General features: G+C 37.8%; 17 protein-coding genes, 2 long non-coding RNA genes and 2 pseudogenes across 26 annotated transcripts; 9 read left to right on the top strand and 12 right to left on the bottom strand.

Annotated features, from left to right (window-relative positions):
* The first annotated feature begins 1099 nt into the window (after positions 1-1099).
* On the top strand, positions 1100-4124 carry LOC137707967 (putative carboxylesterase 11). Its single transcript, XM_068446922.2, has 2 exons — positions 1100-2400; positions 3210-4124. The coding sequence occupies exons 1-2, from the start codon at positions 1505-1507 to the stop codon at positions 3745-3747; spliced, it is 1434 nt and encodes a 477-aa protein (XP_068303023.1). The 5' UTR covers positions 1100-1504; the 3' UTR covers positions 3748-4124.
* Positions 4125-5008: 884 nt separating this feature from the next.
* LOC137708109 (uncharacterized) lies at positions 5009-12281 on the top strand. 4 transcript variants are annotated; one of them, XM_068447103.2, is made up of 19 exons: positions 5009-5257; positions 5425-5790; positions 5938-6186; positions 6683-6873; positions 6959-7130; positions 7395-7532; positions 7608-7797; positions 7968-8110; positions 8514-8690; positions 8774-8884; positions 9185-9304; positions 9415-9571; positions 9758-9921; positions 10088-10174; positions 10260-10588; positions 10723-10789; positions 10886-11025; positions 11172-11445; positions 11571-12281. In XM_068447103.2, the coding sequence occupies exons 2-19, from the start codon at positions 5494-5496 to the stop codon at positions 11901-11903; spliced, it is 3339 nt and encodes a 1112-aa protein (XP_068303204.2). In that variant the 5' UTR covers positions 5009-5257; positions 5425-5493; the 3' UTR covers positions 11904-12281. The 4 variants fall into 4 exon arrangements, with proteins under 4 accessions (XP_068303204.2, XP_088545192.1, XP_088545194.1 ...); XM_088689066.1 differs by having other exon boundaries at positions 5103-5257; positions 5407-5790; XM_088689068.1 differs by having other exon boundaries at positions 5103-5257; positions 5407-5790; positions 11196-11445.
* Positions 12282-14294: 2013 nt separating this feature from the next.
* LOC137749209 (uncharacterized) lies at positions 14295-16551 on the bottom strand. Its single transcript, XM_068489322.2, has 6 exons — positions 16015-16551; positions 15723-15808; positions 15459-15613; positions 15293-15342; positions 15060-15134; positions 14295-14955 (listed from the first exon to the last, which is right to left on the bottom strand). Exons 1-6 carry the CDS (start codon positions 16287-16289, stop codon positions 14424-14426), a joined length of 1173 nt encoding a protein of 390 aa, XP_068345423.2. The 5' UTR covers positions 16290-16551; the 3' UTR covers positions 14295-14423.
* Positions 16552-21150: 4599 nt separating this feature from the next.
* Positions 21151-22663, top strand: LOC137749372 (myb-related protein 315-like). The gene is made up of 3 exons (XM_068489467.2): positions 21151-21549; positions 21664-21793; positions 21944-22663. The coding sequence occupies exons 1-3, from the start codon at positions 21417-21419 to the stop codon at positions 22536-22538; spliced, it is 858 nt and encodes a 285-aa protein (XP_068345568.2). The 5' UTR covers positions 21151-21416; the 3' UTR covers positions 22539-22663.
* Positions 22664-28591: 5928 nt separating this feature from the next.
* On the top strand, positions 28592-32982 carry LOC137708637 (peptidyl serine alpha-galactosyltransferase). The gene is made up of 8 exons (XM_068447757.2): positions 28592-29064; positions 29240-29410; positions 29846-30089; positions 30253-30453; positions 30723-31213; positions 31352-31516; positions 31659-31902; positions 32030-32982. The coding sequence occupies exons 1-8, from the start codon at positions 28748-28750 to the stop codon at positions 32684-32686; spliced, it is 2490 nt and encodes an 829-aa protein (XP_068303858.2). The 5' UTR covers positions 28592-28747; the 3' UTR covers positions 32687-32982.
* Positions 32983-33634: 652 nt separating this feature from the next.
* On the top strand, positions 33635-34951 carry LOC137709304 (uncharacterized; annotated as a pseudogene).
* Positions 34952-37894: 2943 nt separating this feature from the next.
* Positions 37895-41145, top strand: LOC137708685 (uncharacterized). Of its 4 annotated transcripts, none has more exons than XM_088689664.1 (9): positions 37895-38314; positions 38460-39050; positions 39135-39506; positions 39607-39665; positions 39766-39840; positions 40030-40132; positions 40259-40321; positions 40453-40563; positions 40651-41145. In XM_088689664.1, the coding sequence occupies exons 1-9, from the start codon at positions 38246-38248 to the stop codon at positions 40903-40905; spliced, it is 1698 nt and encodes a 565-aa protein (XP_088545790.1). In that variant the 5' UTR covers positions 37895-38245; the 3' UTR covers positions 40906-41145. The 4 variants fall into 4 exon arrangements, with proteins under 4 accessions (XP_088545790.1, XP_068303910.2, XP_088545791.1 ...); XM_068447809.2 differs by having other exon boundaries at positions 37968-38314; positions 39132-39506; XM_088689665.1 differs by having other exon boundaries at positions 37982-38314; positions 39132-39506; positions 40057-40132.
* A 246-nt stretch (positions 41146-41391) lies between these two features.
* LOC137749319 (uncharacterized) lies at positions 41392-42170 on the bottom strand. Its single transcript, XM_068489411.2, has one exon. It carries the CDS (start codon positions 42116-42118, stop codon positions 41525-41527), a length of 594 nt encoding a protein of 197 aa, XP_068345512.2. The 5' UTR covers positions 42119-42170; the 3' UTR covers positions 41392-41524.
* A 1395-nt stretch (positions 42171-43565) lies between these two features.
* On the bottom strand, positions 43566-46419 carry LOC137708122 (cystinosin homolog). The gene is made up of 8 exons (XM_068447116.2): positions 46166-46419; positions 45910-46042; positions 45234-45323; positions 44977-45101; positions 44549-44591; positions 44175-44292; positions 44026-44075; positions 43566-43926 (listed from the first exon to the last, which is right to left on the bottom strand). The coding sequence occupies exons 1-8, from the start codon at positions 46282-46284 to the stop codon at positions 43777-43779; spliced, it is 828 nt and encodes a 275-aa protein (XP_068303217.2). The 5' UTR covers positions 46285-46419; the 3' UTR covers positions 43566-43776.
* Positions 46420-47654: 1235 nt separating this feature from the next.
* On the bottom strand, positions 47655-50181 carry LOC137749229 (cystinosin homolog). Its single transcript, XM_068489338.2, has 8 exons — positions 49988-50181; positions 49727-49859; positions 49013-49102; positions 48779-48903; positions 48514-48556; positions 48293-48410; positions 48151-48200; positions 47655-48031 (listed from the first exon to the last, which is right to left on the bottom strand). The coding sequence occupies exons 1-8, from the start codon at positions 50104-50106 to the stop codon at positions 47885-47887; spliced, it is 825 nt and encodes a 274-aa protein (XP_068345439.2). The 5' UTR covers positions 50107-50181; the 3' UTR covers positions 47655-47884.
* A 612-nt stretch (positions 50182-50793) lies between these two features.
* LOC137709433 (uncharacterized) lies at positions 50794-53196 on the top strand (annotated as a pseudogene). The gene is made up of 4 exons (XR_015958237.1): positions 50794-51344; positions 51835-52008; positions 52436-52712; positions 52855-53196. The product of XR_015958237.1 is annotated as an uncharacterized LOC137709433 (transcript).
* LOC148689195 (uncharacterized) lies at positions 53134-53822 on the bottom strand. The gene is made up of 2 exons (XR_015958238.1): positions 53604-53822; positions 53134-53505 (listed from the first exon to the last, which is right to left on the bottom strand). It is a non-coding gene; the product is annotated as an uncharacterized LOC148689195 (long non-coding RNA).
* Positions 53823-55852: 2030 nt separating this feature from the next.
* On the bottom strand, positions 55853-58163 carry LOC137708259 (succinate dehydrogenase [ubiquinone] iron-sulfur subunit 2, mitochondrial). Its single transcript, XM_068447299.2, has 2 exons — positions 57332-58163; positions 55853-56230 (listed from the first exon to the last, which is right to left on the bottom strand). Exons 1-2 carry the CDS (start codon positions 58009-58011, stop codon positions 56059-56061), a joined length of 852 nt encoding a protein of 283 aa, XP_068303400.2. The 5' UTR covers positions 58012-58163; the 3' UTR covers positions 55853-56058.
* Positions 58164-58832: 669 nt separating this feature from the next.
* Positions 58833-59822, top strand: LOC137708326 (uncharacterized). Its single transcript, XR_011064775.2, has 3 exons — positions 58833-59039; positions 59210-59392; positions 59587-59822. It is a non-coding gene; the product is annotated as an uncharacterized LOC137708326 (long non-coding RNA).
* Positions 59823-60076: 254 nt separating this feature from the next.
* Positions 60077-61285, bottom strand: LOC137708325 (early nodulin-like protein 21). Its single transcript, XM_068447383.2, has 2 exons — positions 60859-61285; positions 60077-60563 (listed from the first exon to the last, which is right to left on the bottom strand). Exons 1-2 carry the CDS (start codon positions 61052-61054, stop codon positions 60232-60234), a joined length of 528 nt encoding a protein of 175 aa, XP_068303484.2. The 5' UTR covers positions 61055-61285; the 3' UTR covers positions 60077-60231.
* A 141-nt stretch (positions 61286-61426) lies between these two features.
* LOC137708324 (putative membrane protein At3g27390) lies at positions 61427-79093 on the bottom strand. Its single transcript, XM_068447382.2, has 12 exons — positions 78993-79093; positions 65173-65509; positions 64868-65043; positions 64399-64507; positions 64048-64243; positions 63799-63935; positions 63283-63571; positions 62868-62974; positions 62642-62780; positions 62315-62510; positions 61967-62210; positions 61427-61881 (listed from the first exon to the last, which is right to left on the bottom strand). The coding sequence occupies exons 3-12, from the start codon at positions 64959-64961 to the stop codon at positions 61620-61622; spliced, it is 1773 nt and encodes a 590-aa protein (XP_068303483.2). The 5' UTR covers positions 64962-65043; positions 65173-65509; positions 78993-79093; the 3' UTR covers positions 61427-61619.
* Positions 79094-82152: 3059 nt separating this feature from the next.
* Positions 82153-84820, bottom strand: LOC137708577 (protein LOW PHOTOSYNTHETIC EFFICIENCY 1, chloroplastic). The gene has a single exon (XM_068447690.2). It carries the CDS (start codon positions 84532-84534, stop codon positions 82363-82365), a length of 2172 nt encoding a protein of 723 aa, XP_068303791.2. The 5' UTR covers positions 84535-84820; the 3' UTR covers positions 82153-82362.
* A 3564-nt stretch (positions 84821-88384) lies between these two features.
* LOC137749288 (BAG family molecular chaperone regulator 2) lies at positions 88385-89635 on the top strand. The gene is made up of 2 exons (XM_068489387.2): positions 88385-88780; positions 89032-89635. Exons 1-2 carry the CDS (start codon positions 88495-88497, stop codon positions 89247-89249), a joined length of 504 nt encoding a protein of 167 aa, XP_068345488.2. The 5' UTR covers positions 88385-88494; the 3' UTR covers positions 89250-89635.
* A 1334-nt stretch (positions 89636-90969) lies between these two features.
* On the bottom strand, positions 90970-91733 carry LOC137709531 (17.8 kDa class I heat shock protein). The gene has a single exon (XM_068448617.2). The coding sequence runs from the start codon at positions 91637-91639 to the stop codon at positions 91214-91216; it is 426 nt and encodes a 141-aa protein (XP_068304718.2). The 5' UTR covers positions 91640-91733; the 3' UTR covers positions 90970-91213.
* A 617-nt stretch (positions 91734-92350) lies between these two features.
* On the bottom strand, positions 92351-95906 carry LOC137708538 (uncharacterized). Its single transcript, XM_068447638.2, has 3 exons — positions 94685-95906; positions 93417-93593; positions 92351-93315 (listed from the first exon to the last, which is right to left on the bottom strand). The coding sequence occupies exons 1-3, from the start codon at positions 95573-95575 to the stop codon at positions 93292-93294; spliced, it is 1092 nt and encodes a 363-aa protein (XP_068303739.2). The 5' UTR covers positions 95576-95906; the 3' UTR covers positions 92351-93291.
* Positions 95907-103466: 7560 nt separating this feature from the next.
* On the bottom strand, positions 103467-104346 carry LOC137709303 (uncharacterized). Its single transcript, XM_068448388.2, has one exon. The coding sequence runs from the start codon at positions 104076-104078 to the stop codon at positions 103698-103700; it is 381 nt and encodes a 126-aa protein (XP_068304489.2). The 5' UTR covers positions 104079-104346; the 3' UTR covers positions 103467-103697.
* Positions 104347-115159: the final 10813 nt, after the last annotated feature.

Below are 115159 nucleotides of genomic sequence, written 5' to 3' on the forward strand. Positions count from 1 at the left end.
CCAAACGAGTTCGCCAGACAAAAAATAAATAAAGATAGATTTTTAATGATCTTAATTCTTCTAGTGACTTCATTAAACTCATTTATTTTACTTTAAGTTATTAAAAAAAATTGGTTTAACCAGCAAAATTATTAAATAAATGCTAATTGACAAATAAACTGCTTTAAAAAAAACAAAGAAAAATTAATGAAAAAACTTCAAAATTTTGAGTTTTAATGATAAAGACATAATAAAAGGTAAAGTGAATAGTAACATGATTGACTTTTTAGTGACAAAATGTAATTTTTTGTTAAAGTGAACAGTATCGTGAATTTTTCATTAAAACTCTCTTAAAACAAATCATAAGTGTGATTGGCTTGGTTAATGCAGAACTGTACAAATATTAATGTGAACAATTAATTTTATAATTAATTAAGGTGAATTATTAACCATTAAAGTACAATTCTTTTGTTAATTAATTAATTTTTAATACGTGATTAAGAATTTGGTTTCATGTTTGTATCAGTCCCCTTCCCGAAGCAGACCCGCCGCCCGCCCACAATCCGCTGCTTAATTACCTGCATACAACCCTATTTTACCAATCCTACACCTTCATCACCTGTCACCAAATTAGGCACAAAGATCGGATCGGACTTAAAATGGTTTTAAATCCAATTTAAATAATATCCGAATTTAGATTGGAAGCGTAGATGAAAAACAGACGATAATTGCTCTTGCTAATTAATATATTTTTTTCTTCTGTTTTCAGACAAGTAAATTAGAATTAAAAAATCTTCTTTCAAAAAATAAATTGGAAAACATAAGGATTTAGAAAATAAAAAATGTTTTTTTAACTAAAATGGTTCGTGAGATTGTCATTACTTACATAAGATTTAAAATCGGTATAATGCTTGAAATTATTCACTGTCAATTATTTTGGTTATTGTAGAAAAAATTTCCGTTAAATTAAAGAAACCAGATATTCAAGAAGAGAGATTCAGTTGCAATCTTCAATTTAATATAAATTTTTCATAAAATAACCGAATAATTGAAGTTGGGCAGACTCAGGGACTGCGTCAATCGATTTATATCAATAATCAAAATGAGACGTTATCGACCTTATAAATCATTTTGGATAAAAAGCAATAAAAAATGAAAAAATTTGAACAAGCCAAAACAGACAGCGTAAAGTTGCATGTGTGCCCCGCCCTCACGCACCTGCCTCTCTCGCTCCTCTCTCTCTCTCTCTCTCTCTCTCTCTCTCTCCTTTCTCTCTCTCACGCCATTGAAGCCATCAGAATTCAGATTTCAAGCTCTCTCTCTCAGATTACAAAAACCCTAATCCCATGTGAATCCGATTTTCACAGGGAGATTAATAAACCCTGAATCTCAATCCTTAATCCACCATGAATTTACACTGACAACCCAGAAATCCCACCCCCCCCCCCATTTCTCATTTTTCCAGTCTCTGCAAATCTCCCAATTTGTAGAGAGAGAAAGAGAGAGGAGAGAGAGACAGAGAGAAATGCCCAGCGTAGCTGTGAAGCTCTACAGCGTGTTCTTCAAGTTCCTCTTGAAGCACCGTTTGCAGAACCGGATCCAAACCCAACCCGACGAGTTCAACCCGTTTGGCGTCACCTCCCGACCCGAAGAAACCATCGCAGCCCCCAATCCGATATTCGACGACGGCGTCGCCACCAAGGACATCCATATCGACCCCATCACTTCTCTCTCGATCCGAATCTTCCTCCCCGAGTCCGCCCTCACCCCACCCGAACCCGCTCCCAAGCCTAGGGTTAACAATTTACCGAAGCGATCCGATCTCAATAGAGAGCCCAACCGGGACGACCCGACCCGCCAGAGCCTTAACAATTTACCGGCCACCCCTTCTCGACGCAACAGCTATGGCAATCCGGCGGTATCAAATTTGGCGAAAAGCGATCAGAGGAGGAACAGTTACGGGTGTAGCAATGACATGGAGGGATTGAACTTGATGGCGAACGCCGGCGTGGGAGTGTACAGAGGCTACTCGCCGGCCAGTTCGACCCGGCCAGGTCGAAAATTGCCGGTCATGTTGCAGTTTCACGGCGGCGGTTGGGTCAGTGGGAGCAACGACTCGGTGGCCAATGATATATTCTGTCGGCGGATCGCGAAGCTGTGTGACGTCGTCGTTTTGGCGGTTGGTTATCGGCTTGCCCCGGAGAATCGGTACCCTGCGGCGTTTGAGGACGGGTTGAAGGTATTGAATTGGCTTGGGAAGCAGGCCAATTTGGCTGAGTGTAGTAAGTCCATGGGAAGTGGAAGGGGAGCTCTCGGGGGCGTTACGGAGTTTAAGAAGACCGATTCTCATCGGCATATCGTGGACTCTTTCGGGGCGTCGATGGTTGAGCCCTGGTTAGCTGCCCATGGAGATCCAACAAGGTTATAATCTTGTTTTAATCACTTTGAACTTGCATTTCTAACCTAGTGTGTTATGATTGATGATGATATATGAGTTTACAGTTTCTTAGTTCAGTTTGTAGGTATTGATGTATTGTGGTTTGCATAAAAGTTGTCGGCATTTCTTTGGATTTTATCGTTCCTTGTAGCTGGATTTTGTTACTTGTTTGATTGCCAATCGGTTTCACGATGGAGATATTGTTAGCCAAATCTTGGGACCAGTTTTCCCAACTTAAAATACTTGTCTAGGCTGGTTGCTGGTGGCAATGCTTTAGCTTTTTAGTTCGTTTCCATCCCATGAGAACGACGATTAATGTCAATTGAGTCAGAACGACGATTAATGACAATTGAGTCATATGTATGAATAGATAAATAGGTTGGTCAATTGTGCTTATTTCAACTTAGAAGGGCAATGTATGACCTCATTATCTTACTGATTCCCCTTCACAAAAGAAACCGTCTTCCTTTCATGTTCCCTTAGTTTAAATGAATAAGTTGGTAAGTTTTCGAAGATTTACTCTGTTGTCTTTACGTCAGTCAGCATTCTGCATTTTGCATTTCATTTTTTTATGACATGTCCAGTTGATTAGTGGTTGCACTGTTTTGTTTCCGTTATGTCTAAACTGAATAGCTGCTTGCTTACCTTAGAAATAAGAGTGTAACTTAGTTCACTGCATTTTCTTATTCCGTAAATATAGTTTCTTCTGTTTGTTTTTGTTTTCCTCTTGTGGAAAATACTGTTGAAGAAAGCTACATGGGAAATTTCTAACTTGTTCTGATATCACAAACAGATGTGTTCTCCTCGGTGTGAGCTGTGGTGCGAACATTGCAGACTATGTGGCCCGGAAAGCTGTAGAGGCGGGCAAGCTTTTGGACCCTGTGAAGGTGGTTGCTCGGGTTCTGATGTATCCGTTCTTCATTGGAAGTGTTCCCACCCATTCTGAGATAAAACTGGCAAACTCCTATTTCTATGACAAGGCAATGTGCATACTAGCATGGAAACTATTTTTACCTGAGGACGAGTATAGCTTGGATCACCCAGCTGCCAATCCCCTAATCCCAGATAGGGGCCCACCTTTAAAACTCATGCCTCCGACCCTTACGGTGGTGGCAGAACATGATTGGATGAGAGACCGCGCCATTGCTTACTCAGAGGAACTTCGGAAGGTAAACGTTGATGCACCTGTACTGGAATATAAAGATGCAGTTCATGAATTTGCAACCCTTGATATGCTTCTCAAGACACCTCAGGCCCAGGCTTGTGCAGAGGACATTGCCATCTGGGTCAAGAAATACATCTCGCTTCGAGGTCACGAGTTCTCATATTAGGTAGGAGAAACAAACACCCCAGAGATGTTGCCACACAGCACAACCATCTCCGCCCATCTCTGCCTGTGTATTCTGTTAGAAACTGACCAGAGAAAACCGGTTTTGCTGTCATTACCTGGAATCATACGACATTGTTTAGGTGGTTTCTTCCTCGATCTCTTGGGTTGTTTCAGTTTCGAAATCGTTTCCTGTGACTGTCGTGTTGTGTCTTTGTAAGATAGAGAAGTTGCCTGAGAGTAGATATTAAATGAGCCTGTGAAATGTTTACCCTCGTTTTGTAGCAAGAAGCGCCGCATTCGGACGCGTTCTTGCGCCATTTTTTCCCTGTGCATTATGATGTACTGTTTCTCATGAATAGAGTACTCAGTTCAATTAAATACTCACTCCCTAATTTTGCTTTATGCATTTTCGGATGGTTAATTCGAACACGATTTATTTAACCCTAACGGAAGTGCATGATGACTTTTTGGAAGCGCCAACTACTTGTTTTTTACATTTTTTTAGTTGGCGATTACGGTAATGAAACAGACAAATGGGCACATTGCCCTGAAAAATTCCGTTTCAAATACTTGGAGTCACGGAGTCACATGTTAACCTATGTTCTCTCGATTTCCAAATTCCAGATACTTGGGAGCCACGCCACGTCTTTGATGTTGGTAAAATACCATTAGCCACTTGGGATTAAGGTCAAAAGGATGTTTTTTTTTCTTTTTTTTTTTTTTGGGGGAAAAATTACGTAGCATTAAAATGCTAAGAGACCTAGATTGATTTGAATTATTATTTTATTGTGGTTATGTGAATTTAGATCATTTAATGCTCGTAACATTAATTCTACGTAGCATTGAAGTAGCACTCTTTTTTTTCAATATAATGTAATGAGGGACGAATCAAACTTGGTTCATATGCAAGCGTGAATACTTTTAGTTAATGGAGTTACAATCTATTTATGTTTTCACAAAGATTTAATTGAGAAATAAATTTACTTACATGAGAATGCTATTGTGACAATATTTTAGTGGAATTGCATGAATTCTCTTTAATTGGGCAACGACTGAGAGTCAAATTATATTTTGGATAATGTTATTCACACATTTATTTTTACATTTTACATCCTTCTTAATTTTGGTCCTATTAGATCGAATAAATTGAAGAAAATTAATAGACAAATTAACAATAATATGTAAGAGGTAAAAATGGTGCGTAAATAACACTACTTTATATTTTTCACTTGTGATTTACTTGCTTTCAAATAATATACTTCGATAATACTTTTACCCAATTACCTTTTCTCCCAAAAATCCGACTTTTCCACCCGAATCCGACCCGTAAAAGCAGTTGCTCTGTCTCCCTCTGTTGGTTTCTATTTGGGTGTTGGATGGTAGTGTTCTCTCTCTCCAATCAGAATTCCGAGCTCGGAGCTCCACCAGTCCAAATCTCCATTGCATCTCCGATCCGGCAAGCCATCGCCGTCGCTCCTTCAGCTCCTCCTCCCAGACCCGTCGCCTCACTCGTAAGCATTTTCCAATCCACTTTCTTCTTTCCCTCTCTGTTTTTAGCTAAATTTGTGTAACGGATCTCTCTCTTTTTTATAATTATTAAGGAAATTTCGCTTCATTTAATGCCATCGTCTTGTGATTAATTTCTTAATTAATGTTTCAGTTAATTTGTTTTTACAAGGAAATTAATCATCGAATTGTGGATGAATGCGGGGATTAATTAATCGAGCTGCAATTTCCCGCTTTCACGATGCAACTGCAAGGATTTAAAGCCAAATCCAGAGTAGCACTGCTCGTCGCCTTCGTCTTGTGTGTTGGTTTCGCGGGTTTATATGATTTGTTGAAGCCCGTCTCCAATGGCTGCATCATGACGTACATGTATCCCACCTATATTCCCATCCCTACTACGACTCCCGTTTCTCCTGCGAAATACAGCTTGTATTTGTACCACGAAGGATGGAAGCAGATCGATTTTGAGGAGCATCTCAAGAAGCTGAGCGGCATTCCCGTTCTTTTTGTTCCGGGAAATGGTGGTAGCTACAAGCAGGTGAGGAAATGGGAGCTGGTTTTGTTGGGTTTTCGTTGAAATGCTCGTTTTTGTGTGTTTTAGTGATGATTCTTTATCGGAATGCTTGTGTCTTATGACAGTGGAATCTTGCTTTTTGTGTTTGTTTTGCATTTTTCGGTTTTGCAGGTTCGATCACTTGCAGCAGAATCTGATAGGGCATACCAAGCGGGGCCCCTAGAGCGTACGTACTATCAGGAAGCTTACTTAACTCCTGAAGAGGGAGGGGAGGAGATTGATGTGACTTCCTTTAAGTTGCCCAACCAGTATGATTCCAGGTTGGACTGGTTCACGGTGGATCTTGAAGGGGAACATTCTGCTATGGATAGTGCTATTCTTGAAGAACATGCTGAATTTGTTGTCAACTCCATTCACAGGGTCCATCTCGAACTCTCATTATTTTTTTCCAATTGCATACGAAGATGAAACTTTTTATCTATTTGTTTGATGGGCCTCAGGTGTCCCACCTCCTAGGGGACGAAGGTGAAACTTTTTGATGCATGGTAAACATGTCTTTGGGGGATCATATTACATTTTCTTAATATTGCATTATATGGAAGTGTTATGAAGGAGTAAATGACACAGAAATACTACATGCACTTCTTTACGTTCAACAGAATGTGTTCTGCAATGTAAAAACCTATATTGGAATTTCACGTTTCAAATAGTCCAAATGGTTGTTTTCATTCTTGACATGATCCAGTCCCATCCAAATTATATGGGGTCACAGAAACTGTCAACAATAATTAATGCTCTGGTAAAGAAAGACCTTACAACACATAATCATCCTGGCAATAATTTAGGCATGTAGTTTGTTCACTTTTCTAACATTGTTTTAGTTTATAAGATGTTCGACCTACAACCCTGTGTGCAGATTTTGGATCAATACAAGGAATCTTATGAGGCTAGACAAAGAGAAGGTGCTGCAACCTCTGGGAGTTCCCCAAAAAGTGTGATATTGGTTGGTCACTCTATGGGTGGTTTTGTTGCTAGAGCTGCAGTTATCCATCACCGTTTGAGGAAATCAGCAGTTGAAACAATTGTTACTCTCTCCAGCCCCCACCAGTGAGTTTTTGGCTCCTATGATAGCTCTCATTGTCAAAGTGAATGCGTTAATTAGTGTTTGATGAAATGTAACTATTTCATTCAGATACCCTCCTGTGGCATTGCAGCCTTCCTTGGGCCACTACTTTGAACGAGTTAATGATGAATGGAGAAAGGGATATGAGGTCCATACAACTAGAGCAGGACATCACGTGTCTGGTCCTGTTCTCTCCCATGTTGTTGTTATATCCATTTCTGGTAGTTATAATGATTATCAGGTAATTACATTTTTCTTATTTTCCTGTGGTATATGATTCTTGGGGAGAGACTGCAAGGGTGTTATAATATATATATATATATATATATATATATATATATATATATATATATATATTTTTTGTGTCACTGTGGGGTTGTTCATAACTTAAGTTGTACATAGACATCGGTGTATAAAATTATAAATATTTGTGTTTGTGATACTATAAATTCTTGCTATGTGTCTTAACTCTGTGAGTGCCGTTACTCTTGTTTTTTGTCTTTAGGTAAGGTCCAAGTCAGAATCACTTGATGGCATTGTGCCTCCCACTCACGGTTTTGTGATCAGTAGTACGGGCATGAGAAATGTGTGGTTGTCAATGGAACATCAAGCTATTTTATGGTGTAATCAATTAGTTATCCAAGTAAGTGGGAGTAACTTCTTGAACCCAGAATTAATTATCATAAAAGCAGTTCTGAATACGTATGTTCTTATCTAGGTAGCGCACACTCTCCTTAGTTTGGTAGACTCCGGTACAGGCCAGCCATTTTCTAACACTCGAATAAGAATGGCGATATTCTCAAAAATGCTTCGTAGTGGGATACCACAGAGCTTCAATTGGAGGATGCAATCTTACTTCTCTCAGAAGTCAATACATGTTCCTACTAGAGACATAAAAGATAAAACTGGTACCGTATTGTCACATCATTTGTTTTGACAAGGTCCATTGTATTGCTCTGTATGGTTTGGTAAAGTTTTGGATGTTTTTTTATTAGCTGTTTTAGCAACGTTTGACACTTGAAGAGAGAAAGTAGTCATGATGTTATATCATTGAGTTACATGTGTAACATGATTGCAGAATCGCTGTACACTTCCGCTGCATGTCCTAGCAATGTTCATTGGAGTGATGATGGCCTTGAGAGGGACCTATACATTCAGACGACTACCGTCACTGTTTTAGCTATGGATGGTCGAAGACGGTGGTTAGACATACAAAAACTGGTTAGCACCAGCAAATATTCCATCTACTCAATACCGAAATCATTATAAACTTAATTTCAAGCTTATTGCTGAGTTAGCTACTTTGTCCTGATTGTTCTTGATCTCCTTTTTTCTCAGCCCCCTCTTCTACTTTTTTCATCAATCTTGCTTCCAAGCTAGGTTCTTAAATTGTTGTCATTTAAACAACGTGATCTGGAGATTAGTTTGTTGTATCTTGTGCACTGTGTTTGCATGAATATGACTGGGGCAAAATACTTTTGAAGCATTACAAAATGATATTGGACCTTGATATATTCTTTTCCTTTACATTTGTTCTTGTCACGCTGATAGAACTTGTTAATTTTCTTTTAGTTGTTGAATTTCCAATATCTGATAGTGCTCAGACTTTAACCAATACGTGCAGGGGTCAAATGGAAGAAGCCACTTCATGTTCGTGACAAACCTTGCTCCATGTTCTGGGGTTAGACTTCATCTGTGGCCGGAAAAAAGAAACTCAACTTCAAAATTGCCTATTTGTATAAGAATCCTCGAAGTGACATCGAGGATGGTGCGCATTCCATCAGGACCAGCACCAACACAGGTATTGAGTGTTGCATTCATGACCATGTTTTAATGGGATAATTGTTGCATGCTCTTATTTGTGGATATGCTCTATCTTATTAGATTGAACCTGGAGGCCAGACAGAGCAAGCTCCTCCTTCTGCTATATTTCACTTGGGACCTGAGGACATGTGTGGTTTCAGATTCCTGACCATATCAGTTGCACCTCGTCCGGTATTGTTTCCCCTCAATGTTTCTTTTTTCATTTAAAAGATACACACATACACACACACACACACATATATATATTGATGGTTGGTTCGCTTGTTATGTTCTTGTAATAGGCCTTGCCTAGGTGAACTGGCTGTCATCTCCCTTTGTCTTTCTCTTCAGTCCTTTTCACGGTTTTTTAAATAAAAAAGTTTTGAACTAGTTGGTTTGGCTTATATTGAATAATACTTCCACTTTCTCGTTAAATGTGATATTTCAAGTGGTTTGATTTTTGTATATGAGTGGTGACAATCTATTGATCAGACTATTTCAGGCAGACCTCCACCAGCAGTTTCCATGGCTGTTGGGCAGTTTTTTAATCCAGAGGAAGGGGAACGAGAGTTCTCCCCTTGGTCTATGCCGCTATCTAGTTATTCTTATAAGGTTAATATCTCTATGATGCTGCTTTATTCTGGAATATTGAAAATTGATGAAAATTAAAATTTAATTCGAATGGTTTGATATTGACTGTGCATGACTTGGTTTCAAAGCAGGACATGTCTTTGAAGGAGAATCATCCTCTCGCTCTGAATCTATCATTTACCACGAGCTTGGGTCTTCTGCCCGTCATAGTCTCTTTGAAGACTGCAGGTTGTGGGATAAAGAATTCTGGACTTCCAGATGAACAGGCTGGAGATGAAGATAATAGCAGTAAGGATTTATATAAATAGTAGTTTTTCAATTAATGTTTTTTGGTTCTATTTGTTGTCATGGATTAATCTAAAACATTATTAATGAAAAAAAAATGTTGTAATATGTTTACATTCTTGCACAATATTGAACCTACAGTTCTTTTCTCTTCTTTTTGGCTAAGCTAGTTCTTTCTTGGTATAACAGAGTTGTGCAAGCTTCGCTGTTTCCCCCCTATAGCATTTGCTTGGGATGACACGTCAGGTCTCCACATATTCCCGAATATGTACAATGAGAAAATTGTTGTTGATTCTTCACCAGCACTATGGGGTTCATCTAAAAGTTCTGAGAAAACCTCTGTTATGTTGCTGGTAATAAGTCACCTAAATTTTCATATTATTATAATATGATATTGGCACAAGAAATTTGTAACTTAAAGATTCTTTTCAGGTCAAAAATATGGGATTCTAATTATTCATTCCAATCATTTGTTAAATTCGATGGTGTTTATGTTTGTCTACGTATGCTTCTTTTCAGGTAGATCCACATTGTTCATATAGAAGTTCCATGACTCTTTCTGTCACTGCAGTTGCGAGTAGGTTCTTGCTTTTATATAATTCACAGGTAATGATTCTCAACTCTCTCTCATTTTTTAACACTTCTTAATAAAGAAAGAGGCATGCTTCTGAGTTTATTGATGCCCTTGCAGATTGCTGGTTTCTCCCTTGTTGTTATCTTTTTTGCATTAATGCAGCAAATATGTACGTGGGATCTTGACCAGCACATACCTTCGATTCTTACGGCTGTGGAATTTAATTTGAGAATCCCACTGCCATTTCTCTACCTTGCCATTGCCCCGATCTTGCTTTCTTTTTTCCTATCCTTTTTGACTTCACAACCCTTTCCTTCATTTGCTAGCTTCACCATGGTCTCATTGACTTGTTATTTACTTGCTAATGGCTTCGTAATTGTTCTTATTTTGATATCCCAACTTATCTTCTATGCGGCTGCTGTTGTACATATTTTCATCAATACAAGGTCAGCAGGCTTTCTCGACCACTCTTTATTTTCTTTCCATGACTTGAAAATCAATTAGCTTGAGTATTCTCAGCCAGTGTATATGCGCATGTTCACTGTTTTTGTGCTGAATAACAAGAATTAGTCTCTTGCAGGTTTCAGTTGGGGGAAAAAAGTGTTCAACGGTTTATTAATCTTTCCTCCGGTTTCTTTTCATTGAAGGTATACTTTATCCTGTGGTATAATGTAATCGTTACAAGCTCATGTTTCTTTAGGCAAGTTTGCTCATTCACTTTCACATGGTTTTTTCATGAACAGGTGGTAAGGGTTTTAAGAGCCAATCCGGTATACGTTACAGCACTTGTTGCAATTACTCTGGTGTGCTTGGTTCATGCAGCATTCGGTCTATTTATAATCTTGTTATTTGATGCTTTGAGCTGTCACAGTGCACTTTGCAGGTATGTCCTCACTTTTTTTCTGGACTTTTATTGTCATCGTTGATTACGTATTGATAATAATACGTAAAGCTTCTTGTGTCATATTACATTCAGGGTATGTGTGATAAAAAAAAGATCCTAAGGGTTGCTTTATGTCTGTATAACAGTTTTTTGAGCACTTCATTTCGCAGCCATACACGAAGACACGAATTATTTGATAGTAAAAAGGAAGGCAATGACCGCTCCTGTCAACTTCCATCCAAAAGTGATGGTATATCAAACCAGAATATTCATTCTGAAGATTGCTGCTCCAACAGTCCAGTCTCTTCGAAAAGTTTTGGTGAAACACAGTTAGAGTTATTCCATCATCGGCATGGGCTGTTTATTTTGCATCTTGCTGCAGCACTCATGTTTGTCCCGTCACTTGTCGCCTGGTTTCAGGTACAGTAGTGCAAATATCGATATGTTTAGATTTCAAACCTTCTGCCTAGTTCTCCGCCTTTTTTTTCTTTTCCCGTTGTGTAAGTGAGCTGGCTTTTCACAAAACGACATTTTTCTGGCTGCAGAGAATAGGGATGGGTCATAGCTTCCCGTGGCTCTTGGATTCATTTCTTTGCACCGGTGTGATCCTTCATGGAATCTTCACCACAAAGCCTGAGTCCAGTTCCTTCTTGGTTTCTTTCCCTGGCTTCCGAAACTGTGAAGTGAGTCTGAATTTTCTGTACCTGCTAGCTGGATACTACTCATATATCTCTTCCCTGGCCTTGGCTCCATACAGAGCATTTTATGGTATGGCTGCTATAGGCTTCACTTGCTGTGCTTTGACGTTCTTACAAAGACGGAACAGAGAAAGGGGAGAGCCCCATTTTGTTAGCCGAAAGCACTCTCACAGGCACTAACTTCGCCAGAAACACGCATTTACCGAGCGGCCAAATCTCCGGTAAGGTTCCTTGTACAAATACTGGTTACGAGTACATTCTACAGTTTTGAAATCAGAATCGTCACACGCACAAGCGACCCTGTACGTTGGTGTAACACGTAATACAGAGCGAAAATTTTGCAGCGTGACAATTGTAAGAGTTGCCTCCTTTTTCCGTCGGGGCAGTTTTCTTCTTCTTTTTCTCCTTGCACAATTGAGTGGTATGAAGCTCCTGTTCTGATGTGGAAGATTAAGTAGTTTGCCTTACTGTTTCATTGACTCGACCTGTGTATGGTGTTACTGATGGAAAACAGAAATTGGGAAATGGACATTCAAATTTGTTGTTGTGTTTGATTAATTTAGTTCGCAATTTGTGTTGGAATTTATGTGGTCTCAATATTTTGGAGGAAAAGGAGAGTGAATGGTTGATTTAGTTTCTAAATTATCATCTGAATAAAAATTAGGTTCTTAAACTTTTTTTTTTGGGTAAAATAAGTCTCTAAATTTGTTCAAAATTGTTAATTTCATCACTACTGTTATATTTAAAGTTATTCTATCTAATTTTTTGTTAACTTAAGTCACATAACACATTTTAAGGGGTAACCGTCATTTTCTCGCCTATAAGTCCATAATGTTGTATATTGGTTGCGAATCTAATTTACTCTTCAAAGTTGACTTCATACACTCTTATTTTTGAAAAAATGAGTCCTTAAATCTCATAAAAAAATTTACTGATCTAAGTGTATCATGTGACTTAAATTGATGAAAAATTAAATAGAATAACTTCGAATCTAACATTAAAAGTGTAATTGACAGGTTTTAATTAGTTTAAGAACTAATTTTTCTTAAAAAATAGTTTAGAAATCTAATTTTCACTCGAGCGATAAATCGGCACATTACTCTCAAAATTAAGCACCAACCAACCAACAAACCAGTGAGCTCTTTTCATGGTTGGACACCAAAAAATAGGAAGAGGAAGAAGGTTTTTCCTTTCACATTCTACTGGCATAAGTGTTTCATTTGGACTTTTCCAGGTGGAACATGCAGCTTGGGATTCAAGATCCTTGCTATTTCCTCCTGGAGCTTCTGCGCAGTGGTCTCTCTCTGACTGTCCTTCAACACTTGCTTCCGTTTGTATCTTGTTGTCAAACCATATCTTAACCGCTTCAAATAATGCTAGCGATGAGTGTCGCGTCATCTTTCGTCGCTAGCATTACTGAAGCGGTTAAGGTAGCATGGTTCGACAACAAGGTGAAGACGGAAGCCTTGAAGGACAATCAAAAGATAAATCTCTAGGGAGAGTTTATGTCGCATACAGCCGAGCAGTTGTTCATTTTGCCTTGCTTTTTTTACGTACTCCAACGTTGCCGTCCAGTCCACTGAAGCTCGGCCACTTTCCCGAAAGTCCAGTGAGGCACACATGGCGTATGATCTCATGTGGAAGCAAAGCATCAGTCAGAATCTTCCTCTTGCAGGCTTTCGCCTCCTCCAAATACTTCTCAACCACACCGACTCTATATCCTCTTCCTCCTCTCGATGGTTGCCAACCGGAGACCTTATCCAAGGGAACCAATACCTCATTCGTGAGCCGGTTTAGGACTATGTCCAGCCCTCATAACACCTGGTATTTGGCTTATGGGAAAAACTTCCACGCAATGCTCATGGTATTCTGCCATGTAGAATGCTTCTCTATAGGCTTTTCCATTACTATAGGATTTTCCAGTCATTCTTCTGTTTTGTAGGAGGTTCCAGTTGGGCTGCAGAGTGGTCAGGGGTTTGTGTGACCAGGCCAGCGGGAGCAGTCGCTTCAAATATCTGCAGGGAGTCTCCACATCCGCCAAGGGGCTGTTTCTGTCTAGTTTAACCACCTTGAAATAAACTGTCATCGTCTTGGCTGTTCTGTCTGCAGCCTGTTGAAATTGGCATCAGCAAGAGTTGCGTAATCACAACCCGCCATCACAGTCATTCTTATAGCGAGCTGTGAAATGCAACTCTTGAATTGGATTTTGTTTGCTGCTTTGGAAACTTGCAGGTTTTTCATTCCAGTTGTAGATCAAGATAATTAAGTAGCAGTCACTTTGTTCTTCTTATTTTTTAAGAATTAATTAATCGTGTGGATTTGATACATTAATATTAATTAATCGCTAGTTGTTGGATCTTTTACTTGTTCTCCAAGACTTGTAATGTCTATATATGGTTATCAGTTGAACATTACTTGTTCCCCAAGACTTCCAACATCTTTTCCAATCAGTTCAATGGATTCTAAGTTTCATAAGCACTGGAACAAAATGTTTTCTGCTCTCCTTCTGTTGAAGCCGTTCTCAGATTTTTCGCTTCTGAAATGTAGACAACTTTGTAGTAATAAGAAAACACTTGTAAAAGGCACCTTGTATGTTACTTTATGAAAACATTGTTCAACCAAATAAGGGAGAAAAAAGCTAGACTACCAGTCAGTAGTGTCACCAGAAATGGAAATTTCGAAACCGAAAGAGAAGCTAGACTACAACATATGTCGGGTAAGACGATGGTTAGTAGCTCTAGATGCCATGGCTCTCAAGTTTGCTCTTGCCGAAGAAATCAAAGAACTACTGGACTGATCAGGGGTTCCCCTAAAAGCCTCAATAAACTCCTCCCTCTGCAATCTTAGAGCTAATGCAGCATCCTCATCCTGGCTTGGGATCCTTCTACTACTCATCCCCACATTCATCTCTCTTCTTGATGCCCTTAAAAACCGAATGCTTCTATCAGCAGTTTGTTCTTGGTTTCGATGCTCAGCTTCAACCTCTTCATCTTGGCTTAGTATTACCCGTCTTCTCCTCATGGTCATTTCTCCGCTGCTGCTTGTGCTTGATGCCCCTGATGCCCTTCTACTTAAAGCATTCCTTGCGTTATATACCGCCTTTCCAGGGCTTTGACGATCAGTTTCTCTGCCATTTGAGGCTCCAACAGCTTTCCTTGCTTCAACTTCTTGTGGAAACAGAAGCTGTATTGTGTTCCACAGAACCGTGTTGACGGTGCAGGATCTACTATTGCTGCAAATATCAAGCAAGATAGAGATAAATCCAAAGGCGCATTGCATCCTTGAGCATTAGCTGATTAATTAACCAATTATCTTGGAACTATGTCAGAAACATACCTGATTAGCTGCCTGCACTTGGGGCACCTCTTCCCACATTTATCAGCAGCAGACCGCAAGCACTTCTTACAGAAACTACAATCAAACAGTTGTACAAATCAGGACAAATTTATCGGTTATTCGAAGTCAAGCGGCATATGATTCAATCATTCAAGCTGTCATTTGGATCATCGAATGGCAATAAGATCGATAAACACATATTTTAAGCTATGCTTTGTTGGTTTTGAAATTACCTGTGACCACAAGGAGTAGTACTTGGTTCAAAGCAAATATCCAAGCAGATCTGCCAAGAACATCAAACACGCTACGTTAGAAAACAAAATTCAAAGAAGCACACTCGACTTTGAGTACATCAAAGTTCTAATTGCTAACCAGGCATGCAGATTAGAAGGTTCTTACAGCGCAAGAAAGTTCTTCCCTGAGCTTATCCAAGCAAGGAAGATTCGTACTTGGCGGGCAAGAACCACCCGAGCTCTCAGCCATTTTATCTTCTCTTGTTTCCTTATCTTTATTCGCAACAACTTCCAATTCCACTTTCTTCTCTTTCCCACTCTCTGCACATCAAAAATATTACCCACAAGTTTTCATACAAAATTTCAGAAAAAAAGGTGCCGGCTTTCTGTAACCCAAGTACCCAATAGATCAAATGGAGAAAATCAGTACCGTCTTTCGCAGTTTCTTCGGCATCATCAAGATCAAGGACAGCTACAGAGATTGAGATCGGGCTCCTTCTCGGTGCTCTGCGCTTTCTAAAACACAAATCACATTCAAAATTAATCTTGTGCAAAAAAATCAAGAAACCCTAATGACCCAAATCCAATTTCAAAATTAAATCTTGTGCACAAATCCAAAGATTTAAAATCCAAATCCAAACCCAAAACCAAATTGTTTAATCCAACCGGGCCCGAATAAGATAATTTTCAAGAAGAATTGAATAACCAATATTATTTGATACCTTCTTGATGAATTGGTGGGTGGGGTCTTGGAGTCCAAGACAGAGCGTTTCTTGTGTTTAAAATCTCTCTCCGGCGTATCGTCGACCACCAGGCTTGCGACTAGAAGGCTCTCTTCGTCCCAACCGGCCATGGCGGCGACGGATTTGAATCTGGGGCTGAATACAATCGCATTGCCGCTGGTGCCACAGATTTCGACTTCAACTAGGTCTGATTCTCTTTGCTGATTTTTCGGGTTTATTGGACTCTGTTTTGGCTCTTCTTCCTTCCTCGCCATTTTTGGTTGTGCCTTTGGGTGGACCGAAGGGGAAGGGAAGAATCGAATTCCAGGAAAGAAAGAGGCTAACGAGTAAGGGATTTTGGTCCTTTTGCTAACGGTCAAATGTTTTGAATCTTGTGTTTGGTTTTGAATTTCCAACGGCTACAGATCCGGGTTTGAAAATTGTGCATGAATTTTTGATGCGAGACTCGTTATTAATTTTTGTGTTATAATATGATTTGACGATATAGTTGATAGGTTATGGGCTTGGGGTATATAATTAACATCTATTTCAATATGTTGTGATGCAAATTTTTTTTTTTTTTTTTTTTTTTTTGTGTTTGTTTGTTTGTTTAGGTTATAAGTATTTCGTTAATAAAAAAAGTGCATAATGTCATCCATTAGGAGTATAATTTCATGATTACAAACATAACAGAAAGACAATAAAAAATTTACCTTACATAATTTATACAATTCTGATTGAATTATTCAATCAGGATTGTATAAATTATCAAAAGGTTTTGACGAAGGATACCGCATATTTCTTAGACCTTCAACGGAGGAAATGAATTTCAATATAGGTGTTATAAATAACAAAGGCTTTTTAGCTATCCAGCCTTCACCCATATACCTGGAATTCAATGCAAAAGAGGAAGTCTTCCTTCATTTTTGGCCTGCTTAAGATTCGCTGATCATCTCATCCCTGTATATATTATGACACTTAATGTATCTGGTTGTGTTTTAAACATCACGTAAAATCTTACTGACCAAAGACAAAAAAAGAAAAGAAAAGGTGAGGGTGTATATTTTGTCCACGTATGCACGTGTGACGTGTCCATGTCGTTTTTAATCAGTGTTAACTTTGTCAAAAAAGGTGCACATACCTAATGGGACAAATCACTATTATATGTTTTGATTATCATTACCTTTCCCTTTGGCAAATACTTTAGCAAAACAGATGCGACATTGTGTTTTTTTGTTTAGGTCGTGATAAGACATTGTCTTTATGCATGCAATTTGGGAAGGCCAACTTGACCCATTCTTGACAGTACGGCCCAACCTAAAGTTGATATAATCTTAGAGGGGCTGGACCAATTGGAAACCCAACTATTTTGAAGACTGTTAATCACAGTAAAAGATCGTTTGAGAATTGCTTTTAAATTACTGAAAGTGCTTTTAGGGATAATATTTTTGAAATCAATTTTTAGTAACATTGCAATTTAATTCTAGAAAATGACTTGAAGTGCTTTATGTAGGAAGTACATAACTGGTATTTCTTGTAGGGACCTAGTGCTTCTAAAACCCAAAGTATTTTTCCTAAACTAGTTTTTAGTCATTTAAAAGTACTTCCAAACGAGTTCTAAGAAGCCCCACTTGAGTGATGTTCGAATTGAGTTGGTTTAGAAACTAGACTTTGGGTTGTAGTTTGAGCTTGATTGGCAATGATTACAAACAGTATTACTACTTTAAATTATACTAAGAGAAATAAGAAGAACAAAAAAAGTCTATCCATCAGGGCATTCCACCACTTCCGATCTTGATCGACATTCTTATGTATTGAAATGATAAGGACAAGTACGTTAGTTATCGTGGTCATTAAGCATTCGATGACCAATGATCTAGATTTTAAATAGACGGCTACTTGCTATTCATACTTTTAAAATGCAAAAAACATGAACGATCAATCTATACATGCGTACGTGACTGATGCTAGTAATTCTCTCTCGTTAAAGATCTAGTATTTGACTATGATCAAAATGGCAAGACTTGAAGGTTCTTTTTTAACTAGTGATAAGGACGCTAGTTGTACCCAAACAAGGTGCTAAATTCTCAAGAAACAAGTGATCAGTTAACTCATCAATTATACATTGACGTAATTGTCTTCGAGATTTTTTGTCTGCAGGCGTGCACTTCTTCTGTAGAAAAAGCATCACCTTAGAGCTTGGCTTTCTTCTTATAATTCAAAGATACCTTTCTGGTTTTTCCCAACATTAATTCCATTGGATACATTGGTCATTTCTTAATATGGTTTTTTACTTGCTAATTAATTAAAACTTATTTTCATATTTTTGTCAGCATCAAAAGCTCATAAATCAGCCAACTTGAACTACTTGGCAAGTGCTAGTGACCACTTAACGATGCGTTTTTTATCAGTATTTTTGCTACACATAAGGCACAAATATTATTTTCTGGCAGCTAGGGTTGCTATTGATGATGCCTTCCAACTGGATGTCAGTTTTGTCACCATGCTACTGGATGTTTGTTCTTGACTTCTTTCACCTACAATGATGTCGTGGACTGCGATTGGTCCATCCAAACCTCTATTTAAATTTCATCATATTAGAAAAACAAGAAGATATATACGAGAGTATACGGTTGTATCACAATTCTCAGTCGTTGACTCGTTGTCATATGGTGAGAAAGATAAAAAACATGAACACATACAACGTAGTGATATAACTTTATAGAGATTCTCGATTGACTCAAAAGGATCTATATATACTATTAGTATAAGGTTTTAAAGAGATTCTTGATCGACTCAACCCTAAACTGGTGATAAGACAAATTTTCTCGACGGTAGTGAGCTAAAACAAGTGCGCGATGAGCGTAGTAGCCCCCTTGGGCATGTTTCCTTGTATAACCAAGTGAAGAGCTAGTGAGAGCCGGAATAGAATATCGTATGTAATGTAAAATCGGATCCAAAACTCTTTACTATTGAAACGTACTTCGAACTGTTAATTCATAACCCAAATTGAACATAATTACTGTGTATAAAATACTTTTATTTTAAAATTAAAATAAAAGTACAAAAGTACAGACATGAATACAACTATTGTCAAAAGCCAAGTGCCATTTGGCTAAGTTCAAAGTTGCATGCACCTCTCCAGGCCTTAGCATGGAAACATTATAAACATGTCGTGCAGCTGTGTACCCGCAGCATTCAAATAAAGTTTGCAAATTTAGGACTTTCCCCCCCTTCCTTTTCCTTTTTCTTTGTATTTTTTTTTTTCCAATTTTTTTAACAAAAACCCTATTATTATTTGTTAATTAGATGTAATATAATATTTGACAATCGCGAATAGTCATCCTTGGAGCACCAAGATAATGTTTCCACGCCTCAGACGTCGGCCCCGCCGCCCCAAAATGTTTGTGTTTCTGATGACTCTGCATCTCCAGAAAGATCAGGGGAATATTTCTGTGCATGAACCCAGTTTAAGGACCATATATATGATTGCTTATTTGGTTAATAAAATTATTCAATAATCATCTTCTAAAAAATTGTCAACTGGCAGTGGAATTAATCCATATTTAATTCAGCAGCGTTGTTGCAATTTCATGCTTTTGCATGTACATGGAGTCCATCTTCTGAATTCCATCAAAGTCGAGAGAGATTTTTCAGTGTGACTGAAATATGAGTATATACGCTAAACAATATTATACAATTAAGTGGAGGGACATTTGAAAAAATAAAAATAAAAAATTCCTCCACTTGTATAATAACATACGGTGTACTGCTCCATGTTTGGACACATTGAAAAATCTCTCCGAAGTCTATGTCTTTCTTCAAATTCGTCCAAAACCAGACTTCTAACTTGTCAAATACGTTGGAACACATATTTCCTTCTTATAATAGCTCATTTTTTAGGAAGTTTAAAAGATTTTGCACAAAAAATCATCACAAGAAAAGTATATGTGTGTTAAGCCAATTCGTAAAATATAATTGTGTCTGTACATAAAAGTAGTTTGGAATATCACGAAAAAAAAGGAAAAAGGAGAAAACAAAATGTGTATGAGTAGGTTAGCACATCATATTGGTAGGCTCTGTACTCAAATTATCGATCAGACATAAGTGACCTCGCTGTCTAGGAATTATGGAGATTGTTGGTTACCCCATTGTGTTTTTTTCAAATCTTTTTATTGTTTGCTCAAAACGTCTTCATGGACATGCTTATATATAATTAGCTAGCATCAATGCTTTCTGAAAAGAAAAAAAAAAAAAGGGTAAAAAAGAAAGGAAAAAAACAAAGGTATCATTGCTCACAAACTCATCAGTGAATTTGCAGCATGCAAAGCATATATTGTAGATATAGACTCACTGGGTTGCGACCATGCATGATTTTGCTTGCTAAACAATGCTAATTTGTGCATGTATTGATAAATTTCAAATCACGGTTTGACATTATACAAAAGTTTGTATCTCATTAAAATAACAAAAAAAAAAAAAAAAAGTTTATGCACACATGTGAAACCCTAACTTTTGTCTGCAAAAAAGAATGAAGACGAAAAAAATTTCGGGCTAATTCAGTAATGCAACTGAGTTTACTTTCATTTTTACCAAAACTGATAATAAAAAAAAAATTGTGAAAGGGGAAGTGGAAATGTTAATAATGTGAGTTAGAATCGTATCTTCTAAATATGAGATGAGGGATTCGAATAAGAAACTCTTTGCTCTTTTATCGCTTATGTACTTTTTTTAGTTAAATTAATAGATATTTGACTGATCAGAACTTAACCATGTCATGTCATGTAGCCAACTTTAATTGATTCATGTTTGGAAGTATTATACTTTGATTCAATGGTGACAGCATCTATGTCTCCCTCTCCCCTCCCTCTTTCTCTCTCTAGACTTCGTATAAACAAAAGAGTTGCCTACAACGACAAAAGTGGCCAGCCTTCAAGCAATAAGGAAACTTTCAATCTGATTATTTTTTTTGGCTTCACGATTAAAGCCAATGAGAGAGAGACTTAGGTTGTTAAAATTAAAAAATAATCATTTGAATTCAATGAAGGCGACCCACGTCTGTTTTTTTTTTTTTTTTTTTTTCCCCCTCTTTAATTTTCTCACAAAGGGCTTTGTTCATGGGGTGGTGCCATTTTTATATCTAGTTAGACTGAAATGCTTTTTTCCAATTCAATCATTTATCTCCCTTCTCAAACAACAACGTTCTGATTTTTTAATGACTGAATGAACTGGCAAGGCATCTTTGCTTGGATTATAAGGCTCCCTTTTTAAGCTAGCCATCCCACTTTATTGTCCACTTAGGAATTCAGGCTTTCTCACTTTTGCGGCTCGGCTGAGTTTTGTTTGGTTTTGTTTTTGTTTCGAGGAACCTCGATTGTACTAGGGAAATTGAGTTTGCGACAATGGGAAGACAACCTTGTTGTGACAAGGTCGGACTGAAACGAGGACCATGGACTATCGAGGAAGATCACAAGCTCATGAATTTTATTCTCAACAATGGCATCCATTGCTGGAGAATGGTACCTAAACTTGCAGGTATATATATACTACTATTTAATTAGCATTTTGATCACGATCTTGTAGATTTCCATTCCCTTCATCCCTTGCTCCGTCTCGATCCTCATCAGATAATTTTGTATGGTGATCTAGGGTTGCTGAGATGTGGTAAAAGCTGTAGGTTAAGATGGATCAATTATCTAAGGCCAGACCTTAAGCGAGGTGCTTTTACTGAAGCTGAAGAGAATGAAATGATTCAACTCCATTCATGTCTTGGTAACAGGTACACAATTTGCCTACTTTTAATCCTCCATTTCCTTCTCTGAAATAATTGTGATTGGTAGTGAGCCGTTGGTCTCTGAAATCTTGATATTAATGTCATGGCATGTGTACTAACTGATAGAGATGGTGTTTCTAATATTTTTGTGTGCAGGTGGTCTAAGATTGCTTCACATTTTCCTGGTCGGACGGATAACGAAATCAAGAACCACTGGAATACCAGAATCAAGAAGAGGTTAAAGCACCTTGGCGTAGACCCTTTGACCCACAAACCAATTGAGGAAAAAGAAAGCACTGAAGAAAATAAAGAGACAATTATTCTACACACAAACATTACTTCTTCATCGTCGGAAGAAGGACTACACGAGTCACAAAGCAATGGCTTGGAGGCTAAGCTACTGCAGGATAGTTATGGAAATGAAGGGTTTCCAGAATCAGATGAGAAATTGCAGAATGAGGTTCAGTTAGCCCCGTTGGATGACACGAACGATATCTTGAAAAATTATGAAGTTTTTTGTGGTAGCTTGGATTTGGGAACATTGATGTTGAACCAAGGAATTACCTACACCAGCAGCATGTCTAATTCGTATAGTACTTCTTCGTTTTCGATCGAAGATTCTAACAACGCTTCGATTTCAATAGGGGAATCCAGGCAGGAAAATTGTCGGCAACATTGGGTTGACACAGTCGATTCCATGCTGTCATGGGATGGTTTCAATAATCTCGAGCAAGACCTTTTTTTCTTTTGATCAAAACCGCCATTGATGAACATTATTTCCCATCACTCAAGCTACAAAATTGTCGCAACATTTAAATCTGATGATATGATGATTTTGATTGAGAGTATTGCATTAATCAAATATGAAATTTCTAATTGTCTTGTGTGCTCAATGACTATGTTAATTTCATGTGTTTATCATTAATAATTTCGACCGATATTGTAATCTAAACTATATGTAGAGGGTTTGTACCTGGGTGCTGCCGTCTTAGCCAACTTTACTACGTCTATATCTGTTTATTTTAATGACGGAAGGAGTAATATGTGGGAAAAATTAACCTTGCAATTGCTTATTGTTTAGGTCGTGCTAAGCACCGAGGATTAAGTGCAGTAGCTCTCAAGTTCTTATAGTGTATGTATAGAGAGTGAAAATTGTTATTAGCACTCGAAAAAAATCATTATACACCTCAAATATTTAAAATAGAAATAATAAAATGCATTTGAAAGAGTACAAAATAACATCTTTAAAGTGCAATAACAACTTCATTTCATATATAAGACTTTGATGCGTCTTATTTTTTTACTTAGTGTACGAGCGTAGAAGGATACCAAAGTAAGCCTTGTGGAACAATGTTCTAGAATCCACCAGATTTTGGGAAAAAAAAACCAAAAGGTTTATTTGAATACGTCTTGAATAATAGTGATTAAAATAGCAGTCATAAGGCTTAAATAGACTTAACTCGACCCTTGGAAAGTTCAGGGGAGTTTTAAGGAATGTGAAAGAAGTAAATCGGATGTAAAACAGACTTTAAAATGCGGTTTTCGAAGTCTAAACGACTTCGGATGGATTTAATCCATCATATTTCCCAACAACGCAGTGAGTTTAAACTTGGATGCCGTGCTCTTTTTGAGAAGCATTATGCGCCTAAACGGAGCTTGAACACTAAATCTATAACTTTCTGTTATGTCTTTTTGTCTTCCTTCGGTCCATTTCATCTTCAATTCACTCGCTCATGTGTTCTCCATCACTTAATTACGTGCGTGCATTGTGCGAGCAAAGTGCGCAATGAGTCGACATTGAATCTTACGGTCTCCTCCCAACGAAAAAGGATAATCATCTGACGCCATTGCCGAAGCTATTCAGTAATTAATATTCGTCCTGGAAAAATACAGGACCGGATGCATATATTATAATTCAGTGTATGTTCAATGCAAATTAATGTATACTAATCTTTATATTTAATTAGTATAATAAATTAAGGAAGTTGGATAGAATACCGGTTGGCATTAGTTCATCAGCTGACCCTATTACTTAGCATAAGAGTTTGTTTGAAAGTGTTTTGAAAATAGCTAAAAGTGTTTTCAGTCAATTTTTTTTTGAACTAATCCTTAGTAAAAATGCAAATAAATCCTGAAAAAACATTTTAAATTCTTTTGAAATTCAAAACATTCCCTCTAAAAGTACTTTCAGTCATATAAAAGCTATAGATTGGCATGTATTAAGTTGGTTGTTAGGGTTCTTGTTTCGATAATAAGATGGTCCACGTATGTTTGTCGTTCGTGTCATGATTCCACACATATATTTCATCAAGTCTTAGCCCTAACGACAAAGGTATTATATTTTATTAAGTCACCAGCATCATCATCTTCAATTCTCAATATAAATACAACCAAATTGACAAAATAAATAAATAAATATTTCTTTGCACCAAAATTTATAAGTATATAAGCAAAACCAGACCATAGATATATTGGTGTATGGGACCTAATATATTAGTATAAGGGAAATGCTAGGAAGACCAACAATGTAGATCAAGTTTTGTAAATTATACAATGTGATTGTTGATAATTGAATTATTACTTAAGCGTTGATTAACATATTTACTTCTTATTGACACATCACATAATTTGTAAATTTAGTCCAAAATATCGGTCTTGAGGAGGCTGGTTGATCAGTTTCTTTATACTTGTTTTTGGCCTAGGTTTGTTTTGTTTCGTTTCTATTTTTCTAGCCAGGTGGTTCCAATTTTCATACTTAAGTAGCTATTTACATTTTAAAAGAATCGGAGTAACAATTGGAAAACTAAGTTTGTAACTAGATGTTTGGCACTTCAAGATTCCTTTTTGTTTTTCTTCTTTATAATTTTCCACTTTGTATGATACCTTGACTCAAACGAAAGTTACAGGCTACTGATTCTAACACCTTTTTAAAATACGCACTAATGAGTAGAATCGTAATGCATAGCTCAGAGTTGATGTCACAAGGTTCGACAATAGATATTTAGTATGAAATGCATATGCTCAAAATTCAATAATAAGTACTAAATTTTGAGGGCATATGCCTAAAAGAGAATGTATATTTTTATTTTTAGTTTTCTCTCCCTCAATCCTTAGAATAAACTCGAGATTCTGAGCTCCTGAGTTCGAATACTACCGTCCAATTGTAATTCATGGCTTGTAAAAAAAAAAAAAAGGAAAACTAATGAAAAAGGTTTGAAAACTTTGAGTTTTAACGACAAGGACAAAATAAAGGGTAAAGTAAATAGTACCATGATTGACTTTTTAGTGTAAAAATGTGATTTTTCGTTAAAGTGAACAGTACCAGAACCTTTTCGTTAAAGTTCCAAAAAAAAATTCCTCATGGATAGACCAAAAGGCCTACAAATGATCAAAGCCCAATAAGCCCGTTAGGCCCAGTCAGAGAGAAAAGCCCAAGCAGTGATTCAGAGTCCCAAGTCACTAATACAAGATCGTTAGTAAAAATACAAGTAAATCTTAACCAAAAGATCGACAAAGGTATTATATTTTATTAAGCCACTAGCATCATCATCTTCAATTCTCAATATAAATACAACCAAATCGACAAAATAAATAAATAAATATTTCTTTGCACCAAAATTTAATAAGTATATAAGCAAAACCAGACCATAGATATATTGGTGTATGGGACCTAATATATTGGTATAAAGGTAATGCTAGGAAGACCAACAATGTAGATCAAGTCTCGTAAATTATACGACGTAGTTGTTGATGATTGAATTATTACTTAAGTGTTGATTAACATACTTCTTATTGGCACATCACATAATTTGCAAATTTAATCTAAAATGTCGGTCTCAAGGAGGCTGGCTGATCATTTTCTTTATACTTGTTTTTGGCCTAAGTTTGTTTTGTTTCGTTTCTATTTTTCTAGCCAGGTGGTTCCAATTTTCATACTTAAGTAGCTGTTTATATTTTAAAAGAATTAGAGTAACAATTGGAAAACTATGTTTGTAACTAGATGTTTGGCACTTCAAGATTCCTTTTTGTTTTTCTTATTTATAATTTTCTACTTTGTATGATACCTTGACTCAAACGAAGGTTACAGGCTACTGGTTCTAACACATTTTTAAAATACACACTAATGGGTACAAAAAAAGAATCGTAACGCATAGCTCAGAGTTGATGTCACAGGATTCGACAATGAATATTCAGTATGGAATGCATCTGCTCAAAATTCAATAATGAGTACTAAATTTGGAGTGTATATGCCTAAAAGAGAATGCATATTTTTATTTTTAGTTTTCTCTCCCTCAATCCTTATAATAAACTCGAGATTCCGAGCTCCTAAGTTTGAATCTCACCGCCCAATTGTATTTCGTGGCTTGTAGAAAGAAAAAGGAAGAAAAAAGAAAAGAAAAAGAGAACTTTAACGAAAAGCTCTCGGTACTGTTCATTTTAACGAAAAACCATATTTTTACACTAAAAAGTCAATCTTGATATTATTCACTTTACTCTTTATTTTGTCTCTATCGTTAAAACTCAAAGTTTTTAAATATTTTTCATTAGTTTTCCTAAAAAAAAATTCCTCATTGATAGACCAAAAGCCTACAAATGATCAGAGCCCAATAAGCCCAGTTAGAGAGAAAAGGCCAGACAACGTTCAGAGTCCGAAGTCACTACTACAAGATCGTGTCAGATTCTCACTACATAGCAGTTTGGCATGCCACGATGAGAATAAATGCGTGAGCAATGTTAGGTAGATCAAAATTGTAAACTATATGACGTTCTACAACAGAAAATAAGTACGTTAATCAACACTTAATATTCCAATCATCAATCATCAAATTATATGATTTACAAAATTTGGTCTAAATAATTGATCTCTCTAGCATTACCCTAAACGTGTTCCACCTAAGTTATTCCTTTTCGTTTGTGGGAGCTCCATATGGTTTACTGACCATTCGTCATCAATTGAATACGTTTTCACTATCTTGCTAGCTCTCAAACTATCGTTCACATGTTATTCAGAATTTTCTCTGCGCCAACATGTTGATATCATAACTTAGCTGGTGTGAGTTCGAAAGATCTAATCTTGTGTTTCCACTCATCTGTCAATTGATGCAGGTGATATCAGGGCGGCGTCACGTCGGAATCATGTCTATGGGGTATGGTACTTTTAAGCTCTGAATTTAACGACGGTTGCAAATTGTATATCGGAAGTGTTATGCGACCGTGACTGTGGAATGGTTGGGTGGATGTTTCAGGATTGTTTTCGATGACTTGCATAACACGGGAATCTATTTGTGGGATTACTTGCATCATTTGGGAAGTAACAAGTTCAGGCTAATGAGAGATTATGTCAAAGGGGTATGCTATCCACACACCCCCTTTTTACCTCTCACACACTTTTTGTCAATTTATGTCTTTTGATCTTCTTTAGTTCAGTCGATCCGACGACTTCAAATTAAGAGAGTGTGCATGAAGTAAAAAAGGGTGTGTGAAAAGCACACCTTTATGTCAAAACGCTTAACAAGTATGGGTTTAGGCGCGATCCACCTACAAGAAAATGATTCAGGCTTTTGCTCCATTGCTCTTGAGAGAATTGGATACCAAACTAGGGGTAGTTTCGGTTCCAACCGGTTTGGTTTTTTGCCGAAACCAAAAACCAAACCATTTCATTTTACACCACTTCTCTCTCTCTCTCTTAATGCTAAAAGCTGCTGCAGCGTTCCACACCTCCCTGCTCTCTCTCTCTCCCTTCTGCAACTTTCAGAGATGACTTGTGGATGAAGAAATTTTTCATTGTGTCAGGAAAATGATCCGTTACACTTGTCAAAGTGGTTGGAATTTTTTTATTTTTTTTAGAAATACAATGTGGGCCATTTCAATTAGTAGAGCAGCTTACCTAAGGTCCGATTTGGGCCTTTTCAAGCTCAACTTAAATGTCATTTTCAGCAAGGTCCAACTCAGTAACAATATTGAATTCTTTTTTTTTTATGAACAATAATTAAATGAACTCTACATATGACAATCTACTGTACTGGAGAAAAGTAATCAAGTTTTTGCTCATTTATGCAGGTTTGAATAGAAAGAAAGAAACAATTCGTTGTTTTTGCCTTTTAATAATCTCCTCTTCGTTGTATTACCATTTGATTTATTTTTCCAATTAGAAAGAGAAATAAGCATTATTTATTAAGAAAAATACTATTTTACGTGTCATCAATCATCTGATTTAATTCACAAATGAAGGTGTAAAAGTCATAACTCTAGTCTCCAAGGCAACCAAGCTATTTTGTTCACTTCGTTCTTGCTGGATCTTCAAGTGGGTAGGTAGATTGGTTCTATAGTAACTTTAGTTCCTATTAGGAAAGCAAGCGAGGTATTCTGCTCGTGCATGAAGTAGGTTGATCCAATGCAAATGGTGCTATATAAAATTCAAGTATCTTGACCGATACAACCTAGCATTGGCATAGAGATGAGATTAAACACTAAAAAAAAAAAACGTATAGTTGACGCATGCCCATTATTTAACGAAAATGTGGATAATCGAACCCAAAATTTTCTTAATAAGTATAATGAATATGATAGCACATGTAGCAAACATTTTAGTATCATCCTAATGAGTTTCACGCAATATCCATAAAAATGAACTTTACATCCAAAAAATGAAGTTAAAAGCAACGTTATGTCATAATCCGTGTCAAAAGAGGAAAGAAATTTCGTATTATTAAATTAAAAGTTAAATTAATCCATCACGTACTAACCAAAACCAATAATTTGGTTTAATATTTCCAATTAATTCAATGATTATTAAAATCCCATGTCGCACCAAATCTGTCAGTTACGTGTTCCCGGAGAGTGTACATGAACAACGCCAAAGCTCAGATTTTGACTTTCGACTGCATGATCTATCCGTCCATGAAAGTTCAGATCTCTTTCCTCGTTCCCTTTTTAAATCGGAACTCCAATTGAGCTGCAATGGCCGGATTCTTGGTCTTGGTGGCGGCGGCGTTGGTGGGTCTGTGCATTGATGGCAGTTGGGTGGCGGAGGCGGGTCGGGAGGCTCCGGGAACGACGGCGAGGAGGGTGCACACGCTGTTCTCGGTGGAGTGCCAGAACTACTTCGACTGGCAGACTGTCGGGTTGATGCACAGCTACCGGAAAGCCCGGCAACCTGGCCCGATTACCCGGCTCCTCAGCTGCACCGACGACGAGAAGAAGAAGTACAAAGGGATGCATTTGGCTCCCACTTTTGAGGTTCCTTCCATGAGCAGGCACCCAAAAACTGGCGACTGGTGAGCTCGAAAAAAAAAAAAAAAAAAAGATTTTGTTTCTTAATTTGATATAAAGTTTGGATTTTGAATTCTGGGTTGGATTTAATTTTTCATTTAATATGATGGGCTTGGTTTGGAAGGACCTTGCTTTTATTAATGCAGAAAATATTGATCAAATTTTAATTAAACTTTGCAGGTACCCTGCAATTAACAAACCAGCTGGAGTTGTGCACTGGCTTAAGCACAGTAAGGAGGCTGAGAATGTTGATTGGGTTGTGATTCTGGATGCTGACATGATTATCCGTGGGCCGATTGTTCCTTGGGAACTTGGTGCTGAGAAAGGCAAGCCTGTTGCTGCATATTATGGGTATATTACTGCTACGCCTTTTTTCCTTTCATGTATAATATACTGGATTTTGGCTGAGAACACATTGTATCAGACAAGAACATTGTGAATGCCATGTGAATTCCCTATGATTGGTCGTACCTTGAGTACGTTTATGCAGGCAACCTATGTTAGTTTGGAATGAGCGGCTATTTAAGTAGAGTTGTAGTTTGTACCTGACACGGTGACACCATTTGGTGGTCGAAGTGAGAGATATTCTATGTTATTGGTCAATCACTCATAGGAGAAGAACAAGATCTTGTCAACTTCATAAAACGCAGAGATTTCTTTTCTGGCATTTGAAATAATAACTTTATGGATCTTTTCTTTTGATGGGTTTATGAACAGAAAACACATTTTGCATTTGTAGGGACTGTGGCTATCAGCATATATTCGTATAATGAATTTCTCCTTCAGGTACTTGGTTGGATGCGATAATCTGCTTGCTCGACTGCACACAAAGCACCCTGAACTCTGTGATAAAGTTGGTGGGCTTTTGGCCATGCATATAGCTGATCTTCGAGCATTGGCACCCGTGTGGCTTTCGAAAACAGAAGAAGTGCGGGAAGATAGAGCTCACTGGACAACTAATATAACTGGTGACATCTATGGGAAAGGATGGATCAGTGAGATGTATGGATATTCTTTTGGTGCAGCAGAGGTAAGCTTCTTTTCTTGTTTTCTCCCTTAAATTAGTATATCCTTTAGTAAACTATAATGTTGGATGTTTTACAAACTTTCAATCACTTACATTTGAGCGTCTTCTCTCAGTGTGTGTGCGTTTTCTTGTTAATTGGTATTGGTTTCCTTATTTCCCTTTTCAGGTAGGCCTTCAGCACAAAATAAATAATAACTTGATGATCTACCCAGGATATACTCCACAAGAGGGTGTTGTGCCTATTCTTCTTCACTACGGCTTGTCATTTAGCATAGGGAATTGGTCTTTTAGAAAATTAGATCACCACGAGGACGCTATTGTTTATGACTGTGGCCGACTCTTTCCAGAGCCTCCATATCCAAAAGAGGTATGTGATAACTTTTCTTATTCAAGAGAAGCCTGTACATTTTTTTGTTTTGGTAAATACCTGCACATTTACTATATGGTGTATGTCTGCATAAATTATCCCACTGCTAAAACGCAATTGCTTAGATAGGGCATACTTGGAAATACTGAATGGAATGCTCATTTGGGTTTTGTTATGAACCTGTATGTAAATATTTTTTTTCGAAACGTCAAAATTCTGTACATGGAAGATCATGTTCAAGGTCTTGAATTGATTGTTTCTGTATCCAGGTAAATATGATGGAACCTGATAAAAATAAAAGGCGGGCTCTTATGTTGAACTTAGAGTGCATTAACACTTTAAATCAGGGTCTTTTACTACAACATGCAGCAAATGGTTGCCCAAAGCCAAAGTGGACAAAATACACGAGCTTTCTGAAAAGCAAAACTTTTGCTGAACTGACTCGGCCAAAACAGCTGACTGCTGCTACTTTACGATTTGAGGAGCCAGTACATGTAGTACAGGAAGTGCAGCAGGAGGTTGTCGATGAACCTGGAAAACCATATCCAAAAATCCACACCCTTTTTTCTACAGAATGCACCCCTTACTTTGATTGGCAGACTGTAGGACTTGTCCACAGTTTTCACCTGAGTGGCCAGCCTGGAAATATCACACGATTACTCAGCTGTACGGATGAAGACTTGAAGCAATATGCTGGGCATGATCTGGCTCCCACCCATTATGTTCCTTCCATGAGCCGACATCCATTAACGGGTGATTGGTAAATCTTTTTCTTCAAGTGTTTTCTTTCCTTCTTATAGTTTATTCTTGGTGGTGGTTTTATGTTAATTTCAGCATCGACATCCTATCTCCCAATCTTTAAGAGAAGCAAAGATCATTCTTTTGTTCTATCTACCAGGTATCCAGCAATTAACAAACCAGCTGCAGTCCTTCATTGGCTCAATCATGCAAATACGGATGCAGAATACATAGTGATTCTTGATGCTGACATGATCTTGAGGGGTCCAATTACCCCATGGGAATTCAAAGCAGCACAGGGACGACCAGTTTCGACTCCCTATGGGTAAGCAATCTGATTGTTTATTCTTATTTATCATTTTATGGTTGGTATCTCAGGACCCAAAATGTAATTAGGGGTCTAGATTTCTAGTTTCTAGTTGTATAATCCATATGAGGACTAATTTTTCCTAATCTGTATATTGTAGCTATCTTATCGGCTGTGACAATGAGCTTGCAAAACTCCATACTCGACATCCTGAAGCCTGTGACAAAGTTGGGGGTGTTATCATCATGCACATAGATGATCTTAGAAAGTTTGCTCTACTGTGGTTGCACAAAACCGAGGAAGTCCGGGCAGACACAGCTCATTATGCTACAAATATCACTGGAGATATTTATGCATCTGGTTGGATCAGTGAGATGTATGGTTACTCATTTGGGGCAGCAGAGGTAAATTGTTCTGCTGTGTAAAAAAAGTGCTTCAGTATTTACCCTGAGCATCATCAACATTATTTAGGAAAGTGTTTCACTGCTGTTATGTAATAATGATTCTATTTCCCTCTGTTCTTCCATGCAGTTGAAACTACGGCATCAAATAAGCAGCGAGATACTGATATACCCGGGGTATGCTCCTGCACCAGGCATCAAATACAGAGTATTCCACTACGGTTTGGAATTCAAGGTTGGAAACTGGAGCTTTGATAAAGCAAACTGGAGGAATGTTGATGTGGTTAACAAGTGCTGGGCCCAGTTTCCAGACCCACCCGGCCCTTCAACACTCGACCGGACAGACAATAACAAACTGCAGACAGATCTGCTTAGCCTAGAATGCATTAAGACACTAAATGAAGCGTTACACCTGCATCACAAGAGAAGGAACTGTCCAGATCCAAACTCAGATGCAGCAGAGGAAGTTATAGTATCAAGGAAACTCGGTAAGTTGGATGGAAGTTTTGGTCTAGGAAGCAACCGTGTCCAAATGAATCATTCCGAGGAGATTCCAGAACCTACATTGACTGATGGGATGTTTAGTTCTGTGAGGTTCTTGGTTATTGCTCTATGGGCATTCTGTGGCTTGGGCTTCTTAACGATCGCGTGGGTGCTGTTTTCAGGTCGTAAAGGGAAAGGTAAAAGAGGTAAAAGTTATAAAATCAAGAGAAGAAATTCTGGTACAGGATTTATGGATATTAGCAGCCGTGATAGGCATTTACGTGGAGTTGAAGTACCTTTATGACATTCTTTTGTGAGGTAAATTCAAAAACTCCATCAAAAGTTGAGACCGAGTTTGCCTTTGCCACGAGTAATGTAGTAACCAAACTCGTCCATACGGCATTACATTGGCTAAGACAGGCATGTTTCAGTTTTGAAGAAAACAGGTCGTTGTCGCAACAATTCTTACGAAATGCTAGTTTAGGGTTTTGTTTAAGAGGAAGAGGAGAGGCTGTGTGGTAATTTCCATTTTTTATATCACTTTGTATTTTACTCGTATTCTTTCCCATATGAAATCGTATACGCATATTTGGTTGCTGATTTCGCATGGTGTTTCTTTCCTTCTGTGCATAAGTTCTGTCTTCTTTTTGTATTTAAATCGTACACATGCACTTGAAGTTCTGAATTTGATTCCTCCATCCTCAATATCGATTTTACAAAAAAGAAACACACATTTAGTTATGCTATTCATGTTATATTGTAAGATTGTTAAGATTCAAGCAAATGCGTTTTCCTCCGTATCCTCCAACCATAATGTCATTGGCTCCATAAATGTCACCTGTTATTGATCCTTGACGAATAAAGAGAGAGATTAGAGAGGACGGGGTAAATTATCGATTAAACGGTGAAATCTCTCCTAAGAAAGGGTTTGAGAAAGCCCGTCTCCTCGGCCCAATTTGCTTGGATAAGAATCCTAACCAAATTCAATTGCTTGGAAGCCAAGTTAAGGTCTATCATGCTTCTAGGGTTCTACCATTACAATTACATTCAAAGCAAGCACTAAAGAACTGAGCAGCCAAAAGGGTCCTATCTAGTGCGTAGGCTCTCTCTCTCTTTAATTTACTCGTATAATTTGATTTTGAATTGGATAACTAGACATGTTTGAGAAGAAGGAGAGAAGGGGAAGCGACATCAACCAATTCAAAATGGCACCGCAGGAGATGAACGCGGACTTCGATGGCAGGACCTGGAGATGAAGAATAAGAAGAAGCGCCTCAAGGTCAAGGACATACCCAAGAACGGCGACGAGGTTCAAGGTAATTCCCTCTTTAATTTATCCGTACTTTCGTTATGAAATTTTGTAAATTCCATTAAAGTAGTTTTTTAAGTTGTTTTTGGATTGGGATTGATTGCAATGGCTACGGTTAGTTGTGGAGGGATGTTGACAGACACCACCTTTGGATATCATGGAGAATATTGTACCTCCCCTCAACTTACTTGATCGGATTCACTTAAGCGTCCTCTGCAAGTACTGGAGTTGGATTGCTATGCGAAGGGACATCCGCAGTACTGCTCCGCTATTTCCCTGGTTAGTTCTCGCTCAACGTAGTTCCAACTACTTAGAGTTCTCCATCTGAGGGTAAAGTTATCAGGATAGGTTTGCCTAAGCGAATTCGAGGGCGGTTTCATAGTTCCTCCAAAGGTTGGTTGATTATGGTAAAGGGAAAATCCATATTTCTACCAAACCCTATTTCAGGATAGTGCGATTTATACGTATTGTTTTTGTCCAACATCCAAGGAGTCTCCTTTATCCCTATTGTTTTCGCATGTGGCATGCTATACGTATTGGTCAAAAACGATGAGATTGAGAGTGGAGGCGTTGTAAGTTGCGCGTTACGCTTCAGAGATGGTGATGAGCTGCAAATGAAGTTGGTTTATGACAAAAAAAGGAAAAATCACGGGAAAATTCATTCCGAGAGCGGGATCGCAATGCCTTTGTGGAGGTCATCATCGAGGACAAGTCATATTTAATAGAATCAACAACCAGCAATGAAGTCTTGCTGATTCATCATGTTTAAAAATCATGAGGTGACTGATTATCGCTGCATTACAAGGACTCTTGATTTCTTAGTTTACAAGATTGATCCGGAGAACGACGAAAGGTTTGTCGAGGTACAGAGTTTGGGGAACCAAATATTATTTGTATCAAGCCGAGGTTGCTCCTTGTCCTTTCCAGCGGGTAATTCCAAAGGGTTGAAAACGAATTGCATTCATTTTGTAGAGTTAGAAGTAAGGCAAAGCTTGTTTGGTCTTGACCATCCTTTTGGTACTGGTACAAGCCGCGTCTTCTACTTAGATGGTCGGAAATTTGAAAATTCGGTAAATTCAGAAATCTGGGGACTGAGTTGGTGGAGTCCAGCAAGTTTATGGTAGCTTACAGTTCCTCCTTTCTGTTTCAGTAGTGCATGTAGTAGTATTAGTACTTTTTTCTTCATTTGCAAAGAGTTACATTATTGCAACAATTGCACTAGTTAGTCTGATGTTCTTAATTTTTTTATGTTCCAGTGGATTGGTGATCCAAAAGGATATCTTTATTGCTTTATAATGTAACTCTTTGCAATCTTATAACATAACAATCTTATAACATAATATTCTTTATGATGACATGTTATGTTATAAGATTGTTGATATTCGCCCAAATGAGTCTGCATGTCACTATCAATAAAGAGAAAGAAGAGAGACTGAAATAAATAACGAGTTACATTTTCATAACCATTTTATTAATTCTTTTAGTTTTCATATGATTCATATTACCTCTCACACCGTTTTTAATTTTTATGCATTAATCTTCTTCCATTCAATTGATCCGACAACCTAAAATTGAGAGGGATGTGTGAGAGATGAAAATTGGTATGTGAATAGCACCATCCTCTTAATCATATAAAAGTTTATCAAGTTGGAATTGGAGTTGCCTAGGCGAGGTGAAGGGTGGTTTCTTAATTCTTCCAAAGATTGATGATTATAAATCAATATCAGTAGATTCACTACAATAGATAAAAACAATCGTTTGTCCACAAGAGAAAAAAACCTAGATCAAATCAAATCATATCAAATCCTTAATTAAATCACATCAAATTACTATTAAATCAAATATCTAAAATACTTTCTTTTGTATTATTTGTGTATCTATTATTTGTGCCTTCAGTATTATGATATGTTATACTCTAAGGAGGCGTTTGGTTGCCCTCACTAAGTGGGACTGAACTGGACTGGACTAACTATTAGTCTAGTCTTGTGTTTATTGTTGTACGAGACTAATGTTAATGAGACTAGCTGGGATTAGCCTAGACTAAAGACATCGCTAGAGGTTCTTAGCGAGAGTCCCTGGAAACCATGGGACTAGCTAAGACCCCTCTCTGCTCTTTGTTTCACGAGACGTCAACCACATCGTTCCTGCTCTCCCTTTTACACCACCAGATGGCCACCACCCTTTCCCCCTTCAGCCTGAACCCACAATCACGAGACCTCAGATTTGCCCATCCCCGAGATGCTTTATCGTCGAGCTCGTTGTCGAGAGGCAACACTTCTCTGCTTAGTTCCTCGGCTTCATCGACTCCCAATCTTGCTCTCCCAAAACCATTTTCAAACACAGATCTAACGAACCTGCAACGCTTCACCAGACAACTTTTGTATTCGATCTCTCCTCATTCGATTTGTTGTGTGTATTTTGGTCCTTCACTCATAACTCCACCAATCTGCTCCTAGAGAAGAATCAATCGTCGCCATGTTTCTGTTGGACTGCTTCTACGGGTTGTGCAGAGGGAGGCCAAGATTCTATTTCTGGGTTTGGATGGCGATTGGGATGATCTGGGGACTGGGTTGCCTTGGACGGAGAAGAAAGATGGGGATGGAGAGAATAGAAAAATGGAGAATTGTTATGAAAAAAAAAAGAATGGAGTATACTAATAATATAATTTAAATAATATAATATTAATATATGTAGAGTAAATAATATAATATTAAGATTTGTTAATGATTCTGTTTTTTAGTCCAACACTGCACCAAACGCTTCACTAAGTCAGTCCAGCTTAGTCTAGTCTAAGCCAGTCCAGTTTAGTCCCTGAAGCTAATCCAGTCCGAGATAGTCTGGTGCAACAAACGTATCCTAAGATTGTTGATACACGTCCAAGCGAGTTATTTTCTATAAACCTGCATGTCACTCTTAATAAAGAGGCTGAGAGGAGAGAAAACGAAATAAATAACCAATTACATTTCCACTACCACTTTATTGATACCTTTAAATTTATTTTATATATATATATATATATATCACATAAATAAATGTCTACTTAGAAAAAAGAAATATATAATCGTATTGGAATACATAAATTGCAAAAAAATAAAAAAAAATAAAAAAAAACATAATAGATTATAAAGTATTATAACATATTCAAAGACCTAGAAATTAGTCGGAACGGTGATTAACTGCCTAAAGCCTAAGTCAGACTTTAAAGGCATTAAGTGGGGATTTTAAGAATAGTGGATTTCATATGATTAATATAGGATGGCCTAGGCGAAATATTAATCATACAAAAATGTATCAAGTTGGAGTTGCCTAAGTGAAACGAAGGGTGGTTTCTTAGTTCTTCCAAAGGTTCATGATTATGACACATTGCCTCACGTCATTCGTAAGCATCAAACAAATAGCCTTCAAGGGTCATACTGTCCACTTGGTCCGAAAGGGCGAATAGTTGAATTCTCAAACTTTGGTTTTTGTGATAACACGAAAATTTTGTGCCCCCCCCCCTAAGATATATTAATACTCTGGTGTTTTGGGCCGATAAATATTAATTATTTGTATATTGAATCAAAAATCTAACTGCTCCCGTGGTAGACAAACCCAATACTAAGATCATCTCTAACATTTGGATTAAAATTCAACATTTTTAATTTAGAAAATTTAGGTTTTAACTTAGAAAGAGTTTTTATACACAAACCCTTCTGGCCTATAATTTTAGCCACAAATTATTAAAAAAATGAATCTCACCCGTTAGATTTAAAGGAGATGGAAATCTATGCCGTCTGATAAAAATAAAGGAGATGAAATTGCATATGGGTGGTCGACAACCCCATCAGGTTGGGCCCCACTTCCCCTCAAAGTGTCACATTTTCCTTGCTTTTTGGCGCGTTAAAATGCTTTTAGCGCGTTAACTAGCGTGCTTTCTCTTTTTTCGCAGCACGTCTACGTGCACAGTGGGCTAGGATATTTAACCCAGACCTATTTCTTGGCTGGTATTTGAGTTTTTTTTTTTTAGTTCTAGTACTTAACCCAATTAGAAAGGAAATTTTAGAACTTACTCCAGCAATTGGAGTTGGTCTAATAGTCTAATAGTACCTAGAGTCTAGTACATTGGAGTTGGTCTAATAGTCTAATAGTACCTAGAGTCTAGTACATCGGAGGGAGGGGGACTTGAAATTCAAATCAGCCAAAAAATTAGAACGTTGGAGGAATACCGTTGGTTTGAACACGCGGGTCCTACAAACAAGAAAAAGTGTAAAGCATTTGAATTATATAAAGATTTGGAGCGGAAAGTCGGACGTCCACTTGTCAGTCTGGCTTTGGCAGCAATAATCCGAAGTCTCATCTCAATCTCTCATACTCTCTGCGGCCCTGCCGGGGTCCCTCCCAACTTTTCCACGACACTTTTCATTTCAAATTTCAAATTTCGAAATCGACAAGGACGACGACGAACCTGACAATTTATGCAAATCGTAAATCCGACGTTTGATTAAACAAACACACAAGGGTTTTGTTTTTTTTGCCTCAAAGTTTGGATCTTTCGGACGAAATCGTACCAGAATCATGGGAGAATCGACGTGTCTGATGCAGCCGTTCTCCTATGCTGCCGGCATCCCCAACGACGCACACGAGGTCAGTTCTTCGGTTTGTGTCTCTATTTATTGTGATTGTTAAGGTTGAATTTCTACGTGCAGAACACTTTTTACTTGCTGGGTAGTTTTTGGATTTCGGTTTTTGAGTTGGGTGTGAAAAAGTTGGGAACTTTGTGTTGTTGCAGGGGAACCCGATTCATGCTCTTGGGCAGTCAGTGTCGTTCGGGAGGTTCGTGTCGGAGTCATTGGCTTGGGAGAAATGGTCGACATTTTCGCACAACCGGTATGTGGAGGAGGCCGAGAGGTACGCCCGCCCCGGTTCAGTTGCGCAGAAAAAGGCTTTCTTTGAAGCACATTACAAGAAAGTCGCTGCTCAAAGAGCAGCCGCCTTGCTTGAACAAGCAAATGCTAATGCTAATGCTGCTGCTGCATCGGAAAATGCACCCGAACCCAAATCTGAAAGCCGGGATCTAAAGACGAGGATTTCAACCTCTGAAGTGTTCGTCGATGAGCAAAAGGAAGAGAAAGTCGAACAGAAGGTCTACGAGCCAAATCGAGAAGAAGAATCTATTGGTAAATATACCAATGACTATAATGCAAACACTGAAATGGAGAAATTTGAAAGCAGTAAGGTGCACCCTGTAGATCATGAAGACCAAGTTTCGGGGGAGAATTCGGTTGAGGTAGAACTTTTGAGCCAATGTGCTGATAAGGACAAGGAGGTAAACGGCATGGAGCTCACCGGCGCACCCCAGATCGAAAAGCCTCTGTTAAAGGTAAAAATCTTGATCTATAACCAATAAATTTCACACTCATTGACTTATGGAGGTTGCTGAAAACTTGTATTGTTGCTTCAGCAGAGTTACAGATCGAATCAAGAAGCTTCGACACCAGTGAAAACGAAAAAAACCAGAATATTTAGTTCCTCAAAATCATCATTAGCATATCATAAAGCACCCAAAGTCCCATCTTCTCCAGCCAAACCCACAGCTCCTAGTTGTTCCCGAAAGGATGACATTATCACTCCATTGCGTAAATATCCGGCTGCAGAACTGGAGGACAAGAAGAAATCAACTCCGAAATCACTTCACAAGTCGGTCAAATTTACGCCCATCAGGGAGCTTTCTAGACTGACTTCGACCGTCATGAGGAAGATTGAAAACTCAAGAGTTGGTGCTAGTTCTTCCAAGACATCAAAAGAATGCCTGACTCCTCTGAAGACTCCAACTACGGTGCCTCCCAATTTCTTTGAATATTTTGCCAAATTGACCGACGAATGCAAAACTTTGCCAAACTCGCTATCCGCTAAAGAATTTGTCTTTCGATGTGCAGGTATCTAGGAATGAGGTGCGCAAACGTTCTACAACCACCCCGTGTTCAGAAAAGCGAAGGTAACTCTGATCATATGAAAAACAGCAAGCGTTCCTTTTTTCAATCGATATATGATTCATGTCTGATCCTGTTTCTGCTTGTGTATTTCATGAATCACAGGGCCAAAACACCGCTTGATCCCTCAGCCAGTGGAACCAAAACTCCTGTGTCCAAATGGCGTTTACTCCGTACAGAGTATGTGCCTATCTTCTGTCATTTTTCCTGTATAATTCACATGTAGTATCATGAAAGAATATGCAAAAGCAACAAGAATTCTCACATATGGACATAAACATCTGAATTAATGGTTATGTGGGTCTCACGTAGCGCCAATCGTTTAGGACTTCGAGTTCTTATGATTTTCCCTTCTCCCAATTTGGCCAGTTGTTCAAAGTTTTTGAGTGCCTGCAGAAACAAGGCGAGGTCACCATTTTCATCGGCCCCTATCGCTTTAAGAACTGAAGAAAGAGCTGCAAGTAGAAAGAAGGCAAGGGTTTTGCCTATTTCTTTGTTATACATGTTCCCGAATTCTAATCATATCGAATTTATGAGATAGAGTTACAAATGTGGTTAAAGTTCTAATCGATGTCATGTTCTTGTTCACCGCTTACAGAAGCTCGAAGAAAAGTTTAATGCGAATGAGGAACGAAAGGTGCAGGTGCAAAGAAAACTCAAGGTTGTTCTCTAATTACCAAGCTTCTTCAATCCTTTCTCATTTTTAGTCCGTACAAATCATCAAAACTTTAGGGCTAGAGCTGGTTTGGTTTACAACTTCGGCTTAATACCTTAACTGCTATGGTTATGCAGGAGGAAGAAGAAACAGAAATTGGAAAGTACCGCCAAACCCTTTGCTTCAAGGCGAGGCCGCTTCCTGATTTTTATAAAGAAAGAAAATCACCAAGGAACGAGATACATAAGGTAAATGTTTGTCCCCACCAGTTCAAATGCTCCTCACTGAAAGCAAAAGGTTATTTAATGGTCGGTTATTTTCCCCGCTTCCTGCAGGTTCCAGTTACTCCTCAGTCAAAGAACCCAGGGAAAAAGCCCACTCCAAGCACAGTTGAGAGCTCAACGTCTCTACCTCCTAGTGGAGCTTCAATAAAGAGCATTGGCTCCAAGAATGTCCAAGGAAGGAATAACCGAACCCCAACCTGTTCTCTCATTTCACGATCCTTCAAGACTACTCGCGAGAATACATCTCCAAATATTCAGCTTGGACAACCTAAGCTTGAAAACAAGTTTCTGTTGGAGCAGAAGTGAGACGTATCAGTCCTGAAAGCTTCGAGCAACTTTCAGATAGTCTTGATCACACCGCGTAACAAAATGAGTTTGCCGAAACATGGAAATATGCATAGAGATTGTGAGCAAATTCGTTCTTGTATGACGAGTGTAGTTTGCAACTAGTATTAGTAGACAAAGATTTGTAAGATCTTTCCGTTGTTACTTGTACCACGATTTGTTTCTACTCTAGTAAATGTAGAAATACTGGAAAGCAGCAAATATGTGGAATTTCTGCTCTGCAGAATCTCATAAATTTTTAGCATCGAGCCCCTACGAATTAAAGAAACAAAAGTCATGATATTTGTGCAGCGTTCTTTCAAGTCTTCGGGCAAGATTGTGCAGAATTTCGATGAAATCAGTCTTATAATCGGTTGTATATGACTTTGAGTGAAGAGAAAAATAAACAGATAATTATATACGACGACTATCTCTACCAAATATAAATGCTTTATGAAGAAGTTGAAATTAAGAACTAAAATTTTCATCATTATCAGTAACTTGTACATCAAGGATTCAATGAGAAAGCAGAAGGAAAGAAGCAAAAGGATGTTGACTTCATCCACATTAGAAGGAAAACAAACAATAATTAAACCACTACTCACGTTTGTGGCACTAAGCACCAACCATCATCTTCCTTAATTTGATGATCAACCACGTAGTCCACATTAAAGAAACCCATCTCTTCATAATCACCATGATGATCAACATCAACATAATTTTCCACCGTTCGATCATCATTTCCATCATCATAATATCCAATTGCATAACCATTGATTTCATGACCATCATCGCCATCATCATGGTCATTCTCATAATCGTTAGAGAGATGATCCAACATCTCCGTGGCGGACAAACCCAATTGATTATTCAAGCCGGTTTGCCCGTCCACGACCCGCCAAGTGACCAACCGATGGTTGGAAACAACGTCGGACGACTTGAGCTTTTGGTTGCCCTTGGTCTTTTCCTTGGCCTTGGAAGCCGGGTGAATGTGACACTCGGTGCACTTGGACTTGCCGCACTTGCCCGTGAACTTGGAGTGGTTGGTGGGCTTGGTTGGCACCTTGGTGAACAACCCGGCCGTGGGTGGAGACTCGAACTTGTTGACGTGTCGGGTTGCCGGTCTTGGGTTCAACGGTTCCGGTAGGATCCGGTATGTCCGGACCATTCCATGTTGGCGACCCTCTCTCTTCATAGTTGACAAATTGGGTTGTGGGCTAATGAAAAAGATGGTGGAGGTGTTGATGTTTTGCTTCTGGTTATATAGTGCAAATGAAAACTTGGGAAGCACGGTGTCGTTTGGTGGGTAGATATTTCGTGTTGGCCAAGCCATTGACAAAATTGACAACTCATTTGCTTGTGAATGAAGGTCTTTCTGACTGTTCAATTGTGTTTAAGGGTGGTTTTAGGAGCCTAATCAACATTTATTAATTGTATTAAAAAGGCTTTTTTTTTATTAATTTTTTTTTAATTTGTAAATTAGCACGTCAAGTAATGTTGAATGCAGCCGAAATTAAAATTTAATATTAAATAACTTACATACCCTCATATGCAATGACAATTTCAACCTTATGATGTTTTTAAATACACCTCAGTCACATCTAACGTGTATATCCCAATATTATCTATCGTTTTCAACTCTCAAAATCATTCTCACCTCCATTATAGAACAAACCTGCTGGTAAAACTGGACACCTCTGGTGGTAAGAATATAATTACTGACTAAACTGAAACGTTATGACCCCAAAAACGAGAAGAAGAAAAACTCATTCAGAGTATCTCGATTTTCTATCCAACGATTCATGGAGGCCTTCTATCCAATTTTCTACATACAACTTACATTCTTCTTCAACTGGATTTCATTGTTTGCGATCACATAGAAGTAAAAAATAAAAATATATAAATATGTATTTGCATCTAATATGTGAAGAATGTGGAATGTGAAGGTATTATAAGAAAGTATGTAAAGTGTATTAAAATAAATTTTAATTCATCGTTTCATATTATAATCTAAATCGTTTATCTTTTTTTTTTTTTCATTAGTTAGGATTTGGAGGTGGGCGGAATCGAACCTTTAACGAGGTGGGTATTAACATGGCTAAAGTGCCTCCAAACTCATCGGAATCATTTATTTACTTGATCATTATTTATAGGTTTATTATACAGAAGATCAATTAAACTCGAGATCGTTTAGTAATTTATATTCATAGAACAAGTCGGTGATTCATCGTGAAAATGCTAATTTTTGCCAAACTCATCGTTTTGAAGATACATTAACTATGAATGAACGAGAAAGAAGGTTCATCCATGAATTGCAAAGTTTAGGATTAGTCTCAATTCCTTTCCCAAGAACTCGCATAGCTCCTACGATTCACGAACTCTAAAGGAAGCAAAAAGCTCGTGATTGTGTGCTTTTCTTCAAAGTTTGAGTGACATGGTTCTTACAATTAAACCGAAAAACCAAATTAACCACAAATCACGCTTGTGGCACTAACGACTAACCTTAATCTTACTTTGCTAATCCGTCACATAATCGCTAGAGAGGTGATCATCGCCCGCCATCATCTAGTAGATAACTTGGGTTCGGAGTTTATGAAAGTTCTCGAGCCTTCGGCTCTCAGTTTACCCCAAAAGAATAACAGTTCAGTAAAACTAGCAGTACATATAATTGAATTGCATAATGTTCATACATTGTGGCTGCTTTTGATGCTCCAAATACATGTTTGTTTTTATTTCCCTGTACACAAACAAAGTAAAATACAAGAGACAATCGAAAGCTGACTAAATCTTACATACCAGATGTAAGCTAATATCATACATGTTGAGAGGCCAAGCCAAGCCAAGCTCGTAGCTCTATACGTTTTCTGAAACTGAGTCATCGGAAGACTTGACAAGCGGTTCTGTGCTCTCCTTATTGATGATTTTAGGGGAGATCAGAGCTTTCTTTCCACGATACAGCACGAAATGTTGACCCATGAATAGAAGGTCAAAGAATATAGATATCTGAAAGAGCAAAAACCGTCCACGTATAAGAAAGGGCATAAATCATTTAAAGAAAGAGACACAAATCAACTTAATCAAGACGTAGATATCAGTCCATACCAAAGACAGCAAAGTCTTTCCTATATTTCCATAAAAGTTCACCCAAGAATCTGGAAACGTGCACAAGTTAAGAATAAATTAAGCACGAAGGATTGAGGATTGATGTTATCGAACTGCAAATATCATTGGTTGAGGAAGAGATGATGAACCTTGATCTATAGACTGCATGGCCATTTGTGCATAATTAGCCACCCCTCCAGAAAAGTCAAGTAAAATGTTGCCAATGCTGAATCCATCTGTGCTCTTCCGCAAGAAGTTCATGACCGCCTAATTACGAAATGCATTTGAATCAACACAGGCTTACTGTTTTTTCATGATAAAATACTAATAAGATACGGGTTCATTCAGCAGTAACAGTTCCTTTCTTTTCTTCATTTCCTGTACATCTATACACTCTAATTGAAGTGATATCAAATGTATGAAGGCTATTCACAATGACACGGCATGGGCGATCCATTGATAAATGAGTACAGAAACATGAGAATTTTTATAAGGACTATAGAGTATAGAAGTCAATATTAACCTGGGGTATATATTTGATGCATGTCATAAAAACTTGAATTGAGCTGCAACAAAATCAAAGAATTGAAGTTAGAACGAGAACTTTACAGAAATACAACTATCACAGAATAGAAGAAACCAGTATGAGCAAAATAAACTGAATAAGTTTTGAGGCGACAAAAAGTAAATAGATCTTGACATCTGCACTGCTACAAATCATTCTAATTTGGATGGGGATGGTTAAGTTTATCCGTTTATGCATAATGAGGACTGAGGAGATGAAACTATTGACTGTCCCCCGAGGAGATGCACACAACAGAATTTCCAATTAAGAAAGAAGCTGACTTTAAAATGCATCCCAAAGCATTGATGAGAAATTAAGCGAATGTCATGATTTCAACTGACTACATTGAAATTCGAGGCACTGAAATGTAATGGTAAGAATCTTACTTGAAAATGGAGATCAACCAAAGCCAGGAATGGCTTGGCAAAGCTAAGAAAACACAAACTGCAGCACCTAACCACACGGCAGCAACAATTCCAATGGAAATCTTGGAGACCTTCTGATTTCCACGCTGCATAAAGCCATCAACGGAAGGTCACATACAAAAGTTGCCATGACAATGACGATATGACTAACATCAAGATTGCGAACCTATAACACAGATTTTAAATCAAAACTAGGGAAAGAAAATCAAGACACGTACTTCATAGATTAATATTTGGTACAGGGTAATTGCCGTCAGTAAAACAGCATGAATAGAGAAAGCAACATCATTTGCTGCAACAGGTATCATCTGCAATAATAGGACAAAAAAGATTAGTATTTCCGAGTATACACAAATGGCCACTCAATTCAATCTCTCCCATATGTCCTTCCTTTCAAAGAGGACCGACTAATTTGATCATTTTGAGATTCCAGATGCCGCAAGTTGTGAGTTGAACTTCTACTCTTAGTACTTAGTGTAGGCATGAAACTATTAAGATTTACGTGCTAAAACAGCAAAACACACAACCAACGAAGGGGACCGGACAGCTTTCTGAAATGTAAATTTCTTGACTGACTCAGAATCCGGTGTACCATATGTAACCAATCTCCAAGAACCCCAAATACACCAAGTCTATCGAGTTTCGTCTTAAAACTGATACATTACATTCGTTGTGTAATCTACAAACTTGCATCAAGTATCAAAATTCAAGCTGAGCTAATTAACCCCCTTGCTATTCGACCGAAATACAACCTACCCAATTGTGAAAATTTAAATTTCAACGCGAAAAATCGAAGCTTTGCGAGTCGATACAAAGAACACAGCAGCTGGGAATATCAAAAACAATCATATGAACAAGTAGCTAGTTGGGTGGGAGAGCGAAAACAGAACAAACCTGTTTCTCGCCGTACTTTTCGAAGTACTGCTTCTGGACGGCGGAGCTGAAGTAGAGAGTGGCGTTGTAAATGAGGTAAGAGGAGTGCTTCGTCAAATTCAGCACCACGAAATCGAAGTTCAGACCCACCACACTGAAATCCGAACACAAATTTTCAAAACCCACCATCCAGAAATTAACAAGGGAAAAACCCATTTCGAATAAATAATTTGATTGGAATCGAATGCCGGAGAAAAATAGGGACGGGATTAATCACCTTTTCCGGCGGAAATTCAAAACGACTTGCGGGTAGAAGCTGACGGACCAACTCACGAACGCCGCCCATCCCATCACTTCATATATGATTTCCAGAGGAATCGAATTCCACGACGCCATTCCTTCTCTCTCTCCTCCCAATTCCCACTTAGCCAGCGGCGGGAGGATTCCGAGCAGCCTTAAAATTTAGTCCGGTCAAAAGCGCGCGGAGAGAGCAAGAGTGTGAAGAAAGAAAGGGGCTTTTTTTCAGCAAGGCAATCGCTTTGACTAGTCAGATTTCAACCGTAATTCGCCAGTCCGTTCCATGTGGGCCCCACTCGATGACGTGGCTTGAGCTGGCGACGTACACGTAACGTTATGGAGCTACGATTGGTGCTCTTTTTTATTCTCCAAAGTTTCTGTTGGAGGGGTGAATTAGGCCATCTACGCGGGCACGTTCATCGAGCTCTTTCTGCAGGCCCATGATTTACAGTTTTTGTTTTTAACGTACATCCCGCCAAATTTCATCGTGGGGTTGGTTGCTCCGTTGTATGCATGTTAATAGGGCATGTATGTTTCTTATTGTGGTTCACCTTCGTATTTTTCGCAGTCAAGTTACATATTCGAGAGTGTAGCTAAGTTTGAATCTCTATTTACGGTTAAGTTTGGGTTTGCATATTTTTCGTTAAAATATATTTTGAGTACTAACATTAGAGAAAGTATTTGTCGTACCACGAATGAAAAATAAGCGTGAATCTCTTATTTTATTTGTTGTCCTCATAATACAAAAAATTGTTCTTAATAGTAAAAAAAGTTGTCAAAGTATTTTTTTAATAAAAAATTGTTTTGCGAATGGCTTTTTATGAGTCTTTAAAAGAAAAGAAAACTAATGAAAAAAAACTTAAAAACTTTGAGTTTTAATGATAAGGACAAAATAAAGGGTAAAGTGAATAGTACCAGGATTGAATTTTTAGTGTAAAAATATGATTTTTCGTTAAAATGAATAATACCGGAAACTTTTCGTTAAAATTCTCTTAAAAGAAACGGCGTGTGTGTGCAGTAAAATATGAAAGATCAAAGTCAAAATAGAATAAAGAAAATACAATGTTTAATAAATAACCTTAACAAAATGCAAAATAAAACATTGATTTTAATACAAGAGGCGTTTCAGATTTCAATTGTAAAAACGCTTAAAATTGTAAAACGATTCGTGGAGATGAAACGAAACACTTAAAATTGTAAAAACGCTTTGACTTTTCAGATTTCAATTGTAATTTCGTTCCATGTGGGCCCCACTCGATGATGTGGCTCCACCAAGCAACGCACACAGGAATCCCATCGTCATCGAGATCTTTCTGTGAACCCCATGATTTTCAGTTTGTTGTTTTCAACGTATAAGGCGCCAAATTCCATCGTCATCAACCTCATTTTAGTTATAGATCTGGACGTAGCCAAGTTCGAATTTCTATTTACATCTAAGTTCAAGTTCGCATTCTATTAGTTAAAACTATATTATACGGACTAATGCTAAAAAAACTACACAACACTTTTTCCACGCACATTATTTTTCACAAAGCAAGTACTAGCGCAATTTCGTTAACTCTCATTTCTTTACAAACAAGCAGCTGAAACACAAAAGGTAACCCTTCTTTTGGCCGGAACAATGTACAAAGGGGGACCAATATTTACAGTCGATGTGTGCTAATATCATGTACATCTTGACATCAAGCCAGGCGAAGATCTATACGTTTTCATGGACTGCGTGATCGGAAGATTGGAACAGCGGCTCTGAGCTCTCCTTACTGAGTTTCGGAGGGATCAGCGCTTTGGCGGAAGGATAGAGCAGGAAACGTTGACACATGAAAAGAATGTCAAACGACACAGATATCTGAAAGAGTAACAAACCAACAGGTATAAGCAAAAGCGGAAGAAAGCCGTGTGTCAACGGCTTGATATGTACTGGAATCATTTAACAAAAGAGGTTCAGAACGTTGTTTCGATTCATACCATAGATAGCAGCATCTTCCCCATGTTTCCGTAAAAGTTCACCCACGAATCTGGAGAAGTGAATAAGTTTTAAAGGAAATTAAGCACAAGGGTACTATCGAATTGCAACTATTATTCGGTTGAGGAAGAGACGATGGTGGACCTTGATTTATAGACTGCACAGCCATTTGGGCATAATTTGTGACTCCTCCAGAAAAATCAAGTGAAAAGTAGCCAATGCTTAATCCATCTGTGCTCTTCCTCATGAAGTTCATGAATGCCTATATTTCGAAACGTTTTGTATTAACAAAGGGATGTTGCGTTTCATGACTTCAAATCGAAACAACATGAACAATACTTAATCAAGGTGAAGCAAGTACTGACCTGGGGAGTATATTTGATGACCGTCATGAAAACTTGAATCAAGCTGCAGCGGTATTAAGTTAATATTCGAAGTTAGAAGCGAACTTCGCATAGATCGCGCTATGACATAAACCGAAAGTTTCTACTCATCTTCAAGGCAACAAAACATAAACTGAAGCTTGACATATTCCAACAGTCATTGGTTGAATGGGATGAAGTAAGAAAACGAGCCGACTTCAAATCCATCTTAAAGCATTGACGAGAAATGTAAGGAGGATGTTCCTACCTGAAAATGTTAATTAGCCAAAGCCATGAATGGGTTGGAAAAGCTATGAAAAAACAAACTGCGGCGCCTAACCACACGGCAATGACAATTCCTATGGCAATCTTGGAGACCTTCTGGCTTCCGCGCTGCATAAAGACATCAACAGAAGGACAGACGTAAACATTTCCACGACAGAATTATGTACTGATTAACATCAGGATAGAACACAAATGTGAATCAAAATCATTGACTTACTTCATAGATAGCAATTTGGAACAGAGTAATTGATGTCAACAAAACAGCATGGGCAGAGAAAGCAACATCATTTGCTGCCACAGGTATCATCTGCAATTTGCAATCATGTACAAAACCCAAATATGTAAGTTCCTTTAGGATTGCTTATGGAAAAGTCAAAAGCGTTTTCAGTTTCAGACAACTAAAAGTGTTTTTAGTGACATTTATTAAAAGTGCTTCTTAGTTATGGAAGCCTTTGACACTTGTAGTGCTTTTTGGGAGAAGCATCTATCAAGTAGAAGCGCTTAGACTTTTCTTTAAAATTTTGTTGTGCTTTTTGCGCTTATGAGTAGAATTGCTTTTCTAAACAGGCTAATCTCATTCTTCATGTAACTTGTATAAAAAAATTAAGCTGAGCTAATTATGAACTCGTTTGGATGTGCTTTTAAAATGACTAAAGCGTTTTTAGAAAAAATAATTTTTGGTTCCAAAAGCACTTAAAGTGCTTTATGCAAGAGGCACCAGTTATGTGTTTTTCCAAAATTTATTTGAATTTTTATTAAGGATTGATTCTAAAAACATTTTCCCCAAAAACGTTTTCAGTCATTTTAAAAGCACGTCCAAACAAGCAGTATGACATTTGCTAATCAACAGAATAAGGCCTACCCAGGTGAAACAATGTGAACTTTCGACATGAAAATTGGAAACTTTGATATGGAGGGAAACACAACAAACCTGTCCTTCGCCGTACTTTTCAAAGTACTGCTTCTGGACGACGGAGCTGAAGTAAAGAGTGGCGTTGTAGATGAGATAAGACGAGTGCTTCGTCAAATTCAGCACCACGAAATCGATGCTCAATCCCACAACACTGAATCCAAACCCAAATCAAAATTCAAATTCCAACCCACCCACCAAAACTTAGAAACTCATTTCAAATAAAGACAAAATTTTGACTGGAATCCAATTCCGGAGGAAATCGAGATGGGATTTAATGACCTTTTCCGGCGGAAATTCAAGATGACTTGCGGGTAGAAGCTGAAGGACCAACTCACGAACGCCGTCCATCCCAGCACTTGGTACGCGACTTCCAGCGGAATCGAATTCCACGACGCCATTCCTTCCTCCCCCACTTTCTCTATCTCACCTCCCGATTTACCACTCGGCCGGCGGCCGGAGGATTCCGAGCAGTCTTAAATTTTGTCCGATCAAAAACGCGCGGAGAGAGCGAGAGTGAGAATTTGCAATGGAAGAGCTTAACTCAGTTTTTCAACCGTAATTCGCCCGTCCATCCCAGGTGGGTCCCACGTGATGACGTGGTCCCGCTGTTTTTTGTTTTTTGTTTGTTTGGGTGATGCGGCCCTGTCAGTTTAGTTGGGCTTTCAAGAAAGAATTGGCATTTGTGGGCCTCTCAATTCAGTTGGGCTATTGTAGTTTCCAAGTAGCAAAATCTTAATTTTGAGTAAATTGTAGCAATGGTTTCTTAAATTTAACTCAACTAAAGCAATAGTCGTTCAACTAAAAATCTATTACTATTCGTCCCTCAACTTATCAAAATATGCAGCTATGATCCATTATCATTGGTCCCTCAATTTTAATCCAACTAGAGAAACGATCTCTCAACTTTAATCTAATTGGAGCAATGATCCATCAATTGTAACCCAATTGTAGCAATGCTTCTTCCACCATAATTCATTTTGACAAAATCCTACAAAGTTTTGATGAGTTGAGAGATTTCAATTCTACCAATAATCCCTTCAACTTAATATATTTTGACAAAATTCTAACAAAACTGACGAAAACAATGATAGCTATACATTTTGACAGAGGTTGGGGAACGTTCGTACAATTTAATCTTTCAAATCCAGTTCTAAAATTGGAAGCTCACTCTAATTTCAATCCATGGCGAATTTGCTTATCAACAGAACCCTGAAATCAATCGTAAACTCCAAACTGATCGGAGCTCTCTCTTCTCGAGCTCGCCACCTCAGCTCCGCCGCCACCGCCGAGCAGCCCCCATCCGACGGCCCATCTTCGCTCTTCACCTTCTCCTCCGACGGAAAAGAAGACAAGAGCAACAGAAATACCCAAGATGACAGCATATTGGTCAAGTCGCCGTCGAGTTCGAGTTCCAAGCGCGAAGCGGCGTCGTCGGTGACGATGCCGATTTCGTTCATGACGGGGTCCATCGTGGGAAAGAGGTTTTACAATCAAGTGACGACGAGGCCGGCCGACGACGGGAATGGGTGGACTGTGATGCTCGATTACCGGACGCTCAAAACGCCATCGAATAGGCCCCTAAAGCTTCCTACTTTAGCTCTGGCAAAGGCCATTGCGGCGGAATGGGAATACCAGCTGAGCTGATTTTGTGCTCTAATTTCAATTTTCATAAGCTTAGATCAATAGGGTTTTCGTTTCACTCAAAGTTAAAATTTGAGAGCTTAGCTCAATTGGGTTTTACTGAAAATTGCAACTTTTTTACTTTTTGGGGCCTGTAAGTTCATAGTAACTTCACTCAAATGAGTTTTCCCCAATCGAATTTTCGTTTGCTCCGTAATTTAGGTGTAAGTTTTGTTTTCTAATTTGGATGTTTTGCATTTTAGTAGTAACTCAATCCAAATTCAAAGTGGATAGCAAGGAAAGTAGGTTTCTTTACGAATTGAGCCTCTGTTCCCCTGTACTGCTATCGAAAAGATTCGGAATTACATGTTTTTCTCTACTTGTGTGAAGCTTCTGCTTGTTATTATGTATGGTGAGGTGATTTATCTCATGGAACTTTATTTATTTTAGGAAACAGATGGGATTAGGCCCTTTACAATGCCTCTTATGAAGCATGCTTGTTTAGGAAACAGATGGGATTAGGCCCTTTACAATGCCTCTTATGAAGCATGCTTGTACTGCACTGGAAAGAGTTCCTCTGACTCGGCCAAAGGTTATAGATTATTTGATGAAGAAATTTAATCAAGATTTAGTCTTCTGTCGTGCCCCGAACGACAATGATATCACTAGTATTTTCCATGGTACGATGTTTGTTTGCGTATCTGATTGTTTGCTGATTTGATTCAATATGTATTCTGATTCTCTTTAAGCTGCACTACCATTATCTAGATACAACAACAACAACAAAGCCTTTTCCCACTAAGTGGGAAAAGGCTATATGAATCCTAGAACGCCATTGCACTTGGTTCTGTGTCACGTCTTCTGTTAGATCCAAGTACTCTTAAGTCTTTTCTTAGAGTCTCTTCCAAAGTCTTCCTAGGTCTTCCTCAACCGTTATCTAGATAAAGTTTCATTTCTGCAGTCTATCAACAAAGAAATCAGTGTAATTTCGTTCATTCTTAGTCTTTTATATGTTAAAATCCTGAGCATACCTTTCGTGAAATTGCTTGTGCTACTCCCTGAAGTGTATATTTGTTGCTAACACATAGCGCCCCAAATTTTATGTAGACTGACAAGTGGAAAAAATGGATCCTTTGCTTGATTGGGTGAAGTCAGAATTTGGCTTCAAGCCTGCTGCGTACCCAGCTTTTTTGGTGGGAAGCAGGAGGATGATCTCACAAAGGCTATAGAGACCTTACTGAAAGAAACAGATGACTGTGAATTGGCAGCAATTGATGCCATTGCATCATCAGCACACTCTCTAATAATTGCCATCGGAATTTTTCGTGGGAAGTTACAGATTGAAGAAGTAATCGAGTTGATCAGACTCGAAGAAGATATACAGGTCTTATTCATTTACTTCTCTCTCTCTCTCTCTCTCTCTCTCTCTCTCTCTCTTTATTAAATTTGTGCTGACATAATGGATTATGGCTCGTGGGCATAACAAACTCTTGCGAAGTCTTAAAAAACCTCATCTTATTTTGCAGGTAGACAGGTGGGGTTTGGTTGAAGGCGATCATGATGTAGATGCAGCTGATCTCAGGGTACAAATCTCATCAGCTACTGTATTACTAGGTCTGTCAAGAAGGACTTAATGTTCATACATCTTTTCTCTGTTCTCTTACATTTTCATATCTTCGTAAGAGCGTTCTTAGGAGGAGGTTCTTAGATTGCTTACGATGTTATAGATATTTGAACTCTTCCCTGTGCTGCTCAATTTTTTGTGAATTTTCTCCTGTGATTGTTGAAATGAGGTTAAAGGAATCTGTAATAATTGGCTTTGCGATTCAGTGCAATAAAAAAAACAATCTCTCGGCTCTCTTGTACAATACGGAGTGAAAGAGCTAGTTTCTTCTCTTGTACAAACCCCTTCAAATTTGTTTCATTGATTTCATGGAAGTAGAATGCCTTGAAAACACAGTAGATTACTATTTGTTTTAATGCCTTGAAATTATGGGAAAGAAGTACAAATCAATGCTAGAATACAGATTGATGTTAGAATCGAAAGGCCAGAATGCAGAATTGATGGTCTCATATGATATGACATCAAGGATCTTCTCTACAGCAAAGCACACATAGCGGAGGCTGTTTGCTGATTTCGCAGTCACAACAGGCTGTGTTGCAGTCATTGTTGCATCCTGCAGAAAATCATGCTAATCACATTACTTCAGCCCCAAGTTAGGTCAAGCGAAACAGAAGCGTAAATCGCACAGACAATGGAGTTTGATCAGATCACCTGTTATGGTAACGTATTCGTATGGCTCGAGGTCTACAGAGTTTCCGAGAAAAGAAAGGCGAGTGCTTGCTTGAACGAAGTTGGTCTTCACTGCTATAAAGATCATATAAACCAAACACCCAGCTACAGCTACCATCATCATCAACTTCATCGTTCTGATTTCGACACAAGATTGATAGATTAGCTTCTCAGGTGAGTTTTTCTGTCGATCAACTCTCTCTCTCTCTCTCTCTCTCTCTCTCTCTCTATGTATGTATGTATATATATATATATATATATATATATATATATATATAGACTGTTTAGCTGTTGAAGTTTAGGAGAGAAGACAACCTAACCCAATTTTGAGAAGAGTCACAAGTATGAAAATCTGTGGTATAAAATGTCGAAAAGTATATTTGTATGAATCATCCTATACATGTGTGAATAAAAGGATTTAATCTTTGCTCGATATGTATTGTTTTATGCCTTTTTAAGGAATCACAACTGTAATGTGACCTAGCAATATTTGCCTTTCACATCGACAGATTAACCGAGTTAAATGTCATAGCCTCAAAAGGAGAGAGGCTATGACATTTTACTCTGTTAATTTGTCGGTGTGAAGGTCACCGCTGCCACATGGTTTGTGACATATCAATTTCATCGTTCACCGATGTTCTGTACACGGATAAGTAATATTATGTAGCTGGGATTCAGATTTTCGAATCAACGAAAAGCTTCTAGTTCAACATAGAAGCCAAGTAATATAATGACACAGGCTCTCAATCAATGCTGTAGATACGAAGTTCGGTTGAACTGTAAAAAACATGGGTGTTAGACGGGTTCGACGTATGCAAAACAAGATGAACCATGACACACAAAATAAGGCGGACTTCACTTAAAAAAAAAAAACGAATCAGGCTTCTGGCACACAATACTAGGTGAGCTACGTGCATGGAAAACAAGGTTGGTTCCATGCCACCAAAACAACGCGGGTTCCACGGCTGCAAAACGATGCGGACATCTCACGTACAGAACGAGACGAGCCTAGGCACACAAGACAAGGTGAATTATGCTCACGCAGAACGAGATGAATTCCCAGGTGCTCAGAAAACGAGTTGGGCTTCACACAGAAAACGAGGAGGAATACATCGCACAAACCGAGGCTAGTTGAATGAAAATTTTGAATTATTTTTGTTATTTTTTCTTTTTTTTTTCTCTTACCACTACAACAAACTATCATATTCATACTCTACAAAAGTATATTTTTCCATGCAAAATCTATTATAATTCGTATTTAAACACTTGTAATCAACGATTTAGAATCTAAATTTGAAGATATTTGAACCCTTTTTTTTTATTAGTTTTTCTTTTATCTAAATCTAAATTACATATTAATATAATCCTCTTTTGTCAACCAACAAAGGGTGAGAGACTACTTAACAAAACAAAATTTTGCTAGTTTTTGTTTATACCTCACCTATAGGTAATTTTAACAACTCTATATTGTTCACCCTTTTTTTTTTTTACTTCTCGGCTTAAATATTCTACTAAATATACACTTGTTTCTTGATAAATCGTAAATCCGCTTCTAAATACATTATAAAGATTTCCTTAATGTTCACGAAAAATATTTCGAGAAAAAAAAATTTGCATTTTTTTACAAAAATGTGGATTAACACTCACAGTTTTCAGTCGGTTTTGCAAATTCGTACATAAATTATCGTTCAATCTATTTATTTTCACCTCCACCTCACTGTGAAGTTTTGAAAATCAAGATGAGACCTTCCGTTGAGATTCTTGAGTGTCGAACCCCATTTGACAATGTTATGGGCCTCACTACTATGGCTTTCACCTATTTTTTTAGTTTCCGGCTCAAATATTTTACTAAATATACATTTGTTACTCACTAAATTGTAAAACAGCTTCCAAATTCCTTAAAAAAAATATAACTTAATGCTCATGAAAAATATTATGCGAAAATACAAAAAAAATTGTATTTTTGTCAAAAAAAAAAAACATAGGTGTTAGGCAGGCTTAGCTCATGCAAATCGAGACAAACCATGGCACACAAAACAATGCGAGCTCCACTCACAGAAAGCGAGGCGGACTTCTATGACGCAAAACAAATTGAGCTTTAAATCGACGAACAATTGAATAGAATAGTTTCCGATATAATATTACAGATGTAATAAACAAAATCTTATTAGTTTCAGGACTGGGTTTTCTAAAAAAATAATTTAGAGACCTAATTTTTATTCATGTGATAATTTAATGACTAAATCTGCAGTTCACCCTTTGTACTTATTTATAAACAAAAGCAACGTAGAACAACGTGCTTTCCTCCCAATTTTATAAAAGGGATAAAAGATACAATTAGTTCACAAATTATTTGCTCAAACCACATAACCGCTGAATCCTCAAAAAATTCCCAGAATAACTGGTTAAACAAAACACACTATTTGCTTTCAGAAACTTAGGGCTTCAGCTGGAGCTGCTTGATATGTTGGATCTGCTTTCCGGGGTTCAAACCCTTCGGGCAGGCACGAGCACAGTTCAATATGGTATGGCACCGGTAGAGCTTGAACTCGTCATTTATGGCATCCAGACGTTCCTTCGTGTATTCGTCACGGCTGTCACTTATCCACCTGCATAACACCACAAAAATGACTCTCAAGATATAGCGTTCACCTCTAAGGATATACAACGAAAATGTACAACCTCAGGAACTGCATATGCAGAGAAGAATGAGTACAATTAAGAATGTTTTGAGATCCTAATCCGAAAAACATGGATTATTGTATCGTACTACTAATCTTTTACTTGTTTCGAAAGCAATTTTTTCGTCAAGTTAATGCCTTTCGAGGATGGCACCCAGCACCCTTATCATCGCCTTCGAAACCAATCTCATTAGTACCACTACCACCTAGGCCATGAGCTCTGGCACACAAACTGCAGCTCTATGTTAGTTTCTGTCAAGTTTACAAGTAACCAGCTCCTAAAATTCTTCCAGAAAGCATAAGTTATGGACAAACAACTATTATTCTCGGTCATTCAGCATTCAAATCGAAATACAGATAACCGAGATGGCTGAGAATGAGGGTCATAATCAGCCCTCTAGTTTCTGAGAGACATCCTAATCCGAAAAACATGGATTATTGTATTGAACTGCTACTCTTTTACTTCTTTTGAAAGCAATTTTTTTTCATCAAGTTAATGCCTTTCGAAGATGGCACCCAGCACCCGTATCATCACCTTCGAAACCAATCTCATTAGTACCACTACAGCCTAGGCCCTCAGCTCCGGCACACAAACTGCAGCTCTCTGTTACTTTCTATCAAGTTTACAAGTAACTAGCTCCTAAAAACTCTTCCAGAAAGCATGAGTTACGAACAAACAACTACTATTCTCGGTCATTTAGGATTCATAAGGCCGACCCCACTTTGCGGATAAGGCTTTGTCGTTGTCGTTGTATCCATCGTTCAACACGAAATACAGATACCCCTAATCACAACTAAACTTGCCAATCAAAACAATACACACAACAATTACACAATTTTTGTACCCAAACAGCAAAATGTACCATCAATGTTCAACCCAACACATAACATTAACCTAATGTACCAATTCATCCTATATTAAGCATGGATTAGTTGCATAAATCAAAGAGATTATCAAGTTAATCTATCAAACAATAATCCCTAACAAGTTCTGAAATTCAGATAAACAATCGAGAGAAATGAATGTACCGATTGGCGTGGAGCAAGGCGGCTGGGCCCAAATAGGACTCAGGGTTCCACCAGTAGCTAGGGCAGGATGTGCTACAGCAAGCGCAGAGAATGCACTCGTACATCCCATCCAGCTTCGCCCTATCCTTCTTGCTCTGCCTTATCTCCTTCCCATCCAGCTCCGCCGCCGGGGTCTTCCGCTTCAGCCACGGCTCGATGCTCTTGTACTGGTTGTAGAAATTCGTCATGTCCACCACCAGGTCCTTGATCACAAACATATGCGGCAGCGGCGTGATCATCGTGGCGCCTGCGTTCGACGGCGCAATCTTCGTCAGGCAGGCCAGGCCGTTGCAGCCGTCGATGTTCATGGCGCAGGAGCCGCAGATCCCTTCCCGGCAAGATCGGCGGAAGGTGAGGGTGGGGTCCATCTCGTTCTTTATCTTGATGAGGGCGTCCAGCACCATGGGCCCGCACTCCTTGAGGTCGATCTCGTACTCCTTGAGCTCCGGCTTCTTCGGGTTGTCCGGGTTCCACCGGTAGATTGAGAAGGTCTTGACGTCCGTTTTGTCCCGGGCCTTGAGGTCCACTTGCTGGGCCTGGGCCTCCGACGCCATGGTCCGAACGCACACATAACGAAACGACGCCGCCGTCGATCTAGACGACGCCGAAGCAATGGCCCTCCGTATCAACCCCGTCGCCATTGTTGCGTTTCTGAGCTCAGAGAAAGAGATCGGGAGGGAGAGGGACAGTGGGAGACGACAGGCGTATTTAGGAAAAGACGGAAATGCCAGAATTGGTTATAAAGGAGATGTCTCGAGCTGGCAAAGGCTTTTCTGTAATTGTAAATGAAAGTAGAGGATTAGATCGATTCCGTGTCATGATTTGCTGCGCCTCCCGTGGTTTCAGTGGTGACGTGTCCGATGGGAAACCGTTTGTTTTTGGGTGCGAGCGTGGTTCGATTGTATAACAGTCGTTTGATTTTAGGCGCGGGTGCGCCACGCAACCACCGATGGCTGATTGCCACGTGGAAAAAGTGATTGATTCATTGCCCACGCCTCGTGGCTGGTTGTGGCCCAAGCTCTTGTTCGTCGGCCTTCTCAGAGGCCCAACTTTGATGCTTCAAACGCAAAGAGAATTTTTCTGATCTAATTACAATATACACCTTGAAGTTTGGAATCATTTTCAAAATGGAGAATTAACAAAAAAAATTCTTAAAAACTTTTGAAATTGACTCCGAATCTCACGGGTGTATTTTGTAATTAGCTTTTTTTTTTTCATGAAGTCACCCAATCTGAAAATTAGCGTGGGAGGTGGATGAAAATGTTAAAAGGCTAAAAATAGTGGGAGGGGATATTAATTTTAGAATAGATAACTAACAGTCACGTGATGTGAGAAATAAAAGAGCGGCATATATCCCTAAACATAATCGAGAATCTTCAAACGTTGTTAGGGAAGATTATGTTAGTATAAAGGGGGGCGTGTTATTTGACTTTATTGTTAAGAATTTGCAACAAATGGACAGAACAACTACATGCTAACTACTAACTACTCACGTCACAATTTATGCCATCCATTTGCATTGGTTCAAGCTTTAGCTACGATCTCCTTTTCTTCCTCCCTTATCACATACAACTCACGCCTCCTCTCTCTCGACATTCTTCTTCTCTTCCAGTCTCGTTTTCCTCCGAATCTCCGCGTTTGCACGCCGCTCCTCCTGGGAATGGCCTCGGTGAGTTTGTAATCCACATAACCTATGCATCTGCATTTCATTTCTGAGTTTATATGTTTTGGCCTCGATTCCGTCCTTCTCAACGCAATGATTGTTGCTGAGAAGGACAACCACATGAACGTATACAACCAGTGACACTTAATAATTTTTCATGTGTGTGTTTTATGCAGCAGGAAACGGGACGGCCCTTGCCTAAATTTGGAGAGTGGGATGTGAACAACCCAGCATCAGCTGAAGGGTTTACTATGATATTTACCAGAGCTAGAGATCAGAAGATGACCAATGGGCCGGCTGACAATGGGACTCCGGCTCCCTCTTCAACCAAATCAATAAACAATCAATATCCCCAAGAGGTAATTAACTTAACAACATTATTCAATCTCAATTTGTTGAACTATACTCTAGTTTACGAGGGGCCGAGGGCGGGAAACTGCTCTAACCAACTTGTCTAATCTACGTTTGCCACGAAATTGGTTACTTTAATTGTATTTCGTATTCGTTCCTCTCGGGGGTTTTGTATCAATGGTTGCTTCTTATTTGAATGCAGAAAAAATGGTTTTGCTGTTTGTGAAGATCTCCACGCTTTGGTGTTTCGAGAATCTGTAATGTTATTATATGAGTATTGTAATTGAATTATCTCTCGCTTTTGATGATTAATCCTTGTTTAAAGTTTAAACACTTAATTTTCCATGTCCCCCATACTTTTGTGTAGATTAATACATATTTAAATTGTAGGAAGAAAGGTGGCAAAGTAATTTGAATGAGAAGTATATTTCTTTTTTATACTTTACTTTTCCTCTATTTGATCATAAAACAAGAGGGCGAGGCTTGGTCCAACGGAAAGGTTATTCCTTTATGACCGAAAAATCATGGGTTTGAGTCAATAGAAACTGACTCTTTGCCAAGCAAGGTAATTACTGCATACGATAAACATTCCTCTAATCCTTACAAAACGAGAAAAGTCTTGTTGGCTTGCAGCCGCCCTAATTTATGTCACAAATTAAACAAAAGCTAGTGATCAAAGAAAACAGATGATATACGTACAAAATTTAATGAAAATTAATATAGTTTTAACATTAAACAAAACCCCAGAAATAAAAACCCTAATTAATCAACATCCAAGACTACAAATTAACAACCCTAACCAGTAATCAACATCCTAATCAACATTCCACAAACTTAATCAATCAAACTAGAAAATAACAGAAGCAACAGCATATGACATAACAAACGGAACAAGGACATGCTTGAAAACTCCAACTGAGGAAACTGCAGCACCGGAAGATCTTTTGGCGTCGCCCCCGGACGGAGAGTCCTCCTCCTCCGCCGCCATCACCTTAACTGTCATGCGCTGTCCCCGCTCGCAGTGTCCAGCGGCTCCACTGATGAAGTAGAAGGAGCCCGAGTGGTCGAACGTGTAAACGGTGTTTCCAGTGTTGGAGAAGAAGTTGGGGCGAGTCGAGTTGCACTTCTTGTACTCCGCCTCCGTCACCTCCATCACCGAATCCTTCTTGTAGTGAAAGCCTGCAAAACCAACAAAAAAATCGTGACAAGGAAATATTCTCAATTACTCTAATATATTAGGAGGAAGATTCATGTTTTCTTGTGTACTTAAAAGTTAATTACAACCTACAAAACCAAAACAATGTAACAACAAAGCAAAAAGGGTATTCTAAGCTACTCTAATATACTAGAAGGAAGTTTTGACTTGCGTTTCATTGTGTACATAAAGCCTACAGAACAAAACAAAAGCGATATTCTAAACTAGTATGATGTAATGGGAGTGGATTTTTGTGCACGCAATGACGTTTGTACTTACGGATGGTGTCGCCGACTTGGAAACGGTTTTCGGAGGCCCAATCGTTGTAGATTTTGGTGTCGTTGGCAGGAGGGACAACCCAGTCTTTGTATCCACCAACCTGGAACTCAAAGGCGGAGGCCGAGAAATGACCAAACCAGAAGAAAACCATCATCAGAGAAAACAGATAAACCATGTTGCAGTTGAAGTTGGCCATTTGGGAAGTGCTTTTGTCAGAAGCTCTTTTGGCTCTCGAGGAGATAAATTGTTTATGCGAGGAAAAACTGGCTGCAACGTGTGAGATGGTGTGAGGTGGGAAGGGTGGTTAATATAGAAGTGAGGGGTAGAGTTAGTTACTGCACTAGCACTTAGTGGGAGGTTTACGTGGAATATAGGAGATATGGAGGAGGATGAATTCGAACATGAAGTTTTGGTTGCTCGTCTAAAAATGCTTTTAAAATGACTGAAGTGTTTTAAGCGAAAAAGCTTTTAGAACCAAACCTTAATAAAAGCACTAGTGAATCCTGAAAACGCAGCACTCATGTGCTTTTCCAGAAACCACTTCAACTGTTTTTGGAACCCAAAAACATTTTCTTTAAAAGCACTTTCAATCATTTTAAAAACACTTCCAAATGACAGTACATTGAAAACTACATTTGTATATGTATACGTACACTCGAAAATACGTTCAAACGGTATATGAACAATGAACAAGAAGCTAAATCTTTGCAGAATGAACAAGGAGATCTCTAAAAACAAAACTACTTATAACACAATATTCACTATGTGATTGTCACGTCCCTTACAACTAGCCGTGACTCTGGATCAGTCCCATGGTTGCTTGCGTTGCTAAAACTAAAGGATTTCTGGCTGAAGAGCTGGGCAAAGGCGCTCTTTGACCTCGGAACTGTTCTAGGTCCATTGCTCGATTTGCTGCTACCGTTACTATTCGGTGCAAGATCATTGGAGATGGCGTCGACAAGATTCTCAAATCGGCGCCTGAAAGTTGGATACCTCGAGATAGATTTAGTGATACCTTGGAGTCTGCATGACAGGATAAGTTGGACAAATCATAAAAGTGAAATGGGAAAAATCAGATCCTGTTATACAAGAAAAAATGCATCAGTACCTTCGAGCCAATGCATCAAGTTCAGCCTGTTTACGCTCTGATTCCGGTGGTGTGCCAATGTTCGATTGTTTCAACCTCAAAGGATCCCCAGTCAGCAGAACTAATTTGCAAAGGTAAGCCTCTTCTGCTTCGGAAAGGTTTTCTGCTTTTATCTGGTCCTTGATGATCAACAGCGGATTGAAAAACCAATCAAAAAATTTTTCTTTTGGTCTGTTTGTGCTAGTTATCTCGGTAACATTGTCACCTGCATCAATCACGTATAAAAATTAATAGTAAGTACGTATATCAAATTAAGTGTTTATTTGGTCTGTTAAGTTAACTGGAGAGGGAAAAAAGAATTCGACTCACTTAACAATATTCCCGGTGAATTGGCTTTTGCGGATCGCAGGAGTGTCTGAAGAAGGCAATATGCTGGTAAGCCAATGCTAATGACTCTGTTGCCTTGACTGGACTTGGCGTCTTCAAGGTCTTGAAGCGTAATAGTTCCGTCAGCAACCAATATTTGACCATGGTGTTTACACTCCTTAAATAAGGTATCAATGAACTACACAGGCCAAGAAAGTTGTTCAATGAGCACCGAAACCATGAACTAAATAGGATGTTCTTTCAGAACTCAAAACCGTATACTTTTGCCCACGCATCATCAAACGCATCCAGATAATAGACACAGAGTACCTCAAGGGGCTTCAATTCAATGATAGGACCAGTGAATGAAGCTGAGTGGGAGGGAGCACTTCGAAAAGAGCCGGGCCTTGAGAAAGAGGTTGTGAGAGAGTTGGTCCGGAGCAATTCAGCCTTCTTTCGGTACTTTGGCCTGTCATTACAAGAAATCTATTACATAATGACAAAGTTCAAGACACCCCCATATCAGAACTTTAGAGTATAGAGTGCTGACTAGAACCTTGGAAAGCAGGATCCTTCTGGCATGTCAAGGATGTCATTGCTGTGTTCATCATATATGGCCAGTGATGCAACGATATAGCAAAGCCCGGACCAAATTGAGGATTCCTGTAACACAAAGTTTATAAAATATCTTAAAACTTGCAATCTACGTGACAAGGACATAAGAAAAATCTCCGCTTCTGAATTGGTATCAAGATCGTGTTATCCGATATGCATAGTTATTGTGTTTCCAAGTGGGGAAATGTTGATATATTTTCTCCAGTTTCATACGTGTTTGACTCCAGCTATACTTATGAACAACATAATCAATCAATCTAAACACATTTCATGTCCTAACCACAAAAAAAAAAATCTGAATATAAGCAACTTACATCAACCAAGTAGGTCAGAGAAAAAAATGAGCAATGAATAACCTGATAAACGATCACTCCAGCGTAAGCACCAAGAAAGATACTAGCCACCATAGATCCCAACACTGCCCCAACAACAGCCAACGGCCAGAGTAGGATGGCAAGACCCGCAAATGGAACACATATTGTTTCCAAGAAAGGGCCTTCACGACCTATAAGGTCATGAAACAAACGGTGCCACCCCTTGAAGAGCATGTACGGGCATTTGCATAGGGCAATAAATGAGATCACTGGCATATCAACCATGAAACCAAGGGCCGCTAATATAACAGCCCCAGGAAGATATAGCAGCCTGCAAGAAAGTTGAAAAACTTCCTGGTCAGATGAAAAGAAGGATCATGATGAATAGGTCTAACAAAAAGACAAAACGGCTGGACCACAAGAGCAAAAATTAATGAAACTGAACTGTTAAGGACACTTATCACGTATTCTTTCTTCATCGCTAACTTGACTGATTGATATTCTAATAGAAACATAAATAAGCAAGCAGTAGTTTTTGGGCAGAACAAGACAACATACCTAATCTCATAATATTTTGTGACCGGAGGACCTCCGTGTTGCAGGTCATCCATAATTGAGAAGTAAGTGTAGTAACATACATCCCTGTTATCCCTCACAATAGTGAAGCACCCTTTGACAGTGCTCCAAGTTCCATCCTGAAAAATGTTGTGAAGGATGAATCTCTGTCACGGAGGCAACAAGAACAGAACGAGCGGCAAGGAACAAGAACAAAATAATTATGAGACAACATGAAAATTGGAGACATACATAAAAGCAGTGGTACAATTGATCGGTCTTCCCTTCTCCAACAGCTTGAAAAGTTTCCATTATCGGAGAAAAAAAGCCAAATGCTGCTCCACCCACAATACTACCAACAATCCCGACCACTGGCCACACGATCAAGACGGTAGGTAGTACACATAAGCAGATGACGATCTTCAGTACTGGCCCTAATCTCTTAGATCTGAAAAAATATATATATACAGATATATAAAAAGAAGAATCGCGGGGAAGTTATTCTTAGTGTTTTATTGCTTTAACACGACATGAGAAAGAGATTCAAGAGAGAGAGATAACTATGAAACATAGAAATTTGAAGATAGAGGCCAAGGGACGCACCTCAAAACGCAATAATAGGTCCAGACAAAGTGTATTGGCCAAAGACCGAGTATGATACCGGTGTTTCCGACTGTCATGATAAGGCATATCAACGGGCATAAAACGATACCTGAAACAATATTTGGATATTAGGTTTAAAATGCCTTCCTTATATCATACTCTTTCAAGCAATGCCTCTTAACTAATCAATCAACTCCTAATATCAACATGAACAAACCATTTCAAGATTGAAAGCCGATTTCAAATTTCTCAAAGCAACATTCGAAAAGTATCCAAAGAGTAGCCAAAACAACTGCTAAGCCCGGAACCAGCAGAAAACATCGATTCGACAAATGGGAAATGAAAATCAAGAACCCAAGTTGTAAACTTTCATGAAAATAACAACATAAAAGTTTCAAGAGTTATCAATTTCCCATTAAAACTCAGAATTTATTACATAAAACAACCACACAATCAGTTTTTTATTTACCTTTAATGCTGCCAAGGATCAGAAGGCCAATGAAGTAAGGAAGAAAGCAGATGAAGTTCCAGAGAGTAGCCAAAACACCCCTTGGAGGTTCCATCTTCCTCCTTACTCCTCAGTCCTCCACACAAAACCAGATCTTCACGCATCAACAAAAACCCATCTCACACTCCCATTCCAACCTGCAGGCGGAAAGAGAAAAAAAAAAAAAAAAAACCAGTCTTACTGACCGAAACAGTGAAAAAACACCAATAAACCACACACCCAGTTCACCAAAAGTGAAAAGTTGAGAACCCATGTCAGAAACTTACTCAAAATCTGTGATTTACCCTTCTTCTGGCTTCAAGTTTGGATTTTTGAACGTTGGAGTTCAAAAATATGAACTTTAAATAACAAACAATCACATGGGGTCTGTAATTTGTGAAACGATATGAAGGCGGCTGAGAAACGTTTCGAAGTGGCGGGAGGGTTGCGAATGGTGTCCAGGAATCAGGATGAGGAACTGAAGGAGGAGGATGCTTTAGCCATATTTTACCTTCGAGATTTTTGTTCACTTGAAACCAAAGCAAGTTGAGGTTCCCTTCGTATCGTATTGGACATTTGGGACAAACACAACTCATTACACCAAAGAAAAATGAACACAACACACTAACTCGGACAACTCAGTTGGATATCACCTTAAGTAATTGACAAATTATCACTATTTTATCAAATTGTAATTTTTTTTCGTTCTCTTTCCTTATTTAATACAAGCGGATATCAAAAAAAGTAGCGTATCGAATTTAAAACCGTGTAAAATGAAAGTTTTTAACAGAGCTACAAGTCTTGTGTCGTCATTACATCAATATCATCTTGATAAGTTGCCCATATTGTTGAGTTATATTCTTAACACAAATATATCACGCTAAAATATAAACGGTTCGAATAGTTAAATATACATTATGAACTAAACTCTACAAAAACGTGCGTAAAAAGTTAAATAAAAAAATTGGTTTTACAAATTCGTCCTATAATATATTTGAGAACATTTTCCGACTTAAATAATTTTGAAATAATCAAAACCAAAACAATACTTCTACAGATTTGATCAATTTTTTTTAGAAAGCCTCCGATCTACCAGGCTCCACACGCTCAAAGGCATGCGATCAGATCAGATGTGTCCACTACAAGAATTTTCCTTGCAATTCAGTACTCTCTTTTAAAACGGATAAGATCCTATTAGAGTTCTCTCATAACCAAGGGTCTCTTGTCGACGAGAAATTTGTTTTTTGATCGGAACATAGATAGTACATCACATGTTTTTATAAAAATAGTAAAAACTATATTTTTAAAATTTTTAAAATTTTTAACACACATATCTCACCATTTCTATTTTAACATGCAGTATATTACTCTGTGTTTCAATCTTACTAAAAAATCTCTTCGTGTCGACATTCCAACAGATCCCATTAAATTGGGAGGCAGATTCTCTGCCCTCCCACTTTCCGTGTCCTCCCATGTCCTCTTATTTGTATGGTCACGGTTAAGGCATGTAAATATTTTATATTTTTTTTATAAAGATAACAAAACAAAAATAAATAGTAATATAAAATATTGACGTGGTTTAACCGTGACTACAAAAATAGGAGGGCACAGATTGCAACATCCAATAAAATAACGAAGACAGCGACTTAGATATGACAACACGCATCTGTCAATATTTCAGTTGCTTTTGCGTTCCAACGTCGGAAGGTGATATTTCTAGGCGGTTGGTCGTTGCCAACGTAGGAGTTTAAATGATGTGGACTTATCTACAGATTGCTTAATTCTCAAGCATCCAATTCTTACTACTTCCTATGACGGTGCAAACATCTTGACCCTGCGAAAAACAACTTGCTTAATGAAGAAATTCTTTGGTCCACCAGGTAGATTATGTTACCCATCTAATCACACGTACAAGGAGGCGGGTTTCGTCTTGGAAACATACATGTCACTATGATGTTAGGTCGTGATTCACTGGCCGAATCAAAAAATTTCTTTACTTGGTAGCATTTGTTAACGATGCAATAAAAATAAAGAAGTTTATAACCAACTTTAATATGAACGATAATTTACAACAATCTATCTAAACTAGATGGAATTAGACTCGAACTTGAGTAAAAAAAAAAAAAAAAAAAGAATGTTGTCCGGAGTAGATGGAAATGGGGACCAAGGTGGTCTTAGGACCACTCGAGTCTAGATAAAAATATATTTGTCAAGGTCTTTTTAGGACTCGTTGAATGATTGGTACAGATCATTTGTGTGCCTACTAAACGTTTGATGTAATGCATGTGGACATATCTCGACATGTTGTGTCAACAACACTCAACAAATTCTTTCTATATCACTCATTAGATTATTTCGGCATATGTTTGTGTATGTTGATATCTTCACAACAAGCTCGCCAAGTGGATAAACTGATTTTTATTATTTGTGATGTTCGCACTCTGTTTCTATCCAAAAAAAACTTGTATTTAATACTAAGATCTCTAAAATTCAAATCCTAAACCCGCAACTGAACATTGTTCTAATTGCCAAGTTAGATTAATTCTTTTTTCTTATAAAGAATAAGGATAAATTCCATTAAAAGACGTAGTAATTTAAAGCAATTTGCCAACGAGAAAAATAAAATAAAATAATCCATCACATACATAATCAAATGCAAGATGTCATTTTACCAAAAAGAAACGTCAGCCACTGCTTTAAGGAAGCCAACGGAAAGGAGGCAGCATAATAGTGAAGTGGTGGGATACACCAAAATAGTGGACAAACATGATTCCTACCTTATACCGTAAGGTACCGTCTGGTACGCAGACGGGACAGAACGAGATGAATGAGACGGAACGGGACATGACAAAGATTTCGCGTTATATTTGGTACGCGCAAGATGGAACAAGACAGAACGAGATTAAATGACTAACTTACCCTTTTTATTTGACTCTCTCTCTCCCCTGTCTCTCTACTTTCTCTTCGCCCATATGTTTCTTGTTCTTTGCATGCCCAAATTGATCCCAGTAAAAATCAAACTCAGTAAATCAAACTCATACTTTCTCTTCATTTCATTTTCTTTCTCTTAAATTCAAACCCATATTTCTTTCTCTTCAAACCAATAGTTTAGGGTTTCATTTTCCCATCAAGCTAAAGAGAAAGCCGCCGTTGCAGAGCTCGTACACCCCGCAGCAGCAATGGCGAGAATCAAGGTACATGAGCAGAGGCACAAGACAAAACCTCACCTTTTGGCCCAGCTCAAGGATCTCAAGTCGGAGCTTGCCCTCCTCCGTGATTTGGCTTTGAAATTAAGTTGACATAACTTAGGTTTTGGTGTTTAATTGAACTCCTCTAGGATTGGGTAGGCATGCCTCATCCAAATTGACTTATATTTTCTTCGGGTGCAATGATAGTTAAGATTATGTTGATGTTTAAAAAACAAAAAAAATAAAACCAAACACAGAAAAATCCCAAATTGGTTTTTTTTTTTTTTTTTTTTTTTCAATTTACAGAGGCTTCGTCGGATTTGCAAATTCATTTCAATCAATTTATGCAACGTTGAAGAAGAAGGTGGAGTGCGGAGGGACTAAACCGGCGGCAATGGAGGAGCTTCGACATCATCAATGACGGCCTTGGTCTCCTCTTTGCTATGAGAGTCTTGGGCGTCGCGGGCGACGATCTTGTCATGGGACTAGCAAGGAGGAAGGCGGCGGGAAGAAGCTGGGTTTGGGTTAGCCATAGTTGGGTTGCTGGGTTTGTGGTGGAGGAGGATGAGGCTACAGGAGAGAGAGAGGGTAGAAGAAAGGGAGGCTACGAGAGAGAGAGGGAGGGTAGACAGTGGAATAATGAAAAAGAGAAGGGGTATTGTTGTCCAAAAAATTATAAATTTGTGTCCCGTGGCCTGGAACAAGTTGTTCCAAGGGGTAAGGTGGAAACAAAAAATGGCTAAAATTTGTTTCACGAGATGACGCATTCCAGTCAAATTGGCACACCAAACATGGGACATAACGCCTCGTCTCACTGCGTTCTATCCCGTCCCGTGTACCAAACGATGAAAAGTCCATGAATTAACAAACCGGACCACTCAAATTGAAATCGACAGCCCCATTAACTTATTTTGATGGCCCCCTCCCACAAACCAAAGATTCGAATCTCCTTCTCTTGACGGTCCAGATTTGCTAATCCTTAGACTCTGCATGGTGAAGTCGTGAGAGAATCCAGATGATCCAGCATTGTATACAAAATCTTATCTTTTTTATATTCTTCGTACTTTAAATACGAATATTATCTTTTTTATATTCTTTGTACTTTAAATACAATGGAATCCAGATATTAATCTTAATTAACTTCCACCACATATTCCTGGAAAGGTTGTAAAGGTTTCCACCATATATTCCTTCTGGCACTTCAAGATGATGATTAATTAGCATCTAATCTATATTACTATATTCAAATATATAATTTGCTGCATGCAAAGGAGGAGGATTTTCTCTCCTCCTAATCTCTCTCCCCTCCTATGTGAACGATCACAGTTAAGCTACGTTAACATCTTATATTAATTTTTTTATATAGACAATAAGACAAAAAGCAATGTATGACAGGAAGGGAGGGAAGGGAATGAGAATGTTGGAACTTACTTGTGTTATGTGGGACTGCCAGTCCCACATTGCCCATACACCCTTTACACTAACTCTTTATAAGTGAGTTCACTCACTTATAGTTTGAATTGAATTGGGCCAAAGCCATGAACCTTGGGCCTTAGAGTTGGAGGGTTTGGGTGTATATATTAATTGTCAAAGATGGGCCTTGGGCCTTTGGGGCTCGGATGGACGAAAAACACAAGTTACGTTTTTGATTTTTTTGATTCAGTTTTTTCCGAAAGGATAAAACTGATTGAACAGTTACGTTCAGTTTTTTTAATTGATTGAACAGTTGCATTCGGTTTTCTTTTTAAAAACTGATAGGTTGGATAAGTTCAAATTATGCCATTATATATATGGCAATAGAATCAGAAACGAGAATCAATTTTTATTCCAGATTCATTCCTCCATATATTCACTGAGAACCACACAACTGATTCGCCAAGAATCCAAGTTCGAGTGCAAGAACTTGGATCAGATAGTTGTATCCTGCAAGATAGACATCCATAGAACTGCTGCACTGAAGTAGGGACGAATTTCTGTCTTAGGAGATTGCTTCTGCAAGCCTCTATCATCAGCAACAAGTTCTGCAAGTCTCTATCATCAGCAACAAGTCAGTGATTTATGATTTTATATATAATCTCATTACGTGTTTATGTTTTAATATAGTGTATTTGTCGTTGAGGTTTTATATTTGAAATAAAACTGTGCAAATTGTTATATAATATACACTTGACGTTTGAATTGGTTCTAACAGAGAATAGGAGAGAAGAGAATCCTACCCCGCATGAAAAATGCTAGCAAGACCATGTTTACCAATGTCATCTCTCTAGCATTACAGTTTCCGACACAAGGAGAAGTTTATCCGCATTGTAAGTAGAAAACGAACTGAATTTTTTACGAGTTGGGTGTATTTGTTGCAATGCATTCATGGGAAGTATACAGAGACGAATGAACAAAAAGCAACAGAAACTTCATATTTCGTAGTAACGAATACCTCATTGTTTTGTGTCTTTACAGCGTATATTTCCTCGCTACAGATGTTTTTGCATCTCTTGGGAGTTGTGAAACTTCTGAACCTTTAAGAAACTTGGCTGGAAGTGTTTCTGCCTTGCATATTCCCCTTTCTCTCTGGTGGCCGTTCGCCTAAGAGTCTTACATCAATGTTAGCTCCGGATTCTAGTGAGGACTGAACCACTGTGTCATAAGCTTTTGAAGAGAGGGCAAGGCGCTGAGTTCGAGCTCTCAAATATAGCTCATATGCAAGTCTCGGCTTCCCTTCGTTTGCGAGAGCCTCAATCATCATTTCGTATGTGACATGGTTTGGAGGGATGTTCTGAGCTTTCATTCGGTCAAACCATTCGTATGCAGCACTGCTAAAACCGTTTCTTGCAAACCCACTGATAATGGCATTGTATGTGACAACAGTTGGCTCGATGCCTGCTGAAACCATGTCATTGACGATGGTTTCTACCTAGGGATGGACAAAATACTCATGAATTTGGGTAACCGCGGTTACCCGCTCTTTCACTTCGTCTTTTTCCTTCCTAGCGACCTGCTGTTGTGCCTTGGCCCGTTCGTTAGTGCGGAACCGAGATTCAGATTATAACCTCACCAAAATCACACACAATTGAACAAAATAAAATACAAGAAATAAAGACACCGAGAAATTTACGAGGTTCGGCAAAAACATGCCTACGTCCTCGGAGAGATATTGCTCTTCACTATGAGAAAAAACAGTACAAGTTACACATAAGTTAAATCGACATAACCCAATCCCATATCCCTTGTACACCCACTCACAGAATTTTCCCAAGAGCCTCACTCTACCCCAAGAGTTCTTTCACAAGAGATCTTTCACTCTAACTCTCTTGATTTCTCACCCTTACCCATGGTAGAGCCAAATGCTCTCACCATCTCTTTGGATGCTTTACATCTCTTCCTTGGATGATTTCCCTTCCTCCATCCGTTCCTTTTAATACCTAGCCAAATAATTATGGCTTTGAAAAAGCCACAAAATAAGGAGCAAAGTAAGCCACAAAACAAGCCACAAAACAAGGAAACATAATCCTCATCATGATGTTCCCTCATCAATATTGTTTTGTTTCCTAACCTAATTTGGCCACTATCCAACAATCTCCACCTTGGCCAAATTGTACCAAAGTCCATTGGCCTTACATACCAGCATGCACACTCTGAATCAACCTCGTTGGTCCTGTTCCGATTCAGTCACTGCCAATGCATGTGCAGCTACTGCAAGCAAAAAAAAACATTTAGCTTCAAACAGGATCTCGACACATCCTCGTCTCCTCCAGCAGGTTTTCCTCCTCTTCATTGTCTGCAACTTGGAAACTTGTTAGTGCACCCATTTCCAACAACACCCGTCGAGCCAGACAAACATTCCTCACACTTCCTCCTACCTCAGGACCTTCTCATCACCTGTGAATCCCATAGCTCCACCTGCTGCAAAACCCCTGCAACACTTGAGACTAAACATCACCAGGAGAAGTGTTGCTTCGAGTACCTAGAGGGCATACTCAAAGTCTTCCACCACAAACTTGCTAACCCGGCCTTGCACCCGTAGCACTGTGGACCCTTGCCTCCGGAACCGGATCCGAACCTGCTGTCTCTCTCAGATCCTCTTTCCAATTTTCTTCCACGATTTCAACCTTGAATAGCTTAAGCAGTCTTGTGCCCACCATCATCCATGGTCTCTTGTGTGTATCATTCCACACCAAAGAAGCTTGCACCTGCTCCAAACTTACTGTTTCTTTCCTTGCAGTAAAGTTTCACAAGGTTCTCGTACAAATCTGAAAGTGAGGTAAGAAGAAAGAGGCCTTTGTCTTCTTCCTCAACATCAACTTTCGCAGTTGATCCAAGCATCCCTAAACACGGCTTCCATTTATTCAGGCTTCCATTACTCTCCTTGACCAAGAGCAAAACCGCCTCTCCATTTAAACTGCTCAACTGAAAATTCCATGGTGAACAACAAATCTGGACCTCCAACAAACCAAAGCCCCCAACGATGCTCTGATACCAATTGTTGTGCCTTGACCCGTTCGTTAGTGCGGAACCGAGATTCAGATTACAACCTCACCAAAATCACACACAGTTGAACAAAATAAAATACAAGAAATAAAGACACCGAGAAATTTACGAGGTTCGGCAAAAACATGCCTACGTCCTCGGAGAGATATTGCTCTTCACTATGAGAAAAAACAGTACAAGTTACACATGAGTTAAATCGACATAACCCAATCCCATATCCCTTGTACACCCACTCACAGAATTTTCCCAAGAGCCTCACTCTACCCCAAGAGTTCTTTCACAAGAGATCTTTCACTCTAACTCTCTTGATTTCTCACCCTTACCCATGGTAGAGCCAAATGCTCTCACCATCTCTTTGGATGCTTTACATCTCTTCCTTGGATGATTTCCCTTCCTCCATCCGTTCCTTTTAATACCTAGCCAAATAATTATGGCTTTGAAAAAGCCACAAAATAAGGAGCAAAGTAAGCCACAAAACAAGCCACAAAACAAGGAAACATAATCCTCATCATGATGTTCCCTCATCAATATTGTTTTGTTTCCTAGCCTAATTTGGCCACTATCCAACACCTGCGACCCGTCTCACATCTCGCTGTCGCCGATTTGCAAGCGTAGGAAAGTATATATGAAGAGGAAATAAATGCAAGATGGTTGTGCTGTTGGTTTTCTTCCTTGCTAGTTTATATAGACGGTGGACACCTTTGTTTTCCCGCTTGCTTTCTACAATGCAAGATTCCTTGCTCATATTACCAAAAAGATTTGGCTTGATGCTGCTGTTTACTCTTCTTGAATGTGGTAAAAATTAATCTTTATTTTTGTTTTTTACTTTGGAGCTTTGAATCAACTAGTATTCAAGATAATAACTATTTTTTGTTTTTGGAAGGTTTACTTTGCAATCATATGTATTATATGTAAAAACTTACTTGGGTGTAGCAAAAAAATATCGTTCGTAAATTATTATTTCAATTATTGGAATTGTATGAAGACTTAAATGATTAAAATAGGGAAATGCATGCATGTACCTATAACGGTGTTTAATTGTCAGAAAATGAAAATTATAACAAATTTTTCTTTCGTAATTTTCAAGTTGTTAAAAAAACAAAAAAAAAAAAACATGTAGACGGGTGAAAAAATGGGTAAATGGGTAAAAAAATGATAAACGGGTAAATGGTTATGATTAAATGGGTGCACGGTTATGGGTATGGATAACCGTTTATAAACGGCTATGGTTATGGGTATAACCGTTTATGCAATTACCTAACTGATAAACGATTATGCAAGTATTAACATAAATGATTATGGGTAAATAAACACGGTTACCAGCTCGCCATAACCGTTGTCCATCCCTATTTCTACCATGTTAGGTTTTCCATGGCCACTGAAAATTGAAGCCATAGTTGTGTCGGCGTACAAGTTTGGTTCCGAGATTTTTGGTCACTTGAAACCAAAGCAAGTTGAGGTTCCCTTCGATCGTATTGGATATTTGGGACAAACATAACTCATTACACCAAAGAAAAACGAGCACAAGTTTCCCAAAAAAAAAAAAGAAAAATGAACACAACACACTAACTCGGACAACTCAGTTGGATATTACATTAAGTAATTGACAAATTAGCACTATTTTATCAAAAAAAAAAAAAAAAAAAAAACTCTCTTTCCTTATTTAATACAAGTGGAGCGATACTAGAAAAGTAGAGAATCGAATTCAAAACTCTGTAAAATGAAAGTTTTTAACGGAGCTACAAGTATCATGCCACCATTACATCAATATCATCTTGATAAGTTGCTCATATTGTTGAGTTATATTCTTAGCATAAATATATCACACTAAAATATAAACGGTTTGAATAGTTAAAATACATTACGAACTAAACTCTATAAAAACGTGCTTAAAAAGTTACATAACAAAATTGGTTTCACAAGTTCGCCCCATAATATATATGAGAACATTTTCCGATTTAAATAATTTTGAAATAATCAAAATCAAAACAATACTTTTACAGATTTGATCAATTTTTTAGACAGCCTCTAATCTACCATGCTCCACACACTCAAAAGCATGTGATCAGATGTGTCCACTAAAAGAATTTTCCTTTGCAATTCAGTACTCTCTTTTAAAACGGATAAGCGCCTATTAGAGCTCTCTCATAACCAAGTGTCTCTTGTCGACACTCCAACTGGGGACCCTTCAATTGGGGACCCAATTGCGACATCGACACTCCAACTGGGGACCCTTCAATTGGGGACTCAGTTGCGACATCAAATAAAATGGACATGGATTCTTTCAGGATCTATGCATCCTAATTCTAGGGATTTATCAATCCAGATCATTGAAATTTGATTAACAGTTAAATTTATTATAACTTTTAAAGTGGATCTCTGTTTGTAACCATTGACTTAAATTTCAATGGTCTAGATTTGTAGATCATAGGATCCATGGCCCAATAAAATAACGAGTACAGCGGCTAAGACATGACAATATGCGTCGGTCAATATTTCAGTTGCTTTTGCGTTCCAACATAGGATCTAGGTGGTTGGTCGTTGGTCGTTGCCAACGTAGGAGTTTTAGATGATATGGACTTATCTGCAGATTGCTTAATTCTCAAGTGTCCAATTCTTACTACTTCCTATGACGGTGCAAACATCTTGATTCCGGGAAAAACAACTTGATTAATGAAGAAATTCTTTGGCCCACCCGGTACATTATGTTACGCATCTAATCACATGTACACAGATGCGGGTTTCATAAATTCGTATTGAAAACCTACATATCACTATGACGTTATGATGTGATCCATTAACCGAATCAAAAAATTTCTTCACTTGGTAGCATTTGTTAACGATGCAATAAAAAGAAAGAAATTTATAACTAACTTTAATATGAACGATAATTTACAACAATTTATCCAGACTAGATGGAATCAGACTCGAACTTGAGTTTAAAAAAAAAAAAAAAAAAAAAAAAAACAAAACAAAAAGAGAGAATGTTGTCAGGAGCAGATGGAAATAGGGACCAAGGTGGTCTTAGGACCACTCGAGTCTAGAAAATATATTTGTCAAGGTCTTTTCAGGACCCGTTGAATGATTGGTACGGGTCCTTCGTGCCTACTAAACGTTTGATGTAATGCATGCTAGGCATATCTCGACATGTTGCATCGATAACACTTGATAACTTCTTTCTATATCACTCATCAGATTGTTTCGGCATATGTCCGTGTCTGTTGACATCTGCACAACAAGCCTGCCAAGTGGATAAACTAATTTTTATTTTTTGCGTAGTTCGCACTCTGTTCCTATCTAAAAAAAACTTGTATTTAACACTGAGATCTCTAAAATTCAAATCCTGGATCTGCGACTGAACATTGTTCTGATTGCCAAGTTAGATTAATTCTTATTTCTTATAAAGAATAAGGATAACACTACGTTTGGATGAAGAAATTTAAAATTACTAAGAAATTTTAAAATGATGGAAATTGAAATGACGAAATTTTATTTTCTAGAATTTGTGAATTTTCTGGTTTGATAAACCTAAAAGAACAATGGAATTGAATACGGAATTTGTCATTTTTAAACTCTAAATCACAAAAATTGGGAAATGACACCTATTTACATGGAATTTAAACTTGGGAATTGATGGTTCTAAATCCCAAGTTTTTTTTCATGCGGAAATTCTAAATTTTTATGTTTATAAATTCAAACAAGGGAATTGGTGCATGTCAATTTATAAATTTTGATTTTTACCTAAATTTCAAGTTTATTTCCCTCATCCAAACATAGTGTAAAGTCCATTAAAAGACAGTAATTTAAAGCAATTTGCCAACGAGAAAAATAAAATAAAATAATTCATCACATATATACTCAAATGCAAGATGTCATTTTACCAAAAAGAAACGTCAGGCCCTGCTTTAAGGAAGCCGAAGGAAGGGAGGCAGCATAATAGTGAAGTGGGATACACCAAATTAGTGGACAAACATGATTCCTACTTATACTTTAGTTACCAGTACTCGGAATTTTTCGTTAAAGTTTTCTACAAGATATGGTTAGATGAGTTGAGATCCTTTTCAGATTTCATTGTTCAAGGTCTATAAATCAACAAACCGAATCACTCAAATTGAATTCGACGACCCCATTAACTCATTTTGATGGCCCCCTCCCACAAACCAAGAATCCGAATTTATTTCTCTTGAACGATCCAGATTTGCTGATCCTTAAACTTTGCACGGTGAAGTCGTGAGAGGATCTCAACTCTGGTTCAGATGATCCAGCGTTGTATACAAAATATTATCTTTTTTATATTCTTTGTACTTTAAATACAATGGAATCCAGATATTAATCTTCTAATTAACTTCCACCACATATTCCTGGAAGGGTTGTAAAGGTTTCCACCATATAATCCTTCTCGCACTTCAAGATGATGATTAATTAGCATCTAATCTAAATTACTATATTCAAATCTCTAATTTGCTGCACGCAAAATGCTAGCAAGACCATGTTTACCAATGTCATCTCTCTAGCATTACAGTTTTCGACACAAGGAGAAGTTTATCCGCATTGTAAGTAGAAAACGAACTGAATTTTTTACGAGTTGAGTGTATTTGTTGCAATGCAATCATAGGAAGTATACAGAGACGAATGAACAAAAAGCAACAGAAACTTCATACTTCGTGGTAACGAATACCTCGTTATTTGGTGTCTTTACAGCGTATATTTCCTCGCTACAAATGTTTTTGCATCTCTTGGGAGTATGAAACTTCTGAACCTTTAAGAAACTTGGCTGGAAGTGTTTCTGCCTTGCACATTCCCCTTTCTCTCTGGTGGCCGTTCGCCTAAGAGTATTACATCAATGTTAGCTCCGGATTCCAGTGAGGACTGAACCACTGTGTCATAAGCTTTTGAAGAGAGGGCAAGGCGCTGAGTTCGAGCTCTCAAATATAGCTCATATGCAAGTGTCGGCTTCCCTTCGTTTGCGAGAGCCTCAATCATCATTTCGTATGTGACATGGTTTGGAGGGATGTTCTGAGCTTTCATGCGGTCAAACCATTCGTATGCAGCACTGCTAAAACCGTTTCTTGCAAACCCACTGATAATGGCATTGTATGTGACAACAGTTGGCTCGATGCCTGCTGAAACCATGTCATTGATGATGGCTTCTACCTAGGGATGGGCAAATTACCCATGGATTTGGGTAACCGCGGTTACCTGCTCATTTAAAATTCAAGGTTATGGTTATGGTATAACCGTTTATTCGTAAAATTTAAATTGATGGTTATAGGTATTATCCACAATCATACGGATATATATTTACCCATTTAATTTAATATATGTAAAAATTAAAAAAAAAATTATTGTAGGATTTTGAGGGTTTTAGAAGCAGGCTCTCTCTCTCCCCTTCCTCTAGTCCGGACCCTCTCCTTCCCCACCCCGCCGTTCTTCCGCTTCGTCTTCTTCCTTCCTAGCTACCCGTCTCACATCTCGCCGTCAACGATTTGCAAGCGTAGGAAAATATATACGAAGAGGAAATAAATGCAAGATGGTTGTGCTGTTGGTTTTCTTCTTAGCTAATTTATATAGACAGTCGACACCTTTGTTTTCCCGCTTGCTTTCTACAATGCAAGATTCTTTGCTCATATTACCAAAAAGATTTGGCTTGATGCGGCTGTTTACTGTCTTTGAATGTGGTAAAAATTAATCTTTATTTTTGTTTCTTACTTTGGAGTTTTGAATCATCTAGTATTCAAGATAATGACTACTTTTTATTTTTGGAAGTTTTACTTCGTAATCATATGTATTAATAATTAAAGACTTGCTTGGGTGTAACAAAAAAATATCGTTCGTAAGTTATTATTTCAATTATTGGAATTGTATGAAGACTTAAATGATTAAAATAGGGAAATGCATGCATGTACTTCTAACGGTGTTTAATTGTCAGAAAACGAAAGTTATGACAAATTTTTCTTTCGTAATTTTCAAGTTGTTGAAAAAAAAAAAAAACATGTAGACAAGTGAAAAATGGCTAAATGAGTAAAAATATGATAAACGGGTTCAAAAACGAGTAAATGGTTATGGTTATAGTTAAATGGGTAAATGGTTATGATTAAATGGGTACACAGTTATGGGTATGGATAATCGTTTATAAACGGTTATGGTTATAGGTATAACCGTTTATACAATTACCCAACAGGGTAATGCGAGTATGAATATAAACGGTTATGAGTAAATAACCGCGGTTACCCGCCCGCTATAACCGTTGCCCATCCCTATTTCTACCATGTTAGGTTTTCCATGGCCACTGAAAATTGAAGCCATAGTTGTGTCGGCGTACAAGTTTGGTTTCGAGATTTTTGTTCACTTGAAACCAAGGCAAGTTGAAGTTCCCTTCGTATCGTATTAGATATTTGGGACAAACATAACTCATTACACCTAAGAAAAATGAACACAAGTTTCCAAAAAAAAAGAAAAATGAACACAACACACTAACTCGGACAACTCAGTTGGATATCACCTTAAGTAATTGACAAATTAGCACTATTTTATCAAAAAAAAAAAAAAAATCTTTCCTTATTTAATACAATTGGAGCGATACTATAAAAGTAGAGAATCGAATTCAAAACTGTGTAAAATGAAAGTTTTTAACGGAGCTACGGGTATCATGCCACCATTACATCAATATCATCTTGATAAGTTGCTCATATTGTTGAGTTATATTCCTAGCACAAATATGTCACACTAAAATATAAACAGTTTGAATAGTTAAAATACATTACGAACTAAACTTTATAAAAACATGTGTAAAAAGTTATATAAAAAACTTGGTTTCACAAGTTTGCCCCATAATATATTTGAGAACATTTTCCGACTTAAATAATTTTGAAATAATCAAATCAAAACAATACTTTTACAGATTTGATCAATTTTTTTAGACAGCCTCTAATCTACCATGCTCCACACACTCAAAAGCATGTGATCAGATGTGTCCACTACAAGAATTTTCCTTTGCAATTCAGTACTCTCTTTTAAAACGGATAAGCGCCTATTAGAGCTCTCTCATAACCAAGTGTCTCTTGTCGACACTCCAACTGGGGACCCCTTCAATTGGGGACCAGTTGCGACATTCAATAAATTTCGGGATCTATGCATTCTAATCTTAGGGATCCATCAATCTGGATCATTAAAATTTGATCTAACGGTTAAAATTATTATAACTTTTAGAGTGAACTTCTGTTTGTAACCATTGAATCAAATTTTAATAATTTGAATTTATAGATCCCTAATTTCCTATGATTAGGATGCATGAATACAAAGAGCATTCATGGCCCAATTAAATAACGACTACAACGATTAAGAAATGATGACAATACACGTCTGTTAATATTTCAGTTGCTTCCGAGTTCCAACATAGGATCTAGGTCGTTGGTCTTTGGCAACGTAGGAGTTTAGATAATATGGACTTATCTGCAGATTGCTTAATTCTCAAGTGTCCAATTCTTACCACTTCCTATAACGGTGCAAACATCTTGATTCCGGGAAAAACAACTTGATTAATGAAGAAATTCTTTGGTCCACCGGGTAGATTATGTTATGCATCTAATCACACGTACAAAGATGCGGGTTTCGTAAATTCGGATTGAAAACCTACATATCACTATGACGTTATGACATGATCCACTGGCCGAATCAAAGAATTTCTTCACTTGATAGTGTGGAGCCAAAAATAATCAAGAGACGACACGTGAATTTTTGGGTGAAAATGACAAAATTAGCCTCAAGGTACACTAGAATTCCTACACACAAGTAATGGACAATCATTCTTCAATCAAGTCAAAAATGTCCAAATAGGAATTTATTTTCAATCATATTTCATCCATCCTCATCATATATTCTCCACAAGGTAACCCCAAAAACATTCCATTTAAAATTATGTTAATTGGTCAATTAGTAGATTTATTACCTAATTAATCTACCAATTACACCCAATTAATTCCCAATAGGCCAGTCACCTTCTCTCCCAAAGGGGGCCGGCTATGCACTATATATTCAACCTCATTTCATCTAAAAACCTAGGTCTTGACTCTTGCTAAACACTCAAAAATTCCCAAAACACTTTTCTCTCAAAATTCTAACTTTGGCATTGGAGGTTCCTCAGCTAAAGCCCCATCCCCATTCATCGTGGGAGCGTGAGGCCCTTGGCCTTGACCAAAGGTGTTATTTGTTTTGTAGGTGCAATTTTGTCCAAGATCAAGAAGGAAGAAATTTGTATCCACATATAGCATTTGTTAACGATGCAATAAAAAGAAAGAAGTTTATAACTAACTTTAATATGAATGATAATTTACAACAATTTATCCAAACTAGATGAAATTAGACTCGAACTTGAGTTAAAAAAAAATTAAAAAAAAAAGAAAAAAAAAAGAGAGAGAATGTTGTCAGGAGCAGATGGAAATAAGGACCACTCGAGTCTAGAAAATATAGTTGTCAAGGTCTTTTCAGGACTCATTGAATGATTGGTACAGGTCCTTTGTGCCTACTAAACGTTTGATGTAATGCATGCTAGACATATCTCAACATGTTACGTCGACAACACTCGACAAATTCTTTCTATATCACTCATCAGATTGTTTCGGCATATGTTTGTGTCTGTTGACATCTGCACAATAAGCCCGCCAAAGTGGATAAACTAATTTTTATTTTTTGCACAGTTCGCACTCTGCTCCTATCTAAAAAAAAACTTGTATTTAACACTAAGATCTCTAAAATTCAAATTTTGGATCCGTGACTGAACATTGTTTTGATTGCCAAATTAGATTAATTCTTATTTCTTATAAAGAATAAGGATAAAGTCCGTTAAAATACAGTAATTTAAAGCAATTTGCCAACGAGAAAAATAAAATAAAATAATTCATCGCATATATAAATGCAAGATGTCATTTTACCAAAAAGAAACGTCAGACCCTGCTTTAAGGAAGCCAAAGGGAAGGAGGCAGCATAGTAGTGAAGTGGGATACACCAAATTAGTGGACAAACATGATTCCAACCTTATACCTTAGTTACCAGTACCAGAAGTTTTTCGTTAAAGTTTCCTAAGAGATATGGTTTAGATGAGTTGAGATCCTTTTCAGATTTCATTGTTCAAAATCTATAAATTAGCAAACCGGACCACTCAAATTGAATTTGATGGCCCCATTAACTCATTTTGACGGCCCCCACCCACAAACCATGGATCCAAATTTCTTTCTCTTGAACAATCCAGATTTGCTGATCCTTAGACTGGTGAAGTCGTGAGAGGACCTCAACTCTGGTTCAGATGATCCAACATTGTATACAAAATATTATCTTTTTTATGTTCTTTTTACTTTAAATACAATGGAATCCAGATATTAATCTTCTAATTAACTTCCACCACATATTCCCGGAAAGGTTGTAAAGGTTTCCACCATATAATCCTTCTGGCACTTCAAGATGATGATTAATTAGCATCTAATCTATATTACTATATTCAAATCACTAATTTGCTGCACGCAAAATGCTAGCAAGACCATGTTTACGAATGTCATCTCTCTAGCATTACAGTTTTCGACACAAGGAAGAAGTTTATCCGCGTTGTAAGTAGAAAACGAACTGAATTTTTTACGAGTTGGGTGTATTTGTTGCAATGCAATCATGGGAAGTATACAGAGACGAATGAACAAAAAGCAACAGAAACTACATACTTCGTAGTAACAAATACCTTGTTGTTTTGTGTCTTTACAGCGTATATTTCCTCGCTACAAATGTTTTTGCATCTCTTGGGAGTGCGAAAATTCTGAACCTTTAAGAAACTTGGCTGGAAGTGTTTCTACCTTGCGCATTCCCCTTTCTCTCTGGTGGCCGTTCACCTAAGAGTCTTACATCAATGTTAGCTCCGGATTCCAGTGAGGACTGAACCACTGTGTCATAAGCTTTTGAAGAGAGGGCAAGGCGTTGAGTTCGAGCTCTCAAATATAGCTCATATGCAAGTCTCGGCTTCCCTTCGTTTGCAAGAGCCTCAATCATCATTTCATATGTGACATGGTTTGGAGGGATGTTCTGAGCTTTCATGCGGTCAAACCATTCATATGCAGCACTGCTAAAACCGTTTCTTGCAAACCCACTGATAATGGCATTGTATGTGACAACAGTTGGCTCGATGCCTGCTGAAACCATGTCATTGATGATGGTTTCTACCATGTTAGGTTCTCCATGGCCACTGAAAATTGAAGCCATAGTTGTGTAGGCGTACAGGTTTGGTTTCAGACCAACCTTAAGCATATGTTCCCACACCTGACGGGCCTCATCATATCGCTTTCCCTTCTCAAGGGCACTAAGCAATGCCCCGTAAGAAAGGATTGTGGGTTTCTGACCTTTCTCCACCATTCTCTTGAAAGTTTTGATAGCAGCAGAAGTTTCAGCCGCCTTGGAACAGGCAATAAGAACTGCATTCCATTCCTTACTTCTCGGTTTAAGTCCTTTCTCTTCCATCTTGTTAAGCAACCTGACACCCCATTTCCAAATTGCTCTTTTTCTAGCTGCACTTAGAAGAACATTAAAGTGAGATACTATCAATTCATACGACATGTTATTTGGCTGCGGCCCCTTGTCCAACATATCCTCATAAATCTCCAAAGCTGCCCACCATTTCTTAGCCTTCCCCATCAACCAAATTGTATGGTTACACACGGCTAAACTTATGTCAGAATGCTTTTCTCTTATCCTACTATACAAATCTTTAGCTACAATATAATGTTCTTCACGGGTACAAGCCCACAAAAGGCGCTCGTGCTCCGCCCTTCCAAGTGGAACCTCAGCAATATCCATCTCTGTTAGCAGTTTTAGCACATTGATTGTTAAGTTATCATCCCTCACAAGCCACCGCCGTATCACTTGGTAGCAAACGCGTTTTGTAAAGTTCTCAAGCTTCACAAACTCTTGTTCCCAGTCTACATCAGCATATTTACCTATATGACCTTTACGATACTTTTCTCTAAAATCAACAAAGAACTTTAAAGCTCCATTCCCATCTTGCATTCTTTGATAAGCCAACAATGCTGTGGAATACGATACGGGAGATGGAGTCATGCCTTTTTCTTGAATCTCCTCAAGAACATGAAGGGCCTCCGTACTTAGTCCTCGTTCAATGTAAATTGCCATTTTAGTGTTGTAAGTTACAACATTCGGTGCCACCCCTTCCCTAGTCATATCATTCAAGACTCTGTCCATTTCTCCGAATTGTCCAGATTGCTTCACTGCACCCAAAAGACTGTTATATATGAATAAGTTTGGGGCAATAAAACCATTAGTTTCTTCCTTCTTCCTCTTAAGCCATTCAACAGTAGCGAAAGCAGAATCCATCAGTCTGTCTCTTCCGAAACCCCTAATGATCGATGAGAATACTTGAAGGGGCAAATCACCCTTGTCCTTAAGAACCTCTTCAACATCATCAGCTGTTTTCGCAAACTGTAAGCTCAGCGCCAGTGCACGCACGTCAATCTTTTCATTTCTCTGTTCCCAATCACCTCCTTGACCGCCTACCCCTACTTCATCACCATCATTACCATCACCGCCCTTCCTTCCGTCCACATTTCGATGATCAACACCACCCTCACTCTCGCATTCACCTGACAACCTATGTTCCGAGGTCGATTCCTGCACAACAACCTCATTCCCAATTGCTTGCTCCTCCAATGCCCATGCTACCACAAAAGAACAGCCAAATGAACCCTTGTTCGGCTCACAAAACCTAGCAAGTTTAAGTCTAGAGTGCCCAGAGAAGCAACCACATCCGAAACCAAACTTTCGGCTTCTATTGAAACCCTCACTTCCAAGTAAAACATCAGCATTTCCTCCATTACAAACAGGAAGACAAACAACTCCATTATTTGTTCTCCTACTCCTAGTTCTAAATTTACAAGAAGGACCAAATTCAAATCCCACCTGGGGTACTTCCCAAGTGATTAAAGCTTGCATTTTTCCAGATATTTACAAGAAATTATAACAACCCAGGATAGAAATTCCTCTGAAATTATATAATTTCCAGCAAATTTTGCATTTTTACAGAATTCCCAGCTACTGCAAGAGATGGGGACATACCTGAACTCCAGATTGAAAAGTAGAGCCAGATAAATTTGTATGTTTTTGAAGCTTTTAGTGGAAGTGCTTATTAAAAGCCAGTGAATTTCTGAAGTGGGTTTGATTTCATTTCGCAGTGGTCAGTGCTCAGTGGTGCCGTGGTTCTCTCACAGCCATTCAATTGAAATGCAATCAGTGTGAGCTATAAAAATTGGTAAAAAAAACAACAGGAAAAGGTTGGGGAATATTATTTATTGGGCCCAATGTTTTTCAGAAAGTGGCCCAATATTTTTATATTTGAACTTGGGCCTAATCTTTCTATGACATTGAACCTATTATAAAACACTTAGTAAATATCATCTTTGCAAAAATCAATAAACTATTAGTTTGTTTAGTCATATCAAACTATATAAAACAGATAAATGGATTCGATAAAAGAATTATAAACCACCAATTTATTTACTATAATTAATTAACTAAGTGACCTTATTTTTAATTAATTTTTTGTGAAAATGGTATTTATAAAGTGATTTATAATATGAATGACTCAATAATAAGCGAAGTTCCGTAAATCAACCACATTGCATTTTGAGGAGGAACTATCCAAAGATAGAGTTGAATATCTGCAAAAATGTTGGTGCATTGATCATATCATAAACTATATATATGAACTTGAGACCAACCCATATGCCAATTTTCTTATGGTTTCTTTTCTCTTCTATTCTTTTATATACTTTTCAATTATATTCTTCCCAAAGTTTTCTTTTAATACTTTTGATCTGAAAGAAAAGGGACCACCTCGTCCGGTTTCTATGAGGTTCTAGATCACCAAGAAAAATAAAAACTATATTTTTTTTCGCTTTAAAAAATATATGTTGGTGATTTTCTTTGCGGTAGTTTATTTTTCGGGAACCGGAAAAGAAAAGTCAATTCTATTTCTTTTTTGTCACCATCGTGTGATATATCATATTCAAAAATTAAATATGGAATTAGCTGTGTGAAATACGGGTCTATAATCCATCCTAACTGCTGGGCCATCCGGTAATGATTAAAAAAATAAAACTAGTTGAGGTTATTATTCATGGGAAGCAAAATAAAATATGGATTAATAATGTGCATATGGTCCTAACAAAACAAGGACACCTTTCTTTTTTTCCTGTTAAAATATGTTAATAATGCAAAAACAAGAAGGGGTGGTGTCAGTGATTGTATGATAATCTTTGGAAAAATAAATAGTATTAAATAGCAAGCAACCCATGCCAATTGCCATGCATGGAAGCAGGGAAGAAACTGATCTATAATTGTGTGGTAATTGGATTTTTTTTTTTTTTTATTCTAAGAAACAATATTATCTACATTAAAAGAAGGGTTAGACTTAATATCACAATGAACTAGCAATAATATGTGATAATTGGAATTAAATCACCTTGATGGATGCGCATAAAATCTCTTAGCTATATCTAATCTTCCCATCGGCATGCCAAACAAGAAGAAAATCTGATGGGGTGCGTGAACGAATCAATCTTGTGCTACACATCACTTTTTGTATTTTTGCATGAGCATATATAGCTTGCTCGATTTCACAGCTCTGATACTATTATATGATCGATTTAACAAACAATCATATATTCCTTAAAAGTACACATTGAAATGATAAAGATTTTGAGAGATGTATATACACATATACATCTCTCAAAATCTTTATCATTTCAATGTGTACTTTTAAGGAATATATGATTGTTTGTTAAATCGATCATATAATAGTATCAATTAACTTAATATTATTGTAAATTGCACATCTGAGTGCAACAAAGTTAGCTGAAACAGTGTTCTCTTCTTTTTCACGTAAGTTTTAATCTCTGTTTTCGTTATATATATATATTAGATTAAAAATTCACTCAATTAAAAGAAAATATCATTGTGATTAGTGAACAAATAATATACCAAAAAGAAGAATACATCAGATTGTACTATGTGAAAATTTAATGAGCGATGATTATCGCATGACATTACTAAATACTAATTCACATGTTTAAATATAACTCGTGCTGTGATACAAGAGAGTGAATTGTTTACCGTAACACTACGTGAGGTTCGATTTCTGATAATTAAGAAATTTGAAAAAGCAAAGATACAAGTCATGACCAAATGGTCACTTGAAACGGTGCCTTTTAGCCCATACGAGGATGCTACAAATTCATGGTATATATTTGCATGATTTGTTGGTTATCTAAAGTCCAAAACCTATGCGTTCCATGTAATATATTTCTTCTTCCACGATCAACATGTGGGGTGTCAAACCTTATGCATGAAAATTTGTTTCTCTTATCCGACTTCCACCATGTGCTAGTATGGACACCAGTTTGTCACTTTCGTGAATGTTCACAAAACTTAATAATGATTATCAAAGTTGATTAGAAAATTACAAAAACAATAAGCTTAATTAGCAACTCCATAACCACTGCAGCTGACAGTTGGCTCACACGGTAACGAAGTAAGTTATCGATGATTAATTAGCAAATCTTCATTTTGTTAGGGCTACTTATCCATTAGTTTAGGAAGATTAAAAAAATTTAGGTTTAGCAGCAGGGATGGATGTACATTAGGACCACCCGGAGTTTGAAAAATATACATATGAAGTTCTTTCGAGGACCCCTTGAATGTTTGGTAGGTTCTTTTTGTGTCTACCAAGTGTTTCATGTAATATATGCTAGTCATATCTTGATTAGTTGCGTCAAAAAATTCTCTCGATATCACTCATCAATTGCTTCCGCATAAGTCGATATTTGTTGACATGTGTGGAACATAGTTTAGTTCGAATCTTGAATCTCTGTCACTTGTGAGCAATACATTCTGAATTTGACGATGAAGAATTCTAAGTTCAACACATCTAAACATGGTGGAAAGAAAGGGAAAGGAGAGAATATACGTATTGTTTAAGCTCTCTCCCATGTGGTTTGATGCCCTAGAGAGATAGCCAACCACCCATAAGAAAAATGTAAACCCAAAAGAAAGCTTAAGCACCAACCTAACCTAACTGATCTAAATTGGATTTAAGAGATCTATTAATTGGATTTTGACATGCTAAAACGTATATTGGATGCTGATTTTTAATTTAGATCATATATAGCTCTGAATAAATCATGAACTTAATTAGTCAGGACCTATCTGAAAGTGTTTACGCAAGAAACTTTTCTGTTTTTAAGCGCTTTTGTACAAAAGTTGAATATGTAGAACTCTTCTAAGAACAAGGTTAAACAAGCCATTATTTATAGAAATGAGGTCTCACATACTCATACCACAATTCGTGACACTTTTATAAATCATGATCAGATTTCTATAACTCCAATATTTTTTGGTCAATCATTTTTTCATAAAATCTCCCTCACACCGTCCAAATTCTCGAAAAATACCACAAAATTATTTCTAAACTTTCAAAGGATCATATACATTTCTTGAAAGACAAATTAATTGAGCAATTGATTTTGTATTTGGCCCGCCAATTAAGCAACCGTGTTCCTAAGCACCCACCCCCATGTGCACTTGGCCTTCCATAAAATAAGCAAAGAGAAGCCATGCTCATAGAGTCATATTGTCCCCCTTGTGGCATCCTCTCATTGGCCGACCAGTCTTACTTTTTGCAACACTCCGGGCGGCTTGTATTTTATTGATGTCGTTATTATATTTTGCCCTGGTTAATATAATGCACATTTGCCTAATTATTACTTGTATATATTAAGTTGCCAACTCCAACACTCTCAACTACCCATTTCCTTTCATTTCTCCTGAGCAGTTTGAGTAGTTGAGAGAAAAAGCACAACAGAAGTGCTTGTAAAAAAAGCAGAGAAAATTTGAAAAATGATTAAGCTGAGGTCAAACAGGTTTTGCAGAAGCTTTAGCAGTTGCAAGCTCATCAGCAGCAGCAATAGTAAAAGCAAGAGTAAAGCTGCAGATCAAAAGGAGCTTGGAGGAGGCAATATTATTAGCAATGGTGAAATCAAATGGGAGCGTCGACCGGGAGGCATGCTTGTTCAGACCAGGGAGACGGCGGCTGAAAGCCGTGCCGGAGAAGGCATGATCACGGTTCGAGTGTCATCTGTGTCTCATTTCCATGATATCTCCATTGAAGCCACTTCCACATTTGGTAATTAAGCCTTCTTTCACATTATTTAGCGAAACTTACCTAAACGGGGTATCACCGTTGTCTGTAGTGGTAGTTATAATGAATCACGCACTATCATATGTTTTAAATTCTCACATAGCACTATAGCAGTGCGTGATTAACTTTAAATACTGTTACAATGGCATCGCTAGGACTGTTTCTTTTCTCTATATATGAGCCATAAATGCAAATAATCAAGTCCTTATTGGCTTTGATTCATTTGTTGTCTGCAGGCGAATTAAAGATGATATTGTCACTGGTGACCGGTATGGAGGCAAGAGAGCAAAGACTTCTTTACAAAGGAAAACAAAGAGAGGATGGGGAATATTTACACATGGTTGGAGTTAGAGACAAGGAGAAAGTGCTTCTGCTCCAAGATCCAGCTATCAAGGAATTGAAGCTTCTTCATGGAACTGGAACTTCTACGACTTGTCGTTCAATTCGTGTTTGAGAAATTGAGAATCATGAGATTATCTTTAATTAATCTCTGTTCATTACTAACCGTGAAAGTTTAATATGCCTTCCTCTCATGGAGAAAAATGACAAAGAGGGCAGCTGCACACTTAATTAATAGAACCAAAATGTAAAGATGTCTCATGTTTTTGTAACATGTCTTATGATTGATGTGATCGATGATCCTTCTGAAGTTTTTCTCCCTCTCATGACTTGGCTAGCTAGATTATATAGGGACTTTAATTTCATGTACCATTTTGTGTGGGTTGGAGCTTTCTGCAACTAAAAATTGTAAGTTGCTGAATGCTGATGCATGTCCTTGTAAGCTTTGTAATGACTGAAGGCATAAACTCTGCTAATGTTTATAAAAAAATGATATGTTGATTCCACTTTCTTTCTTTTCCTCATTGTAAAAATGTAGGATATTGGTCCATTTGGTTTTGCCAAAGGACGATCAAAGGTTTCAAAATTGTGATGCTTTCTATGTTTCAACTTTCAATTGCATTGTATATTCACCCGCGCGTGCACGCCGGCACAAAAGCTAAAGCTAAGCTAAAATGTGCTTTTAAAAGTATGCTAAGGAGATCCTCTAAAATATGACTGTGTATGAATTCTCTGTCACCTTACAATTTAAAGTTAATTCTCATGTCATGATTATAAAACACCGTGTCAAAAAAATGAGATGCAGAGAATTCCACTTTTAAAAGCCTCATTAACATCTTTCTAAAAGTAGAGAAATTCTTGAGTCCAATAAATTGATCATGTTACCTGTATGACCTCAATATTGGAAGAGTTATGCTTTGTGAGTAGGTGGATGGATGACGTGGATCATTTGTTAAACTTAATAATTGTAAAGCAATTAAGAAGGGATTTGCATAAAACTAGAATATCCTTATAGTGTTTCAAGCCAATCATGTGTTGCTATGCAATAAAATTAAAATCCATATGAGTTTGGAATGCCAAAGTGTCGGTATCGTTTTTTTATCACAAGTCTCCCCCCACAAATTGAGATATTTAATTGTAACAACTAAAAAGTGAAGGGTAATGCTAGAAAGATTAAATTTTGTAAACTAAATGATATGAAAGTTGACGATTGAATTATTATTTAAGTGTTTATTAGCATGCTGATTTTTTATTGGAAATACATAATTTAGTTTGCCAATTTAATCTGCAAACTTAATCTGTCTACCATTACTCAAGAATAAAAGAATTTTGAAATCGGATAAAATTTAACACCTTATTCATTAAAATATTACGGCGCATGCAGATGCTTAATTACTTAAGTGGGGTTTAATTACAGATCAAATAAGTGAGCGGCGCATGCAGATGCTTAATTACTTAAGTGGGGTTTAATTACAGATCAAATAAGTGAGTGCACGAGTACAACGTACGCTTAAAGTTCAATTAACAAAATGCAGGGCAACTAACTGGTCCCATGCCACTGTGACAGTCGTTAGGCCGAATTCTAGGAAGACATTCTGTTTGTGCCACAACTGAATAGGGAAACAACTTCATAAGCTTTTGGCTTTTGGCTTTCGGCAAGTGGCCGGCAGCAAAAGCACAATGATTTTCCAAACCAAACTTGTTCAAATGTTGTATTTGAATTTTAAACCTTTTGTTTACTTTCTTTTAGACGGGATTATTGTTTAGACAAATCCCTATGGTTTGCTCCATCCATGTCCCAACGCTTTAATTCAACCAGAAACATAGACCCTAAATAATTGATTCCACGGTTTGATTTATATTCGATATAAATACGGCAATTAAACATGCACAAACTATCACATTTTATTAAAAACCACACATGATACGCAGACTTAGACGTAGCTAAGTTCATTAAAACAGTAAGACTACTCTCTCCGAATTAAAGTTCAACTCAAAACAAGAAAACCACGCTTACCACACACGAAACATTTTATTATCGCACATTGTCACATGATTATTTGTGAAACTATCGTTTAATTAATTTCCTTCAATCTGAATAACCTTCTTTGGAGGTTTTTGAACTTGATGCTTGGGAATAGTGACCTTTAGAACCCCATTCTCCATAGATGCCTTAACTTCATCTGTCTTGGCATTTTCCGGCAGCCGGAACCTCCTTAGGAACTTGCCCCGGAAACGTTCGACACGGTGAAACCTATCTTTACGATCCTTACTCTTCTCATCTTTTTCTTCTTCATTCCTCTCGCCACTTATCTGGAGCACTCTTCCATCAGTAACCTCCACCTTGACCTCCTCCTTCTTCAGCCCCGGAAGGTCGAAAACAAACACATGGGCGTCTAGGGTTTCCTTCCAGTCAGTTGGGGTGTTGAGGACAGGACACTTGTTGACCATGGAGAGAAACGGGTCGAATATTTCATCGCCAAACACTTGGGAAATGAGTGACATTTTGTATGATTAGCAAAGGCTAAGATCGATGATTAGGAAGAGATTAGTTTGCTGGTGTTGCTGATTAATTTGGTTGCAGGAGAGATTTATATATATATGGAGTTATGGAGTTGGATGGATGCGTCTTGAACTTTCTAATTACTAGTATATAGTTATCTTCGGATTTTTATTAAAGATAACATGTTCTACGATGTTCGATCAATGAGTAGGTGAATTGCTTGAACATTCTATCGGCTACTAGAACATGCATGAACGTCACTTTCTAAATGTTGGGCTCTAACGAAATCATTGGGCTGAAAAAAGAGATAAAGCCCACATTTTGGGGATGACATTTGTTTTACAAGACGATATCCTTTTTTATTTTTTGTTTTTCTCTTTTCTTTGATACAAAGATATAATTACAGTAAGACCTAAGAAATAAATTGGTTTTCAATTTATAATTGATGAGATTCGAATTTAAGATTTCTCCTTACAAGTGAAGATGAATATTACTGATCATAATATTATATGACCATTAGACGGTATTCTAAATTATTTTAGTTCATAGAAGATTTCGAACTTAAAGGAAAGGAACGAACATACTATATGAGCCAATTGACGGAATTCACGTTTGGAGCGACTTTAAAAGGCGGTAGTTGGTAGTTGCACATGATTGATCTAAAGAAGTGGGGAAAAGGCATTGTTGTACTATTGGAGATGCATTTTGCTAGGTGAGTGAATGATGAACATGTTTCAAAACATAGAGGCATACATAGAGGGTTGCAGGAGTACTATTTTCTGGTGCCAATATAGCAGCCTCACCATGTTTCCTCCAAAGATATATATATCCTAAATCAAAACCATTCATCTCTACATCAAACGTTACAAATTGAACCCGAAAAACAGGAGAGGAGGGGGAAGGGTATATGGAACGTGCCCAGCAACCTCTTGAATGTATAAATTATTTGAGCTAGCTAGCTCCAAATTAAACGATCGATGGTCTTCTTGTTGTTGACAGAAGATAGAGAGTACAAATGAACATACTCAAGAAAACGCTCGTGTTGCGCAGTTTTGTGCTCTCTTTTCTTCTGTCAACTTATGATCTTCCACTTCCAGTTCCAGCTGATAAAATTCTACAGCACTATTGGTCATCTTATTCTTATAAATATCCACACCAATTAAGGTAAGGAACCCATCTTATGAAGTTCACGATTTCGGCCCTTTTTTGCTTCAGAACACGAAGCTCCTATGCGGTAAATACATGGTCCTTGCGGGAGCCATATCATCTCATTGTTTCTTCAGTGCAACGAAATTCCTGCTAAGAAGGAGCTCGTGGTCATGGTTCACGGAATATTTGAGAAATTATCCATCTCACAAACATAGCTACATAAAACTGCAATATTTACACGTTAATTAACGTCTGATTGATTCTCAGATATATCATCTTTTTGTGTATGTGATTTGTGCATATATTTTTACGCAAGAAGCATACTACTTATCATTCCCTCTTCCCAGTAACGTGAGTGACAAGCAAAGCAGGAAAGAAATTAGGGAAACGAAAACATCCGCATGCACTGGATATCTAACTCAAAACACCAAAAACCATGCCTATCTCCATCCTCTTGGTAAGTTGTGCAGGTCAGATCGAAACCAGACGTTCAAAGCGCGTTAATTCAATCTCTCTTCACGAATCGACCCTGCAACATAGATATATGGAACGATTAATACGAAATTAGTCGTCTGAATTAATTACAGAACATGTATAGCACACTTGGTTGTGATGAGAGGTTAAGAGTACCTTCATACGGGGTCGTTTTTCGGCATTGAGCTTTCGGACTTGGTATCGGATCCGCTTGGAGTAGAGCCGGTTATGCCTCTTTTCCTTGTATCTCAACACACTGGCCAGTCTTTGCTCCATCTTCATTTTCAAGCTGCCGTCCTCTTCCGGGACTCTCCATAACTTCCCACCTGACCCCTGAACAAGTCCCATGCATTTCAGGTTACAACCCAACAGATGGAACTTCAATATTTAATTAATGCTTAATTGAATTATCAGTCCCGTGGTGTTAAGAGTAGTCGAAATGCAGTCCATGTGGTGAAAACAATTAGGACACTGTGGCGAAGTATGTTAGGTTTTGGGTCCAAAATTGAAAATTTCGTTAACTTTCTGTTAATTATTAGTAAATTAGCCTCACATGTATGACTAAAAAGATAAAGTTAGCATCATTTGTGAGTCTCACGTGCTCACAATTAACTGAGATTTACGTTTTACTCCACTTACTAATAATTAACAGTGAGTTAACAGAACTTTTAATTTTGGATCAAAATCCTAACAGATATCACCACAGGTATTTAAATCCTAATTGTTTTTTTACCTCATGGGTATCTTTCAACTATACTACCACAATGGGAACTATTAATACAGTTAGGCCTTTAATTAATTTTTAATTTGATCAAAACAAATATTTAATTCACTACCAAGACAATATAATGTTTATTTTAAACCGAAGTGATTGAGTGTTTCATTACTAAGAACATCCAAATGCAAAAAGTGTCAAATACACGAGACCAATTATTTGATATGAAGATATTTCACACAAAATACAAATGGTACCATTCAAATATAAAGTTCTAGATGAGACCGACCAAAAAGGATCTTGCTGGATTCTAGGGATTCAGTAATCTCATCAGTTTATCGTATATCGTGCAGTTAGAAATAATTTTAAAATTTAAAATTAAATATAAATAGTACCTAATCAAAATTGATCGTACGATATACGATAAACGGATGAAATCACTGAATTCCTAACATCCTAAGAAAAGGATCCGAGGATCCTTTTTCCGAGACCGACAATATTGATTTCCCACATACAATTTTTAATTGATGATTAAAAAAAATAAACTGTTAGGATTATGACATTTGCATTATTAAACTAAAGTCAATCACAATTTATATTTCACAAACATAGTCAATGAAGTTAATTTGAAGGTGAAATTACACATAAGGTTAAACAAAATGAATGCACCGATCAACGAAAAAGGGCAAGAAGTCAAAAAATTTCTTACATCGGGAGTACTGCTGTTATGATCGAGCTGAAAAAGCTGATGATCCTGCTGATGCATCGAGTCAGGTACAGTTTGTGGGGAATCTCCTCCATCAATGTACAGTGGTCCCTTGTCGGACCAAGCATTCAATATCTCCTCATAATCCAGCTTCAACGCCAACGACAACCCCTTGCCGTCGCAGCTCCACCGTCGATGACCAACATCCCGAACATCTTCCCCGCTGCGTGTACCAGTAGTACTCGTCGTCGAGCTAGCCAAGCAGTCCTCCTCTCTCTGCCCCTCCACCAACTCCGAGAAACACACCCACTTCTCCACGCTTGTCTCCCTCTCTCTGCTCCTCATCGCCGTCCGTACAATGTCACGCTCTGTTTCTTCTCTATACTCATCCCGTCCCCTGTAGTAGGAAAAGGACTCTGCTTCCTCTAGATCGGATGACATTGTCGACGTGGTGGCGGTGGCGGTGGTGGCGGTGGAGGTTAGGAGGCCCTTGAGAGTGGCGCTGCCGTCAGACTCGAACAGCAAGGCCACGTTCTCGTCCTGTTGCATGTACCCTTTATCTTCAAAATCATTCTCGACCCGATTTTCCGGGTGCAGCGGAAAAAGGTTGAGCTGGGGGCGGCGGCGGCGGCGTTGGCGGTGGTGGGTCTTGGCCGTCGTTGATGTAACTTTGTTGGGTGCTCTGTAACTTTGTCCGTTATCTTCGGAGATGAGGTGGGATCGGAGACTTAAAAACTTGGGTTTTCTGGTTTTTGTTCTGAATTTCCGAGCTGCTAAATGTTTAATCAGTTCGTCTTCTTCTTCATCATCTTCTTCTTTCTTGATCATATCATCAATCATGGAGCTCCTCTGCACATGATCTACGTGACCAGAAGGACTCTTCTTGTTGCACATCTCTCTCTCTCTCTCTCTCTCTCTCTCAAGTCTCTTGCTTCCTCTCTCTCAACTTTCTTGCTTTCTCTGTTCACTGATAAATCGATTAAATTAATCGCGAAAAGGTTAGAAAAAGAAATTGGAATGTATGTTTTGGGGAGAGGCGGAGGAAGCAGAGGAAGAGCTCAGATTTTGACTCATTGGGAAAAGGTAATATTGATCATCAGTCCCGTAGAGATGATGATGCTGATGCATTTGCTTTATGACACGTGGGAGGTGGTGATTGGGTGGAGGGGTGGATTGTGCTTTGTTATCCAGATTTCGTTTTGCTGTAGATGATGTGATGATGACTGAGCTTTGATAATTCAACGATGGATCGAGTTGTGTAAAATTTTGCCCAAATGTGTTTAACTGCTAATTGTTTAGTTTCATCGTTGCACTGTCATGTAATGTTAAAAGTTTTTAAATGTGTAATATGTTAACATTTTTGTAAAAAATAATTGCACTGCCACGTAATGTTAAAAGTTTTTAAATGTGTAATATAGTAACACATTCGTACAAAAGTAGGTCAACTTCATCACATCAGTCATTAACAAACCAACTTTTTTTGAGAATCTCTCTATACGTAGACAACCTCTCACAAGCGTATATCTTGCAATTGAGTTTTACCTAAGCTTTACAATTGATTTGGTCAAGCTGATTAATTGAGTTTAACTTATGCTTTACGAATGATATGGTCAAGCTGATCTGTTGAAATTTTCTCATGCCATACACTTATATAACACATAAGTTAGTAAAATTAAATGACGTTTAATTTCGCGCTCGCATTAAAATTTATTTCCAATGCAAGATTTGTTGTTGGGGACCAAATGTCATCCGTGAGAGGCCATATTGGATTGAATAATGGGGCAATATGAAGTGGTCTTGCTAGGCTCTTTCATGTGCCTTTGATCAATGCTATAGTCTAGTACTCATGGGATAGTTGTGCCTTGTGCCATCTCCAACTCCAAAGGACATTTTCATTTAAGTCCTCGATCAGATCCATCATCCTTGTAGTTTCAAGAGCCCACAAGTCTAATCAACATGGAGCCACAATTCAAGTATCATTCAACTGATCATTGGGAAAGTGTCGATAACTAATTAAAAAGTGTTGATATAATAGTGTTATTTAGGGGACAAATTGCAATAATGATAATTTCTAATAAAGATGAGCTCCGCATACAATATTGTTGTATTCAGTCTCAATCATTGATTAATTTGAACTAGTATTCGACTTTGGTTTAGACTAGATAACATGAAACTGAATTAAGTATGATTACAGATTGTTGCTATTGGCGCTTTAAAACTATCATCATGCACTTTTCCTAGATAAAATTTTAGTTGTGTTTTTATAAATGTGGAGTGCATAATGATTTTTTAGTGCCAATAATAGCTTATTGATTAAATTGTTCAATCAAATTCAAATATGAAGGAGTGTTGATATGATATGATTAATATTATGTTTGGACATACAAAACTGATCAAATTGTTGATTGCCTAATACAGATGAGTCACGCATATAATAATAGGACTCTCTTGTATTAGAGATACAATCAATAATATGGCAATTTTGCATAATTAAATGACCTTATTTTGCATATTTTTGTAGGACAATAAATTTTCCTGGATCAAAGTAAGGCATATTGGAATATTAGTACCTTAGAAGTCCGATCATAGACGCAATGGCTCCAACCATTTTCAAATCTTTAGTCCAAATAGAGAAAAGTTGCAAGCAGAGGTAGGAATTTCCACATGTTTTCCTCTTACTTGTTTGGCACAGTGGAGGGAATGCCAAGAGAAACGACCCACAAGCCATAAGTTAACACAAGAAAGGGAGGTGAATTGTCTGCCCTCTCATTTCCATACTTTTTCTATGCCCTCTTGTGATGTGTAGTCACGGTTAAACCACGTTAACATTTTATATTAATTTTTTTTATAAAAATAATAAAATAAAAAGTAATAAGAATATAAAATGTTAACGTGATTTAACCGTGACCATACAAACAGAATAGCATGAAAAATGTATGAAAATGGGAGGACGCACAATCTATCCCCACAAGAAAGTGCTAAAATCTGGGCTTTTGGCAGGCCCCTCTGGCCTCTGGTCTCTGGAAAAGCTTTTGCATTGTTTTTGTGGGTGGGGTCTCTCACTGAAAAAAGTCTTTGCACAAACACACGTGAATAGATTGCTCCCAATTTTCACAACAAGAAATATTACGAAGGATTTTTTTTATGCCGAGAACAGTATTTAGTACACTAAGTGTAATATTATAATAAGAAATTTTTTAATTTTATGATAGAGTTTTTAGTATGCCTGTGCCGGTAATAAGATCCAATATATCAAATAAAACAACACAATTGGTGCGAAAATAGAAAAAAATTCAACCACTTATATTATTATATTTGGTATATCTGACCCACAAAATAATTTCTCAAATATGGCATCATCATCACGACCCAAAACGCTCATATTTTATTGAAATTACTATTTTGGGTTCGGGTATGTCACATCATCCGAGTGTCGGTGGGAATGGGATTCCCATTTTGGTATTTTACTTTTGTTTTTGCTTTTTATTTTGCTATTTTTGTTTGGGCTTGTAATTTAATGTAGATAAGGCACCAAGTGGATGCTTCTTTTGGGTCACTTCTAACGAAACTAGACTTCTTATTTCTTACGGGTCCAACCCAAATATGTAAACCAAAACAATCATATTTCTTAGAGGGAAACAAGTTAGAGCGAATGTGTTATCATTTATGTATTTAAGTTCGAATTTAAGTACATAAGAATCCACTGGCCAAGTAGCACCTGGATTAGGTTAAATTTCTATTAATTTCCTTTCTATTAGTTACTTCTTGACCATTAATGGATTTCTTATGTTGGGCAGCCATAAGAACTAACAGCATCCTATAACCTATAACCTTAAGTGGATGAATAAATATTTTTAATTATTACTTGAGCTACAAACGTTGCAGCCGGTGATCATGATATGGAGAAAATTTTCATTGTGACGGAAAAACGGATAATATATCACGTGTTTTTATGTAAATGGTGAGAAATTTTATTTTTTAAGTTATTAATTTTTTAATACACATATCCACATAAAAAGCATATATTTTTGTTACTTTATACCATGCATGCATGCATGCATGAATTCTCCAAATGTAAATTATTAAATCAGCTAGGTTTCGAAATCTTTTTTCATCGTGCAATAATTAACCCATGCAAACAAGATTAATAGATGGAGGCCCTATTACTTAATGCAAATGCCCTTTCATTAATTATCTGAAAAAAGGGAAAGTGAACGAATGAAACAGGACGAATATGGATCATTCGACGTTACGAACAGTTATACGACTACGTAGGATCCAACATTGAATTAATTAGGGCATAATATGAATGCGCATGCAAGTACTCATGGGGTGACTACTAGCTAATTAAAGCTTGCTTGATTAAAGGGCAAAGAAGGAGGCGGCTGCGAGCACGAGAGCACCAGCGGTGGAGGCAGTGGAGAAGAAGGTAGGGAGGGCGGCGGTTTTAGAGGGAGCATCAGCGGGAGAGGGTGTGTCCGCAGTCACAATGTCAGAGGGAGCCTCCGTAGTACTGTCACGAGTAGGGGCAGGGGGGGATGCTGAGGCTGAGTCATCGGGGGAAGGGGCGGAGGCACTGGAGGAGGAGTCGGAAGATGGAGCAGAGCTACTGTCGTCCTTGTCCTTGTCCTTGTTTTTTGATGACTTGGGGGAAGAAGCCGGACTGCTGCTACTGTCGTCCTTGGCGCTTGAAGACGGTGAGGACTTGGGAGAGCTGGAGGAAGAGGAAGAAGACTTAGGCGACGGAGATGAACTGTCTTTACCTTTGTCTTTGCCGCTGTCCTTGCTGGAGTCGGGCGAGCTTGCGGAGGATTTAGGTGACTTAGATGAGCTGTCTTTGTCACTGCCCTTGCTTGGAGCCGGAGCAGATGATGACTTGTCCTTGTCTGATGACTTACCATCGTCGGATGACTTGGGGGATGGTGCTGATGGGCTTGGGGCGGATGACGACTTATCCTTGTCCTTGTCCGATGATGATTTATCCTTGTCCGATGATGATGACGGGGCATCAGATGAATTGTCCTTATCTGATGATGAATTGTCCTTGTCTGATGACGATTTGTCCTTATCTGATGATGAAGATGAACTGTCAGAGTCTTTTTTGTCGTCTTTCTTGGGCGATTCCGATGGCGAAGGACTACTACTCGAATCTGCTGCAATGGCCACTCCGACAATGGCAACCAAGATCATAGCAATGAGAATCAATTCGCGACGTGCCATTTTTCTTCTCGCTCTTCTTCTTCCTTTTGTTTTTGTAGCAAACTTAGGCTTTGATGTGGCTTATATCCTGTTGCGTTAATTCGTTTACTTGCCGCGTAAGGTAGGTTTTTCTCTTGTGTTGCGATGATTAATGAATGGTTATTGCAGTTGTTTGTCACTAAATATATATTTATAGTTGTAAAATATAGAGAAACACTGCGCAACCAAAGGACGTATGTGGATCATAACATGGTTGGAAGGGAATGAGATTTATAGGACTTGGCGTGGAAGGGAGACAGCGTAGGAAATCTGTGGAGGATAAGACACCAGAGTTAGTTTATTCTGTTATGACCTGATGGCTTCTATTAATTAATTAATTAATTAGCTTGTGTTTTAGAAGTAATGTGGTTTCTTGGCTGAGCGGGCTTAACGAATCATGGTTAATGTCACATTTGTACCACATCTCTAATAGAGTTAGAATCCATCAACACATGTGAATCTCATTTCTAATAGAGAAGTAGTACAATTGTGCTATGAAAATTGTTTTAACAATACGTTTTTGTGGTTCGATAATCACAAGGATCTTGAATTTCCATCAAACATTCAGACTTGTGTGTATTTCTACTCATGATTTTGTAAGAACAAACTATATATTATTAGAAATTTAGAAAGAAAGATGACAAGGAACTTAATTCCCTTTGTGGTAAGATTTGGTTTTGGCCTTTATGATATGTTCTTCGTTTCTCCTTTTGTGCTTTCAATTACCATCCATATCAGTAAATAGATATTGATAATAATTAATCAAGAGGTTATGTGAGATGTCAGAAGTGTCATAAAGTTTTCAAGTATAAGGCTAAGGAATCACGAAATAACAATTTATCTAGTTATTGGGTCGAAGACAACTAAGTATAAGGGTTCTAAATATCAACAATTTATATATCATTTCATTCATGTAAGTTAAATTTCGTTTCAACAATACAACTGCTAATAAACTAAGGACTATAAGTTGGTCATATAGTCGATATAGGCGTTGGGGAGAGATAAACCAATTAACTTACAATAAGGAAATTGTTGTGACAATATTTCAAACCAATCAGGCATTGACATGTGTAACAAAAATTTAAAACATGTGCCATCTTTGTGGTTAGCTACCATAAAATAAAGAGTATGAGAATGTACGTGACAAGAACACACACAATGTATGACAAAAGAACAATGATGACTAAACAAGAACAGACATACAACTGCACATTGAATTTTTTTTATTTTTTTTATTTTTTTATTTATGATTCTTGCTCTTCATGTACAAAGTACACACTTCATTTCTTATGATTCTGACAGCTCACTTTGCGAGTCACTCTCAATGATCTCGTTTCCTCTTTTATTCTTTGGCTTTTTGTTTGTAATTTGGCTTTCTTCAAAATTTGCGTCTTCAATATTTGAACAACCTAGATCTCTCTCCTTTAAAAAATGTCTCTACTAGCTTCTTAGCAGGGTGGGATAAATTTGTAATTAAGGCTAGGTACAAAGAATGTAGGTTGGAGATAAAAAAATAGGCTTATGTAAAGGCTCAATGGGGCGAACAAGGGAAAAAAAAAATGTAGGGCATTAGCTTCTATGACAATGATGGTAAATTTCTAATGCTTACTTTCATCACTAAGAGAATGTAAGATGTGATACAATGTCGTGAGGGATCTCAAAGCAAGTTCTAGTGAGGCAAATAACATAAGATTGGATTTGTAAGATGTGACACGAAGTTTGAATCTTTGAAGAGAAGAGAATTCCACTCCTTCATATATGACGAAGTTTGATTTGAACCAAATACAAATTCATTTGATTTCTGTTTTTCTTTGATTGTCTCATTGTCAAGTGAAAAATAGGGGTTTTAATGAATATGAATCATGGTAATTGGTTGAAATAAACTGTGTTGAGAATGAGTCTCACATTGATGGGAGGAGGGATCTTGCATGGGCTTATAAAAGGTTAGATTACTCTCCATGTTACCAATTGGTTTTATGGTGGAACCTTAACTTTCTTCATGGTATCATAGCATGTTGCCCTACGTGTGAAGCCAAACGGCCACACGCACTCCACGTCACCCCGTTGTATTGCCCACGTGTTAGGCTTGAAAATTCGCGTGGGGGCGTGTTGAGAATGAGTCCCACATTGATGGGAGGAGGGACCTTACATAGGCTTATAAGAGGTTGGGCTACTCCCCATATTGCCAATTGATTTTATGGTGCAACCTTAATTTTCTTCAAACTGGAGAAAATCTTTCTCATATTCTTTGTTGTTTTCCATTTGCTTGCAATATTATGATAGTCTTTCCGTAAAAACTCCATTAGCTATTGTGTTAGTACGCTAACATGGCACACAATTGGAGCCCAAAGTCCACTTAAATAGCACCATGTGGAAAAATAATTTAAAACTGAGAGAAAGCTAAAATCAAAATGTTGAACGGAGGTTTCACCTCCTCACGCCAACGTTACCCCAGAACCAAAGAAATCATTCGAGCTCTGCAAGGCTGCACTGCAATGGAATTGAACATCAACTTACCCTTTATTGTCAAATAATCTAGAAGCCGGCCGGCCATCTTCTGATTTCTTTGAGTTGATGCTTTTTAGAGGCTGAATCCGTCCCTTGAAGGTCTTCGTCTCCGGCCGCAACCTTCAGCAGCAACAATCCACTTTTATCTGTTTATGCACATGTAACAAAGTGGTAACTTATTTGTCGCTTTTTTCTTTCGACAGCGTTAGAGAAGTTCAAGCTTGATGACTACAGGTGATCGCAAGCCGTCAGCTAATCACCTCGAAACTGTCCAGGATAGTGGCGTCGATCCTTCACCAGAACGTAGCAACGCCAGGAGCAAAGTCATAGCGGTCACGTACGAGCACTCTGAAAATTTCCCTTATATTTTATTTTTATTTTCTTTTATATTTATATTTATATTTTATAAACTTACAACTTTAAATCATTTAAAAGAAGGAATTATTTTGTATAATTCACATGGCACCATTTTATTAGAGTTGTAGACCTCATATGTGTGTCATGTCAGCACATTAAAAGAAGAACTAATAGAGAATGACCAAATTGATGTGCGGGTACTCAATTTCAAGTGTGATATTGATTGATTTTGAAATTAAGGGATCAAATGATGAGTTAAGTCAGTTTCAAGGACCATTTGTGATAAAAACCTTACTATAAAAGAATGATAATAAACATGGTAGATGGCATGACAATATCTTAATCGTTGAAAATAACTTAACGACGTAGAAATTAATAAATTGATTAGTTGCTTCATGCATACACGCAGTGTGCAAGTATCGTCCTAAAACAATTTCTGATAACATAAACATTGATACAATCATACATATGTTCCAATTAACTTCCAACAATTCATATAAACTTGATAGGAAAATTGGGTCAGGACTCAGGCGTAGGCGTACAATGCAGATTCCAAAACAATTATGTTCACATAAATTTGCTGTATGCTTCTTTAATTCTTATTGCTAATAAATAGCTTACCATGCAATTCATCTTTCCAAGTGAAAATTCAAGTTACACAATAGTTCTAGTATTCTAAATATAAAGATTAACTTGAAATTAGTATATAACTGTTCAAATAAAATAGCTAGTACAAAGGATACAAAAACAAAAAATAAAAAAATCCATGTCAAGAGAGGACGGAAAAAAAAATGCAAAATACAGGTTGATGATCTTTCTCGTACTTATTCATAATTAAGTCTACGTATGGAGAGACTCTATAACGAAAGATAAAAGCTCAATCAATTCAATTAATTTGATAATTAGAGGCTCCTCAGTTTTTTATGAGCCTTGAGAGATCATCAGTGGGATAATCCTCCTCAGCGTCCGAGGGTTTCTCAGCTGCGGCCTCGCCTTCTGGGGCAGCCGCGATCTCAAGCGTCTCATCGGTGGCCATGCTTCCAGGAGCAGCTGCATCGCCGCTGTGGGGAGAAGGAGCGGATGATACATCGTTAGCGGGGCTTGGGGCTGAGGCCGGAGTGCTGGCGTCACCACCACTGGGAGAAGGAGCTGACGAGCTGGAAGGTGATGGTGACGTGGTGGCGTCAGGGGAGGAGGCCGGGGAGGGGGCGGGTGGTGATGCGATTGGTTCTTGTGCTAAAACACCAGTAATGGCTACAAATACTAGGGCAAGAACAATGACTTGACGTCCCATCTTTGCTTCTTCTTGTCTGGTAATACTTTTGTGTCACCTTTTTTTTTTTTTTTTTTGTTCTTTAATTTGCAACACTTCTCGAGAGATAGATATATACCACTGCGTAACCAGCGTACCAAATTATGGAGGTGGAAGTGGGTGGTGATTAAGATTAATATATATGAGATTAGTGGGAGAGAGAGTAGGGATTATCTGTGGAGTAAGTTAATCGAAGAGAGAGAGAGAGAGAGAGAGAGAGAGAGAGAGAGAGAGAGAGAGAGAGAGAGGATATTGATAGTTTAATTTGGTTTTAGAGGGAAGGAGATAGAAGAGATATTATGGGTTCTCTTGGCTGGCCGGGTTTAGTGGATCATGCATGGTTCTAAAATCGTTGTTACATTAATAGAAATAACTATTAATGGAAGGAAAAACAAGGATCTTTGTTCTTCTTTTTTCTAACCTTTGGTATTTGGATTAGGGTTTGGTTGTTTAGATAGATTATGTGCCAACCAAGAAGTTAGAACCAACATGGACATTAATTACAAGTTTCAAAGTATGCTAATTCTGCGAGAAAATGCGAAATAAAATTTAGACCTATGACATAAATTAAATCTCATAATTTTAATTTCCAACCGAGAAGAAATCCATGATCTTGGTGTTTATTCCTTTAATTGATGAAAGAACCGAAGTTACATGCATGGTTTTGTGCATATATAGGAGTGATTTTTTAGTATGCTCGGAACACAGGATGGTACACCACGTGTTATTATACAAGTGGTGAGATACTTATGTTAAAAAATCAATCTAACAAACTTTTCAGATTTCCGCGCCTATATGTATATATACATATATGTGTGTATATATATACATATATATATATATATGTGTTATCTACACACTTATTTTTACTTCGAGTAATGTTAGGGAGACTAAATTAGCAAACCCAATGAGGTGTCACCAATAAAAAATGAGCATGTTTATCAACGATTAAGTAATAATTCAATCACCAATTCCGTTCACCCAAAAAAAAAAAAAAATCACAAACTTTCATGTCATTTAGTTTACAAAATTTAGTCTACAAATTGAGTCTCCCTAGTATTAATCTTTCAGTTCACACACACCCTTTGTTAATTTTTATCATTTGATATATATATATATATATATATGACATCATATTTTTACACAACTTTTCACACAAATTTTTGCAGGGCCAACTTCTTGATGTGTTTTAACGATCTATACAATTTATCTTTTAGGTTTTTTCTCAAAGATCATGTCTACCAAAAATATCAAATCTAAAACGATACGACCGTTCAAGGTTTCTTTGTAGAACCGTGTTCGTCTATTTTCTTTTGAATGTCTTAGGCCTCGTTTCGAATGTCGTATTAAGCGTTGGATATGATTAATAATACGGTAGCAGTTATTTGGTGTACTATCGTACTAAATAAGCACCCGCTTAATTATATGATCCATCAAATTTAATACGATTGACACTGGACAATTAATACAACCCAAAAACTCGGTATTATTAGTCGGGGGCGCTAACCAAAAACACGCTCAATTCTCTTCTTTGGTTTCACACATCTGCTCTTTGGAAAATCCTCTCCATCTTTATGAGCAGTTCCTCAACGAGTTCTTAACCTCAACCCCAACCGTCACTCCTCTGCAATTGGTCGCTGAGCAATTTCCCATCTCGTCCGCTGCTTCCTGCTCTGTCACGTTTCAGTTGTCAACGTCAAAGCATGACGATGTGGACAAAGAGGTAGTTGAGATCAGGAAGCCCGATTGATGTCATCAACAACAGACTTGGTAGCTCAATCATCTTCTGCCCCCAACAACGTTGGATCTAGCTCCGACAGCTTCGGTTAACTCGGACCTTTGCCGCGAATTGATTTATTTTCTTCATCAATTTGGATTTTCAATTAATTAGTAGTTGTTTTGGTTGGTGAATCGATGTACGTTCTGGGAGTTTGAAGATATGAGGAAGTGGGATCGTATGAGAGTGTGGGATTTGAAGCATGGAGAAGATGGTGAAGAAAGTATGAAGCGACTGGGAAGAGACCTGGATTTTTCACCTTCTCTTTTTATTTATTTATTTTTTAAAATTTTGCCTGTAATGATGTTTAATTACCATTTTTCCTTTTTGTTTTTCTTTGTTTTTTTTTTATTTTAATAATTATTGTGTGAATTTAAAAAATAATAATATTATAGTATGATGTGTTATCCGATAGACAAATTAATCCAATACAATACCAAACGCCCGACTAATTTAGTCAGTATTACCCGACGACTATTTATCTTATCCGACTAAAAGAGTCAGTACAGTCCGAGTTGTCAAACGAAGCCTTAATGGTCTTGGATTTGTCTCATTTTTTGCAACGATAATCTATAAATAATGTTCTAAAATATAGATGATTTAGATCGTTAAAAGACATTACGGAGTGAACTCTAGAAAAACCTGTGTCAACAGTTGTGTAAAAAAAAAATTGGTGCCACGGAACCGCCCCTACATGTAATATGCAGCTATATATATATATATATAGTTCTATCTAGATCAGGAGCTAGCTGGGAACTTCCAAACTTGGGAGCTAGCCAGCAGGGGGAAATTATAGGGTTCTAATAATTGGTAGCTACAAGGAATGACAAAATAAGATATTCGTTATGTAAGAAGGATGAAGTTCAAGAGTGTGATCCAAGTGAGGAAGATATCAATGGTCAAAACAAAGCCACTTGTCAAAAGATTAAATAGGTTGTTATGCATATAGTTGGTTAGTTAGAATCTGGTGCTTTGGTTAGAGAGAGTTAGTTGATATAAGGAGGTAATTAAAGAGAAGTACTTGCTCTGCAAGTTTAGCATTGAAAACTTCTATATAAGTGAACAATGTAAATCGTATAGTTTGCTTAAAAAAGTAAGAAAAACATTTCTACTAATACAACTTTCTCTCATCTCCTTTATCTCTCTCTATCTTAAAAGCTGGTATTGTAGCTATCTTAACACGGTATCATCGCCGACCGATCCGGTGCTTTCGCTCAACCTCTAAAGCATTTATTTCTCTTCTCTACCCTCTAATTTGCATATTTATGTGATTTTTGGCAACGGAAAACACACCAGTCGCTCAGAAAGTTGGTTTCTTCTCGTCTACCCACCAACTATTTGATCAAACGTCTCAGTCAAAGATTATTCACGAAATCTGCAAAATGGTCACTGCAGCTCAGTTACAGATTGTTCAGTCGCCGATTACCAGTCTTCTCTCCACCGTCTCCATTTCTGTTACGATAAAGCTTGATGATTCAAACTATCTTACTTGGAGCTTTCAGGTCCGATTGCTTCTAGAAAGTCATGGAATTATGGGATTTCTTGATAGTTCAAGAAAGTGCCCAGCAAGGCTCAACGACAATTCTGACATTGAAGGGGTTGAAAATGATTACTACCTGGTATGGAAAATGCAGGATCGTGCACTGATGTAGTTGCTCATCGCCACATTATCAACCACTGCCATTTCTTGCATCATTGGGTGCAAAAGTTCTGCTGAGATGTGGTTGAATCTCATTGAGCGATTCTCTACTATGACAAAAGCAACGATCTTCCAGATGAAGACAGAACTTCAGAATATCAAGAAAGGGTCAGAATCAGTTTCTGTTTATCTCCAAAAGATTAAGGATGCAAGAGATCATCTTGCTGCATCTGGAGTAATTTTTGATGATGAAGATATTATAATTCTTGCATTGAAAGGGCTACCTGCAGAATTTAACATTTTTCGATGTGTGATCAGAGGAAGGGAGAATGAGATATCTCTCAGAGACTTCAGGTGTCAACTCCTGGCAGAAGAAGCTATCATTGATCAGTCTTCTGACAGTTCTTCCGGATTATCCTTTGGTAATGCCATGGTTGCTGGAATTCAATCTGACAAAGGGAAGCACTTGCTCTTGATCAAGATCAACCAAGGTCCTCATCTGATTCATCCTTCAAGCACAATGGAGGATCCAGTTTTGCTAATTCCAATTATGGTACTGGATCTTACAACAATGGGAGTTACCACAACTATGGTAACTATAAAGGTAGCAATTTCAGGGGCAAAGGGAGAGGTAGATTTCAATACAATTCAGGTCCCATATTTTCCAACGGTAATCCCAGCATTCTTGGTACTCCAAAGCCATATCAATCTCACTGCCCGGATCACCCTTCTAAGATTCCTACTTGTCAAATATGCAACAAAAAGGGTCATGTTGCTGCAGATTGCTTTCAAAGACATACCAACACTGCCTCGAGCTCTCCTATTCAATGTCAAATCTGTTGGAAATATGGACACTCAGCCCTTCAATGCTACCACAGAAGTAATTTTGCGTATCAAGGGAGGCATCCAACCACTAATCTCAGTGCTATGCATGCCAATCATCAACCTTCATCATCATATGAACAATTTTGGCTTGCAGACACTGGTGCTACATCACACATGACATCTGACTTGGCAAATTTGGACCTCTCCATTTCATATCAAGGAACTGATACAATTACCACTACAAGTGGTGCAGGTTTGCATATTTCCAATATTGGCACGTCTAAATTGGTTGTTCCTCATCATTCCCTCACTCTTAAGAATGTATTACATGTTCCAAAACTTTCTCAACATTTGTTATCCGTTTATCAACTATGCAAAGACAATAGGTGCAGATTCATTTGTGATGATGTTTCTTTTTGGGTTCAGGACAAATCCACAGGGAAAATCCTACTCAAGGGGTTGTGTAGAGCTGGTTACTATCCTATACCATTCACCATTTCACAGCAGCAAGCTTCACCACCTACATCTCATTCATGTTTCCTTGCAAAACCAGTTCACTCAAGCATATGGCACAAAAGGCTAGGACACACATCCAATGCAATTACTTCTGCAATTCTACATCAATCTCAAGTACCTGCATCACTAGACACATGTTCATCCATATGTACACCATGTTTAGAGGGAAAGTTCACCAAATTACCATTTCAATTTCCTATAAACAAATTTGTACATCTTTTAGAAAAAATCCATAGTGATGTATGGGGGACCTGCCCCTTTACTATCTTATGAAGAATTTCGGTATTATGTAACCTTCATAGATGATTGTACTCGTTACACATGGATTTTTCCATTGAGAAATAAATCAGAAGTATTTGCCACTTTTGTTCATTTTCATGCCTATTTGAGTACACAATTTTCTGCTATAGTTAAAATATTCCAAAGTGATGGTGGTGGGGAGTATACAAGTACCAAGTTTCACCAATTTTTAGCACAACATGGGATTTTACATCACAAATCATGTCCCTATACACCTGAACAAAATGGTTTGGCAGAAAGAAAACACAGACATATTGTAGAAACAACAATAACCCTTCTTCAAACTGCCAAACTACCTAACCAATTTTGGGTTCATACTTGTGCTACTGCTACTTACTTGATAAATAGGATGCCCTGTGCTTCTTTAACCATGAAGTCACCCTTTTAAATGCTATATAACACTGTTCCTGAGATTAAACACCTCAGGGTATTTGGTTGCGCATGTTTTCCTTTGCTAAAACCATATAATACTTCTAAGCTTCAACCTAAGACAACAACTTGTGTGTTTTTGGGATATGCAAGTCAATACAGGGGGTTCATATGTCTAAATATTGCCACTGGTAAACTTCAAGTGTCTAGACATGTTTTATTTGATGAAGCTAGTTTTCCATACTTAACCTTCACATTGTCACATATTTCCAAATTATCTTCTGCATCATCACATATTCCAATGCATCCACCCCAATTAACTCCAGTCCTCACATTAACAAATCAAGCATTAACACCCTCATCTCAGTCCATATCATCTCCAACCACATAGTCCTTGACTATGCATTCATCTAGTGCCTCAGAATCTCTTTCTGTATCTCGAGCCTCTGAATCCTTGGACACATGTGCATCTAGTGCTCCAGAGTTTAATTATTTACCTGCACATGACACAACTGCTTTACACATACCCTGTGCCTCTTCCCTACATCAGTTGCCTCCACCTAGCTCCAATACACAACACCATATCCCTGTGGATCCTGATTTCCACCCTGAGAGACTAAATGTGGTTCTGTCCATACCAATGAATGTACATCCCATGTAAACAAGGTTCAAGAATGGGGTGTTCAAAAAGAAAGCTTTGTTAGCTACGGTTACTTCTAAACCCAAAACATTCAAAACTGCTTCCTAAGTTTCTAAATGACAGCTCGCAATGCAAGAGGAAATAGCGGCTCTTCATTCTCAACAGACTTGGTCCTTAGTCTCATTACCACCTGATAAGAATTTAGTTGGATGCAAATGGATCTACAAAATTAAAAAACATGCAGATAGGTCTGTGGCCAGGCACAAGGCATGACTTGTGGCACAAGGGTATAGTCAAGAAGAGGGTGTTGATTATTTAGAGACTTTTAGTCCTGTGGTAAAACCTACAACCATAAGGCTGATCTTTGCCTTAGCTGCTCAATTCAAATGGTCTCTTAGGCAGCTAGATGTCAAAAATGCCTTTTTACATGACATACTTCAAGAGGAAGTATATATGGCACAGCCTCCGGGTTTTGAGAGTGTCACACATCCTTCAAACTATGTTTGCAAACTTCCCAAATCATTATATCGTCTCAAACAGACTCCTCGAGCTTGGAATGAATGGTTCACCAGCTTCTTACCAAGTTTGGGATTTCAAGTTTCACAGGCTGATCCCTCACTGTTTATACAACAGTCTTCCAAGGGCACGGTGTTATTACTTTTGTATGTTGATGATGTCATTCTCACAGGTAGCAGCACTCAATTGATCAACCAAGTGATCACATATCTCACTGCAGAATTTGAAATGAAGGATTTGGGTCTCCTGCACTACTTCCTGGGATTGCAGATCAATTACAACTCAGAAGGATTGTTTGTGTCTCAAACAAAGTATATTAATGAGTTAGTTGATAAAGTTGACCTACATGACTCTAAACCGTGTGCTACACCATGTCTCCCATATCACAGACTCCTCAAGGATGATGGGAAGCCGTATCACAGTCCTGCCCAATATAGGAGTGTTGTTGGCGTTCTTCAGTATCTTACTTTTACGAGACCTGACATAGCATTTTCAGTCAATCAAGCTTGTCAGTTCATGCACAATCCTATGATTTCTCATGTTATTGCATATAAGAGGATTCTTCGATATCTCAAAGGGACATCCACTTATGGCATTCATTTTAAACCAGGACCATTGCATCTGCAATCTTATAGTGATGCAGATTAGGCAGGTGATCCAAATGATCGAAGATCAACTTCAGGCTTTGTTGTATTTCTTGGTTCCAACCCCATCTCATGGGCATCAAAGAAGCAACACACGGTATCCCGATCATCCACAGAAGCTGAGTATAGAGCGTTAGCAATCACGGCTGCAGAACTTGCCTGGATTCGACAGCTTTTCTGTGATATGCATATACCTTTACATTGCCCTCCGCTGATATATTGTGACAATGTCTCAGCTATTGCCCTCTCTACAAATCCTGTGTTCCATGCAAAATCCAAACACATTGAGATCGACTATCATTTTGTCCGTGAGAGAGTCACTCGGGGTGATCTTCAAGTTCAACATGTGTCTTCGACAGACCAATCAGCAGATATCCTAACAAGGGGCTTGTCTGCACCATTATTTCAGCACCATTGCAACAATCTGATGCTTAGTGTACTCGAGCATCAGCTTGAGGGGGGATGTAAGAAGGATGAAGTTCAAGAGTGTGATCCAAGTGAGGAAGGTATCAATGGTCAAAACAAAGCCACTTGTCAAAAGATTAAATAGGTTGTTATGCATATAGTTGGTTAGTTAGAATCTAGTGCTTTGGTTAGAGGGAGTTAGTTGATATAAGGAGGTAGTTAAAGAGAAGTACTTGCTCTGCAAGTTTAGCATTGAAATCCTCTATACAAGTGAACAATGTAAATCGTATAGTTTGCTTAAAAAAGTAAGAAAAACATTTCTACTAATACAACTTTTTCTCATCTTCTTTATCTCTCTCTATCTTAAAAGCTGGTATTGTAGCTATTTTAACACGTTGTAGTGCTTAAGATGATTATGATCTACTTCTTTCTTTGTCAGCTTCAAACATTCGCAGCAGCAGCCAGACTTCATTTCTCTGCAGGTATATACGAATTAGTTTTTTTTTTCTTAACCCAAACATGCATGAATTAGTGTCTCGTAATCAAGTTTGTACGTACGTAGGTGGGATGAGATTACACGATTATCAGCAACATCAAGTACAGCGTGTAGTGGGAACAAGAGCTAATTAAGTAAATTATGAGCCTCCGTTTCCGATTCCGTCTTCAGCTCCGTCTCAATCTCCATCTTCTTTGTGGTCTCACTACGAGGACTATTCGATCCCCGGCGGGCGGCGACCTGTGCACAGTAGACTTGAACCCTAGCTAATATATAACTCCGTACTCATCATCGTCAATCACCATGATCTATCATGCTTTCCGGGAATTAATTAGGATATTTATCCTTTGGTTTTATCATGGTTTTAGTTACTTCGATCAGCAATGGACCGAGCTAGAATTAATTTTCCATGTAAGGATTTTTGTTTGAACGTCGCGGCTTCACTTCTTTTCATATAATAGCATCTAGTTCGTTACTAGTAGTTGTAGTGTGTATATTAAGTTCAGATATTGATGCTCAACTGAGACGTTAGAAGAAAAAAATTGTTATCATGAAGAGATTTTTCTAAATAACCGGTATTCAAGCAGTGCTTTATGTTAGAATACAAATGGAGGAAATGATATGCTTTTTGTGTTTTTCAACTTATTTTATTACATGTGAAGTACTTGTTTGTATATTAATTATTATTAAATTGTTATTTTACACATAACAATGTGATAGTGCGACCATAAAATGTTATTATATACTAGCATATGAACACACACAAAGTGCGAGAAAAAATTTTATTTTTGTTTTTGAAATAGAAGGAGATAGGAAGAGAGTGATAGAGAATGTGGGAGTGAGAAGTTTTTTTTTAGAAAATGAGAATGAGAGAGGGGGAGAGAGAGAAAGTGGGCGGAGTGAGAGGTTTTTTTTTATTTTTATAATATTGGAGGTATTTTAACATTACTTGTAGGTGATGCTTCAATAAAAAACATTAAAATTTAGAACTGTGAAATTACATTATTACCCATCATTTTTTTTGTGTGATATAAAACTAAGTAATCTTTTCACATTTTTTATTGATAAAGATGATTTCATTAATTAATAGAAATATTACTTACCGGTAAGAATCATGAGTTATGGTGTCTGTGTTTTTCTTTGGGGTACAGGTTGTGGTCCATCGCTACGAAAAAAAGCCACGTCGAAAGAAGATATCATGGGGAAATAAAGAAGAAGATGAAATTATCCTTTGCATGGATTTTTTTTTGTACGGTGTGATCGATACTACACATATTACATTTTTTATACTGTATTTGTATTACATTTTTAATAGAGATAGAGTCCACTAATAAATGAAGGTTTCATTTCTATTAGATAAATGATACAAATATGATATAAAAAATATGATTAGAGTAACATTTTTGTTTCATATGCAATAAAAAGTTGAATTTTATAATATGAATCGGTGTTTCTATACACTGAAGTATATTAAAATTTTGGCATAAGGTGTACAATTTACTGTAAACGTTAAAGTCAATACCGCACGGCATAATTCATGTAACATACATGTATTGATTCAAACCACCAAGTTAATTAGCCCAAATCCTTTGTTTGGGCGTAGCAAGTTGGGTTTAGTGTCACGCCCTACCAACCAGAAAGTAGATAGGGTTTAGTGTCACGCCTCATGATCAACAATCCTTCACATTTTGGCTAGCAAATCAAATGAATTGAAAAAAATTAATAGATAAAATTTAAGAAGTGTGTATAGAAGGTAAAAAGGGCATGTGAATAGCATTACCTTACTACATTTTGTATAGCTTCCCTCCTATCATAAACTGAAAATAACACTTAGTTGGCTCGTTCCTTTATAGTTCATACATGCAAATTACTCTCTCAATTATCGGCCAACAGGTCGAATGAATTGAAGAAGATCAATTAACAAAATTTAAGATGAGTGTTTGGAAGGTAAAAAGAGATGGGTGAATAGCATTATCCTACTACACTCTTGTATAGCTTCCCTCCTATCATAAACTGAAAATAACACTTAGTTGACATGCAAATCACTCTCTCAATTTTCGGCAGACGGATTGAATGAATTGAATAAGATCAACGGACAAAATTTAAGAAAAATATGTGAAAGGTAAAAAGAGATGTGTGAATAACATTACCCTACTACATTCTTATATAGCTTCCCTCTTATCATAAATTGAAAATAACACTTTGTTGGTTCATTCCTTTATACATGCAATTCAAAATTTAACGCACACAAACGTGACAAATAAAAAAAGGGGGTGTGATAACCACACACCTCATTTTACTTCTCACACATTCCTTATTGATTTATGTTCTTTAATCTTCTTCAATTTGTTTGATCAGACGACCGAAAATTAAAAGAGTTTGTGAAAAGTAAAAAATGGTGTGTGGATAGTACCATGTAAAAAAACTTTCTACTTCCAATTGAACCGGATTATTTATGAGATAACCATCATCCCATCCTCCTATGCATAATCATATATAAGACCTTGGTTTGACGATTCTCATCTTGTATACCAAAATCAAATGGGTCCACTATAGTAACTAATAGTACCCTATTCCCACATGTTATATATATTAAGATCTCAATGTCCTAGTCAATATCAAGAATTCATTACCTAAAATGCACCCTCATAACATATATGAATTAGGTCAGTGGTCAGGAAAATACCTAAAATACACCCTCTTTTGATACATGACCTTTACTGTATATCTACACATTTAGAACATATTCGGCTAACAACAATGTAAACTGTAAACTCCTAAAATAAACATGAATTTTGTTCCTTACTATGCAGGTTTTGAAGCCCAACTTAACAACCTTGGTTGTGCATCAATGTGATAGTTTAAGATTATTGTTTTCGAGTTTCATGGCTAAATGTCTCAAACAACTCAACATCTCACAATATCCAAATGCTAAA

Source organism: Pyrus communis, chromosome 17, assembly GCF_041283825.1.
Source record: "Pyrus communis isolate YQ-2024b chromosome 17, ASM4128382v1, whole genome shotgun sequence".
In the NCBI taxonomy this organism is placed as follows: Eukaryota; Viridiplantae; Streptophyta; class Magnoliopsida; order Rosales; family Rosaceae; genus Pyrus; species Pyrus communis.

Excerpts from the sequence above, each read along its gene's own strand:
- LOC137707967 (XM_068446922.2), top strand. The coding sequence starts at position 1,505 with ATGCCCAGCGTAGCTGTGAAGCTCTACAGCGTGTTCTTCAAGTTCCTC. Across the intron at positions 2,401-3,209 it reads GCCCATGGAGATCCAACAAG|ATGTGTTCTCCTCGGTGTGA; the intron begins GTTATAATCTTG and ends TATCACAAACAG.
- LOC137708109 (XM_068447103.2), top strand. The coding sequence starts at position 5,494 with ATGCAACTGCAAGGATTTAAAGCCAAATCCAGAGTAGCACTGCTCGTC. Across the intron at positions 6,187-6,682 it reads TTGTCAACTCCATTCACAGG|ATTTTGGATCAATACAAGGA; the intron begins GTCCATCTCGAA and ends CCCTGTGTGCAG. Across the intron at positions 9,572-9,757 it reads TGGAGATGAAGATAATAGCA|AGTTGTGCAAGCTTCGCTGT; the intron begins GTAAGGATTTAT and ends TTGGTATAACAG.
- LOC137749209 (XM_068489322.2), bottom strand. The coding sequence starts at position 16,289 with ATGGCGAGGAAGGAAGAAGAGCCAAAACAGAGTCCAATAAACCCGAAA. Across the intron at positions 15,614-15,722 it reads CGAAGAAACTGCGAAAGACG|AGAGTGGGAAAGAGAAGAAA; the intron begins GTACTGATTTTC and ends TTTGATGTGCAG. Across the intron at positions 15,135-15,292 it reads ACTACTCCTTGTGGTCACAG|TTTCTGTAAGAAGTGCTTGC; the intron begins GTAATTTCAAAA and ends GTTTGATTGTAG.
- LOC137749372 (XM_068489467.2), top strand. The coding sequence starts at position 21,417 with ATGGGAAGACAACCTTGTTGTGACAAGGTCGGACTGAAACGAGGACCA. Across the intron at positions 21,550-21,663 it reads AATGGTACCTAAACTTGCAG|GGTTGCTGAGATGTGGTAAA; the intron begins GTATATATATAC and ends ATGGTGATCTAG. Across the intron at positions 21,794-21,943 it reads CATTCATGTCTTGGTAACAG|GTGGTCTAAGATTGCTTCAC; the intron begins GTACACAATTTG and ends TTTTGTGTGCAG.
- LOC137708637 (XM_068447757.2), top strand. The coding sequence starts at position 28,748 with ATGGCCGGATTCTTGGTCTTGGTGGCGGCGGCGTTGGTGGGTCTGTGC. Across the intron at positions 31,214-31,351 it reads CATCCATTAACGGGTGATTG|GTATCCAGCAATTAACAAAC; the intron begins GTAAATCTTTTT and ends TCTATCTACCAG. Across the intron at positions 31,517-31,658 it reads CCAGTTTCGACTCCCTATGG|CTATCTTATCGGCTGTGACA; the intron begins GTAAGCAATCTG and ends TGTATATTGTAG.
- LOC137708685 (XM_068447809.2), top strand. The coding sequence starts at position 38,246 with ATGGGAGAATCGACGTGTCTGATGCAGCCGTTCTCCTATGCTGCCGGC. Across the intron at positions 39,507-39,606 it reads CTCTGAAGACTCCAACTACG|GTATCTAGGAATGAGGTGCG; the intron begins GTGCCTCCCAAT and ends TTCGATGTGCAG. Across the intron at positions 40,322-40,452 it reads AGGTGCAAAGAAAACTCAAG|GAGGAAGAAGAAACAGAAAT; the intron begins GTTGTTCTCTAA and ends ATGGTTATGCAG.
- LOC137749319 (XM_068489411.2), bottom strand. The coding sequence starts at position 42,118 with ATGAAGAGAGAGGGTCGCCAACATGGAATGGTCCGGACATACCGGATC.
- LOC137708122 (XM_068447116.2), bottom strand. The coding sequence starts at position 46,284 with ATGGCGTCGTGGAATTCGATTCCTCTGGAAATCATATATGAAGTGATG. Across the intron at positions 45,324-45,909 it reads AAAAGTACGGCGAGAAACAG|ATGATACCTGTTGCAGCAAA; the intron begins GTTTGTTCTGTT and ends CTATTATTGCAG. Across the intron at positions 45,102-45,233 it reads ACCAAATATTAATCTATGAA|CGTGGAAATCAGAAGGTCTC; the intron begins GTACGTGTCTTG and ends GGCTTTATGCAG.
- LOC137749229 (XM_068489338.2), bottom strand. The coding sequence starts at position 50,106 with ATGGCGTCGTGGAATTCGATTCCGCTGGAAGTCGCGTACCAAGTGCTG. Across the intron at positions 48,904-49,012 it reads TCCAAATTGCTATCTATGAA|CGCGGAAGCCAGAAGGTCTC; the intron begins GTAAGTCAATGA and ends GTCTTTATGCAG. Across the intron at positions 48,411-48,513 it reads TCATCAAATATACTCCCCAG|GCATTCATGAACTTCATGAG; the intron begins GTCAGTACTTGC and ends TTCGAAATATAG.
- LOC137708259 (XM_068447299.2), bottom strand. The coding sequence starts at position 58,011 with ATGGCGACGGGGTTGATACGGAGGGCCATTGCTTCGGCGTCGTCTAGA. Across the intron at positions 56,231-57,331 it reads GCCTTGCTCCACGCCAATCG|GTGGATAAGTGACAGCCGTG; the intron begins GTACATTCATTT and ends GGTGTTATGCAG.
- LOC137708325 (XM_068447383.2), bottom strand. The coding sequence starts at position 61,054 with ATGGCCAACTTCAACTGCAACATGGTTTATCTGTTTTCTCTGATGATG. Across the intron at positions 60,564-60,858 it reads CCAAGTCGGCGACACCATCC|GCTTTCACTACAAGAAGGAT; the intron begins GTAAGTACAAAC and ends TTGGTTTTGCAG.
- LOC137708324 (XM_068447382.2), bottom strand. The coding sequence starts at position 64,961 with ATGGAACCTCCAAGGGGTGTTTTGGCTACTCTCTGGAACTTCATCTGC. Across the intron at positions 64,244-64,398 it reads ACCTATTATTGCGTTTTGAG|ATCTAAGAGATTAGGGCCAG; the intron begins GTGCGTCCCTTG and ends ATATTTTTTCAG. Across the intron at positions 63,572-63,798 it reads ACAAAATATTATGAGATTAG|GCTGCTATATCTTCCTGGGG; the intron begins GTATGTTGTCTT and ends ACTTTCTTGCAG.
- LOC137708577 (XM_068447690.2), bottom strand. The coding sequence starts at position 84,534 with ATGCAAGCTTTAATCACTTGGGAAGTACCCCAGGTGGGATTTGAATTT.
- LOC137749288 (XM_068489387.2), top strand. The coding sequence starts at position 88,495 with ATGATTAAGCTGAGGTCAAACAGGTTTTGCAGAAGCTTTAGCAGTTGC. Across the intron at positions 88,781-89,031 it reads TGAAGCCACTTCCACATTTG|GCGAATTAAAGATGATATTG; the intron begins GTAATTAAGCCT and ends TGTTGTCTGCAG.
- LOC137709531 (XM_068448617.2), bottom strand. The coding sequence starts at position 91,639 with ATGTCACTCATTTCCCAAGTGTTTGGCGATGAAATATTCGACCCGTTT.
- LOC137708538 (XM_068447638.2), bottom strand. The coding sequence starts at position 95,575 with ATGTGCAACAAGAAGAGTCCTTCTGGTCACGTAGATCATGTGCAGAGG. Across the intron at positions 93,594-94,684 it reads ATAACAGCAGTACTCCCGAT|GGGTCAGGTGGGAAGTTATG; the intron begins GTAAGAAATTTT and ends GGACTTGTTCAG. Across the intron at positions 93,316-93,416 it reads AAAAACGACCCCGTATGAAG|GGTCGATTCGTGAAGAGAGA; the intron begins GTACTCTTAACC and ends TCTATGTTGCAG.
- LOC137709303 (XM_068448388.2), bottom strand. The coding sequence starts at position 104,078 with ATGGGACGTCAAGTCATTGTTCTTGCCCTAGTATTTGTAGCCATTACT.